The sequence below is a fragment of the Diadema setosum genome, chromosome 2 (assembly GCF_964275005.1).
Source record: "Diadema setosum chromosome 2, eeDiaSeto1, whole genome shotgun sequence".
Lineage (NCBI taxonomy): Eukaryota > Metazoa > Echinodermata > Echinoidea > Diadematoida > Diadematidae > Diadema > Diadema setosum.
The window spans coordinates 44224532-44365669 of record NC_092686.1 but is presented as its reverse complement, the minus strand read 5'-3'; the positions used below and the strand labels follow the sequence as shown (position 1 = coordinate 44365669).

The 141138-nt window shown below is 38.5% G+C and overlaps 5 protein-coding genes across 5 annotated transcripts; 3 read left to right on the top strand and 2 right to left on the bottom strand.

The window, feature by feature from the left end:
• Positions 1–27813: 27813 nt before the first annotated feature.
• On the bottom strand, positions 27814–35586 carry LOC140245485 (uncharacterized). The gene is made up of 4 exons (XM_072325057.1): positions 34734–35586; positions 32564–32677; positions 28834–28911; positions 27814–28109 (listed from the first exon to the last, which is right to left on the bottom strand). Exons 1-4 carry the CDS (start codon positions 35584–35586, stop codon positions 27814–27816), a joined length of 1341 nt encoding a protein of 446 aa, XP_072181158.1.
• A 10357-nt stretch (positions 35587–45943) lies between these two features.
• Positions 45944–49357, top strand: LOC140245474 (chloroquine resistance transporter-like). Its single transcript, XM_072325048.1, has 4 exons — positions 45944–46508; positions 47124–47368; positions 47993–48088; positions 48959–49357. The coding sequence occupies exons 1-4, from the start codon at positions 45944–45946 to the stop codon at positions 49355–49357; spliced, it is 1305 nt and encodes a 434-aa protein (XP_072181149.1).
• Positions 49358–55756: 6399 nt separating this feature from the next.
• Positions 55757–69529, top strand: LOC140246022 (uncharacterized). Its single transcript, XM_072325470.1, has 13 exons — positions 55757–55859; positions 57504–57585; positions 58351–58483; positions 59797–60028; positions 61460–61835; positions 62129–62228; positions 63230–63338; positions 63740–63886; positions 64948–65008; positions 66043–66711; positions 67308–67441; positions 68244–68314; positions 68740–69529. Exons 1-13 carry the CDS (start codon positions 55770–55772, stop codon positions 68888–68890), a joined length of 2355 nt encoding a protein of 784 aa, XP_072181571.1. The 5' UTR covers positions 55757–55769; the 3' UTR covers positions 68891–69529.
• Positions 69530–73826: 4297 nt separating this feature from the next.
• Positions 73827–93442, bottom strand: LOC140246306 (pre-mRNA-splicing factor 18-like). Its single transcript, XM_072325773.1, has 10 exons — positions 93324–93442; positions 89918–89992; positions 85890–85997; positions 84108–84221; positions 83107–83322; positions 82386–82526; positions 81542–81613; positions 79167–79284; positions 77658–77695; positions 73827–76969 (listed from the first exon to the last, which is right to left on the bottom strand). Exons 1-10 carry the CDS (start codon positions 93390–93392, stop codon positions 76880–76882), a joined length of 1041 nt encoding a protein of 346 aa, XP_072181874.1. The 5' UTR covers positions 93393–93442; the 3' UTR covers positions 73827–76879.
• A 23672-nt stretch (positions 93443–117114) lies between these two features.
• LOC140246021 (uncharacterized) lies at positions 117115–129685 on the top strand. The gene is made up of 6 exons (XM_072325469.1): positions 117115–117236; positions 120826–121019; positions 124567–124720; positions 127116–127250; positions 128184–128381; positions 128971–129685. Exons 1-6 carry the CDS (start codon positions 117188–117190, stop codon positions 129126–129128), a joined length of 888 nt encoding a protein of 295 aa, XP_072181570.1. The 5' UTR covers positions 117115–117187; the 3' UTR covers positions 129129–129685.
• The last annotated feature ends 11453 nt before the right edge of the window (positions 129686–141138 follow it).

Below are 141138 nucleotides of genomic sequence, written 5' to 3'. Positions count from 1 at the left end.
ATCTATGATAATACAAGGCCTTTGAATCTAAGGGTGAGAAGACAAGTATGTTTTTGAAAACAAGTTGATGTGCTGTATAACTATTCTATGGAAACAGGAACATTTGATTTTAATAACTGTTGGAGAACGACATTGTTTTGGCAGGAAATAAAAAGACAACTGTTTTAACTTGAACTGAGGAGCAACATTCAGATTCTACTCTAACATTCAGATTTATAGTTGCCTTTGGGTATTTTGTTGCATTTGTATTGTAATAAATCATGGCCTTAGTATTTACAATGTCATGTCATACAACCTACAGTTGATGTACGTGTACACACCTAGCTTCATTAGATGTTTGTGAATATACAGTGGACTCCCATTATAACGAAGTCCTCGGGACTGGCAGTTTTCTTTAGTTATATCAAAATTTTGTTTCAACCGAACGAATAAGCAAGAAAAAACAAAGAGCAGACAATGTTGCTGTCTGAATTTTTTACTTCACTGTAACCAGAATTTTGTTATAACCATGTTCGTTATAACAAGAGTGCACTGAGGGAGTGTCATGTTTTGGATGTCATTTTGTACTTGATGACTTTCATTGATATTCTGTGTATCTAACATGTGGACACTTCACAAGTGACTTCATTCTTTGCAAAATAAGTTTTCATGTGTAGAGCTGTTTAGTGTGACTTTCAAATGAATGTATCATAGAAAGATTGCTAAGCTTGTGTTGAGAACTGTGGAATAGCATTGTTATTAGTTCTGGCACCAGAGTGTTATGTAAATAATTTTACTGTCTTTGCTGAGAGTTGCATGATTTTGTCGGCATTTTCTATTTGTACCATAACTTTATTTTATATGAATGTATAATTTTAGTCCAACACTGTGTCGTATCAAAAAGTTGCATGCAGCCCTTTTGCAATAAAGTGTAACTCAAATTGATGGAAAAGCAACACATTATATGGTTGATTGTGTTTCCTTTTGTAAATGTTTTGAGATTTTAGTAACTTTGATAAAGAAAATATAAGGAATGAGTGTCATAAAGTCTTGAATTGATTTATGGTATAATATTTGGGGTTTTTACAACATTCTCTGCTGGATGTGATTGTTGGTCTGTGACACATGAGACAATATTAACCTACTGCAAACAGGAGACAGGTATACAATGATTTAACCTCATGGAGAATTACACTGTTTGATAGGTACAGTTGAACCTCTCGTATCCAGACAAGTCGGGACCGGGGCTCATCCGGATAAGGGATTTGGCCGGATACGGGAGACTCAATGCTTTATACATGTACATATACATACACATGTACTGATGTAGCCCATTGTAGTACCACATGTAGTAATGTGTATACCGCAACCTTTTCATTGTTACACTCAGTAACAGACCCCAAAATAGAAGTTCGTGTTTGCAAGAATGAAATCATTTTCTTTTATAAATTCTTGGGATGATTTACCTAAATAATTATTAAGAAATGTACCAAGTATATGTAATTCATGTGTGTTTGTGTAGGAGTTCTCAAGGAGTTGGGAATCCCCCTTTCCTCCTGAATTCTTAAAAAAAGATTGAAAAATCACGGCGAGATTGCGTCCGGATGATAGAGAGATCCGCATAAAGGGAGGCCAGATAATAGAGGTTCAACTGTATAGTGGGCGAAAAAACGAGAAGAGAAAGTAAAGGACATGTTGGATAACTTTGTGCCTGAGAATCTCTGCTGCTTCGTCAAGAGAGGGAGACAAACAGCGATAGATAAGGTCAAACAAAGAGAGAGACAGACAGACATAGAGGGAATAGAGGAGGGGTAGAGAGACAGGGACAGACAGACAGACAGACAGACAGAAGGAAAGGAGGGAGGGATAGAGAGGCAGGAAATACAGATAGAAAGAAAGAGGGATAGAGAGACAGGGACAGACAGAAAGAAAGAAAGAGAGGGACAGAAAGATACAGGGACAGACAGAAAGGGATAGAGAGATGGACAGACAGACAAACAAAGAAAGAAGGAAAGGATCTAGAGAGACAGGGACAGACAGAAAGAAAGAGGGATAGAGAGACAGAGACCCATAGACAGACAGACAGAAAGGGAGGGGTTGAGAGACAAGGACAGATAGAAAGAAGAGGGATAGAGAGGCAGGGACATATAGACTGACAAACAGACATGGACAAGCAGAAGGGGAGGGATAGAGGGACAAAGACAGACATACAGACAGAAGAAGGGGAGAGGTAGAGGGACAGGGAGGGACAGACAGAGACAGACAAACGGACAAACGAGGAGGGATAGAGAGACGGAGATAGAAGGGGGAAGAGAGAGAGATGGGGAGAGATGAGGAAACAGACAGAGAGACTGACATTGGCTTATGTAGAGGAAGAGAGGAGAGAGGGAAAAACAAAAGTAATGATAGGGGTAAACAAACTGAATTAAATTACACAAAAAATATGACTCTAGGGCTAATTGCAAAGGACCTGTCATAATAGTACCCATATCTGTGGATCTTCAAACTGTGACATCAGCAAACCTGACGTTGTCAATATTTTTGTGACCACTTATCTCATTAGGCGAGATGTCACTAATGGCCAACGAGGGGAAATATCGACGGTCATCATTTCTCAGTCAGCCGGGGTTTTCCCTTCGAAGACAGGGACTGAAAATGATTAGATTACTGTCTGACTCCGAACATTCCATGGATGGCACCATCGAATAAAAGTCGTTGTAGGTATTGCACGGAGAGTTTCACACAACAAGGCTCACAAAGATCCTTTAGTAGGCGTGTAACAAGAAAATATAGGAGAAGAAAGAGGAGGAGAAGAAACAGATTTCGAAATGATGATGATAATAATAATAATAGTAATAGTAATAATAATAATAATAATAATGGCTACTTGTATAGCGCACAGGTCCACCTTACGGTGCTCGCGGCGCTTAATAAAATGGAAAGATATAGGTATATACATGTCTATTGAATAATTAGATAATTATTGAATATTGAATAATTGAATTAGATAACAACAAACAAACAAACAAAGAGGAAGAGAAGTTGAGAGAAAAAGAAGTAGAGGTGATGAACAAGAAAACGTGGAAGAAAAAATAACAAGAAAGGAAGGAGAGAGAATAAGGAGAAGGTGATAGTAAAAATGAAGAGAAGACAGGGACAGAGAAGAGCAGAGAGCATTTGGTAATCCATTCACAAAATACAGGAATTCAGCACTAAGAAAATTTACAATTTATTGTGAATAGGTACAGAATGATTAAAAACAACACGAAGTGAATTAGAGGTACAATGTATTGGAAATGGATACGAAAGTGATTTGTCATTAGAAATCAATTAGCAATTCCTTCTCGGATGATTAAGTGATTTCCACTTGACCTGCAGCCAACGTACCGTGGTCATATCCTATGCCTTCAAGCGTTCTTGACCAGTGGTCAACAAGGGTTTACACTGCGTAAAAGGAAATTGGCTTTAAACTAATCGCATCAATTATTTTGCTCAAATTCCCTGTTCATTTCCCCCAGAAGCAAAACTCTTCATTAAAGTCTTCAGTTCTGTAATCTTGCTTTTCTCATATGCTCAATATTCGTCAAAACAACCTTGATTCTTGATGTGGGTATTCGTTTGAAATATTTGAGTGTGGCGTGTATGAATATTTAACGTTCGGATGATATGCGCTAATATTAAGAAAAGAGGAAGTGGAGTGTGCAAGAAAATTTCAACGAAAAGATTAATTTATATTATGATATGTGTGCGCTTGTCAAAAACAGAAACAAGCATTTTTACAAGTGACCGACGAAAGGATTTTTGGGGGTAAAAAATATCTCTGCCTGGTTCAGACAGCACTCTGAGTCATCACTTGTGCACGTCAATGTAAACAGTATATTCAGATTGTAAAGTTGATAAAGATAGAAATGCTAATTAACGTTTATCATTGTTTATAGCATCATTTCTGTAGATTGTCAGTATTTTCTTTCTGAGGCGCTTCTCCAAGGCTAATCCTGTGAGGCGTCAATGTAGGTACAGACTGTACTAACTAAACAGTCTACACGAGACGCAGCTGCAGCAGGGAGCTGGCGCTTTTTCCTTACTCAACTTAAACCTTCTCATGAGTGCGTTATGAGGTTGACTATACGAAAACACGGAGGAATATTTATCATCTTTGAGTTGGGTTCTACGAACTGTTCCCCTCTTTTGACAGACTCTAATAAATTCAGGAAAAGACGACAAATGAACTGGGGCATTATGTTGTGACACTGGCAGGATAAAAATTATGGCAGTCAGACAAGATGAGTGATTACACGCCGCGACTTAAAAAAGCACGAATGATGGGGTAGATCCATTACTTGTTACAAAATTCAACAAGTCCTTGAAGAGACACGATGACCCGCTTATTAGCAGTAGTCTGCAAAACTTGCAGACGTTACCATGATGCATGCATCATCGTCCTAAGACCTGCAAATGTGGCTATTTTTATGCTCTGTTTAAATATTGAATGATATTGAATGCATTACACAAGAATATGATTATTAAGATGAACTCTTTATAGTGCAATTATAGTATTTCTCCTTGGCCTTTTGACTTGGTAAAGATAGACTGGATGTGAAAAATATGATAGACATATTGGGCATTTGAAGAGCATAAAGTCAAGAATAATCCACGAAAGAGCAATCTTTTTTTTTTTTTAATCATATACCTCGATTATCCAGACACGAATCGAAAGTTATATTGCACAACCCAATGAAAACAATTACTTTTTCGTGAAATCACTTTAATCGTAATTGCAACGCTGCGAGCTGTCAAAATTTCTTTATGAAGTTGATATCCAGTAAAATACACGCAAACAAGTCCACGTTTTTTTTTTTACGAGACATTTAAGTGTTCTTTGGACTCGTCGAATGCGTCAAGGTATGTCAAGAGAGAAAGAGAGGGGGTGGATATACATCGTGTATTCAGATATCGTGCAAATTTCAATCATTGAGGTTTCTCATGATAGCTAACTTGCAATGCTTCACCGAAGTTTCTATGTTGGCTTGACCAACGTAGCAAGTCTAGAACAATGTAATCTACATTACAACTTCACTTTGGCTTATAATCGCATGAGATGTGTTCATATCCGCTCAATCGGATGGCTTATATCCACTGTGTGAAAAGGAGAGAAGCAATAAAAGTAGGCCCTATTAATTAGCCCGATTAACGGCTGGGATATTGCCCAAAAAGCTTCTTTTAGAACAATTGAAGTATGATTTGTAACCATGCATCTTTATATAAATACATTTCAGAAATTATCACTAGTTGTCAAGTACCCACATTTCTACGACTTTGGTGCTCTCACTGTATTCGACACTTTAACATTATGCGGAGGAGTTCGTGAGTTTGCTTTTCTATGGGCAACTAGCCACACCACGAAATTTATGTATATTTTCAACAACACGCATGTCAAATTTCACATATTTCTGTGTACATTCTGTCAAAAAAAAGTGAAAATTAAGTCTGAATCATTTGAATGATTTGAAATCAACCACTTTAAATCCAACCCTATAAGGACTAGAAGACTACATTTCGTTATTTCGAAGGTTCGCAATTCCGAAGGTTCGTCATTTCGAAAGTTCGTTAGTCCGAAATTAAAATAGGGCCTAAGGTTTGCTCTCCAAAGGTTCGTTCCGAAAGATGAAAAAGGTTTGTTATTCCGAAGGTTCGTTAATCCGAAATGAAAAAAGATTTGCAATTCCGAAGGTTCGTCATTACGCTTTTTTTTTTTCGGAATAACGAGACAAATTAATGTTCGGATAAACGATAAACGAATCTTAATTCATTTTCTGATTAACGAACGTGATGGGTGTAATAATGGATTTTGTGTGTTTCGGAATAACGAATCTTCGGAAAAACGGAGCTTTTATACTTCATTTTAGGATTAATGAACCTTCAATGAACATCACCAGACTAGATAAAGTGCACTGCCTAGTGGTGCAACCGCTGCTGAAAGCCGACATGAACCAGGAACCTCTCGACTGAGAGTCCGACAGCAACAACAGCAACAGTATCATCATTATCATTATCAGCAGCAGCAGCAGCATGAACCTATTACTAGAGAGATGAAGTATATCTGATATATTTTGGGGTTTTTTTTTTTTGTTTTTTTTTTTTTTAAGAATGAACGGGTTACCAGTACAGAGGTTGCTGTTGGGAGTTTTAATCATCCCTGTTAGAATACCATAGCAACGACATCTGGAGAAATACGCCATGGAAACATGGGGTGGAAGCAGTGCTGACGTGTTGTGGGTTCCTCTGCCGGATAGGAAATGATGACGTATCTTTATGAGTTCACCGTCCAATCATGGGAGTTCAGCATCCCCCTGTGCCCCTCCTTTACCCCTCCCTATGATAGTTTTATTGTTCTTAACATTATGTAGTTATATTATCGTATGATGTTGAAAAAGATTATGATAATGACGATGACAACACTAGCAGCAATGATTGATAATGATCATCATGGTAACAATGATAACAATAATGGTGTCTCTCAGAATATGGACATTGCTCTTTAGTTGTTATCGTTAGCATTATAATCGTAAGTATACAATTAAACTTTTATCAGGTTATATCGATGAATACAGCTTATGTTGTGTGTTATGATGGTGTTACGACATGTTTAGTACGTTAACTACATTTTTACTCTAGGTTTGATTTGCTAATGTTAAGTGTGTGTGTGTATGTATGTATGCGTGTGTGTGTATGCAACATTGATAATTGTAAAGAAAGTTAATTGTAGGAAACTTTGATTTGTTATAACGCGCTGTATCCGAGCCTAACTATATAATAATCGACCTAAATTGTTATCATAATGAATATTATTATTATTATCACGAGTATGGCGGGTATTGTTTTGGATTCAACATCTTGCTTGGTTCATCTCTAAAACAGTCGAAGGGGGAAATGGCTGGGACCTCCTATCCCTTAAACATCCCCTCCCCCCCCCCCCCATGTGATTTGCTCCTTTATAACTTTGGCACGCATCAAACAGCAATGATTTAACGTGAAGCTGATCATACTCTCGGCGGAAAATGAGGACTAATTCACTGTCAATCAAATGACACGAAAAACCAACTTAAAATGGAATAGAGGCTTTGGGCAAGAATTAATACAGGATTACTGCAGTGGGTCATGATGTCTCTTGTCTTAATGGCGGGTTCCATCAGCTCTCATCGTGACACTTCGACGGACCCCCCTCAGCGGAGGGGGAAAGTGACTGGGTGATGTGGTCGCTCTGAATCATCGCTGAGTTGTGCTGCACGCGAGATTTTCGGCGGATGTCTGGGGGGGGGGGGGTAGAGGAAAGTGAAGCTAATATGAGGTTGGCTAGTAGAATGGAGGAGGGTTTTTGTTTTGTTTTGTTTTGTTTTGTTCTGTTTCAGCAAGCACAAAATGAATTTTTACTTTCTACTCCGCGGGGTTCTGCTCTCTTTTGTAGACACAATGTCCTTAAAGGGGTAGGTATATTTTTGGTTGAGATGGGGCTTTAGGTTTTCATCTCTTTTTTGTGAGATAATGAGAAATCTCTTATGCATATGAAAAAGTAAGTAATTCTAAGAGGGATTCAAGGTTTATTTGATGAAAATTGGTTTTTAAATCGCTGAGATCACCAAAACAAAGTAAAAGAAAGCAATCCTAAGGCTGGGACCCACCTTTTATTTGGATTGCTTTGTTAACTTTGTTTCGGATATCTCTACCATTTCAATACCAATTTTCATGAAATAAACTTTGAATTCCTCTTAGAATTGTATGCTCTGTAATATTTAATAAGTGGTTTCTTAGTATCTCACAAAAAAAAAGAGTTAAAAGCTTAATCCTCATCTCAACCAATACTATACCATCCCTTTGATGCGAAGAATCAGAGAAATAGTTCGTTGACAGTTTACCAGGTTACAGTTCGTTATTCCTAAGGTTGAATTCGTTATCCCGAAGGTTCGTTCATTCGATAAATGAAAAATAAGCTTTCTTATTCCGAAGGTCTGTAATTTCGAAAATAAAACAAGGTTGCTTGTTATTCCGACGGTTTGATAATATCAAATTGGAAAAAAAAGAATAGTTCGTTATTCTGAAGGTTCGTTAATTCGACAACGATATGTATAAGGCTCGTCAATCCAAAGGTTCGTTATTACCCGCTTTCTTTGTAATTTTTTTTTTTTTTTTTTTTGGATTAACAAACCTTTGAAATAAGAGCCGTTGTTAATTTTCGGATAAACGAAATTTCGCAATAACGAACCTTATGTCACATTCGAACCTTCGGAATAACGAGCATTAAAACATATTCGAACCTTCGGAAAAACGAACCTTATTTCATTTTCGGATATTATACCGACTCTTCGGAATAAGGAACATTATAGGCATAACGCCACAAACTAATGATTAACGAATCCTGTGCTCATTTCCGGATTATCGAACATCATGGTACAATATAAACGGAACTTGTTTGTAGATGTTTGAGGGAGTTTGTTGAGCACTTTGGTTGGACTACCCTTCCCCACGATTACACTAATGCCTTGCAATTCACCGTCCCGCCAAGAACGATTATAAAATAATCAAATATATCGATACTTCAGTGATTCTCACTTGCACATAATAATGAAGTTCTTTTTTTCTTCTGTTTTCTTTTTCTGTTAATTTGTTTTTAATCATTATTATTATCAGTATACATGACCACTGAATGCATGGAAAAAGCGGAAGGTGGACAGTTTATTTATCGAGCATAATTACGACAGAAGCACAGGTTGTGTGAAAGAGCTGAAGAATACATAATACGTCCCCGCGACCATCAAGCTAAGTTGCAAACCATATTGGAGGTTAGTAGGTGAGCACGAGCCAGAAGAATAGACACTCAACGCCCTGATAAAAAGCACAGACTGTTTATAACAAACAAATACAGCTGTATTATCGACAAAGTTCCGTCCGGTGCTTGAAACATTACTGGGATCAAGCGCGCCGGAACACTTCTGGTTTTGGGGGGGCAAAATCTCAACGGGGGCACATTGTGACGATGTGAGATCCTCGGCGCGTGAGCGAAGCGAGTGAGCGGGGGGGGGGGGGGGTGGAAAGGGGGATTCCCCCCCCCCCCCCCCCCCCACTGTAGGAGCTTTTGTAAAACAGGGTACAAAAGTCGCGTTTATAGACCAAATTTCTAAGGAATTAAACATAGTGAAAATAATCAGTGCGAAGGACTGTGATCATTACATACGGGCGTACATTAAGTGTGATATCCTCGGCGAGGGAGCGAAGCGACCGAGCGGGGGGAGGGTGTGGGAGGGGGGAATACCCCCTCCCACGGTGGGGACTTTTTGTAAAAACAGAGTATAAAAGTCGCGTTTATAGAGAATTTAAAGCAAATTTCTAGGGAATTAACATATTGAAAAAAATCAGTTGGAAGGACTATGATCATAACATACGAGAGTACATTAATAATGTGATGGTGCGAGATCCTCGGCGAGGGAGCGAAGCGACCGAGTACAAAAGTCGCCTTTATAGAACATTTAAAAGCAAATTTCTAGGGAATTAACATATTGAAAAAAAATCAGTTGGAAGGACCATGATCTTAACATACGGGGGTATATTATGTGATGGTGTGAGATCCTCGTCGAGGGAGCGAAGCGACCGAGCGGGGGAGGGTGTGGGAGGGGGATACCCCCTCCCACGGTAGGGACTTTTTGTAAAAACAGAGTATAAAAGTCGCTTTTATAGAGCGAGCCACTTTCACTTTTCAATTTATCTGAAATGTACTCATTAAAAGCTTAAACGTGATCGCATCGTTCGAACAATAAAAAATATTCTTATACTACTAGAAAGCAAAGAAGAAAATGAAAAATGTAAGGTTTAATAAAGGTATGTTTCAGCGGGAACACTCGAGGACACGAGGCTACCATCTATACACTAAATTTACTCATAAGTTACTAGTAGTGTATAGATACAATAATGTATGTTGTTAGTGTATTATTTTCGCCCCGTTAGGGGCGAAAATTTTTGCATTTTCAGTTATGAAATTACAACATTTAGACAAGAAATGTGCCTTTATTGTTCATTTCGGTCTTTAAATCAGTGATTAATTATTTGTTACAGGGGGCACTTTGGGGGGGCAAAAACTCGTTTTGCCCCCCCAACATTTTGTTTGGGGGGGCAAGTGCCACCCCTGCCCCCCCGCTTCCGGCGCCCTTGACTGGGATAACATGGTCTAGATTGTGCTGTGATGGGGGAAGGAATGAAATCATTGAAATACCTATTTGGATCATCAAATTCTGCTAATTGATAATTTGCAGTCATGTCTCTCACGTTAACTTAAACTGCTTGCTGGAATAGACGACCCTGATAAAGATGCGATGTGATGAATTGAGTAGCCACAGTGAAAAATGCTCTGGAAAGGGACCAACTCAAGTGAATGTGTATTTTATTCTGATGATGATCTGGATGATATTTCTCAGGAAGGCTTTCAGAAGTTCCCATTTGTGATTTTTTTTTTTGATGTTTTTTTTTTTTTTTTTTTTTTTTTTTTTGTGACCGAGATCACTATCTGGTAACTACATAATACGTGCATTGTATCATGCTAATAATTATCAGTCATAAATGGATATATTAATGCAGCAAATTAAGACAAAATTACCAATATCTTTAACAGGCGACGAGACTCACGGCTGACAGATGACTGAACGTTGCTTCGCCAGAACCAGCATTTGACTTTTGACTCGGTGAAACTGTTCACTTCCCGAAGTGCCATATCACAAAGTACTAGTATAGGGCTCACACCTGTAAATAAAATGGAATGTCCCAGACCCCTTCACAAAATCGTACCAAAAATACCAAAATAAATGAAGAAAAAATTAATTAAAAATCAATAATGCAGTTTAGCACAAAAAAAAAAAAAAAAAATGAATAGCTGCAGATATGGAGTATGAATTCCTCTACAAATTGCATGTTGGTTGGAAGATGAAAGCTTTTCTCATGGAATTTGAAGGGACTATATTTCATTGGGTGCATGTACAGAAAATAGATGATTTTTTTTTTTTCTTGAGTGAGAAGAACTCGTAGTCTGGCTTTGCGGACCCTTGGACAGAGTTTGAGCTGAAGAACCCGCCTTTGAAATTTGATGGATGGAAGGGTGTATCTCACTTATCTGTTTATTTCTCCCAGCTATTTTACAGATTTTTTTTAATGTTGAATTTTAACATGGGGAATAATTATAAATATTTACCCGTGTGAGCCCTAGCATAGTATTATGTACTAGTCTTTCATTCAGACCCTCGCAATGCCTTTCCTGTTGCTTATTGTCTTCTATCCCCCTCTCCCACTCTCCCCCTCTCTCTCATCCTTCTTTCTCTCTATTTTCTATCTCCTTCCTTTTCCTGAAATTCCCTCGTCACAATGATGTGTCAATGAATGTACTGATAATTGTATCAACAAATTTACCTAGTACTGGATTGGACAAACTGAAATATGAATGCATACAATCAATCATATTGAAAATTGCTTGCTAACACTTAACATACTTTCCATAATACAGCGTAATCATAATGTGTGAGTGTGTTTTGTGTGTGTGTGTGTGTGTGTGCATAACTACCTGCTAGTTTCTGTACTCTGCTCATACACCTGAAGAGCCAAAAATAACACAGGAGAACAGAATGAGGTTGTAATACATTAAAAAAATGTATTGGCACCAGAAATTCTTGAAATACATCCTGGAGGCACCTTTCTACAAAAAGCACCATTCAGCTGGTTTGCAAACACTTTCACATCATCATCCATCAAAAGAATCCATACATATAGGAAAATGCCCATTTCATTCTTAAAAATCAAATCAATGACTTTCAGTACTAATGTAACGTATGCAAAGCACTGCATATTTGTACCACTTAATTAAACAAAAATACATACAGCAGCATAATTCAAAGACTTATTAATTTCAAAGCATGAAGTCAACTAAAATTTACATCCACTTTGGGAAGAAATGTGTTAAATCAAAACTGAAGATTTCTGCATACCACCATGACTGACTTCATGTAAAAAGGAACTCCATCAAACCTTACTTCAAACAAACTTTTCTTGTCCATATGCAGATTTAAAAAAAAAAAATGAAGATGATTTGTGCAATGCAATATTTCATATCACTGCCTCATCCGTTCATGTTAAATATGAACTATCATAGTACACAATAATTCATTCAAATGTACCTACCAATGATACTTGTCACACAAATGTGCAGTCAGTCTCATACAAAAAACGAAAAAGAAAGAAAAACCTATAATCACACACTCAAACTCGATGACAGCACTTCACATGTATTATTTCTGTTGCTTGTGTTGTACATAAAGTAAACATAAACAAATTATATCCTTGGCATGGAATCATTGCAGAGTTGGAAAAAAAAATTACATAGTTTGAAATTTCGTAACTTCCTGAGCCTATTTCACTGTAAACTCAATCATTCTGTAGGATCTTACTATTGTTTTCTTTTTCAAGAAAAGACAAACACATAACTGAAAAAGTGCTTCATGAGGATAAAAAAGCACTGTGGGCACAATCATTTGCAGACACATGGCACAGGTATTAATACCAAAGCAATGATTAAGCAGGATTTGTGCAAACTCACAACTGCCATCTCGCAAAACACCTGCCTGAAAATACAAGGCCAGTCTCCCCAACTATTGAAACTGATCAATTGTAGGTAATTGTACATAAATTAGTGAGAGGTCCTTATTCTCTGGTGAAATGAAAATAGGTCTTCCAGCACACAGTGAGATGGTCAAAGGTAAGGATGATCCAAAGTAATGCATATTTCTAGCACACCTAGGAATTGAAACATGCCCTCAAACCTATAGCCTAGGTCCCATGGCCTTCCAGAAGTCTTCTCGGGGCATCTGGTACAACTCCCTATTCCTAAAAATTGTGTGAATGTTGACTTGTGTGTATGTCACACAATTCTTCCATCCACATACAACTTGCACAATGTATTACACATCGCGGAGTGCTGCGGAAGGATGCATTGTTTAATCATATCATCATACGAATCATCTTATCTGGGGTAAATAATCACACAATGCTAGTACAATTATTCTGTATTTCTGTTCCAATTGTAGGCCATGATTTCCAAACTTGGACTCCTGAATACCTTGCAGATAATGTGTACATGAAAATTGGTTGAATGTACAACATGAGGTGTTGCAGCACCGTACCCCACAATTCATCATAGCCAAACACTGTCATATATAACCTAGACTCAAACTGACTGTCGACAGTTACTGTTTAAGTCCCAACTTCAAAACTGCATTCCTGCACACTGGTTTTTATCTTTGTTCAACTCATTCCATTTGAAGATACCCACCCCCCCCCCCCACAAAAAAAAAAAGGAAAACATTTTGAGATTCCTTAAATTCCTTACAAATCAAAGGAAATAAAACATATTAAAGTTACATGTCATTTTTATGGCAACTTATTCTCACATGACATACTTGTACTTGCAAGAAAACAAATAAGATGTGCAAAATACTGTTCAATGGTTAAATAATAACTGTCAAACTGAGCATCAAACTAATTTGAGGAGCAACTAAATACTCTCACATCATGCTGGACTTGCCAAAAATGTGAAGAATACACCTAAGAGAAAGTAATTGATTGAAACTGAATCCAGAAAAGAAAACAAAATGCATGTCAAACATAAAATGGCAGTGATGACATAAAATCAAATGATGACACCAGGCTGGAATAAGTTCTTGGCAACATAAAGAGTCCAAAGTATTGCAAATAGGGACATAAGATCTAATGAATACAGGTGCTTGTGACTTACTTACACAAAAAAAAAAAAAACCCAAAACAAAAGACAAAAATGTTATCCACTTATGCACACTCATGCAAACATTTTTGGACAAAGTTTTTGCTCAAATTATTTCATTCACATGTAACAATGATGGACAAGCATACCAGCTTTACAATAAACATCTCCAGACTTTGGGCTGGTTTGGCAGTCTACTAGGACTTTGCTTGACCAGTTGCTGGGCATTAGCTTTTATTATTATAAAATAAATAATTGACAAAAACTATCCCAGTCACTTTGTCCTTGTTGTACCAAATTTGTACCCATTTACCACTTCCTGACAACTTCATAAACGGAGTACTGGCCTGATAATTTACACTCACCCATCTCCGTAGACCAATTGATATACTGCACACATAATCTTTAAATAAAAAAAAGAAGTCAATAACACATATCACAGCTGCTAAACAGGGCAAATAAAAGACATGTGGGAGTCTAGTAAAAATAAAAATATACATAAAGTTAAATAGTGACACAGCTACATGAAAACATCGAATTTAACATGAATCTATTAGAATACCACACTCCTTATTTTACTATTTCAAATGGTTAATCTTGTAATTTTGTCAGGTTTAACATAACCATTATTCTGTGACATAACACACAAAGTGTAAAGCAAGAGGTATCCCTTGCAATTACCTGCTAATAACCATAATCACTTCGTAAAGCAAAGCCGAATCATTTCTTGCACCTATTTCTATACTCTCACCATGGTATTGTGAAAGTAATGAAAAAAATGTCGCTACAGCGACTGGTTATACCCCCGCCAAACAACATTTCATAAGCTTTGGTCAAAACAACATTTCATAAGTTTGGTCAAAAAACTGAGGAAGTAGTTAAATCCGCAAGATCTTTCCTTGATCTTCTGCCATTAATATGCCGTTACCATGGCAACGTACTTTCGGGTACTGTCGAAAAATGCGTCTTGCACATCTACAACCAAAGGCACACATTTCATGGAAATTGGGCAAAAACTGAGGAAGTAGTTTGCAACACAAAATTTTCCATCATTATGGCTCATAATATGTGAGCTGTTACCATGGCAACATACTTTTTGTCACTGTCAAGAAATGTGTCATGCTGACCTATATCCTAAGACAAACATTCAATATGAATTCCACGAGAATTGGAAGAACACTGATGAAGCAGTTTTGCCATGAAGCATTTTGCCCTATATTTTACCAATAACATGCCGTTACCATGGCAACGCACTTTTTGCCACTGCGGAAATATGTGTCTTGCACATTAACATATTCAGATGAACATCTGTACCTAATTTCATAAAAATTGATCAAAAACTGTGGGAGGAGTTCGCGATGCAAGATTTGTACCCATTTTTGCCCATAATATGCCGTTACCATGGCAACGTACTTTTGGGTACTGTCAAAAAATATGTCTTGCACATCTACAACCCAAGGCACACATCTGTGCCAAGTTTTATGGGAATCGGTTGAAAACTGAGGAAGAAGTTCGCGACGCAAGATTTGCAACGGACCGACCGCCCGACCGCCCGACCATCCGCTGATTCCTATATACCCCCTTCAAACTTCGTTTGGCAGGGGTATAATAAACTATTGAGTAACAAGGTAGTCACATCGATGATGAGTACCTACACAAGTGTTGACATGAAATAAAAAAGCAATTAGTTTCTACATGATTTCTCAATGAGGTAGCATGGGTATAACGTCCCCAAGAATGATGAAAATAATATCAGCTGATGAGTCTTACACATCTCAAAAAGGCAGTCCCTACCACAATGCACAAAATGGTGAGATATCATACATGTCATGGCATTATCTGGTGTTGGAAAACATTTAATTGTTTCGTTTAGATTTTTGCTTCCTCGTCCCAAGCTACCCACTCACATATATCACATCCACTAAAATGTAAGTCTGTCATCTGAGTCCAGTAAACACAATAATTTTCATATCCAAACCAGGGTGAATTGAATGGTGGCTTCCTATACTTTCTGGTACAGAGTCTTTCCAAAGTTGTTGACCTCAAACTCCCACAAGTGTGTAACATCGACCACAAAAAAACCTCAAATGATTTAATGTTATCACAAAATCTATTCAAATATCCTTAATACAAATACATGTATTAAAACTTTTCTAATATAAAACTGGCTACAATATGTATACATATGTACAAGTCTTAAAAAACATCTGAAAGGTATTTACAAAACTTACACTGACCATGATTTACAATTTAAAATACTACGCAGTACCATGAATTTCATCAATGCTTTGGTTCACCATGGCCTGAATGCATGTTGTCAGGAAAACTCTCAGAATGTGGACCCCAAAGCACCAATTGAGCAATATGTACAATTTGAGCCAGTTTAAAAGATCCACTTATATTAATAGAGATAAATTGGTTGAAGCGGAAGGTGAATTCACCTTTCTCATTTTGTAACTACCATCACCATCTCTCCTTCTCAAATACAAATAGAGAGAAAGATGTCCAATAGGTTTATCAGATGAGTAAACAAGCAATTTAAATTCTGAAATCACAGAAACATTGCTAGCTATCTTTTAGACATCTATTTTGACTCGAGGGGGAAGTTGCCCGCAAACAAACAGTGTAAATTAGAATAAAGTGAATGCAAAAGATTCTTAGATGTGCAGTGAAAGTTTGAAGAAAATTGGAAGTCCTTTTAAATGTTATTTTGATTTTACTAGGACATTAAAACAGCACTTGACCTGGCTCCTCCAGAAAAATAACAGGCTAATAACACATGTCTTAACAAATCTCAGTGTTGGAAGGAAATAATGTTTGTTTCATAAGATACAGTTTTGTGATGAATTCCTTGCATATTTTCTTTGTATTATTCTCATGTATCTGTGACATTGCAATTGCTGCAGATTTTCAAACTAGCAAGGGAATTCACCAGTAATTCACCACAACTTTCAATATTTATATCTTTTGAAAATATAGCCTGTTTTTTCTTCTTTTTTTTTCAAACTTTCAAAGGGCATCTCACAAATCTTTCTGCACTGTCTCAACCCATTTACATGTTTGGGGAAACTTTCCCTTTAAAACTGCCCTTATTATCCCCATGAAACCATTTAAGTGATAAATTTGGATCTCCCAAAACAGCATATTCTGTTCAGACCACCTAATAACTACCTTGTGCCTCATGCACGTTGCTTGGGAATCTAAATGAAATATAAAGGTTGAGGCTGGACTAGCTCGTTTTAAATAAATATTAATTCTGCATTTGGGGATATGTCATATTGGTAGAATACAAGTTGTGTTAATTTGCCTCACTGAAATACAAGTACTGATGCCATGTAAATAGGTCATATCCTCATTAGTACCTTAATTTTGGACTGTACCTTCTCAAACCTAGGTTCCTAAACATGCCCATACAAAAGTCATACTGCTTAGTTTTGAAAAAAAAAAATTTATGTATTGTTGTTATTATAGTACCTTTTTATTTCTACCTGAATGCCTCACAAAACATCATCCAACTAAGCAATCTAGCACATGGTTTATCCCATGAAGTTCTTACACATAGTAACCTACTGTGGGGCAAACAATATAAAGTAGCCAATCAAACATTTAACTATGCCCATTGCAATTTTGGATTATTCCAGTTTAGATTTACAAATACGGAAGACAAAACATACCCACGGGCAAATAGCCAATTAAAAAGACACTGCAATTGTTTGTATCACATTGGTCCAAAGTGAGCTCCTATTTTCCTCATTACTTAGTTTGAACCTTGTCACAAATGTGGTCCAAAGCCAGGACAGAAAGAACACTAGGCTTCAAGATGGTTCTAATAATGATGAATTATGCCACGGAATGAATGCGAGTGTTAACCATGGTAATGCAAGTACAAATGTAATTCCTGATTTATCTGCAGCAAACATACCCTCATTCTGTCAAGTTCCAATGGTGTAATGTATCCCAATTTCCTTTAATTTCTACAATATTAGCCCTTTATCCTTACTCCCACACAAATTATGCCTACATAACATTGAGGACACTGAGCTGACAGGCTCAATACAACATACAATATGTACAACACACTGCCTTGCTGTATTTCAACACTAGGTGGCGCTGTAACACAGATGTAACTAGAGTACCTACATAAAGAGAGTAACAACATAGGGGGACCAGAATTTGATGGTCACGTGACTCCTGGCAACATTTTGTTTCACTCCGCAGCGCTATCATTCTTATTGCAACCACAGCACTATCATTCTTATCGCGACCGCAATAACAAACCTGAGCCGACAGTTAGTGATTTTCCTTAGCAAAATGGCCCGAAAACGACAAGGTTATGTAAAAAACATGAAGGTTTTCATGGAGTGCCCTCCTATGAGGTAAAAACACGCAGGATTGAGGAGAAGAAAGAAGAAGGAGCACCAACAGCCTCCGAAAGGAAACTGGAGTCCAACAAGCCAGCACTGCCACATGAAAGTGAACATAGTCCCTCACATAGCAATTCGCGTCGGGAATTGGAGGGGTTTTACCTTACAAGTGGCCAGCAACTGAAGGATGCACTTCAGGCAGCACATGTTTGCACTGGAGGTGAGATCTTTGTGAAATGACACTTTTATACAAGTAATGATGTATATTTTATCTATATTTACAGTAGATTTGAGACGAATGCTTGTTTATTTAGTCTGGCTTCTCTATAAAGTGATATGTGACAGATGTAGATTCTAACTGTAAGTAAGTTCAACTTGAATTTGAAAGCATACAAGAATGATATGCTCAAATCTGTCTGAATTACAGGAGGCAGGTAATAATTATGAGTGTTTCTGACTAAGAATGAGAGTGTTATAGTGTTGAATTCCACCTGTGAGTGTCCTAATGTCAAGTAGCATTTCACAGATGAATATGGTGAAGTTGGATTGTGTGACCACAAAATATGCCGCGAGTTTACATGTTTGTGTGATGGGGATAGTAGTGCATTCAATGCTGTTAGGGATGTGTATGGGGAGGGTCATGAGGTTCATAAGGTAGACTGTGTAGGGCATGTAGGTAATAGAATGTACAAGGCACTGGACACTGTAAGGAAACAGAACAAAGGCATATTAGCAGATGGGAAGGGGGTAGGGCATGCAAAGGGTAGGGGGGGGGGGACATCAGACACGTGATCAATTGGTAGGCTATGTAAATTATATAGAAGTACAATACGCAAACATGCAGATAAGGGGGCTTTAGATAGTAAGGAGGCTAGGGATAGGGCAGTAGAGAAGATGCGAAGTGCAATATTGGCCATCCTGTATCATTCAGTCAAACTGCCTGATCCTGACGCACATCATCAATATTGTCCTGATGGCGAGAACACACGGTGTGAGTACAAGAAAACAGGCAAAGAGAAGGACAATGAGAATCACTTAGACCCTGGGTTTCTGGACCTTTACCTGCCAACATTCACACGACTGAGTAAGCCCGATTTCCTTGAGAGATGCCTCCCAGGTATGACCCAGCACCAGAATGAGAGCTTCCATGCTCTCATCTGGAAACGGTGTCCAAAACACCTGTGGAGAGGCCCACGTGTTGTTCGCACTGCAGTAGATCTTGCAGTCCTTGCGTTCAACTGTGGCGCGCAAAACCAGTCGTGAGAGAGTCTTCCACAGACTCAATCTCAGTTTGGGAGCTCATGCCACAGAAGTTTCGCAAAGAAGGGATAATCTTATTTGTTTTACATCATGGGGGAGGGGTGGGGGGACTGCTTTACTGTATTTTCTAAAAATATTTGTTATACTTAAAACAGCTGCATATTGCACCCTCATCATCAGAAAGTTGATATCTATCTGGTTGGTAAGACAATCTACAGAAAATTCAGTTATTTTCACATTCTACGAGAATTTATCTGTTCATATCAACTATTTGAATCCCCGAACCATCGGAATGCACACTTCAGAGGAGGTTACAAAACATTTCTTTTCAGCCAGGTATATTGATGCAGGTCTTTGAACTGCTGATGCTGAAAGTTGATGGTCTGACTAAGGAAGAACAACTTTGCTAACTTACACTGGACAAAATGTCTCTAACACAAAAAGTGCTGACCATGCGTTTGCGTTCATGCTCAGTGGAGTTACTTCTCACTGGAGGCAAACGATTGGCTATCACTTTACAAGTGGCTCAACAGATGGAACGAACCGTCTTCAAGGACATCATTCTGGACATCATCAGTCGTGCAGAAGACATCAGCCTGCATGTCCAAGCACTGACAAGTGATATGGGTAGCGCTAATTGGGCTATGTGGAAGTCATTTGGGATAATGTGGTAAAATTGCCAGACAGTCTACAGAATCCCTCATCCGCATGAAACAGAAGGATGGCTGTATTTTCTTGCTGATGTTCCTCATATGTTCAAAAATATCAAGTCAGCTCTAGTAAGTGGACAAAATTTTGTTCTTTTCAAAAACACCAAAGAGCACCATCAGCTTCGCTCAGCCATCGTCAGTGATTACCCCCTTCGTGACCTTGCATGCTTCCAAGAGCACCAGGAGTTGAGGCTGGCACCAAAGCTTACCAAGGCCAAACTTGCACCTTCTCACTTCAAGAAAATAAAAGTGTCCCGCGCTTCACATGTGATCAGCCATGATGTGAGCGGTGCCCTCATCTACCTTGCAAACAAAGAAAGCAGGGGTGCAGACCATCGTACTCCAGTTTGGTTCATCGAAATGATGAACCATTGGTTCGAGATCATGACAAGCTGTCATCCTGTTTTGGCCCTTAGCAAGATGAAGCCAGATAAATACCAGGAAACTCTGTCATCTCTTCAAGATGACATAGCTGTGTTCAAGGGGATGAAGATAGGTACGCAAAGGTGACTGGAAGCCAAGTCAAACCAAGGTCATCTTGACTACTACATCAGTTCTTAGCTTAGCTGAGGGGCTTCTTGATGCTGGTCACAAATACCATCTTACAGGTAGACTAACACAAGACTGTTTGGAAAATCTGTTTTCAGTCATTCGCCTGGGGAAGCCAGTCCCATCCCCACTAGAATTTAAATTTGAACTGAAACTCATCAGCACTGCCCAGTTTCTCGCACTACCACATTCCAGGAGTTACAGCCAAGATGATGGCGAATTTCTCGCTGATTTCCTGCAACAGGACGTGCAGGTCTAAGAGGAGGTCGAAGTCTCAGGCATCATCCTGTCAGACAACCCCAATGTCAGTTGTCTTCCTCCAGCAGAGCACGCTAGCCTCTACAACCTTGCAGGATACTGTGCCACCAGTGTTAAGAAGAACGAGACAACTTGCAAAACTTGCATTCATGAGGTGACAGCTGATGACACAGAAGACACACATCCTGATGCACAGCTCACCATGCTGAAAGAGTTCAAAAGTGGATGCCTTCTTCGTGTGTCAGACAAGACATTCAAGATGATATTGACTGTCAAAGTGATACTCTGCGAGGCTGAAGACGAGCTCATGGATGAAATGTGAAGTGTGTGCTTCTAGAGCAAGCGCAAAGGCAACTGACGATGTGAAGTTTGCAGACAGCCGTAACATCAAAAGGAAACTTTTTGCGAAGTTTATCACATCGCGGCTACATTTCTTCTGCAAGAAGCAAACCAGCAATCGTAAGAAAGAATCATCAAAGAAGTTTAATGAACTGGGTAGCAAAGTGAAGTGAAATGAATCAAGCATGAAATAAGCAATTTCCATTTTATTTTGTGAGTTTACGCAAGAACTCATAGTGAGAGCCCGCTCATCGCGCGTGCAGTCATATATCGCTTCTTCGCAGGTTATACGCAGGAATAAGGTCTCCCCACGTAGTCATAAACCCAGTTTAATTCTTCTTTTGTACTGGGCATCATCGCACCATTTTATCTAATTCTGGATGATTAGATATCGTAGCTCAGTTAGAGCTGAATTTTGTTTCTGAAGAGGACTATTATCTGGTGTTTATTCAAGTTTTTCCACATCACGGTTGCGGGATGGAAATTCCACCAACCCGACATCATACAGCTAAGTCTGTGGTGGGCGGCACTAGTTCAAGCGCCCCATATGCAGCATACAGCTAAGTCTGTCATGGTTACAACAGTCGCCACACATCATGAACCTAAGTGTTCGCCGGCTCAGCCAAAGAAAGGAGGGGACTAGAAACTCCCCCAAAAACCTGGTAAACCAGGCTTGAGTAAGAAAGCAGCCCCCCCCCCCCCTCAAAAAAAAAGAAAAAAGACAGATGCGGATGTGCTTTCCCAACTCTTTTTTTTTTTTTTAAGTATGCAAAAAAAAAATATGATATCACTATGATTATCTGTTCCCAAGAACAGTCTGAGTATTGATACAAAGACTATTATCTGGTGTTTTTTCAAGTATTGATACAAAGAGGATGCAATCAGGAAGGTGGGAAGAGGAGTGGAATCTCCCAGATTCCCTTTGTACCTATGCTCCGCACCAACAAGGTTCAGTGTTTTCGCAAGTAATCACATTACTGCCCCCACCTCCCCCCCCCCCCCCCCCACAAGGGAAGCAATATCTATGATGATCATTTCTGCAAGGGAAGTGACATCATGTCGTTTGCAAGCATGGCAGTCCGAGATGGAGCGACTTGCGAGTCATTCAAGGACATTTCTGTTACAATCGTTACAATGGTATGTGACTGCATATCTGCTAGGGAAGGGGCCACAGCAGGGCAGACAGCGAACAATAACATAGTGAATGAGTTTTAGAAGCGCAGAAGTGGAGTGGAGGTGCTGGCAGCATGGGAGCAATATCTGGACTCACAAGATATTGCTGGAGACAATAACATAAGGAGGAGGGTTCTTCAAATTGTGCTACGTCTGATGTTGGCAAAACTGTTACACCTGTTCCATGGGAGCCCTGAGCCACGAGACAAGGATGATGCCAGCATGACACCAGAGGAGGACGCTGTCCTTAGACTCGTGGTTGGATACATACCCTTTGCTCTGCAGAAGAGATATGCAAAACTCAAGTCTCCTCTTGCTAAAGAGTTCCATGATATTCTTCAGTCCTGGAAAGCCGCAGATGACAACAGCACAGAGGCCGATTCTTTTTGAAGTCATACGTCAGTGTGGCTAACACTGCAGAACACAGGAGGCCTGTTCAAAGTGTCCAACATTGTATATTGTTTTTTTTTTTAGAACTGTAGAGAAGGTTGTACGACATGAGCTAAAAATGTGGAAGATGGTGAAGAGTGATCATTCACCACGAGACACCCTGTTTGCGGCAATACACTCACATCCCTCAGTACAGGCTGGTTGGGAAAAACTGGTCTGTGATTAGTTCACACAGGACAATGCTGATGATTTGTACACATGTGTCATCAACTACTATGTAAAGATCTGAAACACCCATTTTGTCCGGCTGTATGTGAACTTGAAGAAAAAAGAAGAAAACAAAACTTCACAAAAGGGTGACAAAGGACTGAGAAAGTAATTGCAAAAATCATCCAAGAAGTAATTTGTACATCTCGTTTGCAAGGATGGCAGTCCGAGATGGAGCAACTTGCCAGCCATTCAGGAACATTTCTGTAAAGATTGTAACCATGGTATGGGACTGCATATCTGTGGGGGAATGGTCCATAGCAGGGCAGACAGCAAACAACCAAATTATGAGGGAATTTCAAAAGGTGTAGAAGTGGAGTGGAGGTGCTGTCAGCATGGGAGGAATATCTGGACTTGCAACATATTGATGGAGATGCTAAGATTAGGAGGAAGGTCCTTCAGATTGTGTTGCGTTTGAAGTTACAAAAACTCCTACACTCGTACCATGGCAGCCCTGGACCACAAGACAAGGATGATGCCCAATTCAGCATGACACCAAAAGAGGAAGTTGCCTTGAGACTAGTGGTAGTTGTGGGATACATACCCTTTGCTCTGCAGAAGAGATATGCAAAACTCAAGTCTCCTCTTGCCAAAGAGTTCCATGACATTCTTCAATCCTGGAAAGCCACAGATGACGACAGCACGGAGGCCAATTCTTTTTTAAGTCATACGTCAGTGTGGCTAACACTGCAGAACAGAGGAGGCCTGTTTAAAGTGTTGGACATTGTATACCATTTTTTTTTTTTAGAATTGTAGAGAAGGTTGTAAGACATGAGCTGAAAATGTGGAAGATGGTGAAGAGTGATCATTCACCAAGAGACACCCTGTTTGAAGCCATACAGTCGCATTCCTCGGTTCAGGCTGGTTGGAAAAAACTGGTCCGTGATCAGCTCACACAAGACAGTGCTGATGATTTGTACACATGTGCCATCAACTACTATGTAAAGATTCAAATCACCCATTTTGTCCGGCTGTATGTAAACTTGAAGAAAAAAGAAGAAAACAAAGCTTCACGAAAGGGTGACAAAGGACTGAGAAAGTAATTGCAATTGTGAAAATCAGCCAAGAAGTAATGTGTACAGTCAATGAACAGAACAAAGGTTGTATCTGTATGGAACTTCCATTTTGTGTTCTCAAAATTTCCCCAGGTTTGGGTCATTCAATTCTATGCTTCCACTGTAAGGCTGCTGAAATAACAGAAGTCAGTACGTATGTGACCACCTCCCTGATGTAACTCAGTACCTTTAATTTTTTGCATTATAATTGCTGTAAGAGAAATCCTGACATTGTATCAAAAGGAGTGTTGAAAAATGACATTCTGATGTGAAAAGAATGCTCTTATGATAGTGCTATCCTAATTAGTTTGGAATTCTGATAACACATTATATGCACCTTAAAGTTTATACATGCACTGCGTGCGCATGCAGCAGACCGGGCGAGTGAAACAAAGTAGCGTCAATGCGCCAGTTGTCCCTACTCTCTTTATGTAGGTACTCTAGATGTATCAGAGCCATCAATGAACAGAGTTTAGCCAACTCAGTTAGCCACAAAATAATATATTATACTCCTTTGTTACATGCTTGTGTAACTGTGTCCCTACATACGGAGAAAGTATGACGTCAGATTTAAAGAAAACAAACAAACAATCTAATTATGTGATGCACAGAGCCTTTTTGAGCACCAAAATTCTTGCTACTCTTTTGTGGACAGCCTGTATTACATGGAAACCACAAATGATATGATTCCTGAATGCTTCCGAGTTTGTCCACCAAATATGCCTTTCAAATAGATTCTTTGCAGATCCCCACAGGCAGAAATTAAGCCATGTGGGATGGAAGATATCTCTGTCAATGAGACTTTGCCAGGTATTTAGTCCAGTGTAGCACGAGTATACAACAGTACCATCAGTGTGTATGCACCTTTGGTTGTGTCTCAAGAAAATACAATATAAATCAATGTCTCTGAAGTCTCTGAGCTGAAAATGAGATGAATTTAGTCAGATTGCAGATAATTCTGATGTGTATTGTATGAAATCATCTCTTCCTTGAGCCGTTTGCTACTTTTAATGCTCTACTTTTTCCCTACATTGTCTCTGAAACACAGACTGAGACTGATGGTCAATGCTGAGTGAGACTGTGAAACAGTGAGAGTAACCTGTGTGTGGTCTATGCCACAATACAACAATCTGAGAAGACAGAGAAGTGGGGGAGGGAGCATGGCAGGGTCTTGTTTGGAGTTTGATTGATAGTACTGCATCAAAAGTTGTATGACATTGCTGTCGCAATGGAATTTAGAAAGAGTTATTTGTCATAAGTAAGTGTAGGTGCAGGTAAACAAGGGAATGTTGCACCTGGTGGACAATAGGCCCAGTTGCGCCCAAGTATTTTCTTTACATCCCAAATTGCAAGCTTGCGGAGAAAGTGGTTTTGAGTTGTTGGTATTAAAATTAGTACCTGTGGCTGAAGTCGCAGGCTCACAGAGAAAGTGTTACAAACTTTTCTGCTTCTTCAAATTAGCATTTGCATGCCTTTTTTTTTTTTTTTTAACTTAGTCAGGTGGGCTTATTGCAGCTCCCAAGTGGTTAATGTTTGGGTGTGGTGATGCCAGTGAGGGTAGAAAAGAGTGTGAGAGGAAAAGTAGACGAGTTGCCAACTGCCCTTAGCCGAGATTGGACCTGCCACGCAGAGAGGGAAGCCTTGGACTGGCTGTGTGAGCTCCACTGGACTGGACTTAGAACTAGCCTTAGAGCTAGGCAATCCCGATAAAATCATTTGGGTTTTTGTATCATTCTCACCTTAGCCAGCAGTCAAAGACCCAGTGTAGAGCTAGGTAAGCAAACTCGAAATCCCCCTTCCATACAGTTATAACTCTAGTTGCGGTGTTTACAAAATATTCCTCTTAACTTGTTTCGCCCATGGTGGCCATTTGCCTTCGATCTGTTATGATAAGGTTGACCTCAGATACATGCTGAGACTGGCACTGACAGGCTGACAACTTTTAATGATGACATATTGGCCAGCACCACTACATAGCATAGCACTGTAGACCTCCATGTCTTGTCCTCGGAAATATTGTAGATATTTTTATTTAATGTTTGATGTAGCCAAATGTTGTTGGTGGTTAAGATGATTTCCTAAAAACTTACAGATAAGCCACGGTGATTATCAGGCCTAGCCCCCATACAGTCTAATTCTTTTGTCTCTTACTCCCATGGAGAACAGAAAATGACATACCGGTATGCTTGGTGCATGTTCCTTGCATAGCGATGGAATTCCAGCCATGTAGCTGGACATCAGCCTAATAGAGATGCAGAAACTTTTGTGTAATATAGGAAAGCTTTGCTTGAATGATTGGGGAGAAGGAACACATGGAACTGCAACATACTAAACAACAGTCGGGAATCGAGACTACTCTGTGATGATATTGATCAGATGAATCATGTACATGCATTAAATGTGAGGAGAAGCTATCTTGATAAATCTAACCATACACAGCCTAGTCGCTGTAAACCACAGCGACTGGGCTGCGTATAGGTAGATAAATCTGAAACAATACGTACAAGTAAAGCTGATTAGTAATGCACTTTTTTTCCTCGCTAAAATGCACTGGAAGCTATCAGGATCATGATGGCAAAATTCTTGCAGAATTTCTTGGAAAGGATGAACGCGTTCCAACCAAGCCAAGCCTCGACTTGAGAGTCTTCACTTTGCAGAGGATGGGGAAAGGGTCAATGAGCTGAATGTGACAGCCTCTACAACTTAGCTGGACATTGTGTGAGAATGTGGCTACATGCACATTGCTCTGTGCCAGTTTTGCTTCTGAGCAGCACACGATGGACCGAAAAAGGTTTCTTATGCGTTGTTGTCATAACCTCTCTCCGTATGTAGGAACTCTAGTTGTAATATCCCATATTGCACTTTCCTGCTGAGCACAAGGCAGTCATAGATCCATTACAACTCTTTCCCCCCCCCCCCCCCCCCCCCCCCCCGAATGCTGTCCGTATCATCCTAAATTCGTACGAGAGCAAGAGAGACAGAGACAGAAATTCAGACAAAAGACTGAGGAAGGAAAAATAATTTTCAGTGCTTGCTAAGTCTTTGAAATTCTCATTGGCATTACTGAAAATGAGAAGTGTAATTTCTTGTAAAATAGGGCAAAAAGCACACTGTATACAGGTCTTATTTCAGAGGATAATCTAAGGTGACATAACTTAAATTCTTACAAATTGACAGACTGTCTACTGGAACCTTCACAAAATTGTCAATGCAGAATATCCCTGCATCCAGTCTATCTAGACTAACACTACAACATTCTCTGTATTGTCTTAACCATACATCAATTCCCACCAGTGGGTTCCTTTTTACAGTCAACCTGTTATACCTATTGCACAGGGACTGTGTAAAATCACAGAACTCCTTACAGGGGTTCATCTTCATTTCTATCCACCCTTCCTTGCCCATTTTTCAAAAATCTGTTTTCCCCCCAATAACCCCCCTAAGAAGCACTTTGATGCCACTGTGCATCAGAGCTGTGGATTCACAGAAGAATGGAGGTACTAATACTGGATTCTTTTACGTTATTCACTTTTCAGGACTCCAAGTCAGATGGACTCCTGAATCTCCTCGTGATCTGTGATCCCTGCTGAACTTTACTCTCATACAGGAAATGCAGATGCACAGGGACTTACTACACCAGTCCTCCTGCAGCATCAAGGTCTGGTCTAGAGGAGTTTGTCCAGACTGCGAGCCATCCTGACCAATCTACAGTCCTCCAGAGCTCCTCTCAGTTTCTCCTTGACCTCACCGCCCAGACTGCACCCGCACTCCTCGCGCCACCATCGCAGGAGAACCGTCAGGGCCTTGTCACGGGGGCTCGCCGGACACGCCTCGAGACCCCGCAGATCCTGCTCCAGGGAGGGGCTCCGGGTCACTGGCAGGATGCGGGCAAACCTCTTCCAGTTGCCAGCCTGGGAGATGACCTTCGCAACTTCCTGCAGAGCATTCTTCAACGCTGCATCTGTCATTACAAGAAGATAACATGATGGCATTGACAATATTTCTCTACACTGCTGTTCCTATCAACTCTCTGGGTTCCTGAAACAAGATCACGGCATTGACACTCATATCTTGGAGATATGATATCATGAAGAAATTAAACATGGTTGCGACGTGGGTTTTAAGAATGTAACCATCAGAAGTGCTGAAATGAGTTACATGTGCTTTCATTATTTTTTCGCTAATGCACGGGAGGACAGGGAGTGTGCAGGCGCAAAAGCACAACTGCATTTTATAACTGTTATTCTCTGGCAGATCATTGATTACTCTATAGTAGTGCACATGGCACTTATTCACAAGGTCACCGGCAAGCCTGATCGATCGAGAAGATGTGTAGATCTATGTGCCTCTCGGTTTGAAGTAGGATAGGAGCAAACGCTCTATGAAAGCTTTTCTATTTCTTTGACTGCTCCACATGCTGCTACACATTGAAGTATGTGTTTGATTCTGTAAGCTTATTACAAACTAATACACAATCTCTCTTCTTCATCATACAATTATCTTGAACAGGGGACAAAAATGTATAAAATACATAAACACAACTTTGACAGACACAATGGACAGCCTGAAAATCTGTTATGGGACTTGTATTTGTCATAGTTGACCAAAGTTACCATATTAATGGCAAGTTTGTGTGTTTGTTTGTTGTCACTGTCCACATATTTCGAGCTAGAATGATATCTTACCATTAACTTCATGAATGCTTATTCCTGCCCACTCCACTGGGTGTTGACCTTTGGCCTCACTCCCCTGTGACTGGTAGACTGTAGGAAAAATAAGTATACAACCAATACACGATTATCCAAACATCTTCACACTTTTTGACATACAAACTGCCTGTCACAGCAAAGTCAAAGCATGTCACACATTAATTACAATCTCATAAACTGACATGTCCTTTTCACACAATGCAACATGACTCGTAATGTCATTGACAAATACCTGGTGTATACCATCCACTGAAACATTGAGCATTGGAAATAACCAATCCCAGACGAAGTAGGTTTTCAAAGTGTTTACATACATTATGCCTGGCTACAAACTGTCTTTAAGAGATCAACATTGTTAAATGTACAGTTGTAGCAACCCTCACTAAAAACCCAGGACCTGGTGAGGAATTGAATTTAGAATATTACTTAAATGTCATTCTTTAAAAAAAATAAATAAATTAAAAAAAAATTGTAGTGTTGTCAATCTCTGCAGATCAAAAAAAAAAGTAAAAAAAAAAATATGTCGAAGACATAAAATTGTATTTTATAAAAAATGGGGAAAATTACCCATGCTAACATGATGCTTAATCAAATAAGATTTCAGAAAAGAAAATAGTCAAGAAATACATTTTCTTATATTTTAGCAATATGAGACAATGGAATTTCAAAGTCTGGGTTTCAACTTAGTAAGTACAATATTTGTTACTTTCATTTCAAATAAATTGATGGACTTGATGTTTGAACAAACAATATAAAAATATTGCTTGAGCATTTTCTTATTGCATTTGTCTACTAATTTACAGCTGCCTCTGCCATAAATAATGTTTTCTTTTTTTTTATCTAGCATAGCATTTATTCCTGAAACAGATTACTTTAATCTAGAAAAGCACTCAAGATTGCAGACCTCCACCAAGCAGCTCATTTCTACCCATACAGGCATGCTGAAAATTGCCCGTATTTCCCATTGATAAAGAAGCCTTAAGCTTCCTGTTATGTCTCAGATACAGAGTCCATCTCATCAGCAGGTAGTTACACCCTGCAGCCCGAGCGTGCACTTGGTGCACGTACTGTGCACATCTCAAATACTCCCTCATTTGTTGGCCCTATTTGCCAACATTTGACAACCCTAAAAAGAAATGAAAGTATCCCGGGTCCAGTAGTTTTCTGGAACACTAACAAAATTTAATCATCTATTGCTTGTGCCATTATCAACTTTTCCTGTAAGTTTCATCTAAATATGTTCACAACTTTTTGATTTATTTTGCAAACACACAGACAGACAAGCAAACAAACAAGCACACAAACCAACGCAGAAAAAAAAAAAAACACCCTTGGCAGAGGTATATTGTAATAGGTAGCATGCCAAATTCTTGATTTAGATGGTCTTTTAAAAACAAATGAACATAAAAGATACACAGGGTACGGGAGAGCATGGACTAAATTTGAGTTTGAGCTTTTGGCACTGCAATTATACTGTACTACATGCAGGTAATTGTTCTTACTATGAAGACAGGTGATGAACAAAATGAAAAATACTGTACCAACACACAAATGAGAAACATCAATAACAAGATAAAAACCATACAGGATGTCTCACTATTCCCACCTCTTCCCTAGCTGCTTACAGTATAAATGTGTGACTAAATATTATTTGTCTGTCTATTCACGAGCACCCTTCATGATTTCAATCCCAGCAAACACACAAACATACCGGTACACATATTGCTGGGTTTTTTTTCTTAAGTCTCTGAAGAAACTTTAATATAGCAGCCTTGTCTCTGCAGATATTAAATGTGACATGGGCTTGAGACAAAAACAAGACATTGGAGAAGTGGGGAAAAGCTGTTGACATCACTCTGGATTATTATAAGAAAAAAGCTGATAATCCCACATGTCACGTCCAACTTATCCTCTTCAAGAGCTATCACGTAAATTGGCACTTCCTTGCCAGCATTCATGGTTACCATGGCATCATGGCTGCCCATGTTAGCAACAACGACAACTACAGACTTCACCACAACAGCCAGGTACACATGTACTGTACATCATTCTAGTAAAGTGTTTGACATTATCCACAATGGCAAAGGACAATAACAATCCTACACTCAGTCAATCCTACCAGCAGGTCCCACCCACCCCCCCCCCCCCCCAAAAAAAAAAAAAGTTCACTACTCCTGTCCTTGTTGACACAGCTGTACTGGTGATCTACTACAAGAGTTCAGCCCAAGGTAATTTCATAGACTCCACATCAGGTTGAACGGAACTCTGCCTGTCCTAGAATGCACGTATACACAAATCGCCCTGTTTCTATTCATAACAAAACACATCAAATTCGTTTCCTGATATTACATCAGTACTTTTCCAATTCCATGAAATCATTCTCACTGAAGAATTGACAGAACAAGGACAGGGTGGAGAAACACTCCCCTGGCTAATTGTGTGTGTGTTTCTTTCTTTACAAATTAAAGTTGATTGGTGGAATATGATGGTACTGCAGCATATTTACAAAGCAAACTCATTCTCTGATAGATATACAGTAGTTGTACATCAATTTGGGACAATTTTAGCAGAATGAAAAAATCTATTAGACATGTCTGACCAGCAGATTAAACTATGGAATTGATACAGTGAGCACTTTGAACAGCTGCGTACTGTATTTGCTTCTTTTGTTCTTTTTTTTTTTTTTGTCACTGTCTCAATTTTCACGTGCTGATCAGACAATATTTTGGGTGACTGCACTTTATTTGCACACACCTTGAAATTTACAGGCATTGACATACTAACATAGATGCCATCACAATACCCATGTAGCTATCTCCAATTTCTGCAAAAGTGTGCTTGCAAAGCATCCATCAATCGTTGTGGCACAAATAAAGTAATTACAGATATATCACACAATTTCTTTCTTTTTTTATTGTAGAGCAATAAGATATCCTCAAGAGAAGGGAAGGGGAGAACCCATTGAGGACGAGTCTCAAGTATTTTACTTGGGCAGGTGTCTATGGGAAATGTGCGTTGTAGCAAAATCAGCCCATCGAAAGCTGAGGAAACGAGAAGAGAATCCCAGATAGAAACTGATGTCAAGAACTATTCCTCCTTCTGAGGAAAAAATGCAACAGAGTAATGGAGTGGAGTGCAAGGACTCTGAGTGGAAAGATATGACATCATAACAGGAGAGAGTAGTGATAAACAGGATGGCATTTTGCCCTATTGGAGTGATGGACTGCACTGTGGGCTGTCGATTGGCAATGAGTAAAAAACTAGGCACTTCCTGTATGTAGCAGATAGGCTGTGAGCCAAAGGGCACAGGAGTCCAGACGAGAGCTCGGGAGTTGTATTTGGACAGGTGCCAAAAAATAGTAACCTCCAAAGGAACCAGCCTGATGATAACAATAACAAACAACCATGCCCGATGTGCATTCAGAGAATTTTAAGAGGATCGAAGTAATTCATAACCACAACTTCATATTGAAGAATGTTTGACAACCTCCAATTATACGTTTTTAGTGTATTACTATTATGAATGTTCATCAGAGCATTATCTCAGTCCAGAGCACTGTAAAACAAGTTCAGACCTTCAATGTTACATAAATATATACGCAATTATATTTGAAAACTGTACAAATGATAAACAAGTTTATTATCAATGAGAAAGCATACCTTTATGAATTCAAAAGAAACAAAACCAACATGAAATGATACTTACTGTGGAATGTACAGTGTTGAGGACTCTCAACCACCCAGTTGTTCTGTCCTTGGATTTCATACTGGTTGTTTGAACCATTGGGCCTACTTCTGGCTGGGCCCTGCACCATGCAACCTGTAATACATCAATTACATTAACTGTGTACCAACTTCCTGACAAATGATGATTACAACGGAAAGATAATTAGTGGCACAAGACAAAACAGCATAAGGAAAAAGTACAGGTACTAGGTACTGTTCCAGTATCTAAAGTGCACTTCTAAAACTGAGAAGATGATTTAACCCTAACTTACCTGGGGGGGCCATAATGGGCCCCCCCCCCCTCGACACTTCGCGCGACATCTCCGCAACGCAAGAACGCATCCACATGGCGATTCATGACAATTTACCTTGAAGCCTTGCGCAACTTTTAAGACCAACGTACGTGGTTTCGAAGTTACGCAACATTACGTAAGTGCATGTCAGACTGAAAATTGCTCAAAAACGTGATTTTGTGTACAAAAACCAATGCAAATCAGGTTTCTATCTGAAATTCGTAATTGTATCATTATTTTTACTTTTAGTGATTAAAAACAATAAATTTTATGTTTCTTATGATTGAAATAGTGTTGCTAATGATTCCCATTGAAAAAACAATAAAAACAAAGAGCAAAAAAAAAACCAATGAAATACATAAGAAATTATAAAAACAAAAATACATAAGAAATTAAAATTGATACCAATCTTTTTTTTACCTACATGTAAATTAAATCAGGGGGGCTTTATTTAATGATTTCCAGCCAAATTCTACTTCTATGCATAAATTAACATAATTAATTTATATAGAATAAAATAAAGCGATTTATTGAAATTTAAAAACACAGCCCTATAGATTGCGTCATGAGTGACGTGTGTGCCAATTTTTGTAACGAACGCGCGAATCGTGGCTGAGATCATAAGGGGGGCCATCATGCCCCCCCCAGGATTAAGCTCACAAAATACAAAGTAGCCCAGGTACAGAGTTGTAAGTTAGGGTTAATAATAGATAATTAATGGAACTAGCAATTTCACTTTTGTGCAGAAAACTGGGATGCCTCTGCTCCACATGCAATCACTTTGTAGCTGTACAAACATACTGTACATCATTGTATGCCCTAAGAGCGTGACCCTGCATTTACAGTTAGATGTCAAAGTTAATTGATCTTGACCATCGATCATGGATTGACCTTTAACCCTCTTTGTAATTAATAGTGAGACTTTTTCCAGTTTATTTAGAACGATCCACAACACCAAATAACACTATTGTACTATTATTCCTTAAATGACACTTACTGTTACACATGTAAATTTTGATATCATTATCAATCACTGACTTTTGCATGAAAGATGACTCTGTTTCTTACATTTCATTGTCCTGTTTTGCACACAAAAATATCTACAGCTGAAAAAGACATCCTGTCCACACATTGTAGTTTATTGATTTCTTAATGGTTTATCTCTATAAAGCTGGAAATTTATCAGAGGAACAATCTATTGTCCTTATTATATGCACTGAGAACACTATGTCCATGCAACAGACAATGGATACCAAACAAGGACTCCCACCTATTTTATTTATTAAGGAAGCCAAAGTCCAATTATACATGTAAATGTGGATTGAGTAAAAGCAGCAATATTTAGCAGCGAAAGTTTGAGGAAAATCGGACAATCCAGTCAAACGTTATGAACTTTTCCATTTCTGTGCTGTCATGACTGGATTTATAAGGAGATTAATACACTTCGTGATGTCTTTTTCGACAACGAAATAAAGAAAATACAGATTTCAGAATTCCACAAAATTTCATATTTATTGAAAAGTAAACATTCCATTGACTTGTTACTGACATGTGTTAAGGGTAATATTATTCCCCCTGCTTTCTGAAAAGAGGTAAGTGCTCTTTCATTATCCTAGAAAGTTAGGGTATATGTTGAATTTTCTTTGTTTTCTTTATATTGTTGTCCATAATGACATCATGAAGTGTAGTAGTCATGGCACTGAAACTTCAAAAGTTCATAACTTTCGAATCAATGGTGTGATTTTCCATTTCCTTTCACTGATGTATTGTACTAGTAATATTGTTGCTTTCACTCAATCCACATTTATCAAGGGCTTTGGTTTTCTTTCAAATCTTCCTAAATTCTTGATACTCTACCTTGAGGGGCTGGAGGATGTGAAGGTTGCCGTGGCAACAGCTCTGCTCCTCGCATCCTCTTATTGTCTGGCTCAACCATGTCAGTTGTGGAATCAGCATTACCATCACTTTCATCATCGCCATCTCTCCTTTTCCTCTTTTTGGTTCCGCTTGTTGCATCCTCACTGGAAGGTTTATCATTATCACAAGTTTGTTTGGCAAAGCTCCCTGTCGCACTCTGTGCTCCTGAGGACCGACTGCTTTGACACTCACTCTCAATGTATTCCAACTTTCTCTTGGCAGAGATTTGGTTGTTTCTGGATGATAATTCCGGCAGAAAACTCCCATTTTCATTCTGACCTCTCTCGGGGGACGTCGGAGAGGGAATTTTCCGGAGAACAATCTCTTTGTCTCTCTGAGAGTTCACTACATCCAATGAATTCTTATCGCTGCTTGGGCCAAATGAAGTCCTTCTACTGTTTGAATTCACTATGTAATTTGGTGGCATGCTTACACCATACACCTTTCCTGAAGAAACTGACCCTCTGCAGTTCAGTGGTCTTAGATTGTTGTTTAATATAGACTGCTGATTTCTATTGGCATTAGTGACCTCAGGATATAGGGAGGGCATCTCCTTCGGATCCTGAGAATAGTAGCCAGCATCATCGTTGTCATTCTGGCTTGAAACCATGGCAACGCGGTCAATGATATCCGGAACGGGAGAGAGGACTTTCGGAGAGGAGCTGTCTGTGTCGTCGAAGCCAGGTGACTCCTGGAAGTTATCGTCAACAAACTCACTTTGACCCGGCGTGGGTTCATTGCCATTGATTTCTGTGTTCCGATACAAACAAGGAAATCTCTCAGAGTCATCCATGGTGTTCCTGTCAATGTCGTCAGTTCAATCCTTGGTGAATTCTGTCTTTAGTGCATCACCATGCAGCAGGTCTAAATGCAGGAAATACAGAGGTCTATGCTAGATGCAGATCCGAGAAAGAACACCTACATGAAAAAACATATATTATTACAAAAACAATAGCGAGGATGACAAACCTTGCTGTATTTCATTTTTGGATCAACAAACCTCATTTCATTTTAAGATTATAAACGAATGCTATACATTTTCATGTATATACTAATGAACCTTAAACCTTATTTCATTTTCAGATGAAAATCTCCAGATGAACAAAGCTTTGGATTACCACCCTTATTTCATTTTCAGATTAATGCACCTTCAGAACGAACCTTATTCCATTGGATGAACCTTTGGAATACAGTAGACTCCCGTTCAAATGAAGTCCTTGGGACTAGCAGTTTTCTTTGCGATATATCAAAATTTTGTTATAACTGAACAAAACACTAAAAAACATTGCTAGACATAGAGCAAATAATGTTGTGGCCTAAATTTTTGCTTCATTGTAACTGGCATTTTGTTACAACCATGTTCATTATAACGGGAGTGCAATGTAATGTTTATAGACCTTATGCACATGACGTCACGCAGCCTTAGAAGCTGAAGGGCGCCCTCAACCCAAGGGCAAGCGATGCGCTGTTAGCACCGCAATGTACACATATTTATACAGGGTCAACGTTTATGTCACATCAGTTTACTTTAATTTCGAGATCTTATGGGATTATTTTCTGGGTGCTTTCTGGGTGTTTTTGCTTGTCTGCTGATTAAGCACCACAATTGGTTGACACGATGATGTAAAATACAACGTTGTACTAGTAATTTCATGGCAATTTAGCATAATTTTAGGCCGCCTCAAGCACAATCCCATTTTTTTATGCTGGTCAGAGTTTTGGCCGGAACAGACTGATTTATACTGAGCGGCGACCATACCCCAAGCTTCTTAAATTTGAACTGCTCTTCTACAACTAGGCTAGAGAATGTAGCAATTTTCCATCAAAAGACTTCACGGAAAAATAATTGCCGAGTTCGTCTGACATCTCACAATTTATGAACGTTTTAGATGCCCACCGACAATTTTTCACAATTGTATTGAGGCTGGCATAAAGAGCTGCAGCTATGATTCTGCAAGTTGCGCACGCCTAATAATATGAATGCGCACTAATGTAGATCAATTACTTGTGCACGATCCTGATACGGCAGACCGCCCGTACATGGCCTGCCAACACAACGCAGCAGCTGGGGAGTACATGTAGGGCCTAGATTTAGTAGATTTTTAGTAGCGAGGGAGAAGCGACTTGGAAATAGTAGTGCGTGATCATGCAAATATCTGGCAGCTTTTGTAGCAATGATAATCATTATTAAATTATTATTTTTTTGATGGCTGTAGTTCACTCACAATGACATCGCTGAGAAGCTGAAACATGTAATTTCTAGATTCTCCTAGGGTAAACGGCGCGTCTGTAGCATAAATTAAAACATCAATAAGTGTCATTTTATTAAAGGTCATAATCAAGTGAATCAAATTTTGTGGTTGCACATAGGGCTTTCCTATCGTTAGGGTACCGTACTTCTAGTACACGCTTGAGTGCATTGTCAAGACATTGTTTGCCCGTAAAGATGGCGTTGAAATCGGTCGTTAGGTAAGCTGTGACATCAATGCATACGGTCTATTGAAGTTGATCCTTAACTTAGACCCCATTTCATTTTCAGATTAACGTTAGATCTAACGAACCTTCCGAAAGTGCAGTGCTACGATTTTTTTTTTTAAGTTAGGTCTAGACTAGAGGCCTAACCGTTACTAACAAGTTAAGAAAGTAAATTTAGATACCTCTGTTAACATTAACAACAACAGTCAGTCTGACCTTGTCAGATCCTGTAAACCAGTTCAGATATGTAGTAACGTTAGGTCGACTCAGCTCAGTCAACATTTCTCAGACTGGACTGTGGAGCTGCACGATCCGAGTACCTTGCAGTCATGGTAGGCCTTGGTTAAACGTATTGTACAGTGTATTTAAACTGTGAGTGTTAGCATGGTTAGTTCGATGTCTTCTTTCGCGACAACGCCGCCCGGTCCCGCCGGCCCTCGCCCGGGTAGGCCAACGATCTGATCGTGATGAACCTAGCGGCTAGCACACAGCGCTTGCAGTAGCACTAGCAGCGTGTTCGCTCTTCTGTAATTCAACCCCTGTGCTACATATTTAAACACATCTATTCGTAAAATCACATGGCTCTCTACGACGAGTGAATATTGACACTCAGAAGCTTGTTGGCACTGCTCTAGTTTCTAACTAAAATTTAACTGTTATACCTGCAATTTCAATGAAAGATAAAGTTTCTTATTACCGGAAAACTTGCTCATGGTTAAAGACAAAGAATTTTAACATGCTAAACGTTACAGACAAAGATCCCACACTCCTTGCTACAGGTCTAACGTTAGATATCTATAGCGTCAAGGTACAATCAGTTTAACGACTCACCTCTTTAGCTTAGTAGTTCGTCTCCCATATTGATTTTCTCCCGCAACACGCCAAGAAGCACGATTGTCCCGACGAACATAAAAGCGGAAACCCCGATCCGAGCGAGATGAGGACGCGGAAAATATTAAAAACCTACCATATACCATGTACTAAACTGTGATGTGGAGTTTTGTGTGTATGTGTGTGTCCAACTACTAGTAGATATCAATGTGTTCGCCCGATCGCCGATGCACATGTGAAGACCGTACTACACATCAACTGCACGAATTAAAAAGGGAGGTTTTTGTTTACTGCACCGTACGATACCGCTGAAGCCCGGGTACACAGACCCAACCAACTACGGTACCCTGCGCCCCAATCGCTCGTTCGATCTAAAGCTATAGCGCGCCCCCTACTGCTAGTGTTGTTCACGTTCAAGTGTCCGTCGACAAAGTTTTGGTCTTGGCCCCCCCCCCCCAAAAAAAAAAAAAAATAATAATAATAATAATAATAATAAGAGTTATATCAAACATTAAAAAAACACCACCATCATCAAACAGACATGCAATTAAACACACAAAAAACCCCAAGAGATGACCAGTTCTCAGCCATTTTGGCGGCCATGCAAGAGTTGAATCATCCAGATTCGGATTCAGCACCCTCGAAATAATCACGAAAACCATTTTTGTTTGCTTTGTTTCATTTTTTCTTCATTCATAAGGAGAACCGTTAATTCGAGTGTGTGGACATACACCCACACTACACACACATACACACACACACACACACACACACATTCTACAAACAGGCATATTCATATACAAGTATATTCACGTACACCTCAATATATTTCACTTAAACTCGAATGTCCACACATATCCAGTGGTGGATCCAGAGGGGGCGCACCGAACGCGCGCTCCCTCTTTATTTTTGTTAAAACAAAAGAAGTAAAACGAAAAAAAATGGGGGGGGGGGAGAACTGGTGCGCCCCCCTTTAATTTTGCAAAGGTGCCTCCCCTTTACGGAATTCCTGGATCCGCCCCTGCATATCTAACTCTCAATTCGACAGACTAGTCTCCTTGTGGGCTATAACCTGGGCTAAAACCTGCATGGGCTTCTGGGCTAAAACCTGTTTTAGCCCAGAAATCAGTCACACATTACGGGCCCGACGTCTGGAACAATCTACACCCGATCAACTATAAAGCAGTGTACTTCACTTTTAGCCCGTCTAAGAAAGTACATGGTGTATCTGTTATCGAAATGTTGGTCTATTACCCAGTTTAATAATCTTGTTCTTTATTACAAATTATTCTTCGAGTCTTGGTCAGCCCTGAAACACAACAAAATGTTATTTGATTTCACCCATTCTCTTCCTTCTTAATTCTCTTTGTCAATGATTACACAAAGGCATCTTATCGTTTGCATAAATCATTTTATCATAAACTCATGCGCATAATATCTTACAGCAAATATGCGCATTCGATAGGGCCGGTTACAGCTCGTTTTTCCGAAGGTTCGTTATTCCGAAGGCTCTTTATTCCTAAGATTCGTTATTCCGAAGGTTCATTGTTCCGAATTTCATTTTCGGATTAACCCATCTTCGGAGTAACGAACCTTCGGAATAACGCCACAAATTTCGGATTAACGAATCTCTAGGTATAGGGAATTTGCGTGTTTTGGATTAACGACCCTTCGGAATAACGAACCTTCGGAATAGCGAACCTTCGGAATAACGAACAGCACCCATAGGGGTTACCGTACGATACCGTTGATACACGGGTACACAGACCCAACCAACAACACCCCTGCCCCAATCGCTCGCTCGATCTAAAGCTATATAGCGCGCCCCTACTGCTAGTGTTGTTCAAGTTCAAGTGTCCGTCGACAAAGTTTTGGTCTTGCCCCCCCCCCCCCCAAAAAAAAAGAGTTGAATCAATGATTACACAAAGGCATCTTATTGTTTGCATAAATTATTTTATTATTAACTCATGCGCATGATATCTTACAGCAAATATGCGCATTAAAATTCACACTGTCTTGCATACTGTCCGCACACTTTTATAATATTACGTGGTCAATGATGCTGTGTCTTTATGCTGTTAAACTGTTTCTAATATACTGTATAAGAAATTGCTGAAAAGTAGTTCTGTGAAATGATATGTCTCTATTCTTTAGGAATATGTTTACTGTATGACAGTTGATTTAATTATGTCACAATATCTAGATTTATTGGTGTTTTCATGTTATTGATGACAGGACCTCATCGTCGTCAAGCTCTATACTTATGATGACAGTGTCCTGTATATTGATCTCTCCTTTTTTCACTTACTTCAGTATGCATCATGTACAAGATTGCTTTAAATTTAAGAATGTATGATGACAATGTTGTTATGAAATTGATCATATCTGTATTGATTTGTATGCTTTAATTTTTTTACATACAAACTGTATCAACCTGTATTGATTTGTCATTGTACTTGGAGAAAGTCAATGCAGAAATAAAACAAACCAAACTAAACACACACACATTATTCCGTTGGTTTGTTATTCCGAAGGTTTCCTATTCCCAAAATAATATGAGGTTTGTTGTTCCTAAAGGCCCTGTCACATCTTTCCGGGCAAGCCTTGCGTGTGACTTGCGAAGAACAATTTTTGCAAACCGGAGGTCCCCGCAGATGGCCCGCACATGACAGTCACGCAGGTCACCCGGAATTCACGCAAGTAGAAGGTAAGAAGCACGCGTCTAGCAGATAAGACGCAAGTGCCAAATTCACCAACATCATTATAAGCCCGCAGAAAATCCTGCGTGCTGGAAAATCCCTCTATTCGTGACAAGCCCGCGTAGCTTGTCCGGAAAGGTGTGATTCGTTAATCCGAAAATGAAACAAAGTTCGTTATTCCGAAGTTTCGTTATTCGAAATTCAGAGAATTAAGGTTCGTTATGCCTATAAATCAAGGTCCGTTATTACGAAAATGAAAGAAGGCGCGTACCAAACCTTCGGAATTACGAACCCATTGGCCCGAATTCAAGACGGTGGTCACTAAACCATGGTTTAGACCATGGACAATTTGTATGGAGCGCCAAAACTTAGTGTCGTATGGCCTAATTCGTTACGAAATCAATCATTTCGTTAAAACATTTCGTCAACGAATTGTACCACCTTCGTGAATTCGGGCCTATGAGTATATTTCGTTTTCGGATTAACGAACATTCGGATTAAGTAATCTTATCTCATTTTGAGAATTGCGAACCTTCGGAATAACGAACTGTAACCGGCAATTCCACGTTTTTTGTTTGTTCGTTTGTTTTTGTACATTGTAAAATCTAATGCTTTGAATGCTATTTCAAGTTTAATTTTTTAGTGAAAGTTCAAGTTATATTTTCCATTTTCTGGCAATAACATACATCTCACATTCTTTAGTGACATAAAATTACATGTCAGCAAGACAAGGTGAATTGAACAGAGTAAACAACAGCATTGAAACCTTATAGTAACGACACATTGTAATGATGATTACGAAATAATGAAAATGAAATATCAATGATATGCATTGTGCGAAAATCAATATACATGGTGCACTGAAAAGAATAACTTGAATGTACAGACTGCCTTCACAGACCTTTTGAATTCGCCTGACAATCGGGAAGAGTCTGACATAGATATTCGACGTCGGGTCGACGTGCAACAAGATGATCTGCCTGTAATATGGATGTGAGGAAACTTACGCTAACTTGTTGAAGCTCTCACCGGGACTTCCTACCCTGTAACATAATTATCATATACCTTGGTCGATGCATGCTAGCCTGATCAATAGTGAATTAAAATGATAAAACAAGACTGTGGTAACGGTGATCATAAATGACAAAAATCATTGTAATGAAGGAAACATCTCCATTCTTGTATACTGCAACCATGGCTATGGCCTTGGTGGGTCTTTGTTAAGTATGTTGTCATTTTGTTTGAAATGAACTAGCAAGCAGAAGACATTGTGTATGGAAATTGAAGAAAATGCAAGAAGATCTACCGACATGAGAGGAGATTTTATGAATTATGCGAGATCTCGTGAACGGTAGCGAAGTTTTATGACTTGCATTTTTGTTGACAGCGTGCATCATAAAACGCGGGAAGCCCATCCATTAACGTGAGATAAAGTTCACTCCAAAGTCCATGTAATCAACCATCTGTAGGTAGAACGCCCTTATATTTTTCAATCAGTTTTATTGAAGAAAATATAATAATCGTAGTCATGTGAACGTTATAAATGTCTGGTTATCTTTGTCAGCTCTTCTTCAAAATCATGACAGTCGATTACCTACAGATATAGACCTCATTGTATGCTAGCAGTTATACGACCGTACTATAAGCGTTACTGTTGGCACACTTCAATGTCGTCAAAGGTGAAGCTATACAAGCTCCGAAATCGGAGAATAGTATATTGTAGTTCAGTGAAACACTGTGATTGAATGTTATTAATTTCAATGAATAGGCATCAAATTATAATAGAACCTCATCAGTCTATTTCAGCATCAGATTGATATTGATTGTTGGTTGTAACGAACTTGAAAAAATCGAATTAAAAACATCATTTAATGAGTACGTTTACGGAGAGGAAAAGTTTTACCTTTGGTCATTCAGTGAACAGGCAGTTCGTGCTGTCAATTCACAAACACGATGGTGTGTAAATGTAAGATTTGAGTGTGTTGCGAGAAATTCATTGTTAAACTGCATGTACGTTAGTCGTAGGCCTATCTATAAATCCACTGACATCACGTATTTATGTAAAGTTTCGCGGGCAGTACAAACTAAGCTTTAAAGATTCATAACTTTTGAACAGTTTGTCTGACATTCTGCAAAATTTCAGGGGCTAGGGTTTCAATAATCTTTCTGCATTAATTTTGCTGAATCCATGTATACTGCTGATAAAGAAAATTTCCCTTGAAGGAGAAAGTGCCCATGATGTAGGAATGCACCGTATGCTTTCACACAGTAGGCCTATACCCATAGTAGGGCCCTTAATGTAGCGCCGTTTTGAGGATATTCTATAGGGAAGAGATCCTCAGGGAAAATTATTCTCTTTTCTCTTCAAATACTCCAATTTGTTATGTATGTATACTGTGTGTCTATTACCAGAGTCTACATACAGCCCCATTCACACACACACACACACACATGAATTTTACGGCATTTAAAAACGATTTTCGGAAGCGATTCGAAAACCAACAACTCTTATCAAATTCATGACATTCTTTCGTCGAGTTATTTTTATAGCAACTGATTAACAAATTGCCCAACATCGACGTAAATAAGAATTAAATTGATCAGTGTTTTAGTAGAATCCTGCCTGAGTATGTATGCCCGTGATTTCTTTTGTAATGGCTGTAAAACACTGATCAATTCATACGTCGATGTAGGGCAGTTTGTTAATCAGTTGGAAATAAATCTTGTGTGTGAATCATGGGCCTTGCGATTCAGCTCGAATGAATAGGACAATTCTATAACGAATTTTAGAAAATAGAATGGACGCCTTTTGATATGCATCGATGTAGTGATTATGTGGCAGGGTTTGAACTATAGGGTCATTGTGTTCTGCACAATCAACAACATTTCGCAGCAGCCTCCAGAATGAATAGGAATGTACGAATCTTTTCACTCGATTGGTTCAGAATTATGTAGAAAAAAAAAACAGGCGGTATTAAAGATCCTTCTAAACTGACAGCATTACTAGGAAGTAAATCAGAGCTTTTGGTGTGTGTGTGTGTGTGTGTGTATGTGTGTGCGTGCTTGTGTTTGTATTGACATGCAGTATGCTGTCGTATACTAGTAGTTTCAAAGGTCAATAAAGCTCGTGACTTCTAAATATAACGTACCCGTTTGGTGTTCAATACCATAATTCGAGCTATTAACCAATAACAATAGTGATTAACATGCATTTTGTTCAGCGAGCTGTGAGCCAGAGAACCTTTCCTTGCATTTCATCGGGACGACGCGAAGCGATCAACACCCATTTTGCCGACGCTCTTCTTTTCGAATCAAGAGGATCAAGAAACCGTATAAGTTCTACAGTACCTACACTTTACCGGAAGGTCGTTGTCACATCGGCAGCATGAAACATCGCAGGAGACATCGTCGACACTAACTCGTACTTCTCGGAACGTATATACTACAGCAGGTTAGATTATACATTTTACTCGATAATCAGTACCTAAATGTATAGAATGATCTTCGTTACCCTGATTTACTCACGGGGAATAAGTACTTCACAGCCCTCACAATGCCAGTGAGATTACAATATCGCAACGGCATACTAGTGTAATGTCACTCTGAAATACTCGACGGTTTCTTGATTATAAGAGTGACCATCTATGTCTCAACGTCTTAAGCCTATATTTAGTTTCTGGTTATATAGTTTGTTTGTTTGTTTATTTATTTATTTAATTATTTGTTTGTTTTATATAGATCACTATACAAAGCAATACACAGGGGGTGTATGCAGCTACCTATTGTAACGAATCTGAGGCTGAATACCACGCGGGTGTGTCTCTTCTAAGGACCCACTTCCCCCCCCCCCCCCGACTCTCCCTTTCTTCATCTTTCACCACCCCCCCCCCTCTCTTGCTGTGTTATATTCAATGACTATTATATCCGTCTAAAGCGTTTTCAATAATAATCACGCGTTATCATGATAACATTATTATGGCATCGTTGACGGAAGTATATGACGAATTGAGACCATGTGCTCCGTGAGTGCACGCATGTAAACTGAAACTAAAAGGAACATGGCAAATGTCGCCCTGCAGCTCTGTTTCGTATTATGACAGTGAAATTCTACATCACCTCTACGGTCATCCATTATGCCCACCACTAATTGCATTACCATGCATTCTGTATGTCGTGTAAAGGGAAGTGCATCCTGATATTATGCTTCTTCGTCTAATGAAAACAGAAAGATCAGAGAAGTATAGATCAATGAAAATTTGGTGACACACAAAACGTTATGATTTTGTAAAGGTTTAAGAGAGAAAGACAATTTTTTTTTAATTGTTGTCGGTGATCTCGGTGTTGAGCAGTTCTCCATGACGATTTGTACAAACATTCACAAATTTCCATTCTCTGCAGAACTGTTCTTGGTATATACAATAAGATTCATATATATATATATATAAGTTCGTGCATGTCCCTCTGCAGCTGATGTAATATCCCTCCGTGCCCAAGTATCTGAGAAAATGAAAATTAGTGAAATTCTGTCTACAAAACAGATTTTTACCACCCAATTAGCACAATCCTTCATTGTGTGTCCGATTTTTCTCAGTAATTCACTCATCTGCTCCTCTGATCATTCTGCTTTCATACGAAGCAATACAACACTGGGTTGGACTTGCCCTTTAATGTGTAGTTTCACATTATGAGTAGTGATGGATATAGGCGGACTACTATTACAGAGAGTGAACCATATAGTGACTTGTTTGACGGCATGGTTGTTGTCTAGAAAGCAAGTGTTGCTGTTGTTGTTTTACAGATGCCCTTATCTCATTTTTATCTGACAAGTTCATTCCCACACTGTCAATTAATCTTCAACTATGAATGTGTTAGTTTGTGCAGGAATGATGTAACAGTTTCGACGTCACTGGCATGGCACTTTACAAGACGTTATAGTATATAATATTCGTTGACAATACCGTGTGCAGTGATATTTTATGCGTGTTTGCGACGATAATCGTTGACTCTTCTTGTTCATTTTCTTTATTTCTTTCTTTTTGACGTATAGTTTCATTAGGACCATTAGGTCCGACATGAGAATCACAATTGAGTGATATTTCCACACGACTATACGAGCAAGGGAAGTTCTTAAAAATGACGCATACAATGGATCACGACGCCTGTCCTTACTTTGGCGACAACATGGATGCGACCACGCCATTCCTCCCGGAAGAACAGAAACTCGGCCAAATCCAAGGAGAGAACGCGGAGCCCGGCAGCACATCGAGTGGCCCGTCGAGTAAAGAGTTCGTATTTTCATTTCGCGGGAAAGACGTTCTTCACATCCCACTTCCCATCTTCAACGTGTTTCTCACCATAATGACCATCCTGGGCAACCTGATGATGGTGGTGACACTCCCACTTCTCTCCCAGTCCATGACGACGGCAAACTCCACAGACGAGTACCCCGTTCTCTTCTTTAGCTCACTCTGGTTCCCGCTCTTCTTTTTCCTCCTCGTGGGCATCAACAAATACATCGAGCCCACCATGCCCCTGCGACCAACCGTAAGCCATCGCACCATGATCCTGGTAGGGGCACTGAACTCAATGAACGGTCTCCTGGTGGTCTATGCTAGTGACCCCTCACGGACCAGTCCTCAACTCCAGTCTATACTCAGCACTTCCATCATTCCTTTCACTGTCATCTGCCGCTTCATCATTCTCAGAAAAGGTAACCAAGCTGTGAGCATTATATTCGGTCGACATCCCTATTATTTCTTTTTTTCTCAGCTAGCAAAAAGATATTGTATCACATGCGAAAATATAAACATTTTAATAATGATTATAGCTTGGCACCAGAATCAGAGGGAAAGCTTAATTCTACTCGTTGACTGTCTGACAAACTATTTGTATACCGTAATTAAGAGCTAAGGCAAATAAGGCCCATGAGTCCTATACACCCCTATAAGCAAAAAATTGTGACCCACGAAGACCGTTACTGCGTACATTAGCCCCGTGTCGGGCTCGTGAGCCTTTTTTTTTTTTTTTTTTTTTTTTTTTTTTTGCCCAGTTGGCCCTGTTTGCCTCGAGCTCGTGCGCTGTGTGACTCGTGGGTGTCTCGTGACGTGAACCCAAAATTAATGTACATCATGTCAAATGTATATAATGTCAGAAGTGCCCAGAGATTCGTCGGAAGAAATCGATTTGAATGTTATAGTCACTGGAATATATAGTACAGCACTACAGCAGCAGAGCCCAATTGTTTCTAGTGTGAAGGAAAAAGCTACTGAAATGTGTAAGTTTTGTATTGAAAATAGAAGATAAGACAAACCATTATCATCTGCAGGGGTGAGTCGAGCTCGTCTGGTATGCACTGGTGTGGTTCTCATCGGACTTTTCATCTCGCTCGAGCCGGTCATATTCAGCGTCGACCAGCCGAAGGCGGATGGGGATGTCGGCAGCAACTCGTCACCCTCTGTGGAAGGTTCGTCGGGGATTTCCCATGTCATTTGGCCTTTCGTCTTCACCCTTGGATTCCTCCCACTAGGTATCCTCAACTCCATTTTGGAAAGAGAGCTCAAACAAGATGACGTAAGTAGGGATGGTCCTCAACAGGACTAAACCCATAACTCAATCCAATATTCAAAATTTCTGACTGCTGTAATGGAACAAACTCAAAGATAACCACTGCCTTGTCACTGTTCAATGACTATGTATACATGAAATAAACAAACCACGATAATACAGCGCACTGATTTTTTATTGATGCAAGCTTATGCGACAATTTCATAACACTGTAGGCCTACAGTTATGCACGATATTATTTTTCTTTGAGAGTGTAGACTATGTAGATGTGTTTTTAACGCTAATAGCTGGCTAATGATAAACAAACTTACGATCACTATCACGAGTCTTACGAAAAAAAAAATCACACCGAAAGTGGATGAAAACAAATTGGAGTTGTATTTACACAATGCAAACAGTGACTTTGTGTATCACAAACAGTGACTTTATTCATCTTTATCAGCTTCGATACATCTTCACGAAATCATTAAGACGAAAAAAGAAAGAAAAAAAGTTGTGAGAGAAAAAGTGATGAAACAATAACAAACAGGATGAGTTGGGTGCGGAGGAGTTAGGAGATCTAGAAGATGTCATTCATATCTTTTAACCATAATTCGTGAATCCATTTTCATTTTGTCAATTCTCTCACAGACGGAGTCATTAATCTTCCAAGCATTCGTCCAGTTATACAGTACTATCATTATATGGGGTCTCTTCTGGACAGATTTCATTCCAGGATTTGGAGCCGTGAGACAAACTTTTGTTTTGATTTAAAAAAAAAAATACTTCTTTTCCTTCTTCTCTCTTTCCATTTTTTTCTTTTCTCCACCTTATTATTCTTTCCTCATTATTCACAAATGAAATGATTCTAATACTTGTAACGATAACTAGAATAGTGAAATCAAATTATTATTAAAAGGCAGTCAATATACAATTTCCAAAGTGTGCAAGCAACACTGTCCACTGTATTGACTTGAGATCATTAACCTTGATATATATGTCACAATGTAATATTGTATATCAACTAAGAGAACAATACACAACAGTTCAAATCTTGGGTTTGAATCTGTAGAGCTCGAATGTCTGTGGCGTAATCAATTTTGTCCCCTTTTGTCTCGTAGCTCATATTGTCTTGTCTCATACATGAGACAAGACAAAAATTGCGAGACAAAAGGAGAAAAAATGGTCTTCCCTTTATAATGTGATTGTTGTCCCAGTCTCGTTTCATACCCACTCGCGTGTGTGCATACCTCGTGTTACTGTTTGTTACTCTGTCTTTTCAGTGGGCTTCGAGACCTTTTTTAAATTAAATTTGTGTTCTTCAACCTATTTTTATATCGATGTTCTTTTCCAAAGGGGCCCTTCACAAGCTTTGTCTTTTTGGTGGGTCCCTCCATTTTTTGGACTTTGCGTATTGTTTACTTCACTTTGATCATTTCAGCTTTTCATGACAATGTATAGGCCTATACTACAAGGTATCACAATCTATTGTATACCTTTCTATTTCACAAAGTTTTCCTTAGCTTATTCTAGGTTACCAAAGAAAGTGATATGTATATACAACCTTGTATTTTGAAAGTGAAATAAAATTAGAATTTGAATTGTAATGATCTACAGGCGAGAAGTCCTCAAGAGTTCTGGGACAACCTGTCGCATGGAGCGCGCTGCATGTACGGACAAGATCCAGAGTGCAGCGACGCCGTGCTCTATTCAGCTCTCTTCATCATTGCGTACTGCCTCGCCAACCTCTTCATCTTCCTACTCGTCCGATTCGCCGAGGGTGCTGTGTACCTTGTGGTCGTCCAGGCGCTCGTCACCCCGCTAGGGGCGCTGTTTTGGACGCTGTTCTCGTCTGACCCGTCGTTCCACTGGCATCCCGTTTTCAATCTCGCTACGGGCTTCGTACTGGCGGGGCTTCTGATCATGGTGCCCGCGGTAGTAATGTATAACTATTTTGGGGCACAAGAGCGCAAAGCGGAGGAACAACGCGCGCAAGCAAGCACATCCGACGACTAAGTATTGTTCATCTAGACAGTCACAAAATCAGGATGCCTGATTATTTGTGGATTTGAAATGTCGTCCGAACAATTCACGAACTGTTGTTTATTTTAGTGTGAAAGACTACATCCATGCAAATTGAGCTTTAGGATCATACATATAGGCCTACTTTTGACAGTGGGTAAAGTTTTTGATAGATTATGCATAAGAAGACCGTTGGTCATTCAGTTCATAACTAAGCAATTGCGATTGTATTATCCATGGAATTTTTGTTTTTCTCATGTATGCTTCCAAAGAAATTTATTCCGCTGATGTGGTTTGCTATGAATCAACTCTCTCTTCTGTATTTTTCATTATGTGGGAATATATAGCTATTATACAGATCTTTACAAAATATTCTCCTACAATGCCAGGTAGTATGATGCTCAGGACAGAGTCGAGTGGATCGGTGGTGAGAATTGGATGCGCGAGTTTAATCACGAGCGCAGCGAGTTGGTTTTAGACTGTTCCCAAAGTTAAACGAAATAGGCCTGTGCATCATTCATTTTATAAAAGGGGCCCCCTAAATTTATGATATTCAACCTTTTCCCCATCATGCGTCCGGTACACTTGCAAACATTTACTATATAGGATCCATGCGTTCGGATTTTGCCGGACACATTGGCTCAGCACTGTGTGGATCAGTAAAAATCAACGCATGGTAATATTGACCAATCAGATTGCAGAGATTCTAAAGCCCATTTTTATATGATATTTCATTCATAATTATCTTTACATGACAGACGTCGTCGTATTATAAACATCAGATACCATGCATACTCTTTAGTTCTTAGATTGGGTCACCAATGTCAGTAAAGTTTTTCAGAACATTGTTATTTTTGTTAAGTATGAATGATATTGGTCTTTGCGACAATTACTGTTGCACCTGGGCCCTATTTCATAAAAAGTTTATAATATGATAGCAACTCTTGCTGGAATGGCAATTGTTATGGTAACGACGAGAATCCAGCTTTCTGATTGGCTGTTGCTATGTGGGAAGTTGCCATTCCAGCAAGAGTTGCATCTTTTATGATATGGGGCCCTGCATGCTGGACTTTGATATCTTGTGAAAACTATGCATATGTTACTTTCAAGAAAAGTATTTAAAAGAAATGAATTCCCACTTAAATATGGAAAGGAGAAATGGAAATGATACATGTCGTTGTACACTCTGTATTATAATATTTCAAAGATACGTGAAATACAGCGCACAAACTTCACTTGTGTTGTGTGTCATTAGTATATATCATCTTCCTTCCGTTATCAATAGATGTAAACTTAAATTGGACAACGTTATGGGATCTGTCGTGCAGAATAAGCCTGTTCAATTACGACATATTTAATTTTGTATCCCTTTCCAACAAAGATTGTTCCTGTCAACAAAAAAACTTACCAAGGCTTGCCCGACATAGCACCAACTAATACTCGCAAAGAAATTTCAAGAATTTAAATGCATTGCGAATGCATTTTTTATGTGATAATCAGTACTTTATGACAGGTTTTTATAGTAAAACACACACACACACACACACACACACACACACACACACCATACATTCAACATGTAGTGAATACCGTGAAATATATATATAAAACCGCTCTATTGAAGGAGACTGATGTTGCGTGTGCATATATGTGTGTGTGTGTACTGTGTGGGTGTGTGTGTGTGTGTGGAGCGTTTTGTCTGAATAACAATGAATAGAGAATTCACACAATGCTGTATCTAAATTGTATTGTATTCGAAGGTTTATCCCTCAGAAAAAAAGAATGTCAATAAAAATTCTGATTGCTTTGCATCGCTTGAATGACTTTTACAGCCTTTGAGTGAGTCGACAACAAAGATAGGGCTTCTTGAATTCTGAAGGCGAAAAATATGATTTCAAGCAGCCTTACAAACATTATGATCATACATCATATCCCTAAAAAAAACCCATCAAACCCACCAAACAAACAAACGGGCAACCAAAGAATAACTACTATACCGCACATACTCAGCGCATTTATAGGTACTGTTTACCTTTAGCAGCAGTGATTTAAAGGTACTGTTTACCTTTGGGAGCAGTGGTTTAAAATGTTTTAGATATCACTTTTGATGCGTTATTGTGTAGGTCAGTTGTATCACAAAACATCCTACCATGTAAATTTTTGGCAATAAAGCCTAAAATGTACGGATGTATCACTATTTTTGCATCAAACCATAAAGCTGTATAGACGCTTTAGTATGGAAACATTCTTTATTATAATCATTATTCACATTTTGCATTGAACAATACTTAACATCGATTTTACTTGTTTAAATTTCTACATTGGTTATTTCTATCCCTAATTCACATTTTAGAGCTGTTTTAAAGTACTAATGCTGTTTTTTTTTTTTGTTGTTGTTGTTGTTTCATCTGCAAATGGTAAATTATGCCTGTAAAATTAATATCCATACCACTGACGAAAGAAATGCTGGTTTCAACTTATTTTACAACGTACGTCAAATCATTCTTGCTGTGTCTTTTTTTTTTTTCGTTCTAACATTTTTTTTTGAGGGGGGTAATTTAGTAATTTCCCGATCTATTATAATATTTATCTCTGTTACTTCCGTATGTAGGTGGTTATGTTTTCGTTGCAAATTTTGTGTTTGTTGGTCTGTTAGTGACCTTTAATGTGAAAGTATTTCGACATAATTTTTAGAGAATGTCGGAAATGGGTCAGGAAACAAAAGAATGACTAATAACCAAATGAGAGTCTCGATCACAGTCTGGGGAATTTCCAAAATGAGACAAGGACACTTTTCAATTCAATTTCATTTTCGTATTTCTCGATGCAAAATTCACTAAGTATAATACAATAATGATAATACATAATGTACAGCTTGAATATACAAGAAAAAAAAGATACAAACATAGAACATGTAGAACATACAGTACTGTTCGTGACGCCACTGCCGGACAGCGATATAAAGAAAATGTAAATTCCATAAAATTTAATTTTGAATGAAAGTACACATTGCTTGATTTGCTATATTATGACAGTACAATAATAATGATCACTTTTATACCCTGCTTTCTGACAGAGTACAACAAGCGCTTTTCCATTAGGACCGAAAAGTTAATATTTTGTTCTTGAAGTTGTTTTATATTGTTTTATCCTATGTTACATTATTGACGTCAAAATATTTGCAGTCCTCTCATGACTGTAGTGATGGCGGCACCGAAAATTTGAAATTAGGTAAATGTTCAACATAATATTGCCCGATTTTCATAAATCTTTGTTGATGTGTTCTGTTATTTGGCTGCTGCAGGCCTATCTATTTCCTCAATTCGGGTAATCTGTTTCATTCCCCACAATAGTGAAAATTGTGATGAACGATGTAATTTGTAAGAGAGAGTTGATTAGTCACCGTTAATGGATGAGGTACAACAATTATTTATGACCTATTTGCCATACAATATGCATTTTTATGTCTTGCTGTAAAATGATTATTTGGATGTATCTTGAAAATGCTCGGCCAATCTTTGCACTTTTTATAAGGAAATTTTAAAGCGATCGGCAGAGAGAGAGAGAGAAGTGAGAGAGTATACCGTATGCAGTTTTTAGTTTCAGTTTCAGTTTGATTTTATTTCTGCACTGTTTTCACGGAAATCATAGGCCTACATGAAAATGACAACACGCAGGGGCGGATCCAGGAATGTTGTAAAGGGAGGCGCCTTTACAAAATTAAAGGGGGCGCACCACAGTTCTGTGGGGCGCACCCGCAACCCCCATTTTTTCTTTTTAGGGGCGCGCCCACAGAGAGTTCTGTGGGCGCGCCCGTTGCTCCCCCTCTGAATCCGCCACTGACTCGTGTATTTATGACAACAAAAAAAAAAAACAAAAACAAAAAACAAAAAAAAAGAAAACAAATATTACATTCATTTCATATAATCATTACAATCTTTTAGACATAACGCTATGAGATCAAAGCAATCGACGATACACTTGTTTATTTATTTTTTTCTTCAATTCAATAGTTCTATCTATAGGTGCCTATCCATTAAAAAAGAATACTGTACATGATACGAAGTGGTACATGTGTCATTTCGACTTCCATCCACTTAGGAAGGACAGATCATTGCACACATATACACGAATTGCATTATAACGGAAAAAAAAAGAACAATGCACACATTGTAACAAAGGGAAGTATAATCATAATAATGGATAAGAGTGTTCCACTATAAAAAGCTAATCTTGCATAGGCCGAGGACGTGGAACACTCAAAAGAAAACAAACAGCAACAACAAATTATCAATATAATGTATTTATGTCAAATTTATCTACGTATGTATACCATTCATTTTTGCAAGATGCTGATAATGCAAGCACATGATATCAAGAGTACTTGCTTTAGAAATAAAATATATTGCAACATAATGCATGTTCACCATGGCACGGACACTATTCATTTTGGCCGTGTATCCCAGGAAAACGTGATCAAAAGAGAAGACATACATGCATTAAAGCAAAACAACAAAACACAACGCAGAACGAGGAAAGAGGAGCAAGGAATTGAATGGAGAAAGAAAAGGAAGAGGAGGGGAATGGCAGAGGTCTGTGGACACGTCACTCAGTCTCAAAGACAGGTGAAAATAAAATATGAAGGATTTTTCATAAACAACACAATAATTATCCACGTAGAAAGCAAATATTTTTGAGTTTATATTATCTTTTTATGGAAGCTATATATTCCGAAATCTGGGTCCAGTATATTTTGAGTATATTGTACACCGTACTCTTTAGTGGAAGATGGAATTCATTGTTTCGGGATAGTGCTGATAGATGGGACGAAATGCAGGAGCCTATAAATTATATCACCTTTTATTATCAATCTAAGCAAACTTAGTGCTTGATTGTGATGGCAGCCTCAAAGAGAAAAGAAAAAAAAAAATGCAAAATGGACAATTTGCTATTGAACTATCAGTGTGCTAGCTTTGGAAATAGTGGACCTTTCTGAGGGAGTTAAGTAACCAAACGGGATAGGGTCTCACTCTCGGAGGGGTTTTCAAACGTAAAAACAATCAATATTCTTCACCTTACTGAGTTCGGTTTGACACATCAGCCATGAAGAAAAGTCTCTGATCATCTTCGTGCCTAATATACTGAATGGTTCTTATACAAGCGCGCCGGAACACTTTTATTTGTTTGTTTGTTGTTGGTTTGTTGTTGTTGTTGTTGTTGTTGTTGTTGTTTGTTTGTTTGTTTGTTTTTGTTTTTTTGTTTTTTTTTGGGGGGGGCAAAATCTCGACGGGGGCACATCAAGACGGTGTGAAATCCTCGGCGAGGGAGCGAAATTAAGCGACCGAGCGGGGGTACCATCTGGTAGGGACTTTTTGTAAAAACAGAGCACAAAAGTCTCATTTATCATGGACCTACTAGGTCCATGCATTTATAGAGCATTAAAGCAAATTTCTAGGAAATTACACATAATGGAAAAATTTAGTGCGAAGGACTATGATTATAACATACGGGGGTACATGTGAACGTGTGAGATCCTCGGCGAGGGAGGGTGTGGGATCAAGAGGGGGATACAAAAAGTCGCGTTTATAGAGCATTTAAAAGCAAATTTAAAGGGAATTAAACATGGTTAAAAAAATGTGTGAAGGACAACGATTATAACATACGGGGGTACAATATGTGACGGTGTGAGATCCTTGGTGAGGGTGTTGGAGGGGGCGCAAGTGCCCCCCCCCCCCCCCCCCCGCTTCCGGCGCCCTTGTTCTTATACCTATTATCTATACCAAGTTCAGCATCATCCTTCTTGGATTTGTGTTGCTGAAGATATCAATCACCTTTTCCAGGTTGATCACTTTGTGGTAGTGAATATGGAGAAGCGCAAGAGACGTTGGTTGAGTTTGGGTCATGTTGACTTTTTTTAATTTTTGTTGTTGTTGTTGTTTTATCTTTAAAAATCATTCTTCTGTCGTATTTGGAGCTTTGGGAAGAAGTTTTCACTTTTTTTGTTTGTTTGTTTGTTTGTTCAAGCGGACCCTGCTCGCTAGCGGGGGTTCATTCGAATCCCCTGAACCCCCCCCCCCCCCCCCCCAACTAGTTACGGGCCTGCAGGATGAATGAAGGACGCATTTTTTTGGCGAAGACAAACGAACAGTGATCGCGATCGCGAATCCAGGCATCGAGTTCAAAGGTCACGTACGATTATGGCCATCGCGCGCGGAGTTTGACGTTCCCGCGTAACACCAGCGGAGAGAAGAGACGAGTTGCTGCTTGTCTGACGTCTCCGTACATGATTTGATAGGAAGCCACATGTGTATATGTGATAACACAGCTAGCTAGCTAGAGCTTCCGGCTGGCGTACTACTACTGCTAGTCCCACTGTATCGAGATCGCTGTGGGGATGTGAATACCCATGTCGATCATATTAAAAAAAATACAATCCATGGAATTTCTCAGCATCACCGACCCATCTGACTGGCCTTCCAATGTGCCAGGACTCAAGGTTAGTAATCTGCATGTAGGCCCCTACTTTGAGAGCACTAGTTTCTGTAACCCCGTCGCGGGGCGCTGTAACACAGTAACAGCCCTTTACGGTACGTAAAATATATTTATTTGTCCGTATGGGGTCGCTGCTGCGGTTATAGTTTCTGTAACGTTTCGTGTATGTTTTTAGTCATTATTATTATAAAGAAACATGACAACGGTTGTGTACTTGTGATATGATTAAATTTAAATTACTAAAATTACACAATCACATTGAGATTTACTACCACTAGCAAAGCGTTAGACTCTATGTATACTAGATAGGCCTAGAGGTCTATGTTATTAATATTAGTAATCAGTAATAGTATTAACGTTAGGTGTTTCTACAATCTCTAATAGTTAGAATCTCTCTATGCACTACCCATAAACTTAAATTCAAATCCGGAAAAGGAGAGCACTGTATGGTTGGACGTCTAGAATCTACATAGTCATAGGGCCTAGATTTACATAGGCCTACACACACGGTGCGTTGTAGTAGTACAAGCACAAGCAAGGGTAAAGTGATTTTGAATCCGCCGTCATTTTTTAACTTGTCAATAATGTCATGGTGCCTTTGTGGCCATAACAAACTGGGGCCCGGGGCTTCCAAAAGGAGAGCACTGTATGGTTGGACCTACTACTCATCGACAGCCTTATGTTTATTTGCTGGATAAGATTAATAAAAATAATAATAAATAGATTAGTAAAAACTTGACCTCCGTGATTGAGAAAATCCAGCACTATCAAATGCTAACGTTAATGTTCCCTTTTCAATTTGAAGTTTCAGTGCAAAAATATCGCCGTCGAACTTGCGTGGCCTCTTTTCAGCTCCCCGCGCGGTACCGCCCCTTATTTAGATCGACCGCTGTTTTTGCATTGACAATGCACACAAACCGAGTTGTATTGAACACTGTGTTGTATGAAGCTTTTTAGAAACTTCCATAGACATTACATTATGATTCGGTTAAAATATTAATTCAAAATTTTGTCCTTGATTCAAACCATACGAATAGTGAATTTTCGCGTTTTCCTCCACATCCTCATCAACAGTCAAAGCCAATCCATTTTTATGTGCTCTGCGCGCAGTGAAGTGCGTACTAAGCGTTCTGTGCGCTGATACTACGCGGTCGGTTTCAATAAGGGCAGTCAATATGTAGTAGGGTTACCATACCCACTGAGTTCAGTGAGCCAGGTTACATTGCTGTGTACAGTATGTCAGTGCATAGATTAACTTAAATTGTAAACATTGGTTGGCATATTAAAAACAGGGCTATCCTGGGCTGGGTTATTCTTTTTAAATTATTTTAGGCTTCTAACTTCAGCACACTAACTCTAACCCTCAACATCTGCTCAATAAATGAATCAACTTTTTTTTAAGTCATTATCGATATTTATGCAAATAATCTTGTCACACACTTTATCTGTTGGCAAATGTATTTTTGTGGTTTTGTTTGTTTCATGCTGGGTTGTTGCTATTCCGAGCTATGGACATGTGGTGCAAACCAAGGATATGCAAATTCTTAGTTTTGTTCGGCTATAAGGTCTGTAATTCAGTGAATTGTGACTCTAGATTCTGATGTCATTCTGTACAAGGTCATCTCAAACCTTTCTCCTATTTCTTCAGACTATTGACACCTTGCTGCGATGTGGAATCTGTTATGAGTACTTTGACATCGCCATGATGATCCCGAAGTGTTCTCACAACTGTAAGCATGAGAGAGTGACTTACTTTATGAGTAGGGGGATGTGCCTAACAAAGCAACATATCTGAACAATATTCTGAGTAACATACAACTCATTACAAGTACAAGTTGTATGAAATGTGTTTGGAAAGAGGTATGATGTAGAGGAGAACAATGTGCAGTTGGCAAAATGTGGTGCTGTGCACTTCCAAAAGATTGATGTTTTATACAAAGTTTAAATATACCAGTAGATGTGTGCAATAAAATCACCATAGAAATCGTCAATACTCAATGGAAGCGACTGAAAAACATATAATATGATATAATCTTCATTCTATGTAAACAGGGGAAATGCCCTCTAAAGAATTGGCAATGTTCACGTTACAACCCTGTGTCAAGTTCTTTTCTGTATTGATTATCATTGTAACTTCCTTTTTGCTTACAGACAGTATCTAGTTCAGGAAAATTTTTAAATGTTTGCAATTAATTTTGATTATCAATACGATGGTAACTTTTCCCAGATAACATTCTGATGCAGCTATGAAAAAAAGATATAATGATAATGGCAAGTAGCAATGCAAAGAATTCTTTCAAGAGAGTTCTAGACATGAATAAGATTTCTGGTACCACACATTCATGCACCGTCTACTACCTCTCATTATCATTACACCTATGCCCCAAGCTAATCTGTTCATTAATATAGTACCATCTGGATTATTATGTAGATAGCTGTAACACTTCAGAAGAAAATAAAGTGATATTATGTAATGTGCACATGTATTTGTCTAGACTGCTCAATATGCATCCGCCGCTACTTGAATTACAAGAACCTGTGTCCAACATGCAACACTCCTGTCGAGGCGGCTGAGCTCTGCAACAACAGAAGTCTGGACGAGCTAGTGTCCAATTTCAAGGCAGTCAGGTAATTGTATGGCACCACATCTGGTTTTGATCAATTAGTCTGGATCAAAGTGCTATTAACCCTAATCATGCTGGGCTTTTTCGGCTATGCTATATCTGGGTGGGGGGGGGGGGGGGGGGGGGCGGATTCCGCCCCCCCTTCAGATCTCGCCTATGGAACGCGTGATCGCGTCGAAAATCGGCACACGCGACGCCCGCGACGTATACTATCAAAATGTATGGTTGCTTTCTCCGAAAATTTTTTCTTATATTTTGTATTAATTAATCATTGTCATTTATGCATAAAATCAGTTTGGGGCTCTAAATCACTTATTAATGCTCTAATTAAGCTAATTTCTTTTTAAAAATGTTTCTTGTATCATTCTCCTGAGACATAGGATAAAAAAAAATCCGTATCGAAATTAATTTCTTATGTATTTGATTGTTTTTTGAATTTCTTATGTATTTCCTTGTTTTTCGACCTTTTGTTTTTGTTTGTTTTTTGGCCAAAATTTGTCACAGACATTTTTTGAAGCTTTATTATGCTAAAATAAATTAATTTCATCCATTCTAAGTCAAGATATGAATTTTTATGTGAATTAATTGAAAAAACCCAATTTGCATTGGATTTGTACACAAAATCACGTTTTGGAGCAATTTTGGGGTTGACAAATTTTTTTCGAACGGGCGTCGCGTCAAAACGGTACGCGCGGGCGCAACAATTTTGGTCTCAAAAGTTGCGCGATACTTGAAAGAAAAAAGTCATGAAACATCACAGCGGGAGCTTATCGCGCTGCGAAGATATTGCGCAAAACGTCGAGGGGGGCGGATTCCGCCCACTCCAGCCTGATTAGGGTTAAGTCAATGCTTGAAAGACAATGGATGAAAATTAATGGTACTGTATTGGGCATGGCTTGTGTAATAGTCACTGAAAGTTCTTTAGTAATACTATAGCCAGCAGGTAATGCATTAATGTAGAATTAAATCAGTTCTTTTTCCTGAGGGAGTCAATGTAGATCTCCCAGACAAACGGTAGAAGGCACTAGCAACACATATACTAGTAAATGTAGTCTGCGATTAACAAGTACAGGTCATTTATACTGAAACGCTGAAGCCATTTCTAACAATCCTTTCAAATTGCTTAAGATTGGGGACAAACAACTAGGGATCCTGTTGAAACATTATTTTTCAGAGGAGCCACAGAAGACATGCTCAGCATTTCTCCACAGTTATGAAAGAAATGCCAGAGAAAAGTGATTAAGGATCCATATTAGGTCCACAACTCCATGCTTTCGTAAGGGCAGTAAGATCATACATCGACTATTTTATTTTCAGACAGCACATTCTGAAACTTTGCCAAGAGGATACTAAGAGGCAAAACAGCGAAGAGGCTAGCAATGGAAGTCCCACCAATGACCACGATAGAGCAAGCAAGAAGGGTGGTAAGAAAAGGGCCAAGTGCAGTCCCCAGATCCTCCAGCAAGCAGTTGAAATTGGAGATGGAGATTTTGTATCAGACTTTCGACAGGGGCCAGATGAGTCACAGACTCCAAAGCGAAAGATGCAGGTGAGTTTAGGCGCAATTTATCATCGATCTTCACTCGGCATTCACAACACATCAGTTTGCCTCTATGTGCACAATATAAAATATGCCCACAACACAGTCCATGGTTACATTGTCATATCTAGTTTGTGTCTTCAAACATCAAGATGTGAAAAAAACAGCGTTTTATTCAATTGTCATTTGTGAGATATTTGTGGAGTCTCATCTATTGCAGAAATATGGTTTGTAAACTGTACATCAAATATGACTGATTCACTTCACTTACTGACTGACATTAGGCAAAAGGCCTATTTTCATATTGTCACGTTTAAATCCATCAAGTATTGCTGTAATTGTATGCCTAACCAAGAAGGACCAATAGGAAACTGAAGATTAATGTGTTGCTGTTGTTTGAAGTTCCTAAGAAAAATGTAGATTATCCTTTTTGTCGAGCCCACCGGAGGTGAGGGAAGACTAAGGGATCGCCTGCGGTGTCTGTCCGTAAAGCTACAAAAACTTCAATAACTCTTTACTCTGGGCTTCAATTGCAATCAAACTTCGAGGGAAGAGGGGTAATACAAAGTTTCACATTTTACCGTATATGAAGGTCACCTCAAGGTCAAAACTCACAGGCAGGGGTCAATGAACTTTAGGGCCCAATGTTAAGTTTTTATGGTGCGTTTCTATTATGGGTCATAACTTTTGATCCATAACTCCATTTGTGACCAAACTTGGATGGTAGATGTCCCTTGGGGAGTGGATGGTTACCACAAGGTCAATGGTCACAAGCATGGGTCAACAAACTTTTAGAGCCCAATGTTAAGTTTTTATGGCGAGTTTCTATTATGGGTCATAACTTCTGATCCATAACTCCATTTGTGACTAAACTTGGATGGTAGATGTCCCTTGGGGAGTGGATGGTCACCACAAGGTCAAAGGTCACAGGCAGGAGTCATAAAAACTTTAAGGGCCCAATGTTAAGTTTTTATGGCACGTTTCTTTTTTGCCATAAATTTTTACCCTTTTATATCTCTTTTAATCTCTTTTTATATGTTATATCTCTTTTTTTATCTGTTATATCCCATATTCACGTACAATTTCTTGTACGCAAATGGGCGAGACACATTATGGCACTTGCCTTGTTGTTTCTGGGGTATAATTCAGTTATTGAATGTGAGCTTAGTTTTTCCAGATTCTGTTGTTTGATAGATGCTTGAATTACTTGAACACACATACATGATCTACCATCATGTTATTATTTATTCTTACGAAGAAGAAAAGGAAACAAAAGGAAAAGAAATTTGATATATGGTAAAGCTCACAAAAAATTGTGAACCATGATATACATGACGATGTGTCGGAGAGAGAGAGAAAAAGAAATGGTAACTAAAGAGAAAAAGCTGAATTTTGTGTAACAAAGATGATACAATGTCTTTTCTTGTGTCTTCTGTTCAGAAGAGGTCAAACTACAAGAGCACCAGGAGCAAGATCGCATCTTATGCATCAGACTCCATGTCCTCCCCAGAGAGACCCAAAGCTCTTGGAGATCGCCCCCAGGATGTTGGTGATGCATCTGATTCCAGCTTGACTGGAGTCCACTCCTCATCCTCATCCTCCTCCACTTCGGCCCTGAATCGTTCCAATGAAGAGAACATTGACCCAAGCTACCAGCCTCCACCTGATGCTGATGACAGTGATGGCGATGTTGAGCGTGGTGATGCTGTTACCGTGGCAACACCAGCCAAATCATCTCCATCAACCAGCAGAAACTATGCAAGGGAACCTCCCTCTGCCAAGAAGAGTGCAACTTCTGGGGCTCATAGTGAGAGAGGTAATCATTTCATTTTCTTTTTTTTTTTTTTTTTTTCATCTGTTCAGACCAATGATGTTACGAGAGTAACTGTCAGTAAATATTGATCATATGATCCTTTGCATTTCACTGTTGTAGTTTTTTTTAAAGAATTCATTTTATGTCAGCTAAATAACCTTTCAAATTGTTCCAAGTTTATAAACAAATGGTTAAATGTTTTAGCATCAGAAGCAGCAAATTGTGTAGTTTATCAAAGCATTTTTAGTTAGTTGTTTGTATTACTTTTGTTTGTTTTACTCCTTCTGTATCTCTAGTTGAGTGTCCAGTTTGTGGGGTTCCCATCCTTGTAAAGCATGTCAACACACATCTTGACTTCTGCCTGAAGAAAAGTACAGAGAGTGAAGTCAAGAAGAGGTAAGGCGACACCTCTCACCTCTTGAGGGATTTTTTTATTGGTTTATTTATTTGTTTGTTTGTTTGTTTGTTTGTTTGTTTGTTTGGTGTTTGGTGTTTTTGTTGTTGTTGATAGCTTTGGTTCAGTGATTGAAGCTTAGTTCTGTACAGTGTAGTAGTGGAGAACTCTTTCTTTGCCCGAAGGATTTTTCCAGCTATCTCTCTATCTGCAGTTATCTGACAATGGTTATAATGTGTGTGACAACATACAGCTCTGCAGCCCTACTGATAATAGGGAGGATGTTTTACAATAGTATGGACCAAAACTCTTGACTGCAGTTGAATATACCCCTTTCATATTGGCCAAAAACATGGCACGTCCTCCGGAGGACGTGCCATGTTTATCCCAGACCACTGTCAATATGAAAGCTCTACTCGGCGTGAACACAGCACGAACAGTGGATGAACAGGGCGTGAAGTTCGTGCTAGACCGTCTAGCACAAACACGGCAATAGAGATAGCTATGATAGCCTACCAACTCTTTGATTCTTCATTTGTAATATGGAAAAAAACAACGAACAAACCCAGAACCCTGTTTATCTTCGTAGCAGGTCTTTAAACAATAAATAAACCTGTTCAACCAGTGCAATTTAAAAAAGTCATTTTGCCCAGTTGCATTCATTGTTGACGACCGTCCTCTTTCAGAAGTACTCATCCTCCTCTAAGACCATCAATACTGTAAACATTGCACTGTAGCATTTTAAAACTGTCTCCTTCAGCCAGCACCAGTATGATGCCATAATAATGCCTACTATATGTGTTATTAACAATAATTGCTCAAACATAATAATGATGATGACATTAAAAAGAAATAGTGGCTTCCTATAGAGCATATATTCTGTCAAACAAAGATGTTATGGCACTATCCCTGATCAGGTGGGCAAAAAAAAAAAAAAAAAATAGTGCAGAGAGATATTACATTTCCTGTTGAAACTCATGAAACCCCTTTTTTTTAATGGCAGTGTCCCAAAGAGAAAGCCATTGCCCAAAATTGTATCCAGTGTGATGTCGGAGAGGGAGCTGAGGAAGAAACTGAAGGAACATGGACTAAATACACAGGGCAATAAGCCGGTAGGTACCAGAATGTCGAAGATATTCATGTATAAATGTTTTATGGTGCCTTTTAGGTGCAAACAGGTGTCCAAATTCTTTGCAGTTTTTTCTTTCATCATTTGTCATCATTGTGCAACATGTATGTCTGTCTGATAAGTGATTTCTTCAAACATATAACACTACCAATGATTTTGTTTGTTGTGATGTGTGTAATAGAGTATTTACACTTTTTGAGAAACACTAGCGTCCTTGTGTTTTCACTATTTGCCAGTTCTGCTTGTACATATCTGCAGACAATGGAAGACCTAAATTTTTCCCTTGTACCCATTTTCTGAATCCATACAGAAATATCTAAAGAGAACCTCTTTACATTTGTGTCTTCATCTACTTGTTTATTTGTTTTGTTTTATTTGATCCAGGTGCTTGGAAGGAGGTTGCAAGAATTCACACTGATGTACAACGCTCAGTGCGATGCAGAGAACCCAATGCCTGTGGAGGTCATAGTCAAGGATTTTAACAGGATGGATAAGCTCAAGTCACAACCCACCACAACTCAGGCTGACCAGGTGTGACAGATTGAGGATAATTCCTTCTAACCCTTACTGTTACTGGGATAGAGCTTTGCTCAATGCTTTTATAAGGGAGAGATGGTGAAAACACTGAAAATCAATTATTGTTGTGTCAGTAGTATTAGTGAGGTAATCTACTGATTAATCCATCAACTTTTTGAAGATGCTGTTGTGGCTGAGTGGATAAGGCCATGGACTTTCAATTATGAGGTCGCTGGTTCAAGTCTCCCGACTGCAGCATCTGTGTACTTAGGCAAGGCACTTTATCCTCATTGCCTTGTCCCTCGAAGGGAATTTTGAGACGCTCGTCCTGTGGTTACTTTCTCATAAGCATTTCTTTCTTCCCTAGCAGCCATGTTAAAGAAATCATAATTCAGATAATTATCTGTATGCGGACAAATGTTATTTGGTAGCAGTAGATCAAATCCTGATTTATCCTTGGAAGTCATTGCCATACTTATAAGATAACACGATTAATTGAAATAATAAACACCCTCGTTTGCAACCCCAGTCCTGATTGCTGTAATGGGATAATTTAGTCTCATGTGTGAGAAACTGACTCTGAAAAGTGACTAACTACAAAATTTGACATCATTTATTCTGAGTCTAGGATAAAATTACATACTTGCATTTGACCCTGATAAAGCCCTCATAAAGTCACATCATGTACAGCCTAATTTTGGTTTGAAACATTTACATCAGAATAATTTGATCTTTCAAGGAATATTTGTAATGTATATGTCTTATATAGCATGAACATGGCACTTAATCAATTGTGATTTTAAGATAATTTAATGAGTGATTGAATTCGTGATTGGGAACCATAGTGTCCAAATAAAAACGTTTATAGCATCTTTGTCAAGTAGTGATTTTCCTCTGTGGGGACAATTTACATTGCATCTATGTTATGATAAACAATAAAATCACAAGTTTACAATTTTGTGAATACCTGTTGACTCACAAGGTTCGTGAAAATGAAAACACTGCAAAATGTGTGGCATGTACAGTAAGTGATGGTTAACAACGACTCACAAAACACTCCATGTTTTCTTCAACAGAGACTAAAAGTTTCCAGGTCACAGTCTGAAGAGGAGGTCACAAGATCTCAACAAGATTACTGTAAGTACTACGATGTTCACATTTCAAACTAGAAAAGCACTCTGAGAGCGCAGACCTCCGATAAGCAGCTAATTTCCACCCATACTCACATGCTGAAAATTGTCCAATTTCCCAATATAGAAGTCTTTTGTTTACGTCATCAACTTCCAGCTGTGTGGCGCCTTGCCGTAGCAGAGCATGTGCTTTAGAGTGCATATGCAAACCTCAAATATGTGCAGCTTTATCTCCCAAGTTCATTGACCCTATCTGCAAAAACATTTTTAAAAATCCTTCAAAAAACCATAAAAATTCCCGCATCACTACAAAAATTTAACCATATGTTCCCTGTGTCATCAACTTTTCTTGCAAGTTTCATCCAAATCCGTCCCCAACTTTTTGAGTTATTTTGCACACAGACAAAGAGAGAAACAAAAGCAGATGATAACATAACCTCCTTCCTTGGCGGAGGTAAAATGTATTAACATTCTTGCAAGGTCATTGGGTTCAATGGATGTAGATTTAAAGGTGTAAGGCTAAAGACTTTTCATGCTGAAGATTTTCGTCTTTCTGAACTGCTTTTAAGTGCTGTGATGTTTAGTACAAAGCATGTCTGCTTTTATAAGGTTTGCATCTTACTATTTCACTTTATTACATTAGGGAAGTTCACGGATTGTAGAGTATGTACCTCCCCCACCACCCCCACCCCCCCCCCAAAAAAAAAAAAAAAAAAATGTGGTGAACTTGAGAATAAGGGAAATAATTCCAGAAAACAGAGGGGAATTGGCATGGACAGCAATGATTTTCATGTTCATGTTCATGCACTGATCTTTGTAGCATCACATCCTACATTGTACAATTGACACTGCAGGATATTGCTCATTTTATCGCACCTGCTAATGTTAACAGGAGCAGGTTTGATTTTAGGATTAGTGATACATTCTTCTGGCATGCACATAAATTGATTATACAGTCTCACCACAGAGTTCACGGATTGTTCAAAATGTTGCTCCTTCATATGATTATGATACTATGTCTTGTTTCTCATTTCATGCCAGTGAAGTCTCATGGCTCACAATTCCATGAACTCATCAAGAACACAAGACAGAGGTTAAACCTCAAGTCCAAGAAGTCAGCAGCAGCAGCAGCAGCAGCAGCACCGAGAGTAGAACCGGAGCCACAACTTCCCTCCGCTTCCGCCGATACCAACTCCTCTGCAGCCTCGGACGATGGGAGCTTCCAGGCCCAGGACTCTGTACAAGTAGACCTTGACACCAAGAGAACTAATTCTGTTAAGGCAGATACCACACCCACAGAGACAAACCATGGTGATGTTGGTGGTGATGCGGAAGGAAAGAGGATGTTGGTAGGAGATGGTATTGATGGGACTGTACGGGCACAGGCTAATGTGGTTTCTAAGAAATCGATGCAGCAGCAGGAGGATGGTATCGGAGGGAACAAAGATGCAGGGAAGATATCCCAGAGTGACAGGGTGCTACCAGCGCACAGGAGTGCTGCTGCTGGGAGCTGCCTGGATGTTGCGGCAGTGGATGAAGCGGAAGACCATCATGCTACCATGGTAACTGGAGTAGAAGGGCCAGAGGAGCCCATGGACATGACTGAAGATGAAAAAATGAGTCCAGTCTTCGGTCGCTGCTCAATAGGACGTTCAGACAGGAGACCCATCTCAGATCAGCAGCCGTTAGAGAGCAACTGGACAAAGGAAGGTAGGAGCAATACAGTCGTTAAGAATAAGTGAGTGCTTGTCCGTGGATGTCGTCATTTGCATGGAATATTGCTTCCAAGTTTTTATGAAGAAAAGTAAATGCTAATTTTCATCTACTCATCGTGAGCAGGGTATTGCATTGATTTAAGATTGATAAGAAGCTCTAAATAGCAAAAGAAGAGGTACTGACTAAATTTTGGCTGAATGAAGTTTCACTAAAAATATCTTCAGTGTTTAGCAACATGTTTAATCTTGGTTTTTGTGAGTTTGAAAATGGGGTAAAGACAGTGGTTATTTTTGGAGATGTCTGCAGGGACGCAATTCATATCATTGCAGATAGAAACAGGTTATTACTAGAACTCGTTAGATGCTCTCTTCAGAGCTTGATTCCATGATTTCAGTTTGTATTTCATTGTTTCAGCCATGAAAGAAATATGTTATTTATTGCAAATGTAATAATTCTAAATCTATTTTTTTTTTCATTTTTTTAAAACTGATGTATTGGCACCAACACTGTATAAAAAATGTGATGGCATTCAAAATTTGCCATGGTGTAGTTCAATTTTCTTCTTATTTTCTTGTGTATCATTTTCTCAGGTGTTGTGAACTCGGAAACATTGGAATCTGCAGAACAAGCCTCTACCTCACTCCCTGTCCCACCTCCACCAAACTTACTTCTCCTGAACGACATAGATTCCATTTCCGAGGGGAGCAGTGCAGTCACTCCAGAGGTAGTCTTTGTGCCAGACTTTGATAGTTTTAAATTGTGAGACGTTACTATCTGATTATATTTGGCTCTGTATGGAACTTACTACCAGTGCTTCTTCTCTTTAAAGGTCCTATTTACCTTTGGGAGCAGTGATTTAAAAGATGTTCAAGATATCACTTTTGATGCATATGTGTAGGTCAGTTGTATCACAAAACATCCTACCATATTGAATTTTTGCAATAAAGCCTAAAGAATAAAGAAATATCACTATTTTCTCATTAAATCATAACTGTAGATGGTTTAGTCTGGAAGCATTTTTGTTATAACTGTTGTTCACTGTATATTTAACAATACTTAACGTCGATAATACTGGTTCAAATTCTCATATTGGTTGTTTCTATCCCTAACTCACATTTTAAAACTATTTTGAAGCACTAATGCTGGGTTTTTGTTTCATCTGCAAATGGTAAATTATGCCTTTGATATCATGTTCTTTATTTTCTCTTGGGAGCTATCTACCCTTGTCTCACATGACTTCTGCTTCTTGTGTCCAGCTGCCTATCTTTCTCTCTGAAGACAATTCATGCACAGTGCTCTTCTTTATTACCTTGACCATGAGTGAGTTTTTGGTAGGATGTCATCACAGTGCCATGTTCATCAAGGTAATATATGTGTTTCTTAATAAAGAGAAAACAGAATATGTTTATAAATATGGCACCAAGTTACATCAGAAGACGAGATATATAAGTATTACAACAGTAGACAAATTATTATGAGCCTTGCAGAATATATCAAGTCATAATCATGTTGTGCTCTCTTTGCAGACATTCAGTGAAACTTCTGGTAGCCATGGCGATAATCCTTCACCTTGTAATCTTGATGTCATCCCAAAAAGGTTTGTATTGACTTGGAATTCTGGTAAAAACTAGCAATGTAAGCACTGACATAGGTAGAAATTTGAAATGGTGTTAGCTTTTCAAATGAATTCAATTGTTGGACTTTTGAAATGGACTGTAAACTGCAGATTCCTAGCTTTCAGTACATCAAAGCTCTGGTATAGTTTTGTTATACAATATTCATTCTCCTTTGCCATGAGGGAGTTACACTCAACAATTGGTAAAGATGTGATGGGTTTGAAAATCTGATATATTGATGTTTATACTGCAATAAAGGTTGATTTTTACAATAAACGGTGCTGAAGTTAATGATCCAATTTCTTGTTATTCCATGAGATGTTGCTAGTATAAGCATAGTCGCGCTTTTAAAATTCAAGTTGCAAATGAAGTAAGATATGAAAACTGTGCTGTCGTACTCCCTCAGCCCCGAGTTCCGTCGAGAGGATGCGAGGCCGAAACGCCTGAGTCGCAGGAAGCGAAAACCTGACTCAGCGGCAGAGGACGATGAGGGGAGTGGCAGCGACGGCAAGAGAGAGACAAGATCCCGCAAACGAGAGAAGACATCAGCAGACTGAGGCTTGACAGATGTCAGTATTTTGGGACATTGGGACTGAAGTGCTGTCCATGATGCTGGACGGTGAATTCATCATTTTATATGTATGGTGGAAGTGGACGTTTTCAGCATCACGTTGTCACGGCAGCAAGACATCAGTGCTGTTTGCTATATGACTCAAAACTTTTGGTCAGTTTAAACAATTTTGGCAAGTAAACATGCTTGGCTCCTTGTCTGAGTTGGTTCAATGACTAATTAGTCCAGTGCAGAATACTGCATCAGGCCCAATAAGCCCATGGTGCTCCTCTGCAGTAAGACAAACTGCAACACTGTGCCATCATTTTTTGCTTTTTTTAACCATCACAGAAAAAGCTGCATTGTTGTCACTGCCTGCTTTGCAGTATTCGCTACTTATTTTTGGTAATTATGATTTGCTATTGTAGATTTGCCATGTGATTTGACTCATAATCATTGTAGTGAATATTAAATTCCATTAGCCTGCTTCACCTTATTGGAAGTGCTAGTGTCTCCTGTTCAAAGTACTGTACTTTCTTTGTAATGTCTTTGATAGACAGTCTACTGATGGGGATGTGCTTGCATTTCTCATCAATAATTCTTTTCAGGTATTTGTAAAGTCCCATTATTTACTTCTTATTTATTTTTAGCTCAACTGAGCCTCTGGCTCAGTGGAGCTATTGCGATCATTCATCATTCGCCGTCTGGTGTGTATCGTCTGTAAACTTTTTACATTTTCCGCTTCTTCTAGAAAACCTTATGACAGATTTTCACCAAACTTGGCAGGTTATTCCTAGGGGGATGGGATCCCAATTTGTTCATTTGGGCACTATGCCATTGATCAACATTTTCCAAGGGCGGTATGGGAGATCATGTTAGAGGTTCTTTGGGTTGTACATGCTGAAACTCATTGCGGGTTGAACATGTGCTGATTACACCTTCAGTGTCTTTTTTAAATTCCTTCCCAATAAACACAGCTTCTTGCTCTGATGTGGGTCCATGTCATCCCCTGGTGTCCTTTGTGGAGTTGATGTAGTATCTCCTGTTGTATTGGTTTGGGTATGACAATCCTTGCACCCTTCAGGATGACACCATCTTCTACTGTGAGCAAATCTGTGCATGACCAGTACTGTCGTACTTACCTTGGGGGCCTTCTTCGCTTCCTCTGGCCAGCCTTTTTGTATCACCTCCTTGAGCGTTCTAAGTTCAAGACTTTTCTCTGTTTCCTCCTGTAGCTGTTTCAATCTGTCTGGTGCTACGTACATCACATGGATCGTCTCATCAAACTCGATGCTTGGCTGTTCCTCTGGGTTGAGTTGCGACAAGCCATCAGTGAGAGTAATTTTCTGGGCTTGGTCTACATGTACATGTACTGTATATACCAGATCGAAATTGTATGGCTGGAGGCATAGAAGCATCTGCTGCAATCTTGGAGGCGTGCTAGCTAGGTTCTTTTGATGGATGTTTTCCAGAGGCTTATGGTCTGATTCCACAGTAAACTTTGAGCCATAGACATATGTATGGAATCTTGTGCATCCAAATACATTGTACAACCACTAGCATTTCCCATTCAATGTTGGCGTACCTGCTTTCAGTGTATGTGAGCGCCTTGCTAGCAAAGGCTACAGGTTTTCCTTCTTTCATCAGTCTACCCATGCATTGGGTGGAAGCATCAACCTGAATCGTTGAGTGTTTCTTAGGGTCGAAGTAGGTGAGTGTGCATAGCGACAATATTTCTCTCTTTAGTTACTCAAATGCATTCCTGGGTGAGGCAGACCACCAATAGTTGCTGTCTTTTCTGGAGAGGGCCTTAAGTATCTCTGTCTTGTCAAACAAGCCTGGTTTAAACGGGGCCAAGTATTGAACCTTTCCCAGAGACTGGTTTAGTTCGGGAATATCAGTCGGTTCTGGCAAGTTGATGATGTCCGTTGCTTTTGCTGGATCTGGATGGATGCCAGCTTTGTTATACACACATCCGAACAACTCAATCTGTGGATTCTTGATGCTGTTCCTCCTAGCATTAAATACCAACCCATTCTTCCAAGCAGCTGTCATCAGGTTGTGTAGAGCTTTAACATGTTTAGCTTCATCGGGTCAAAAGACAATCATCTTGTCAGATTTACCTGTGGTCCCAGGGCTTTGCATATCTTATCTTGAATATCTTAGCACCACAGAGTTTGTGAGTAGTTTCCTCAATTGCATATGATTGCTTGCAGGCCATGTTTAGTGCCTGTGGGTCTAGAGGTACCTAATGTTTGCTGTTGCTCTTTCTACTGAATGCAAGGAAGGAAACCAAATATGTTGGCTTGGCCACCTTGGCAGTCACCTAGGTCGTCTGGGCTCTGTCCCAGTTTGAAGGCTGTTACGAGTTCTTCTCGGAGTGATTTGACCAAGTTCAGATTTATATACCTCTTACAAGTTATAATCTGACAGTTGCATACTATGCACCAACATGCATGTTGTACTTGTATGGATGCCATTTTGTACCACAGCCAGCAGCCAGGGTTTGTCGCAATTTCTTCCTTCTTTTCATTTCCACTGCTGCATGGTTCTTCTTGCATGATTCAGGGAGGTAAGACAACCTCCCTGCACAATTGATGCTTCCAAAGTGTGATGATACACACACCTTGCCGACATGCCTTACTACCACACGGAGTGCGATCAGCTGGCATTCCCACATGCTTAGTGTATGTAAGCAAACCGTAGAACTGTTTGATTGATGGCGTATCATGAATATTTATGAACCACTTCAGCGTGAACTCTTGACCTCGCTCAATCCGGTGAATGTATTTTACTGGACTCTTTTTTCTTGCGTATCGCAGTCCTCGGGTGTCATGCCCTCTTGCGGTTTGTCGTGTACACTGAATCACCGCTTCAAGTAAAAGAGTTCAGAAGCTAGACTATCATGTAGGCTGCTTCTATTCGGTCCAGCTCCATCCTTGAGCTTGGGAAATTCCCTTGGAGGGTGGACTACAAGTATGGCATCTTCCACAAAAGTGATATGGCATCCACCTGTGAGTCATCCAATTCCTTGGAATTAGTCTGGGTTGACTGGAAGTCTTCGTTGCTCGATATTGGACGCACCTCCTGGGTGGATTTCAGTTGATTTCAACAAGGTTCATCTTTACTGCGCTCTGCAATCCGATTATTGCAGGACCAGTAGTTTCTGCTATGAAGGATCTAGTGCAAAACCAATTTTTAACATTCTTCTTATGAACACATGGTCAAATTTGTCACCTAACTTTATAGCAGGCATTATCACCAAGGTGATAAAATATATATTTGTATGGGACCTCGAAGGGACCCTGGAGCCCCTAAGTGAGAGAATCTGTAAAATCTCTTTTATAAAACCAGAAATGCTCTGAGTAAAAACATTTAATACTATTTGGAATATACAATTGGACACCATGCCCCCAGGAGGCCCATGAAGCCCCCAAAGTTTGCTATGTTCATTTTACTAAGGCAATAGTCTGCAAGAATATGTGGAAGATAAACTTGCAATGCTCCGGTAAGCGCTAGACTCCCGGTGCTCTGTTTTTGTTTTAATGAAATCTATATCAGGAGAAAGTGGCTAAACCTAATAGATGGTTATATACTCAGTGCCCATGTACTACCTTGTATTGAACATGTTTACAAGCAAAATTGAAACAATTTTAAAGACTGAGTTCAAAAGTACCCTCTCATTTGTCATAAATCTTGTCTTAGAGCCATTTTGATGTATGAGAAAAACCTGCATTTATAAAAGTTTTGGCTACAGCATGTTTATGTGTTTATTTTTTGCTCTGGTTACATCACTTGATGTCTGTAGTTGTAGTGAATGCTGCTGACAAGATGCTACACTTCAGTCAACATATTTTCTAAGCAGATTAGTGAAAGATCAAGTTTGAAGTGGCCAGGTATGTGTATTGTGTGGATAAAGGTGCTTATAAAATCACACTTGGTATACATGTATCTTACAGCATTTAGCATCAAATGCATACAGATTGTTCAAAAGAACACACTTTCATCTACTTGGGTGGTGGTTGATGCTAAGGAAGTTCAGTAACTTCCCAATTGTGACAGAAATAATTTTCATTATGAATTCATGATTAATTAAAACTTTCAAGTCATGATAGCAGATGAATTGGAAGTGGTATTCCATAGTTACAAAGGTGTTTTATTTGCCATAAAATTCTTCCCTGTGACAATTGTCATAAATCTCTCAAAATCATATTGTGTCATACCAGTCTCAATGCAAGGGGGTGAAATTGGAATCTTAATGTTGATGAGATAATGTCTGTTGAACAAGGTTGGTCCACTGAATATATAGAGCTGTAAACTGTCTTTTCCTTTATTCAAATGCAAAATTTCTTTTAGAATTGGGGATCATGCTTTGACATTGCAGACATATGGAGTAATCTGCTGCATAGTTCCAAGCCTGCCTGATACCCTGTATCTCAAAATTTTGAGAGGTTGTAGATCATGATCTTTGGTATCATCCTGAATTGGCCATACATGTTGTAGTTCGTCACCTTCCCGGCAGAAGGGCCTAACTCTTGTGAGCTCAATAAATCACAAAAAAATGATGTTACACATCATCATATGAAACGGTTTTCAAAACTCTGTCAAATTACACGTATGTCACAGACCAAAATTCAATATAGGAGTCAAAATTTCATGCTGGGTCCTTCTGCCAGGCAGGCAATGAGTTCTAGTTGTCTCCATTTCCCCAAGTGGACCATTCAATGAAAGAGGGAGCCTCATCATCCAGCACAAACAGGTCATGTTTGAATCATTGCTATTGGTGCAGTGAGTATGCTCATGTGAGCTACATAGTTATCAGTGATGTTGGGTGGGAGGGTTACTATCGTATTGCCACTCGTGGACATGAATTATGCATGGTGTGTAAATTGTGTAGACTCTGCTTCATTGACACTCAATGATTACATTTCGTTCAGGGACAGAATTCATATTTTCATCTAGTTTATTTACAATAAATACATGATACAATGTGTTAGCAAAATATCACTGTTTGTAATGCAGTATAATGTATTCCAAGTATGAACAGAAATACACTGTATTTACATTACAGTCTTAACCCACCTGCACAAAAAATTAAACTTACATTATTGAATTAATATTGAGATAAACTCAAGTACAGTCAACCTTGCTTAAATTGACCTGGCATAAGTCGAATAATTGCCTAAGTCGAAGGTCTTTTCAAGTCATCTCTTTATATTCTATTGATATATAAGTTGAATTTTATCAAAGTCAAAGCTACTTCTTCAGTCCAAACAGATTCGACTTAGGCAAGATTGACTGTACATGCATTGAATATATATATTTTTTTTTTTCAAGATGTGGGGGAGGGGTGTAAATTTTTTACAATACAAATCAACTGGGGATGGGACAACAGCTGTTCACAAGACATAAACATTCAAAGTTTATGAAAACTGATAATGAGCAAACAGCCTCAAAAGGGATTAATTTTTTTTTTTTTAATTCTTCACTGGGCAAAACTTCTGGGTCCCATTTCATAAAAAGTTACTCTGATAGCAACTCATGCTGGAATGGCAATTGTCATGGTAACAACAAGAGTCCACCTTCCTCACTGGTTGTTGCTACAGGAAGTTGCTATTCCAGCAAGAGGTACCATCCTAACATCTTTTATGAACGGGGCCCTGGTGTACACAGATTTAATAATGGCTCTTTTATTGTTTTGGATGAAATGTAACTGTCAATCTCTTACTGATATAAAGTTCATATTGAACATTTTTATCCTTCACCTCTGACTCCACTTACTGCACAGACAGCTTTGGTTTTCCTCTTTGTAACAACCTGGGATTGTAGCACCAGCCAATTGTTTGTTTCCTTTGTTTTGTTTTGTTTTTGCATCATATCTCAATCACAAGTGCATACTTGCCAACATTTGAAAATCAGTAATCTGAAGACTTTTTTGAGATGGGGAAAAAATGTGCCTAGGTCCCTTCGGCTGGGGTCCAGGGCTCGCTTACGGGCCCTGGAAGATATTGGCTTCTAGATGCTCTGTGCCTTATTTTAGAGATCATTTTCCATTAAATATTAAACCTATGTATGGGTAATTTTCATACAAGCACCTATCTGGATAAGGCAAATAACAGTCTTGGTTAATATTTATGATACACCAATCGACTGTTCTAAAAATATTTGATTATGTCAATTTTCTGAAAATCAGAATGTTCAGTTTTTCACGGTCCCAAAAAACCTCAGAAATCAGAATGGTTCAGTTTTAATCAGAATTGTTGGTAAGTATGCAAGTGCAAAGGCAAATTTATACTGTCAACAAGCACAAATACTGGTACTGTCTCCTGTCACGGAATACAGATGGTATATGTTTGCTGATTTGATGCCAATTTCCTCAAAATTAGTACTCCTCAACCGGATACCAGTTATAACAAGTATTACAAATCAGCGGCCCCTGCAACCTCATTATCACAGGGTTTCCCTTGGTTCCCCTGTACATGTACATGTACTGTGTTTCTGCTCTTCTAATTTGTTTTACTAAGATCACACAAAATTTGTAAAAAATACAACAATGATCCAATGTAGATGTTATTTTTCAAATCAAAGTTTACATCTCTCTACAGAGGCACACAATTTGCAGCTCTTTTTCTACATGAACAATGCCAATGATTTGCTATCATTGACGGTAATGCAGTCCCTCAATAGATGAGAAATATCAATGTCCTGAGAGATGTCTGATGCCCAGTGAAAAACAAAACAGACCATCACGTTAACAAGGGGAGCATCGTCAATTACACTGTATACAGGACCCTGTCGCCTATAAATTAAAGACTGATATCAGACCAAGAGAACATAATGACTTACGCACATGCTGTACAGGGAAGCCTCACAATAAGCTGCTTGATGGGACCACTGGAATTTCCTTGTTATGTCACATATCATCAGCTGAGAACCAGAAGGACACTATCGTGCTCTAAGATTTGAGCCTAAATAAAAATGAAACAATTTACATGAAATAAAAAGTTTATTTATTCAAAAGTGGGTAGATTTATAAAACATTGTTCCAAACATAGGCTAAAACAGTGCCCTTGTGGTTTTATTTCTTATTTGTAACAATTTACTGAAAGTGAAAACAAAATTGAAACTGACACCATAATGTAGAGGAGATTGAGTTCTACAATATACCAATAAATCAGTACCCCCCCCCCCCCAAATTGTGACAAAGCACTTCTGGTTCTCAGCCATCAATATCTCAATACATCACAGATAAAAACAAAAGAATATAAAAAGAATGGGACCTGCTAAATTGTCTTGTCACATAAGGTATCTCACTATATCCTACCTTGTTACACAGTGCACTCCCATTATAACGAATACGGTTATAACAACATTTCGGCTACTACAAAGTAAAAATTCAGGCCTCAACACTACCACTCTATGTTTTTTTATTGTTTATTTGTTCAGTTATAACAAAATTTTGATACAGTAAAACAAAAGAAAACTGTCGGTCCAGAGGACTTTGCTATAACCGGAGTCTACTACAACAAAATTCCACTGTAGTGAGAGGCATAACAATCTAGTACATGATTTCAAAAAAAGGACACTCTGGTTGTCTCGCCGGGTTTCCTTCTGTCAATCAGTCATAACTTGGTCCCTTCATGAAGCTTTCTGGTGAAAGGCAAGTCCAGTTTTACGAGGAATGATCACTCCACATTGATGTTCTCTTCTGGATGCTTGTCCGCCATTACTCCAGGCCGCCTGAGTTAACATTTGTTCCGCAAAATTGCTTTCAGGACCAAGGAGATCTGGCTTCACATTCTCTTCTGCCAAATCTGGTCTATGGTCCTGACAGGCCACATCAGCTATCAAGCATATATCAGCATCGTTACAGTGTGCCTTTAGCTACCAAAGCATCAGATTCATTCACACTGCTTCATGTCTCATGGTCACATGTTATACCAAGTCTCACAAAAGTTCTGAGCTTTAATAGACATGTCCTGTGGATGACTGGTGCTTAGAACAGGTTGACGCCAAGATATTCCACACTCTTGGAGGGATCTGTCGGATAGTGCCGCTGACATAATGTCATGAGTCGCTTCAACGCCTGGAAAGAAAGAATAAAATAACAAACTTTACTACACCAGTGTTCTATAATTGCACCTCCTCCACCCTCCTAAACAATTACCAGCAATACTCTTCTTCATTACATACTTAATAATTTGCTAAACACAACTACAAGAGTTTGTAACAATGGAGTGCATTTGACCTTGTTGAACCATGCACTTGTGGCCTTCCATTTATTAACTGCTTTCATCCTGTTAACATGACTCAAACATTGACTTCATAAATATTGACATCAAATATTAGTTGATTGCCTTGCGTCATGGGGATGTGACTGGAAGTGTGAACAATGTTAGTGAGAAAATATGACAAACTCATGCAGGGCAGAAAGTTCACAATTAACATGTACGCAGCTTCCCTGTTTTTTGTTTTGTTTTGTTTTGTTTTGTTTTTTTGTTTTTTGGGGGGGGTTGCAATCAATCAGATACAGTCTGCTGAGATAGTTCTTTAAATATCTTGTAAATGGAATTACAAGGATGAAAATTTAGACAGATTGATGGAATGAAAGATAAATAAGAAGAGGACATAATCCCAATGGCTCCCTTGGTGGAAGCACAGAGATTCAAGATTCTTGCCACGCATTCTAATTCATTGACTGGCATTTTCACACTACAACAAAGTTGTGATGCAGGATTGTAAGATATTCGTGGCGCTAGAAACTTGGTATTTACCTGGATGTATTTCCTCTGAGTTTCATCATTCAATACATCTGAACTCATCATGTTAAGGACTCTCAACCAGGTTCTGCTATAAAATGAATGAGTTGATAATGTAGACACGTTGGCTACACATGTACATATGAACCTGAAAAAACTGCACAAAATTCTAAAATCAGGTACTAGTACATGAAGTGTTGTTGTTATTTCACATCAGAGTGAATAGGCAGATATTTTGTAATTGTAACCAACTCTATGCAAATAATAATCACCCGTCTGTTCGCATCCAGTGGATACAATACACATAACATACTTGCCAACTAGTAAGATTTTATCAGATTCAGTAAGATTTTTTACGTTAAAAATAGCAAAATCAGATTTTCTGTCAGAGAAATCAGATTTTTTAAAAATATTCAGATATACCTTTCATGTGTATTTTCTGAAGATTTGACCGAAAGTAAGATTTTTAACTTCAGTTTGCATTTAAAATAAGATTTTTGTAATCCGCGAGTAAGATATTTCATCTTGAAATGTTGGCAGGTATGACATAAACGTTAATAAAAGGGATGATAAGCTTTGGTTGAGATGGGACTTCAGGTTTCCAACTTCTTTGTGAGGTAATGAGAAACCTCTGAAGAAATATGAAAGAGCATACAATTCTACAAGGAATTCAAAGTTCATTTGACGAAAACTGTTTGTTTTTTTTAATTGGCTGAGACATCCAAGACAAAGCAATCCTAATAAAAGGTGGGACCCACATTCTATTAGGATCACTTTGTTTTACTTTGTTTTTGGTTATCTCAGCCTTTCAAAATCGATTTTCATCAAATAAACTTTGAATTCCTCTAGAAGTGTCTGCTCTTTAATACTTCATAAGTGGTTTCTAATCATCTCACAAAAAGTTGAAAGCTGAGACCCCATCTCAACCAAAACTATACCATCCCTTTAAGTTTGTAGGGAGGGGACAAATTCTCTGATCAATCAGGTTGTGACACACAAAACACATAGAAAACACAGATATGATATGAATTCATATTATATTGGATGGCATTTCATGGAATACCCAGGAATATTGGCTCTAGCATGTGCTGGTATTCCATGAAATGAAACCATCCAACATAATTATTATCAATGTTTAATGATTATCTAGCGAAGGCATAAACAGATAAAAAAGCAGTTACCAGAATTTGAAGTAGACTCTGCACTAAGTTGTGACTTGCACTTGTAGCAAGAGTTTGCGCACTTGCAGCCAGAGTTCACAAATGTCACAAGCGTACATGTGTTAGCGCAACAGACTAGACAAAACATGGTGTATTGTTGCACAGGCACTTTACTACAGTAGCCTATGTGTTGTATTGAGTGTGTTTTTAATGTGCTGCTAAACTGCCCTATATACACGTAAATAATGATCAAGATTGCAGTATTTGATGGCAACAAAGAATAGAAAGAGCAATGAAGTGAAAAAAAGAGAATCAAACAGGTATACAATAATAGAAAGCACCAGTACTGAATGACAAAGGATACGAGCTACATTCTTGGAGAAGATCTTTTCACGCCCCGTCCTGACGTGGATTCCCACCATGGTTACTCCAATGGGCCAGGGGGCATTGCCGATGGCCATTTGCAGGTATGCATCATTCGCCTGTGTAAAACAGAATGAGTGATTAAACAGAGACAACTTTCAAATATTTTTCATAACTAATGTCACATATACCATCAAGAACAGGAAACTATATTGGTGTGGTTTGGTACAAGACCTGATGAGATGACGGGCTCCTATCAATTTTCCTATCAAAATTTCAAACTCCTGTTCGACAGCTAAGCTGAATGTTAACTTTTTTCCAGTTCTAGTTTGGTATTTAGTTCAGTTTGTATAGGTCTTTGGGTTGTCATCCATTCTCATCAACCTTAACTCTATTTCTGTGATCAATTTTATTCCTTTTCTATTCAGATGTGTTCATCCATTGCACCTCACATCTGATTCTTTTGTTCAATATTCTGTGTTAGGTATTCACCCAAGCTAGTTGACATCTAGTTGTCAATCAGTTGCACAGTTGACATCTTTATCCTACTTGCTTTCATTAGATTCTAAGGTGAACTTGGTTCTTGTATTTTAACTGGCCTCCTCTATATCTTTACCTCTGTTGGTTCTCTTAGCTAATCTGAATATGCAAAGATACAAATGTATTTTAGGTATATTATGTTCATTGTGGTGAACTTGATTATGGCAAGCAGCCTCAGGATGAATCTGAGCACTTCAGAACTTCAAGTCTACAAGACTACAAGACAGCACCATGTAGCATCCCTCCACTCCCATTCAAAGTAAACTTGTCTTCCATAATAATGTAAGTAGTAGTTTGTCCAATCCTTTATATAACATAATATGACATGACATGACATGACATAACATAACAACAACATAACATAACAACAACAACAAGGAAAAGTAGAAATTACGCGGTGCGTAACATATGTCCCCGCCGGAAGTAGCATTTTGTAACAAAATGTGCAATATAGGTAAAAAATCAAGGTCAAAGGTCAAAGAAGTCAAAGGTCAAAATTCTGTGTAGAAGTTTTGAAGCCCTCACCTAGTGCCATCACATAAAGCAAATGGAATCGAAATTGGGTTAGAAATGGCGAAGGAGTAGCATTTTGTAGCCAATGTACAATATAGGTCAAAAATCAAGGTCAAAGGTCAAAGAAGACAAAGGTCAAAATTCTGTGTAGAAGTTCTGAAGCCCTCACCTAGTGCTATCACATAAAGCAAACGGAATCGAAATCGGGTTAGAAATGGCGAAGGAGTAGCATTCTGTAGCAAAATGCACAATATAGGTCAAAAATCAAGGTCAAAGGTCAAAGAAGTCAAAGGTCAAAATTCTGTGTAGAAGTTTTGAAGCCCTCAACTAGTGCCATCATATAAAGCAAACGGAATTGAAATCGGGTTAAAAATGGCGAAGGAGTAGCATTTCGTAGCAAAATGTACAATATAGGTCAAAAATCAAGGTCAAAGGTCAAAATTCTGTGTAGAAGTTTTGAAGCCCTCACCTAGTGCCATCACATAAAGCAAATGGAATCGAAATCGGGTTAGAAATGGCGAAGGAGTAGCATTTTGTAGCAAAATGTACAATATAGGTCAAAAAATCAAGGTCAAAGGTCAAAGAAGTCAAAGGTCAAAATTCTGTGTAGAAGTTTTGAAGCCCTCACCTAGTGCCATCACATAAAGCAAACGGAATCGAAATCGGGTTAGAAATGGCGAAGGAGTAGCATTTTGTAGCAAAATGTACAATATAGGTCAAAGGTCAAGGTCAAAGGTCACGACTGAAATTCTGTGTAGAAGTTTCAAAGCTCCCATGTAGTGCTATCATATAAAGCAAACAGAATCAAAATTGGCTCATAAATGACAGAGAAGTAGCAAATTGAAGATTTTGATCACACACGGACGCACACACGGACACACGGACGGACGGACGGACACACGGACGGACGGACGGACGGACGGACGGACACACGGACACACACACGTACGGAGCCCGTTTCATAGTCCCCTGCTCGAACTCGTTCGGCGGGGACAACAAAACCAAAATTGGCCAACAGAGAACTTTACAATACCAACATCTAAAATTTTTTATGATCTACATCACTTTATATGATTGTTTTAACTCCTCTTGCAATGTGTTTACACTGGATGTTGAAAAGTGGGATCTACAAGCAGATCTTCTGCTTCCCTAGTCATGGCCACATAGAATCCAAACTCTAGTCAATACAGCACATGGCCATTATATGAAGTACTGCATGGAAATGAAAACATATACTAGAAATTGCAAAGGACAATGAAGAGTTGGGAGGAAGCATGATTTCATTGATGATGTGAAGCAAGTAGTTTTAAATTTTCTCCTCACCTTGACATACTCTCGCTGCAGCATAAATCTCACAATGGCAACAAGGCTGTCCAAGATGTCTGCTGAAAGAGTCTGAATACAGAGAAACAAAGAATCAATCACATGAAGAAGAAGAAGAAAAAAAAGATTTTTTCCATGCTGGATCTAGACTCACATTACATGACCTACAGGGGGTAAGTCTTAGTGCATATATAATGAGATACTGCGGAAACTGCATTGTTAAGAGGTCAGATATAACAAAGCCCTATTTAATACAAGGTGATTTCGCGGGTCCCAATTCTTTGTATTTCTTGGCTTTTGTACGCTGATATTCGTAGTAGGAAACCTGAAACAAGCATTTGTCATGGTTGTGAAGTCTTTGGTTACAAAGAGGTTCTTCCATATATGGTAAACTCTGTGGGAGAGGGGTTGAAAGCAAGTTCTCTCAACATAAATGGCTCTGTAATACACCTGAGTAACAACTCGCACAATGAACATGATTCAACATATGGTGCAGAGAAAATGTCACACATGTTCTTGTAAGATCAAGGAAATTTAGAGAATAAGACCTTCATTCATTTATGACAAGGGGCAGTGCAAGATTTGGTTGGTTTTTAGGAGAGTCATAACCTCTAAATGTTCTTTCAAAGTCAGGTTAATTTATTAATTACATATAAGTTATATAATTAATAAGAACCCTATGACACTTTCAGTTGATCAAACATTTCCAAGAAATTTTTGCTTTCTTTGCATTTATCACAGTACAAATTTGTAAATATGTATTGAATATAAGTCAGGATGCCTCGTGCAAAAAATTAACTTTGATGAGATGAAGGCATCAACCAACTCTATCAACACGCTATACCTTTTTCTTGAGTTTGTTGAGAAGTGGTCTGAGATATGCTGAGGTCTGGCTGTATGTAGCACTCTGCAGTCTGCCTTTTGTACTCCGCTTGAGATCTTCAGGTCTGGAGTTCAGTTCCTGAGCCCATCCTTTCAACAAAAACTATAATAAACAAGCAGAAAGGTGCATACAAAATTAATATATTTCTTATAACAACCAACCCAAATCAACACTATCGCAATCACAAACAAAACAATAAGAGTTTAGAAAATACTAACAAGTTAAAGCCCTTGTTTGAATTAAGTCTTTTTTATTTTTTCAAAGTTTTCAAAATAGATTTAGTGCCACTTGGAACATATCCAACTCAAATGTATGGCACAGTACAGATCACACAACAACTGCAATGTGTGCCGACACACACAATTTCATGCAAGAGATGATATCAGCTCCTCTACACTATTTACACACACACACACGATTCACATATTGCTCTATCATGACTCACATATCATATCTGACATTAGGTACATAGCTGTGATCGAGCTTCAGAATGAGATTGAATTTAAATTAACACAGACATTCTGGCCACTGAAAATGAAGTTTCCACTTACAAGAATGTAATAATAATGTACCTATGAAGGGTTTCTCTCTTGAACAACTCCACAGCACAACAAGAAAACTGAAGATTACAACTCTGGGCATACTGAGTACTTGGTTAAGCCGAACACCAACTCATCCTTACCTTCAGATAGACCAGGACGAGTTTATTGTCCACTTCTTCGTCACCCTTGCCCATCCCTTCTGCCATTTGGAGGATGGTGTCAATGGTGTTGCCGTCATCGTCGTACTTGATGTCGTAGGCACTGGTTGGAACATCTTCTCCCTGCGCCTTCACCAATTCCTCCAGGTACTGCTGGTCGACCTTGTCCATGGCCTCCTTGAAGTCGTTCCTCAGACCCTGAAATTGGAACGCAAAAGGGTGATAAACACAAAAAATAATTTGGGGGCCTACAAAGAGAGCTACTTTGTTCAAACAAGTTCCAACAGATAGCTTCTCTTACTGCACTGAAATAACAGCACTGCCAGATTTCAATGCATTTCAAAAAGCTCACTTGCTCATGTGTCCATGTTAAAAATCTGGTAGCGGTGGGATACCATGGAATGAGAGGCTGGTTCGGCTTGGATATATCCAAAAATTCCCCCAATAAATTGTGCATAGCTTTATCACAATTTTCTGTGTAAGTAGACACACAGCCAAAGAATTTTGACTGGAGTCGACCATTACCGATACACATAAACTTGATGCATGTGTATATTCGCTGACTGGTGCTATTTGTGGTTTCTAATGTACAGTACCCCAATGGGCAGTGAATGAATTGGGCCACCCATGAATCCCCACACTACCGGGTCTTTTATACAATCTCTCTGTTTTTAACCCGTTTTGGATGGACTGATTTTGCTACAACACACATTTCCCACAGATCCCTGCCCGATTATACTCGGGACTCGTCCTCAACGGGTTAATGCAAGCTTCAGTAAAAGTATCAACGGCAACACATCACATGAAACACAATGAAGGAATACATATGAAGCCTTAACAATTTACAGATGGACAGGGGAGCAAAATGAACAAACAAACAAACAAAACATATAAAACAAAATAATAAATTTGCTAACAAAGCAAGTACTTTGACCGAAGAAGCTGCAATGTGCACCAATATTACAGCATGTATCTTTGATTACCTTATTAATCTCTGGAGCTAACATTTCAATTTTCCGAAGCCTGAAGAATGCTTCTGTGTCGGTCTCACCAAAGAGTCTGATCGGTTCTCCTCGTTCTCTCAGTCGTCGTATCACCTGCAAGAAGACAAATGTTGAACCTGTGAGGTAAAATGCATAATACACTTCCAGCACATGCTAAGCCACATAAAAGGACCCTTCATAAATTGACTCCAAAAACATTAGCAGTGCATTGTGATGGACTGGCTGAATGTTGCTGCCATTTTAGCTTTGGCCAGCTTCTTAAAATATTGCATACTGCAAAAATGCTGCTTCAAGTGTTTGGAAACAGGGTAAGAAAATCTATGCAAAGTTAGAAAGTGTACCAACACTCATGAATTTCATAAGAAAAATATAGACCTTCCCATTAGATATTAAAGAGCATCACCCTGTCAAACTGCTGTCTGCAGTAGGGGCACTCAGAGACATGTCCAAAAAAACTTGATAAAAGAAGCATGGGCGCAAACCCTTACCCATTTCCCACACTCAAAGGAAGGAAATAAGCAATAAAACTGTGCTTTCTTGCTTCTGTTTTTTTCCGAGTGTGAATATCATGAATATTGACCAGTAGCTATCACTTGCAAGAAAATCCTCTGCTCTTTGAAACTAGCAAGCTCTAGATCTATGCCGCAAATGCTAGGATGACGCAGCCTCCCTGGCTGAACAATGGAAACAGCTGTCTCATGCATGTGCAGAACACCATTTTTAGCCTAGTAGTGTCATCTTTAACCCTATTCTAACTGGGGGGGGGTCAAATTGACCCCCCCCCCTCGACGTTTTGCGCCACGATTTCGCAACGCGCAAAGATTTTGCCGCCTCGTTTCACGACTTTTTTCATTGAAGTCTCCCGCATATTTTGAGACCAAATTTGTGATGTTCGGGTACACCGTTCTGAAGTTACGTAATGTTTTGCATATGCATGTCAACCCAAAAACAGCTCAAATTCATGATATCGTGTGCAAATCCAATGCAAATTGTGTTTTTTGGTTAAATTGATATAAATAAGATTATTTCAACTTTTAACCATTGAAATTAATCAATTCTAGTGTAGATAAGCCTGAAAAAGTGCCTGCAACAAATTTTGGCAAAAAAAACAATAAAAAACAAAAGGTCGAATAAACAATAAAATACATAAGAAATTAACAAAACAATAGAAAACAAAAGAAATTGATATTGATTGTGCTATTTTTTTTACACAAAAACTGTTTGATGTGTCTTGAGGAATTCTGACACAAAAATTTAGCAATCCTCCAGTCTTTTTAATGGAGTTATAGGTGAAAATATGATTTCATGCACAAATTTGCATAATTAATTTATTAAAAATAGAAAGGAAATATTTTTGTATTGTATGACCATGTAATCTTGTAGTTGACATCCAGCTCTATCTTCAGGCAAAATTTCGTGGCGATCACGCGATTGACGGCTGAGATCTGAAGGGGGGGGGGGTGGTCAAATTGACCCCCCCCCAGTAAAAACTTGGTCTCAAAGAGCCCAGTTAGAATAGGGTTAATGTTGGTGTTGCAGATATAAAGCTCGCTATTTTCACTCTTAAAACCATCACAGTTTGGTGTCACATGATGGCATCCTACTCTCTCTGATCTCAGAAACTACATGTCATCTCATTTTGTTAGGCATTGAAAAGATAATAAGCCAAGCTAACAACATGTTTGCTGTATTAGAGCCTACTTACTAAGCAGGACCAAATGTATTGCGGTACAAAGATATCAAACGTGTTAACAGACTAACCTCCTGTCTGGACAAGGTAACAAGGTTGGGGTCATCATTCATGGCATCGCTGGATAGTCGCTCCTTGCGGGACCTCTTTCTCTCTGCCTCCTCATCCGCAGTCTCTATCTGTTTTGAAAAACAGTACAAGTGAGAATTCGAGTAATTTTACTTCATTCTGTGCTACCTGAGATTAAATTCTCATTTCCTTTATATGCACATATGCAGGGGGACTTGGAGCATTTTTCAGGGCATTTTTTTTTTAACCAGATAGAAACCCTTACAAAAAAGTCCTGTGGTACTCCTGTGGTAATTACCACAGGACGGTACCACAGGACAGTACCACAGGAAAGTACCACAGGACAGTACCACAGGAATTGTCCTGTGGTATTTTGGGACATACCACAGGACAGTACCACAGGAATTCCTGTGGTATTTTGGGACGTACCACAGGGCAGTACCACAGGAAAGTACCACAGGACCGGTACCACAGGACAGTACCACAGGAATTCCTGTGGTATTTTGGGACGTACCACAGGGCAGTACCACAGGAATTCCTGTGGTATTTTGCTACGTACCACAGGGCAGTACCACAGGACTAGTACCACAGAACAGTACCACAGGAACTGTCCTGTGGTATTTTGGGACAGTACCACAGGTCGATCATTACCACACAGCATTACCGCAGGGCAGTACCACACAGCATTTCCATGGTACCACAGGAGAGTACCACACAGGATAGATCGAAAAAAAAAAAATCTGGGAGACTTTAGCCACATTTCAAGGAATATTTCTGATAGGTGAGTGATGGATTTTAGGACAAACATGGCCCTACTTAATAACCTGTCCTACTCCTAACATATAACCTCAAACGAGAGTCTAATGGCCAAGTGCCAATCTAGTCCTATAATAGATCTATATAGTCATATTCTATTCCTAGCTAGCCATCGACCCTCTCAGTACATATATATATGGCCGTCTATCCGTAAAGCATTAAGGCATGGTTACTAACTCGATTATACTTTATTATCAAGATATGAAATTACACTTTCATAACAATATCTATGATATTAGGAATAACATAACATAATTAGACAATCTTTCATAAAGTTCAAAGTAAGTTCCATCATTAATACTTTGACTTTTTAAGTCATATATGTATTTTCTAAAATCTAGAGTGCTTTTTATGAATATTCATGAGCTATGTAAAAATTTGTACCACAGGAGTACCACAGGAGTACCACAGGAGTACCACAGAAGTCCTTATGAAATTTCTCATGCTTTACATCAGCACTTTCACTAAATAGGTAATACTGTAGGAGTATAGGACAGGATAAGTAATGGCAAATCAATTGTTATAATTCACAGCATAACTCATCTATCAATTAATTGAGGAATATTAATATGTGCTTTTTTGTTTGTAATTTTGTTATAAATTTCAGTTGATTCTGCCTTACAATTTTCCTGTGTGGTACTCCTGTGTGGTACTGCTGTTTGATATTCTCCTGATGTGATAGTCCTCTGGTATAAAATGTTAAGAAAAAAAAAAAGAATATCCTGTAGCATTTTTCTGTGGTACTTACGAATTTAATTTGCTGTGTGGTACTTCTGTCTGGAATAGCACCATATTATGATTTTCCTGTGGGATTTTGGACAATTCCTGTGGTACTCTCCTGTGGTATACATCGAAAATTACCACAGGAATTCCTGTCGTACTGTCCTGTGGTACGTCCCAAAATTCCACAGGACAATTCGTGTGGTACTGTCCTGTGGTACGTCCCAAAATACCACAGGACAAGTCATGTGGTACTGTCCTGTAGTACTATCCTGTGGTACTTTCCTGTGGTATTGTCCTGTGGTTCTGCCCTGTGGTACTGCCCTGTGGTACTGTCCTGTGGTACGTCCCAAAATACCACAGGACAAGTCGCGTGGTACTGTCCTGTGTTACGTCCCAAAATACCACAGGACAAGTCGTGTGGTACTGTACTGTGGTACTATCCTGTGGTACTGTCCTGTGGTACTGCCCTGTGGTACGTCCCAAAATACCACATAACAAGTCGTGTGGTACTGTCCTGTGGTACTATCCTGTGGTACTTTCCTGTGGTACTGTCCTGTGGTACTGTCCTGTGGTACTGCCCTGTGGTATTGTCATGTGGTACTGCCCTGTGGTACTGTCCTGTGGTACGTCCCAAAATACCACAGGACAAGTCGTGAGGTACTGTCCTGTGGTAATATCCTGTGGTACTGTCCTGTGGTACTGTCCTGTGGTATGTCCTAAAATACCACAGGACAATTCCTGTGGTACTGTCCTGTGGTATGTCCCAAAATACCACAGGACAAGTCGTGTGGTACTGTCCTGTGGTACTTTCCTGTGGTACTGCCCTGTGGTACTGTCCTGTGGTGCGTCCCAAAATACCACAGGACGAGTCGTGTGGTACTGTCCTGTGGTACTATCCTGTGGTACTTTCCTGTGGTACTGTCCTGTGGTACTGCCCTGTGGTACGTCCCAAAATACCACAGGACAAGTCGTGTGGTACTGTCCTGTGGCATTATCCTGTGGTACTTTCCTGTGGTACTGCCCTGTGGTACTGTCCTGTGGTACGTCCCAAAATACCACAGGACAAGTCGTGAGGTACTGTCCTGTGGTACCATCCTGTGGTACTGTCCTGTGGTACGTCCCAAAATACCACAGGACAATTCCTGTGGTACTGTCCTGTGGTACTATCCTGTGGTACTTTCCTGTGGTACTGTCCTGTGGAACTGCCCTGTGGTACTGTCCTGTGGTACGTCCTAAAATACCACAGAACAAGTCGTGTGCTACTGTCCTGTGGTACTATCCTGTGGTACTTTCCTGTTGTACTCTCCTGTGGTATGTCCCAAAATACCACAGGACAATTCATGTGGTACTGTCCTGTGGTACTGTTGTGTGGTATACATCCCAAAATACCACAGGACAATTTGTGTGTATACTGTCTTGTGGTACTGTCCTGTGGAACTTTCCTGTGGTAATGTCCTGTGGTACTGCCCTGTGGTACATCCCAGAGTACCACACGATCCTGTGACACAGTACCACACAGTTCCTGTGTTAACATATATTTGTGTGGTACATTGTGCAGTACCAACCAGTACCACAGGGAGTACCACATGAGCCTGTAAAACAGTACCACACAGTTCCTGTGGTAACATTTATTTATGTGGTACATTGTGTGGTACTGACAAGTACTACAGGGAGTACCCTACAAGCCTGTGGTACAGTACCACACAGTTCCTGTGGTAACATTACAAGTGTGTGGTACATTGTGTGGTACCGACAAGTACCACAGGGAGTACCACAGGACTTTTTTGTTAGGGAAGGGGGGGCAGTCCCCCAGCCCCCCCCCCCCCTCCCCTCCTTCAAGGCCCTTGACATGTAACAACAATAACAAAGTACAGTTTGTAACAGCAATATTTGAACTCACAACATAACAAGTCAGTAACTCTAATGGATTGTTCCAAATTGATTTGATTCTTTACATAAGTAGGCAAAATACTCTTTTAAAAATTATTGTGATGCCTTCACACAATCCACTCATAACAACTGTATGTGACTGGGCAGAAAAGAAAAGAAAAAAAAAATATATGACCCCCAAACATATCAATACACAGTTTGAGATACTGATAAGAACATTATCTAATGATTGGTATGAACTTTATGTTGGCTAAAATTATGACAACAATAATAAAGAAGATAGAAAAACATGATAGATATATCTACAATATACATATATACATGCAGGAATTTGTATTAATATAGAAATTTTCTACTCATTCTTCTGGATTTAGATCAATGTGATTCGAATTGAAAAAGGACTGCACAATGTTTGTAGGAAAAAAAAAATAGGACCACCCTTCCCACACTGTACTAAATATACACTTGATAACTCTATGATTAAAAAAAAAAAATCACTAAACTCATGGAGCTGGATAATCATGTGATGTCCATGCTGTAGTGTCAAACAAAGAGAGCATACAGACATATAATATTCTTGTTTTTCTGCATTTCCACCTACTTTATGTTTCTTCCAGTACTCTTCTTCCTGCTTGGCCATGAGATCACCCCTCTTAAAGGTCTTTTTACCTGTATCCTGCAATCAGGACAAAGATGGGAAAATATGGTATCCTGCTGTAAGTCATACAATAAAAGAATTCAAAAGGTCAATTTTCAATTCTGATCGAATCTGTTACAAATATCAACACATGGAGCATCATGCAGCAAAATGGGACACATAATACAGACATGCTACAGCAGATTGTTTATCATCAAAAAGTCATTATCTATGTAGGGAGTACAAAGTAAATTATGGGATCATGGATCTAGATGTAATGTAGAGAAAAATTCTCTGGTAAAGAGGAATCTCATTATAATGAGCTGCTTGGGACAACAGAAATTTCCTTGCTACTGTATATCAGGGCTAAAAACAAAAGAATATTAAAGGGATGGGGTGGGCAAACTTACCTCGTTAGATCAGGTATCTCGCTAAATCTGACCTCCTTGAATTATTTGTATAATAATCATAAACGAGGTTCTACTGTACAGCATATTACATGTATGTAGAAGAGCACATGCTACTTTTCAATAGTCCAGGCCAATCTGTGATTCTTTTCAACTTAGCTGTTTACAGTTACACCAAGGCCAAGGGTAATGTGTTCCTTTACACATTCATTTGAAAATTAATTTCAGGCATGTTTAATTCTGCTAGAAGAGCAGAAGGCAAAAGAAAATTAAATAAAGTGGGTTTAAAGAGAAGATGAGTCTGATCAATGGGGGGGGGGTAGGGATATTTGAAACATTGGGGCATAACAATAAAAGGAGGGAAGCTGTTTTGTGCACTACTGTAAAAGAGGAAATTTTTGTGGTGTTGAAATTTTCGTGCATTTCGCGCAACAAGAAACTAGCGCGAAAATACAAGCACGCGATCCGTTGGCATTGAATATAAAGCAAGGCTGATATCTACCTAGCTCTAACTCACCCAATCACGTATGGAGACATGTAATTGTTAACTTCATCTAGATTATCTAGAGTAGACGCCTCTACCTACAGTTTGAGTGTTTGTATCAAAATTAGCTACTTTAAATTCAGTGTCGCACTTCTGCTTCAGTACTACAAACTAGATCTAGATCTATCTAGATATGGAGCTAGATCAATTGCCAGCATTTAACAAGGTAAAAATTTATTATTTTCTTCTTGTCTTCATGTTATTCTATGGGCATAGTCTAGCCCTTATGACTTTTATCTATTACCAGAAAACAGAAACCTTCGCTCTGCGAATACAAGCTCCTTGAGGAGATCATACTCAGAGTCCAAGAATACCAAGTACTTGGGGGTCACTGTCTCAAAAGATCTTTGCTGGACTACACACTGCCAGGCCATTCGTCAAAAAGCAAACAGAACTCTTGGTCTCCTTCGACAAACATTATCCCCAGGCTCCAAAGTTGTCAAAAACAGGGCATATCAAATGCTTGTTCATCCACAGCTAGAGTATATGGATCAGAGGCATGGAATCCATACTACACCAACACAGTACAAGGCCCTGAAGGAGTCCAAAAAGCAGCTGCTTGCTTCGTTCACCATGATTACAGATGGGGTACTTCCTCTACACCTCTTGTAACCAAACTGGGATGGGACACACTGCACACACACACGACGCCTTGCTGCACAATGCACCATGTTCTACAAAGTCCACTACAACCTTGTCAACATCTCACTTCTGCCCTCCATCTCTCCAGCCCCTTATATCAACAGACATGACCACAAGCTCAAATACATGATACCAGAAGCTTCACTTGACCCATACAAATATTCCTTCTATCCACGTACTGTATTTATCTGGAACCACCTTCCAAGCAATGCTGTCACTGCACCTACAAACTTTGTACTGTTGATACCTTCCAGAAGGCTGCCCTACCAATCATCACAAGGATGCAACCTCCTGCTGTAGGGTCCAAAATGCTGTAAGCCTGACAGCCTGATTTTTATCTGAAGCAAGTCACCCTTGATTCGATCGTTTCCATGAAAAGACCACTCTTACGAATAAAAACTCCCCGAATTCATGAATAAAAAATGGCGCAAATCAAGTGCGAAATTCAAACCATGCAACTACCTCCACACGTGTTCCGAAGAGCACAATGTTGGGCCACGTCGCCGGACCCCCGAAATCATTGTCGCGACCCTCCTGGGTCAGCTGGCATAAGCAGTTCAACGGGTAAGTAAAGTTGCATAGCAACACATTATAGACTCGTTTCATTCCAAGTTTCAAAGTTACTAGTCCATTTATCTGCACTGAATCTGTACAGCATGTACACCTACAGCCACAATGGCAGCAGTTTCTGAGATAACTTGAGCGTTTATGCGATATTTACATTTTGCATGCCACCCGTGTCAGAATTTGCAGTATCGCCATGGTTCGATCGCAACATGTTATGTATGCGTTGAATCTCTCGCACAGCGTGGAGTACATGGAGTACCGCACGCTCATAGTGCGATGTATACAGTTTCGCACGCGCGTGGCACGCGCGCTAATCCATTCATAGGCAGGGCGAGCGCACGGCGCGGTAAGTACATTGGGAATGTCGAAGCACGGACATATGGGGTCGAACAAAGAGCACAGGTGTTCAAACGATGATTGCAGCGCAGGCGTTCGAATCATGCATGCTATTTTGCTTCCGCAATTTAGGCGGTCGAAAAGTGGGTAACTTGCTTTAACTTTTTACACTCACACATGCTATTTTAATATCTTTATTGTAAATAGTTAAATTATAACACTTTCATTTAAACACACCGTTGGCCAATGTCGTCATAGCACAGTTCATCCCAGTTTAGCTTTCTATGAGCTGATGCAGTGATTATCCATTCAAGGTTCAAGATGATTAATGTCATGATCACTGATGATCACGATGATGCGGCATTGCATTGATGGTCGTGTTGTTGATCGTTTGTAACTAATATGTATCAATGTCGGCTGAATGTCAATGACAAATGCCATTATTACAGTAGACTAGCTAGAGTCTAGTCTGATCGCTGATGCCAGTGACCTGTGTCTTAACACAACAGTGATGGACACTGAATGTTGCTGTTGCATGCAAACAAACCTGATAATTAGCCGCCGCCCGCGCCTACTGTATACAATGCAAGTTTACAAGTTCATAAGGATACAACATCACAGCATTCAACTACGAAAGCCTATGAAACGTGCTCACACATTTTCATTCAATGCAATGGACCTAACTAGTTTAATAGTACTAACGACACTTCACTTAAAAGCTTTGCAAAGGGCATTGTTTTCCGCTTACACGAAAAGACACGTTAGGGACTACGAAACAGCATCGCACTTCCGCCATAACACTGGGATTATACACAAAAACAGGTTCGAAAACTGAGTTTCTATTGTGGTTCCACTAAGAATACTAGGTACTTACGCCGCCAACAAGATTTGTCTGCTCCAATTGCTTCTTCTTCCTCGCTATCTCTGCCTTGAGGAAATCCATCTTGACCCTAACAAAAGCTTTTTAGTCGATGTAGCCTAGGCCTAACGTTATAATGCCAGCTAGCTGATGAGTAATTTTGTGTAACTTGTGTTGTGTGTGTCGCCAAAGATCCTACTCACTATACGTATGTGCGGATGCGGGTGTGTGTTCGTGTTTGGGGAGGGGGGGGGGGGGGGGTGTATTTATTTCAGTTCCACCTGTGTTCTGAAATCATAATGACGATTATTTGTCTGTAATATGCACAATTTATATTCCTCTTGAAATTGTTGAATGAAGTAGGCCTAATCATGTTTTATAATTATCTAGACTTCAACTCGCACAATTTCTGTAATCGTCCAAATATCATCATTTCTTCGTCTAATATCCAGAGCCATAAAATCACTTTGTATCCAGTCCTGCGTAGTAACTTTTTTTTTCTCATCTTTAACCATTTTTGATTTTCAGTAGTAAAACCCATATCATAAAGATATAAAAATGATTTTAACTGACGGCCTATCAAAAAAAAAAGAGAGATTTGAAATATAATTCTCTGAAATAATTAAATACCAAAAAAAAAAAAAAAATCATTTTACTTTAAATACAAATACCCCTAATATTGAAAATAACTGGGTTCATCTTATTATCAACAAAATATCTGCACTAATTCTTCCCATACTTGAAGCATTTCTATATAAAACATCAATAGGCCCTATACCTTTCATGTCCATTTTTTAAACATCGTAATTAGGATATAAATATAAATTGACCACCAAAGAACCTTAAAAAGTAATCAAAAGTTACCTTCCGACCTCAATATTTTTCTCGATAAAGAACTGTTTTATCCACATTATCCTCCGAGTCTAATAAACACTTCAAAATTTAGTACTTTCATTTCCCCAACACAATCTTTATATTATATAATATTTGCCGTTTTATTCACTGTCTTCCCTCCTCAAATGAAACTAAAAGCTGTTTTCCTCGGTAAAATACTATGAAAAATATCATAAAAGACGAAACACAATTCAACTTTGAAAACAGTTTCCACCATTTGATTTTCCAAACATTGTAGAGTCTCGTTGCCTCCAACAGCCATTAATCTTCTAATTTTACTCAGAATTTCCATATAAGTCAAATCATTATCTTATCTCAAAATTTCGTGAAAACAATCCCCTAAAATTCTTATGTCCGAGCAGAGGCAAACCTGGCCTACCATTTTCCTCCCTCAGTATCCCAGTATTCCTGTCCCAGTATTCTATTCCGCTACTCCCAATTTCTATATTCTCTCATATATCCTTCCTAATGTAATATGACAACAATTATGGTTGACATAAATAAATACAGCGACAATGGGTTATATCTTGTCTTATACTCCTCTTTTACCCTCAAAATATACCGTTAAATATTTCTCATTCATCACATCACATTTACTGCACTACTAACATTCTTATAGAACACCAACATAAGTCTTTACCAAATTCAAATAATTCTGATGATTGGAATAAAAAAAAAGAGAAAGATATGTGAAATAAAATGCATGCTTTTTCAAACTCCACTGCAATAAAAAAAAAACCTTCAGACTAATGCAAATACTGAAAAAAAAAACTATGCAGGTATCATTTATAAATCGCAATACTTCACCAATATTTTTCTGTCTTTAACATTGCTCACCTAATCATAATGAATAACATTCCCTAACACCTCCCTTGCCCTTTCAACTACTTTTTTGATGATATTTTATAAAGTTGTTGGCCTATATATAACTTGTGATATATAAAAAGATCCTTTCCATATCTTTCTCAATAAATGTAATAATTTCCTTATCCCTGTGAATTGGATAACATTCTTCTAATGAAACTTGCCTTTTCCAAAATTCTTTATCTTCTTCACTTAATCTGGGTAATTCATTAAAAATCATAATTATCTTCAATATCCCATATAATTTTTCCATCTCTACATCCATGTACAATTTCATAATACAATGTACTTCCTCATAATCTTCTGAATCTCTTTGCCATCACGAACAAGTTCAATTCAGTTCAAATCTATTTAGTTTTTCACAATAGAATAATATATGAACAAAAAATCTCATACTTTCATATAAATATAAAAAAATCTCATACTTTCTTCAGTGACAAAAATAATGCATGTAAATTTGTACAAAGAAAACAATAATTGAAAACCTACAAGTACATCTCAATCTCATAAATCACATGCACATTTCCTTTTATTCAAGTGCAATAACTGTTAAAAAGAACTAAAAATCAGGATTTTTCTCCTTTTTCAGACCATTCTTTTCTTGAATGCACCTTTAAACCTTGTGAATAGTAACCAATTCCGATTTTTTTAATCGATTTCATCCTGAATGTTGATATGAAAATTGATCATCAATTGATATACTATTTAAAATCTTAAATCTCATTTTCCAATTTTCTAATATTGATTCTTCTTACTTTAGTTGGGTTTTTTTTTTCCACAGGAAACTGCATTATGTATTTTTGTAATTTCATCTTCATAAATTCCCCAAATTTCATTTGATTACTTACTTGACCCCGCCATTTTTTTTTTCTATTTCCAAATTCTTTTAAACCAGATTTACAGAATCTTTATAATTACATAAATTACTGTTAAATGTCCAATTCCTGTAATTAAAACTATCTATCATATTAGTTCAGTTCAGTTTATTCAAACCAAATCAAACCAAATCAAAACTAAATTATAATTACTAAACTCTAATCTAACTTCATCATGATCAGGTATAATAGAGGATTTGAAGAAATCGAAAAATCTAATCTAATCTACTCTGAACATTAGTTCAGAGTAATAACATTAGTTATCAAACTGCTTCTGACCAAATATAAATTCTTTCAAATGACGCTTAGGCCAAACATCAGTTAAATCAAACTTACCAAGGAAATTTTTCAATAAATGTTTTCATTTACTTAAAAAAAAATATGTACATTAACCCACATAATCCAAATCATATTATAATCATCAACGCTGAAGATAATATTCTATCCAAATAAAGCAAAAATGCAGGGGCGGATTCAGGAATTCCGTACAGGGGAGGCGCCTTTACAAAGAAGGGGGGCACAAGAGCCCCCCCCCCCCCATTTTTTCTTCTTATTTCTTTTGTTTTAACCAAAAATTAAGAGGGAGTGCGTGCCCGGTGCTCCCCCTTTGGATCTGCCACTGAAATGGCATTGTATAGTATTTTCATCATCCCATTATTCACACTTTTTAGTACAGTGTATAATCTTTACACCTTGGCATCTATCTTTCATTATAACATATCTTCCCCTTTCATCAATTAAAATTTTTTCCTTCAAAAAAGTAACACCTTGAATTAACATTAACTCCCCTACTCCCCTGACTACAAAAGTTTGTGACCTACTCACTATTTCATACAATGTTAAACCTTTAATGTCCAGTTGTGGGGCCAAAAGGTGCGTTTTACAATGAAGTTCAAAGTTCAAAGTTCACTGTCCTCAGTGTCTGCTGTACTAAATTTTTCTTGCAAAAATATTATGTTATCCGACACACCACTGAACGAAAACACTTTACAATAGATTACCAGGCAGGAAAATATCTTTCAATATGGGTAAACTCTTTGGATGTGTTGTGATGTAGCGGTAGTCAGAGGGTGTTTCATCAACGCTTGTCAGTGCCGACAACTGTCGGCGCTGACCAATTTCAGCAAAATCCTTGGTTTTGATTGGCTGAGATGCTCTGGTCACCGACTGTTACTATGGTGATTCAAGTTGTCAGCGCCGACAAACGTTGATGAAACACCCCCCGGGTTGTTATCTAACCCGCTCTGGCGGTAGTGGCATAGCTCCCCCCATCGTCGGCTGTTCGGTGGGGAAACTTGATCAGTACAGAGTGTACACAACCAACAAGAGCTTCTCGAGTAGGGGAAAAATTTCTCAGGACACAATTATATCCCACATCAGCTTTTTCCACGTACACTGGCCGGGCGCGCGCTTTAGTCGCGTGCGTGAGATATCGGAGAGCTGAGATCAATGAATTTCTGCTAGCTTGTACTCGTCCATCCGCCCATCCCATCGATCGCTTAAAATTGCGTACGGGCCGCCGCCGCGGGACCGACAAACACAAACGAGAAACTCCTCTCCTCCTCTCCGACGTGGGTCGTGGAAGCAACTCGCAGACAAACCGTCTGTTTGCACAAAAAAATTGTGAGTTATTCTTAATACACGGTGATCTTTGTCTGTATAATGTCAGTAGTTTAGCATTAACAATGAAATGCAATGAAAGTTTGTAGGTAACAGTTTTTATTTTCCATTTCCCCCACCTCCAGCTACAGGTTGCTTAGCTAGTCTCCAGATCTCCCACGAGTCCCGGGGAAAGCAAGAGATATATCGGAGTCGTCAATCCCCTATGTGTAAAATATTGCTATGTATGACCCTTGTCCATAATCTCACACAATTTGACGAATTGGGTAGGCCCCTAGGCCTCTTATTATTGTGTGCTTTAGTAGCTGTTTCCGTTTATACTTCAGTTTCTAAAGCCGCAAGCTCTGGCTATGTTCTACTGATTGATAACGGTACTTAATTGGATTCTTCAATAGCATTAGTAAGATTGAGGCAGGGCAACAAAACTTGCCTCATTTAAAACTTGTGTGTGAGTGGTGTGACATCGAACATCTATGCCTTTGTGTTTGACTTTAAAAAAAAAAAAATCTTGTTACGGTTGGCGTGTTTTAATCTGACTGAGCAGCTGTTGAATAAGACTATAAGAGAAGTGGGAGAGCTCAAATATCTTCCTGAAATAGAAGGGGGAAAAGAATTGAAAAGGACAGTGAATAAAAAGCTTACCTGGTACATTTTGTGCAGGACTTTTTCTGTAGGGCTAGACTGTAGTCAGTTGTTGTTTTAATCATATTGATGTGGAACATGCATGATCAGTAATGCTTGGCCGGTTTTAATCCCGTAACGGTTGAAATGCCAGGTCAATTACTAATAGAGCCTAGTGCTAGTGGTTAGTGGATTTTATTATTTGGCCCTAGTAGAAATAGCCCTTTTTAAGTTAAAAGGTTCAGTGAAAACCTTGGAAAAGTGTAAAAACTTATCAGGCCCAAGGTCATAGCTTCAGAGTGAAAGAGGTGACTGATCATAGCAATGGGGATTTGTGTAGAAATGAGAAAGAGGGCATTTTCATCCAGTTTAACTTTACATTTCATGATTTTCCTAATTGTTACTGAGAAAAACCAATGTTTAATTATCTATTTGGTAGAATTAAATACCTTGAAATGCTGAGCAGTGCAGAAGTTTACTAAATGTGATAGTGTACTCAAAGTAACATTGCTCTTCTAGCAGTCTAAATGAGTGTAAAAGTTATAGGTCGATAATATAGGGAAGGACAGGTCCACCTTCATATGATAGTATTAATACAAGGCTTGAGAGAATGCAGCAATACCAGAAGAAGATACTAGTAAGACCCATACTGGAGTACGCATCTTGCGCCTGGGACCCACACAAGATAGGCCAGATAGAGAAGTTAATGGAAAGGATACAAAGGAAAGCAGCATGTTTCTGCTTAGGAAACTACAGCAAGAGTAGCAGTGTCACACAGATGTTAGCAGAGTTGAAATGGGAAACACTGGAAACAGAAAGGAACAGATTGACCGTGTTATTCAAGATACAGCAGGGAATGGTGGGGATATCAGCCAATAAGTACATCACATATTTGTCAGAAAGGAAAACAAGGAGGAAAAACGACATGCAAATTCAAATACCATTCGCAAGAACAGATACATATAAGAACTCATTTTTTGTATAAAGGACTCCCATGGCTGGTAATAAACTAGCATCGTTAGAGAGCTTCAAGGGGCACTTACAGTAAAACCACGCACATGTATTCAACACCAAAGTCAGCGATATGCAGTGTGCTGCCCTGCTGGCTATAACTTTCAGAAGGTTAAGAAGGTTCAGAAGATATTAATGAAAGTTTGAGGGAAATTTGACAATCTGTTAAAAATTTATGAATTTTTGAAGTTTCGGTCTATATCTCACCACTCTATGGTGCTGAAATGCAATTCAAACCAATATGTCTAGAATGCATTTCTATTTCATTATTATGTGAAGACAGTAGTACCTCAGTGTATCAATTTGGTATTTGGCTGTCAGGATCAGTAGAATTATTGAAGTAAACAGTATACATTTCATACATTATGACATTATTTGTATCATATACCAATAGTGCCTTTTCCAATGAGTGAGTACAAAGCGCTTCATTAAAGAAAAAATACTATCAGACGTTTAAAAAAAAAAAGAGTTACGCTGGATTGTTTGATATCAACAAATTAACAAGAAACAGAATGATTCACAGACCCCCAAAAATGACTCAAAATGTAAATTTTGAAAAGTGACTATTTGCCTTTGATGTGCTCTCACCCATGCATATATGACTCAACGAGTGATTTTCATTTTCACACAGGAGTTTGTCATTTAGTATAGATATGCCATTGGCAAATTATTTTGCCCAAAACGTTTTTGTTAAAAAGTTATGTCATTTTGATAAAATGGGAGTTATTTTGTGTGTGTGTGTGTGTATGTGTACGTGCGTGTATAATTGCAATACAGTGATGGTATGATACAAGATGATTTCATGAAATTATAAACACTTTGAGTATATACCTCACTAATGAAACTTAAAACATGCTTATACTGTTATGAATCTTTAAGAAATGATAATCTAAAGATGCAGATGACTGCCTTGGGAAAAACAAAATGTATTATAGTCCTTGAGTTTAAAAATAAAGGCAAACATGCAAAGAATAAGCAGAAGGAGGGTGAAACAATTTACGTTGATCCTGAGCAACGTGATTAAGAAGTATGATATTTGATGGGATTCGTTGCATTTTGTTACAATCTAAGACAATCTGATGTGAAGATCATGATTGATGACTACTGTTGTGTTGATGGTAGAAAAAAAAAAAAGAGAAGAAATTGCATAATCCTAAAATTTTTTACCTTTAGTGCAGTTACCACAATTGACCCCAAGATCTAATATGATCTGAATTTATAAGATCACCACGATTCCTTCACATTGAAGACCATGATTTCAATTGTGGTGCCAATCGTGATAGTGGGAATGCAGCATAAACACATACACACCATATATCCCCAGGTACCTGTTGCATGCGTTGGGACTTTATCAGTAGACAGATAGTGGGAATGGTTACTGTAATTTGTTTTCACAACAAACAATGTCTTGTGTTGTCTAGTCAATGTTGAATACTGGGGGATTGGATTGCCTGATAAGTGCATGGGACCTACTGTAGGTCCATGGTAAGTGGAAGGTCTGTTCTCTTTTTCACAAGATAAGCAAGCCATGAACTAAGCTAAGAAAGTAATGTTTTTATGCCTCTGCCTATCTGAATGAATAGTGTTGGAGGCTGGTTTTTCTCTCTGTCCATCTGTTCCACATCTAGTCATTGTGGTTACCCCCAAAAGTTCTGTGGATTTTCTCCAGAACTTGTGGATGAGCTGATTACTATTTTAGGGGCAAAGAATCTATCGGATTCAAAGGTCAAAGGTTATACTGCACTTTGACTGAAATAGCCAAAGTTTGCAATTTTCAATCAAATAACTTCATCATGTTCATCTAGAGGCAAGTCTAGGCGAAATGTACAACCAGTTGGACTGTGTGGAATGGCCAGTGGTGGTAAAGGTTGTGGACAATCAAGGTAGAAAAAATGGACAATGATGCTTACAATGGTGGTAGGAGGTAGAAGGTTAAGGTCAAAGGTCACTGTACTTATTATAAAACAAACAAACAAACACGCAAAATCCAGCCATAACTTGTGCTGGAAATGTTGTGTGGTTGATATCGGTATTTACTATGATGAAAAGAAATAATTTGTAAATGCAGAAATGTTCTGATAGTTGAATTTTTGTGTATTTTGGGTTACTTCTTACAAATTCTAAAACCTGTGAAAATATCTTCACAATTTTGTCAGTACATTTTGCTGAATGGGTTGACAATTGCGCACTGCGAATTCAAGAACCCGCAAACATGTTTTTGAGCCACTCAGCCCAAAAAAAAAAAAAAAAAAAAAAAAAAATTAATCAGGCAAAAATTTCTATGTTTACAGCATTATATTTCCTTTGTGCAGTAGGGTAAAGGTCTGTCATGGTGGCATGGGAAAACATGGGTGGCCCGATTGAATTGGCCTTCATTGGCTGCCAACAGGGTACATTCAAAATGCCATGAATAGTGCCCATGTACATAGGTGTGCGCTCATCGCTAATGGAGGACTCCCATAGAGATTCTTTGGCTGTAGATATGTGTACTCACACAGAGATCAGTAATAAAGCTGTACACAATTCGTTACAGGGATTCTTGAATATATCTGAGCCAGGCCAACCTTCCCACTCCATATCTCCACGCTGAGGACCGTGTTCTTGCGGCATATTCAGTGATTGCATGAAAAGTGGAGATATCCTAGTTGACTGTATGTAACAGTCACATTGCTCAAGTTGTTTTGGCTGTCCCTCTCAAGGAAATCTAACACTCGTCAAACTTGACTGAGATACTCTGAACTATTAAAGGGCTGGTAAAGTATTGACTGAGGTGAGGATTCAGCTTTTATTTTTTTGTGAGATACTTAGAAACCGCTTCATTTAATGTTAAAGAGCGTACAATAACTCTAAGAGGAATTCAAAGTTTATTTGATGGAAATCGCTTTTGAAATGGCGGAGATATCAAAACCAAAGTAAAACAAAGTGATCTTAATGTAAGGTTGGTCCCACCTTTTATTAGGATTGCTTTTTTTTTTTGGTGGATATCTCATCTATTTTAAAACCAATTTTCATCAAATAAACTTTGAATTCCTCTTAGAATTATATGCTCTTCTCAATTTCATAAGAGGTTTCTTTCTATCTCAAAAAAAAAAGAAGAAAAAAAAGAAAGAAATCACTATCCAAAAACATTGGAAACCTGAAGCCCCCATCTCAACCGAAACTGTACTATCCCTGTAAAGGGTGATAGGCAATATCAACTTTACGGAGGATTACTTGCACAGAGCATTGATAAACTGAAAGGGAGAGGGGGAGAGAGTGCACCCTATTCAATAATTATGTACGTATATGCTTTTCTGTCTGAGACATAGTGCTGGATTTGTTTCATTGTTGGAGTTTAGGAAGTTTGAATCAGGAAGGTGGAAAGAGACTCCCTGTTTGAATGCAAGGAGTGTACGTGATATGCATTCAATGTGTTGTTGCATTGTCTAATAAGCTGACATAGCGTACCTGTCGCAAGCATGAGGAATTTGTTCTATTAAGCCGGTTTGGAGTTAACTCATGCACATAGTACAAATAACCTTTCTTTGTTCTCAGTTGGCTTACTCTCGAAATGAGGGAAGTTCCGAAAGGTTTATGGTACTTCACTCGTTTCGAAAGCATTTATATGAAGTTGATTCATAAGGGAGAATGCAGTAAAAAGAGTTAATCCTGCAAAAGTGTAATATTCCATGTTTTGGATTTGATGGGAGATACAACACAACAGGACTGGCTAGAAACACGTACCATTTCCTTGTCAAAAGAGTGAAAAGGTTGTATTCAATTTTGTTGTTCGTACTATGAGGAAATTTGAAATCCTCCATTGGTGTTTTTCGTTCAATGGCTGTTTGAGTTGTTTTTCTTTCATGCATGGGCAACATAGAAAATTCCACTTTGTAAAACGACGACACCGACAGAAGCCCTAGGTATTTTAAGCTACCATTTACAATGGCAGAAAACAACAACAACAACAACATCAACAGCAACAACAACAACAACAACAGCAACGCATAGCTGGCATGTTATTCATTAACATGATAACAGGTCCTTTGAAAAGCAGTGTGCCTGTTCTGTTCCTTATTGTGGGGCAGGTAGAATCCTTGAACAGGTGATTGGTCGAAGGAATGCAGGCTGGTTACAACCTTTGTGCCTGCGTATATACTGGGGTGGGGAAAGTCACATGACTAGATAATGATGAGCAGAGAAAGAGCATTGTATTGTCCCTCCCTCCCTTACCCCCCCCCCCAAAAAAAAAAAAAAGAAAGAAAGAAGAAGATGATGATAAAACCCCCCAAATCCAGAAATAAAAGACTGACTGAGGTTATTAAAAAAAAATGCATTTCAGAGGTGGGTTTTTGTGTGGGTATTTCACAGGGTATTTCACAGGGTATTACAGGGGCACATCCAGGAATTCTGTAAAAAGGGGGGGGGGGACATCTTTAGAAAATTAAAGGGGAGTGTACACACACCTTCCATTTTTTCTTTTTATTTCTTTTGTTTAAACAAAAATAAAGGGGGGGGGGGGTGTGCCCAGTGCGCCCCTGCCTGGATCCGCCACTGTATTTGGTAGATGCCTATCAAAAACTGTTCTTGCTGCCAGTGTAAATATGCTTTTGTAGAGCAATCTCTCACAAATATTAGCTCTGCAAAGCTTAAAATTATTACCTTCGCCAGGAAAGGAGGTTATCTTTTTGTCAGCATTGGTTTGCTTGTGTGCAAAATAACACAAAAAGTTGTGAACGGATTTGACGAAACTTGCAGGAAAAGTTGATAATGACACTTGTTAGGAACAGATGATTAGATTTTGGTTGTGATCCAGGAATTTTTGTGAATTTTTGAAGAATTTTTTATCTTTTGGCAGAACAGGTCAATGAACTTGGATGTTCAACTCTGCATATTTGAGGTTTGCATGTACCTACGCGCACTAAAGCGTGTGCTCTGCTTGGGCAAAGCACCCGTGTAAACAAGAGGCTTCTTGGGAAGGGACATTGGCCTGTTTTCAGCATGTGTGTATGGGTGGAGATGAGCTGCTTGGCAGAGCTCTCAGATTGCTTCCTTAGTTTGTAATGTGGCCAGTAGATTCTAACTTCAGATATGATTTGGTCAAAGGAGTACTTCCCTATTCCTTCTGCTGCATTCCAAGACACTAGTCTGTGCTAAGATTTGATTAAGTCCAATATCAATCCTTCATGCTGCTAGTAGATTTCAAATTATTTATTAGGTGATCCGAGTATCCTCTCGGATCACCTTCTGTTTTTGTACGGATTCTTTCTTCTTCTTCTTCTTTTTCTTCTTCTTTCTCCCCAAAAGTTGTGCATCGATTAGCTCAGAAAGTCCTCTTCCTATCAATTTCAAACTTATACCATATATGTATCGTCTCCCAAAGACGGCAATCGAACTAAAATCAAAGTGATCAGTCGACCGTGACGTCACTATGACGTCATTATATGAAAACACATTCTCAATCATATCTCATTAATGGAATGGAATTTTTCAATGAAATTCACGTCACATATATTTCAAGTCAAGCGCATTCTATTCATATTCTCAAAATTCATCTATACCTTAAAACGTGCGCGTACGCGCGCGTTGAAATATTTGTATGCTCAAATCGAGCTCAAATTTTTTTTGCACACGTTTCAGACCATTTGGAGCATTTTTTGAAAAATTGAAAAAATTTTACGGACGCGTACGCGCGCGCGCATATACGCAGGCACAGCTCATATGCAATAGAAATTTCCCGTTTTTTCACACTTATCGCCTGCCTGAAATGTCAGGGAATATGTCTACCAAGTTTCAAGTCAATCCGACTCAATATGACGTCATAAGGGCCCGTCAAAGTTGAAATTCCGCGCGCGCGTCAATGGCGATATACAGTGCAACAATGCCAAAAAACCGCCAATTTTAAATCCGATTTTACTCGTCAGGATGGATGGTGACCCCCCATTTTCTTTACATATTCTGAAAGCTGATGAGTTGGACATGTCATTTCATGGGTTGGCGATGCTGGAAAAATGATTAAAAGATATCAAATTTCTTAATAAAATAAAAAGAGCAAATTTTCAAAATGACGTCATCAAATTACAAGTTCACTCGAGCGTATCTCACTTATCCTTGGCCAATTTTCACCCAGATTTCAGTATGTTACAGCTTACTAAATGCTCTTTCATTAATATACTAACAACATTTTGATTAGATGACGGCATCACCTCGTAATATTGGATTGAAAGTAATCTTGTCAAATTTGACCAGTTTACGTGTTATCTTGATGGGAGTGCAGTTTTTCTGGAAATGAAAATTGACATGACTATCTTTTTCGAGCACTAGCTCACTTATGCTTCGGTGAATTTCTCTAAGATTTTAATATGTTGTAGCTGAGACTTTGGGCTATCGTGAATGTGCCCTTCGTTTCTTCATACGGTATCGGGATCACGTCCCAAAACTTGGTTGAAATCAAAGCCTATCTTCGATGTATTTTCATATTTCTTTCTTTTTCCAACTTTCTTTGCAATAACTCAAGAAAAACATACTCTATCACCACCATATTTTGCACATGTTTAGTTCATGTCACGTACATTATTTCATAGAATAACAACTACTTCATCAGACGCCATCTTTGGTATGTAAATTAGGGTCAAAGGTCATAAATGTTTCATCCTGTATCTTGGTGAATACATGTTCTATCTTCCCCATATTTTGCACACGTAAAGACCGTGTTACAAGGATCATTTCACAAAATAACCACTTTTTGCTCAGATGCCATCTTGTCTGTGCAGATCGGGTCAAAGGTCATGTGTACTTCTTTCTTTATCTTCGTTATGACGTGTTATCTCTATGGGAGGGAATTTTTCTAGATGTGAAAATTGACATGATTGTCTTTATCGAGCACTAGCTCACTTACCCTTCGGTGAATTTCTCCCAGATTTTAATATGTTGTAGCTGAGACTTTGCGCTATCGTACGTGTCCCCTTTGTTTTTCATATGGTGTTGGGATCACGTCCAAAAAAGTGGTTGAAATTAAAGATTATCTTCGATGTATTTTCATATTCCTTTCTTTTTCCAACTTTCTTTGCAATAACTCAAGAAAAACAGCCCCTATCATCCCCATATTTTGCACATGTTTAGTTAATGTCACGTACATTATTTCATGAAATAACAACTACTTGATCAGACACCATCTTGGGTAAGTAAATTAGGGTCAAAGGTCATAAATGTTTCATCCTGTATCTTGGTGAATACATGTCTTATCTTTCCCATATGTTGCACACGCAAAGACCATGTTACAAGAATCATTTCACAAAATAACCACTTTTTGCTCAGATGCCATCTAGGGGGTGCAAAGTGGGGTCAAAGGTCAAATATAGTTCATTCTGCTTCTTTGATAGTGTATACGGAATTCGGTACCCAAGATGGCAGGTCTGACTCCCTCTTCAAAATGAGAATCCAAACATCACACGACCAATGTCCCTAATCTCAGGTGAAAACTCGAATCATTGATTAAAAAAAAAAAAAAATCGGATCACCTAATTTGTCAGTCTTGACAAGTTCCGAGTCTAGTTTATTTTATTTTATTTATTTATTTATTTATTCAATTTTTTTTTTTTTTTGGGGGGGGGGTTTCCCTGCTCAACCATCCCATTCAAATCAACAAATTCCATTCTGAAAGCTTAAAAAAAAAGGCATTTTGTGGCATGAAAAGGAAATTTCCATGCTCCAAATGATGTTAATGTAAATATGTCTGATGCTAATTTTAGCAAATTCCAGAGGCGTAGGAATATCCGATTTCGCATGAAAGGGTGTCTTTTGAGCAAACTCTGTTGAAAAATGGGTAAAGCTTGCAATTTAAACAAAACGCTTCTCCCCATCAAACTGCACTTTGATCAGTGAAACAAGTTTGTCTATCTGTAGATAAGTCTCCTTCTTTTATTCACCAGTTGGCTCTGACTCTGAGTGTCAATCCTCTTAAACCTATTATATAACAATAATCTTCTTGGGAGATTCTACCTATAAAGTACTAGTAGCTTGTTCCCTCTCTGACCCCAGACTTTGGGGAGGAACTGCCATTATTAGATACAATAGCACGTTCAACAATTTGTTTGTACTATTTTTTTTTCTCTCTCTCCCTCTATGAGCAGGACTGTTGCACAGATCGAAAATGGATTTTTTTTGTTTTTTTTGTAGGGTACTCATTGTGCAGTCATGCTGTTTTCTTTTTCATTCCACGTGGAAATTGTTAGAAGTGGCAATCCATGCCAATTTTCAAGTTAACATAGCTTTAAATAAATGAGATATGAAAGGATAATTAAATGGTAAAAGTATCATGAAGTTGCATGTAAAGATACAGAATCATGAATGGTCCCAACCCAGTATGTAGCAAAAAAAAAAAAAAAAAAAAAAAACGCTGCTGAAAACTGCTTATCCAGTAGTGGCGAGCCAATGGAGTAAAGTGGAGTCAAAAGGGGCCTGAGCTTTCCATCCTAGCAGAATCTTCATCAGAGGCAATTCATTTTGCCTCTGACGAAGATTCTGCTAGGATTGAAAGCTCAGGCCCCTTTTGACTCCAGTATGTAAATGAAATGAAAAATGATGTCATGGTCTCACAAAACTCACAATGAACTGCACACATATATTCACATTTAACCCATTAGCAACTGAAGATTCTGTACATAATGGCCTGGGTTCCCTGAAAGGTATAGCAATATATTGCTCTTATTTCAACAACTTCCTAAATGACGTAAAGTAGCTCAGTGCCAGTTTATTTTTGTCTATTTAAAGTTATGTTTATTTGAAAGCTTATTGAGACTTTACCAAGAGAATGGTGTGTCACAGAAATAATACTGACATACTTTTGTTGACCTTTAACCTCTTTCAAATTACAAAATTATCTATTCTATGAAATATGAAAACAAAAAATGGTAAAGCTTAAAACAATAAAAAACTAGAAATGTCGCTTTGGCGACTGGTATGCCTCTGCCATAATGCATGATTTTCCCAATAGGTCTAGATAGTACATGTGGACACTGTGTGATTACATTTTCACAAAATTGGCAAAATATTGGAATGACAAGTTTGTCACAAATGTGTTGAATGTTCACCTTCCTTGACGTAGGTTTAATTGGATGAATAGGAGAGCATGTATCTAGGGATTTAAGGACTTTAACTTGACTTTGACCCATTCATACATTTAGGCATTGAGTAATTTTCAAGGTACAAGTGTGGAGAAAAAGTGCAATTTCTGAATTGAATAGTAAATTGTTACCATTTTCATCTGGCCCTTGACCCTAAAATTCATGAGATAATTACTTTCAGGTAGAACATGCATAATATGTACTAAGTTTCAAGGTACTGTAAAACGAGAAATGTTCGCGTGCATTTTAATTTTGCGAATTTTGCGAGTGCGAAGATTTGCAAAATTAAAATGCACGCGAAAGTTCTTTTCTACACTATATGCATTGAATACCAGTTCCAGTTCGCGAAAATTTCATGCCGCTAAAAAGGCCGTCGGCTCCAATTCGTGAAAAATTCATGCCGCGAATATATCATGTTTTACAGTAACTTGAGCCACTTCCGAGATATGGAGGAAAAAGTTAGTTCAGCACTTTCACTTGATCTTTGACCTTTTGACCTTTGAGGCAAAAAGAGAAAAAAAAAACTTTCCAGAGAATTTCTATTAGGTTACACACGCATACACCAAGTGTAAAAAAATAACCTTGCTGGCATTGCATAAATATGAGGGTAATAGTAAAATTTTGAAGTCTTGCACTTGACCTTTGACCCCATGAACCCTACATTCTCTAGATAATCACTTCCAGTCAGTACATGTATATACTATGTTCCATGACGATACCTTGAACAATTTTCCAAGGTACGGAGAAAAAAAAGAAGTTTTAATATTTTTACTTGACCTTTTGACCTTTGACCTTTGACCTCATGACCCAAACTTTCACCAGAGAATCTTAATTGGGTAATACATGTATACACTAAGTTTCAAGAAAATATCTTCAGGCATTCAATAGATATGGTGGAAATAGTGAAATTTTATGTATTTGACCCTGAACTTTTGACCTTTGACCTTTGACCTTTGACCTCATGACCAAAACTTTCACCAGAGAATCTTAATTGGGTAATACATGTATACGATAAGTTTCAAGAAAATATCTTCAGGCATTCAATAGATATGGTGGAAATAGTGAAATTTTATGTATTTGACCTTGACCTTTTGACCTTTGACCTTGAACATGTGCACCCAAAAGTTGATAGGCACAACTTCACCCCCTAATACACATACATGCCAAGTTTCATTAGGATACCTCAACAGGTTTCGATAGTTACCTTGTCCACAAAATTCATTACGGACGGACGGAAGGACGGACGGACGGACGGACAGACGGAAGGACGGACGGACGGACGGACGGACGGAAGGACGGACGGACGGACAACCCGAAAACATAATGCCTCCGGCACCACTTCGTGGCGGAGGCATAAAAAGATGGATGGGCAGTTTCGGGCAGACCAGTTGCAAATGGGTTAAGCAGAATTATCCCTCTGATACGGCAGACTTGTGATAAAATGCTCCTATTAGTAGCACTGTTAGCAAGAGATTAAAAGTGCATTGATCTTAACTAATACGACATTAAATATTTTAAAACAATTTCATGTATGTGTGTGTGCAACTTGCCTTTCTTGCACTAACTGTAGGTGTCACATTAGTCTCACTTTCATGTTCAGCTTCTGATCAGAATACCATGTCAGATTTACCATTTACAGTGTACCGGTATACAAGCATATTGTTTGTTGTACTGGCAGTAAGAGTTTAAATTCAAGGTTAGTCCTGAGATATAAAATAACAAATAGACTACCAGTACAAAGAAAAAATTTGAGTTCTCAAGAGAAGATCTGATGTGAAATTTAATTCGGAAAAGAGAATCAAAACCCAAGTTACTATCCAATGCCTGCACACCAGTTTCTAGATTTGTCTTTTGTGTGTACTGTATATGACGTGCATTATGCATTAACTGTGTAAATATTGTTTTCATGTGTTGACAACATCACTGTACAGTTTTGTTCTGTTTTGGTTTTGTTTTTATCGTTGTTCTGTTTTTAGCAGGTGTATATAAATGTGACCGTGCATCACAAAACCAACAAAAAGTGGCACACACTGATTTTATGTCAGGACTAAAATAGGTGAAATGGGTCAACCGATCCAATCTTGAGTTTTTCATGTTTTCTGAAAGAGCAAGTGACATAGTCTTCGTCTACATTATGCTAAAGTTTTGGATCATAAAACAATCAGGAAATTGAGCTTTTAGCAGTTTTTCTCGAACACATTTTTTTTTTTTTTTTTTTTTAAGAATAGAGTGATTTGGTGTGCCTTACAGAATCCCATTTTCATTTGAACTTAACCCGTTGAGGACGGACTGATTTTGCTATAACACACATTTCCCATAGACACCTGCCCGAGTATACTCGGGACTCGTCTGCAACGGGTTAAAAACCCTGTATATACTCTTCACTTTCAACTTTAATAACTTTAGAAAGGGTGATGCTACTGCTTTGAAAGTTGGCATTAATTGTGGATAGAATGTGTTAATGAAGTATGCTCAATTTTAGCTTAATCTGATAGTCCCTTCATTGTTGTTGCTCCAGCGGTTTACATCCTGTTTTTTGTCCCATTCATTGTACAGCTAGCATGGCTTGGTAAAGTTAAGTGCTTGAATAGACCCTTTACTTCAGAGCCTCTCTTCTCAGTTCACACTTTTTTGGAGTGTGCGCTTTTTTTCCAACATGACAAAACATTAGGAGAGTCCATTTGAATTGAGTTATACATCATTTTAAAGCTTAAAGGGACTGTACAGTTCTATTTTAGATGGGGATTCATGTTTTGAACATTCCTAAGTGAGATACTGAGAAACCTCTTATGAAATATGAAAGAGCATGTAATTTTAAGAAGGATTCAATGGTTATTGGATGAAAATTGGTTTTCAAATGGCTGAGATATCCAAAAAAGTGACAATAATGAAAGACTACAGGCCATGTCTTTTATTAGGATCTCTTTGTTTCACTTTGTTTTTGGATATCTCAGTCATTTCAAAACCAATTTTCATCAAATAAACTTTTGATACCCCTTAGAATTGCATGCTCTTTGATATCTCATAGAGTGGTTTCTGAATATCTCACAAAGCGTTAAGAGCTAAATCCTGACCTTGACCAGAACTGTGCACACCCTTTAAAGTCTGCTCTTTCAGAAACTGCTCTTTACTAAGAATGCGTGTCTGGCAACTTTTTGTTGATTTTGTGATGCAGGGTCACATAGGAGTTTATACAATTGTACTTTGGAGCCTCTTTTCTCAGTAAACGCTTTTCCAGAGCATATATTTTCTCTTCAATACTCTCATTTAGATAGGTGAGGAGAGTTCACTATATATAATATACATCTTTCAGAATCTGTCCTTAACTAAAAATCCATGTCTGGCAACTTTTTGTCAGTTTTATGGTGCAAGGTCACATAATTATAGTGGGGAATGGTGCTGTCAGGATGATCGTGAATACACTGTGCACAGGGTTGTTCTCATTATTCGTAATTTGTTTGCTTGCCAAGGTTTGTTTGCTAAAAATTCCTAGTTCATGCCAATTCAGAAGTGATGCACTGAGACGATGAAGAAATAAAAGTCTAGGCTTTGAGCCCCCTACCCCCCCCCCAAAAAAAAAAATATATAACCCATTGATTTGGGTTTTGTGTCAGTCATGGTTTCTGCCCGTGCCACCTGTACAAATAGTTGACAGTGTGTTACTTTGATCAATGCACAGACCAGTGAACGTAATTCCACAGCATCCAGTATTGTACAGTATTAAAGATCCAGTTTACCTTTGGGAGCAGTGATTTAAAAAATGTTCAAGATATCACATTTGATGCTTATATGTGTCGGTCTGTTGTACCACAAAACATCCTACCATATACAAATTTTGCAATAAAGCCTAAAATATAAGGAGATATCAGTATTTTTCTCAATAAACCGTAACTGTAGACGGTTTAGTCTGGAAACATTTTTATTATAACTATTGTTCACATTTTTATGCCTCCGCCACGAAGTGGTGCCGGAGGCATTATGTTTTCGGGTTGTCCGTCCGTCCGTCCGTCCGTCCGTCCGTAATGAATTTTGTGGACAAGGTAACTATCAAAACCTGTTGAGGTATCCTAATGAAACTTGGCATGTATGTGTATTAGGGGGTGAAGTTGTGCCTATCAACTTTTGGGTGCACATGCTCAAGGTCAAAGGTCAAAGGTCAAGGTCAAATACATAAAATTTCACTATTTCCACCATATCTATTGAATGCCTGAAGATATTTTCTTGAAAATTAGTGTATACATGGATTACCCAATTACGATTCTCTGGTGAAAGTTTGGGTCATGAGGTCAAAGGTCAAAGGTCAAAAGGTCAGGGTCAAATACATAAAATTTCACTATTTCCACCATATCTATTGAATGCCTGAAGATATTTTCTTGAAACTTAGTGTATACATGTATTACCCAATTAAGATTCTCTGGTGAAAGTGTGGGTCATGAGGTCAAAGGTCAAAGGTCAAAAGGTCAAGTAAAAATATTAAAACTTTTTTTTTTCTCCATACCTTGGAAAATTGTTCAAGGTATCTTCATGGAACATAGTATATACATATACTGACTGGAAGTGATTATCTAGAGAATGTAGGGTTCATGGGGTCAAAGGTCAGGGGTCAAAGGTCAAGTGCAACACTTCAAAATTTTACTATTTCCCTCCTATCATGCAATGCCAGCAGGGTTATTTTTTTTTTACACTTGGTGTATGCATACATGTGTAACCTAATAGAAATTATCTGGAAAGTTTTTTTTTCTTCTTTTTTTGCCTCAAAGGTCAAAAGGTCAAAGATCAAGTGAAAGTGCTGAACTAACTTTTTCCTCCATATCTCGGAAGTGGCTCAAGTTATCTTGAAACTTAGTACATATTATGCATGTTCTACCTGAAAGTGATTATCTTATGAATTTTAGGGTCAAGGGCCAGATGAAAATGGTAACAATTTACTATTCAATTCAGAAATTGCACTTTTTCTCCACACCTGTACCTTGAAAATTACTCAATGCCTAAATGTATGAATGGGTCAAAGTCGAGTTAAAGTCCTTAAATCCCTAGATACATGCTCTCCTATTCATCCAATTAAACCTAGGTCAAGGAAGGTGAACATTCAACACATTTGTGACAAACTTGTCATTTCAATATTTTGCCAATTTTGTGAAAATGTAATCACACATTGTCCACATACTATCTAGACCTATTGGGAAAATCATGCATTATGGCGGAGGCATACCAGTCGCCAAAGCGACATTTCTAGTGTATATTTACAACTGTAACAATACTTATCATCAGTTTTACTGATTCAAATTCTTACAGTGGTTGTTTCTATCCCTAGCTCACATTTTAGAACTATTTTAAAGCATTAATGCTGGGTTTTTGTTTTATCTGCAAATGGTAAATTATGCCTTTAAGTATACTGTGCATATTCTCAAATTCTTTCTTTTTTGCAAGTACTCTATACAATGTAGTAAATGTGATTTTGAAAATGTGAGGTACAGCATAGATATACTGTAGCTGTAGCTGTCTCTTACTTTTTCATACACATGAGTTACAGATTTCACAACTTTGTGTTTGTGTAGCCCACTGTCACATTGTTCTATCCATTAAACTTTGATGCGTTTATCTACTACGTGTACTTCATTAAAGTCACACAATTCCGTGACATGCCCAACATAAACAGTGTTTTCATAGACTACTACTTTAGAATAAGATAAAATGTAATTGTATAGGAACAGTTGAAGTATATTACAAGGTCCTAGGGGAAGAACAGGATTATATTGTTCTGAGGCACAGATGGTAAACTGACCTAGGGAGGGGGACATCATAGAAAATGTAATAATTCATAACTTTTGAAGAGACTGTTCTGTCTTCCCCAAACATCACCTACAATTGAGCATCATTCCCCTTGAATAAGCAGCAAAATTTTGAAATTCTGAGGCTTTCTTATATTTTGTGCAATTTGTATGAAAATCTCTTAAGAGTTCTGGTTGTGTGGTTTCCATCAAAATCAACATCAACATCAAGCAGATTTTCCATGAAGAAGTTATGTGATTGCTTTTTCTGTATGAGCAAATTCTTTCCTATCAGATCTGACTGAGACATGTTGACTTCCGTCACTTTTAATATACCAATTGAAATGATAGATAGGATAATGGTCAATGATAGGTAGGATAGATATACATCATGTATACCCGCATCAAAATTGACCCTTTTCAGAGGCACTTCACTCCCTGCAAGGCAATTAATTATAGATAAGATGTAGCTATTCACAGGAAAATTAGCAATAACCTGTCCGGTGTCATTGAAATGGGAGGGAATGCTTTCAGGAAATTCAAGTGAGTAGTGTACTATTCTAGACCCTGTGTTCTTATTTCCATGATATGTTATCAATAAATCATGTATCACCTGCCTTAAAATTCATGTATTACCTTGTAGAAAGAAAAATGTAGATGACTTGGACCTTTGTCCAAGGTCATCTGAATCTTGTTTGATTAAAAATGTAGCAGGCTGATTGTTGTCTCTTTTGGCATTGGATGGCTTCTGTTTTGCATCTTTAATTCTGCTCTTTTGTCTGTCAGCTCTGGTGCAGCTTTTTGCAGTGTGGCACTATTGAATCTGAAGCAGCAAACAAGAGAACCGTGTATCCGGCTTTATTAGGAACCGTGCATTTGCCATGGAGCAAGTGAGGTTTGACTCGTTAAAAAGAGTTGACCTTGGGTGATGATAATTTTTATTGACTGCCATTTGCCATGCTTGCTGTAGGACCAGGGAGGTGGAAGAATTTTCATTTTTGGTATAAAAATTTGTAATGGTGACTTGAAAGACTATATGTGTGATCTTTCAGAGAATGGGTAGTGTATCATGCATTATTTGTTTTACAAGAGAGCTTTCTCAGTGGAATGCTCCAAGAAAAAAAAAATGCAAATTTTGTTTTGAGAGTTCCCAAAAAGATACACTCAAGATTAATCAAATGCAAGGAGAAAAAGAAAATGTTTTACAGCCAGCTGTATCTTTCTAGTGTAGTTGTATCATGCCATCTGTCAGAGAGCCTTTAAAATTATTATTTCTGTTTGATTTGTCTGTGCTGGCCTGCTACCATGAGTGACTGCAATTTACTGTCATAATGATGTAATCATGAACATGGGTAGACTCACAGAAAAGTGTTAAAATTCATATGAGTAGGCAGAGTGTCATGTTCATATATTTGACTGATGTATTCATGCAGTCTCTATTACTTTAAGTATAGTATTTATATGCTCTTGTACAATGTATGTCCTGAGTTTTAAGTGTATGGATGCTCACAGTTCAAGAAGCCTGACACCATAAAATCTCTGTGTGTGATCTTTGTGTATACTGACGTTACCCTGTGTTGTCACCAACGCTGACGAAGGCTCATCACCACTGTTCTCCACATCTCTTACTTTTCATTATTGCATCTCTTGTATGAGTAATTACACCCTGTTCTACACCATTGTTTCGGAAATTTTTATGTATCAGTATGTCACTTATAAGTTTATTATGTGTTCCTTCGATCAAAATGAGTTAATGTGTTGTAAAACTAATCACCTGGCCACTAATGTCAGCCCAGCTCCAACATAATACTCATACTAACTGTTGGTTAGACATCTATTATGACTCCTTTACCAGAGAGTAAAAGACTATCTATTTTTAAACATGGCACAATTTCACTCTACTTCAGGGCTTGGACCAAAGGCTAATGACATAACAAAAGCTGATAAAAGTACATGGTTTAGGAAGGACTGTGGTAAATTACCATGTTAAATTTTGTGTCATGAAATTCAAAATGTAGATTTTAAGAAAAAAAATCCTGGCAGCATGGTCTGAAAAGCAGGGCTCCATCAGATGTTTTTATTGTCAGTGAGCTATTTCTTAATAAAACAAAACTTTAAGAACAATGGGTCTTTGAAAATTCAATAGAAAGAATAAGAAAGTTACCTGTATTTTTTGTTCTTTTGTTTTGCTGTGTGTCATATCCTGCAAATAAAAAACCCATCAAATGCTTCCAGAGTAGTGGATAGTATGTTTGGTTTCCTTTCTGTCTTGCTCAGACAAAGGGACAATACCTGCAGAGTCTAAAACATTGCTATGATAGAGCAATCCTAACAAGTGATTTTTAAAAGCTGAAATACCAGAGATAGCACATGACTTGTATACCCTCTGGCAAGTCTGTTTCAACTGGGGACTTTAAGGAAAAAAGAACTGTGGCTTTGGTAGGAAGTCTAGAAGCATTATCTAGGGTAAAGATGGAATTTCAATTTCCTATTTCAGGTGCGCAACTTTTTTTTTTTTTTTTTGGGGGGGGGGTTGTCTTCGATTGGTATAACCTGTTATGACCTTTATGTCAGTCATCTTCTTTATATCTGCCTGCATGTATGGTTCACTGTAAACTGGGACATACTGTAAAACTAGGAATGTTCGCATGCATTTTAAATTTGTGAAAATTTCATGCCGCAAAAATATTGTGTTTTACAGTGTAAAAAGACATGTAGAATGCTTCATTCTGCTAGTATACCACATCGTGTATGCTTCTTGTGCCATTTTGACTGTCAATCTTTAAATTGCAAATTTACAGCAATACTGTATATTGCAAATTTATGTAAGTACACATTATACTATTTACTCTGGCCAGGCACCTTGTGTGGTAACAAAGGATGAATGAGCATTTGTTTTATTTTCATTTGTGATTTCAATTTTGTTGTTTTAATACTGGAAATGAAAGGGGAGAGAGGAGGCAACATGCTTGTGGGTTTACTTGTTATTGCTTCATTAATATCATTATATGTCACAACATTCAAATATCCCTGCCTCCAAATTACACTGCCAAATTGATTTTTCTCTTTCCTACTAGACCACCATAGCTGGCATTCTGGAATGACACATCACATGCACAATGGCTATGTACAAAGTTACCTACTCTGGGCTGGATGAGAAGTGCAGTGGTGAGCTCAGATATTTTGTTTCTCGTGTTTTCTTTGTTCTTTTGTACATATCGCATGTGTGTGTGATTTTTTATTTTTTTTTTTGTATTAAAAGTATGGTAAAACTTGATATTCCGTGATGAATTTAAACTGGAATTACTCTTTGAAATGGAAACATTTTTACATATACTATGTGATTTATTGCATTAGAAAGATATTTTTCTTAAATCTTGTTTTTCCTGGATCTAGGTTTTTTGTATTTTACTTTTGAACCATGGATTTCACCATGGCATTTCTAGTGCACAGATCCAATCCTAGTGTTCAAGTGGAACTTTCCTCAGTACTGTAAGGCAAGTTTTCCCCCATGTAAGGTTGCAGGTACCCATGGGTTCTACATTACAAGATTGTCAGTGTCATGTTTATATGCGTTTAATCCATCCTATTCATCTTGAGATGGTAATTGTTATGTAATGGCTGGGTTGTATACTTGATTAGTATTTGAAATGGAAAATGTCCCTTGCAAATGGGGCATCATTGTATGGCATCTTGTTAGACTGCTAATGTTGCTTCTCAATGTTATGACTGCATGTCATGCTATTAATCCAAGTTAAGGATCAATTATGTTTTGTGATTTCGAGGCTTTTCATAAATCTGCAACCAATATAAACACATGATATTTGACCAAAAAATAGGGCCTGAATAAAAGATGCAGGTGATTGTGTTTATTCTACCTTATGAAATATGCGCAATGAATGATAAAGATTATCATGAAAAGATACAACCTGAAACCACAAAAACACGGTCTCCAGGATTTTAACCCGTTGAGGACGAGTCCCGAGTATACTTGGGCAGGTATTTATGGGAAATGCGTGTTGTAGCAAAATCAAACCATCCTCAATGGGTTAAGGGTTAAAACAACTTTTCCCATGAATTGTCTTTACCATTCTATAAAACCTGATGAGATCAAATGGTACCTTGAATGCAAAGTTTAAGAACAATCTGCAAAACATTTTCACAATCTGCAAAACACAGCACAGCACAGCACTCACCTCAGCACAGTATTATACTAAAGAATGCCTATTGATAACAAATAAACGATAACTATTTTGAATTTTCCTTTTATTTTTTACTTAATAAATTACTACGATATTTTGGATTTGACTATTGATTCTATTTTGTAGACACGTCCGTCATACAGATATGTAAATCGATTTTAAGTCTCGAATTTTACCCCGAGGCCTCGATCCATGTCAAGCTGCTGCTTATGATCGCGGTCTCCTGCTTTTCTGTTATTATAATAACCAAAAATGTTTAATTTTAAAAATCTGTTTATTCAAATCCCCCTCTGTCATATTTATACCCCCGCCAAACGAAGTTTGATTTTTATCTGAAATTCGTTTATTGGAACGACATGATATACTCTGAATGAATAATCAATTATCATTTACATAATATACAGCTGTTGATTCAACGATTCGCCTCTGAACATTTTTTTTTTTGGTGAATGATATGCTACACGTCTTATACATCGAATACTGTCATGTTCATAATGTGTGTGTGTACTTTGAATTAATTTGTAAGACAGTATGCTTGCTTGTGTGTCTTGTAATGTTAATTTCTAAATATGTGTATTCTTTTGTTATGTGTGATTTGGAAAAAGGCAGAAATCAAATCAAATCAATCAATCAGTCAAAAAGAAAGGATCGTTTTCAAGTCAGCATTTTTGGTTCCATTGATAACAATTCTGAGATGATGTTGCAGCCATTGATTGTCATAATAGTCTGTACATGTATATCATAGGAGGAATTGTTTTTCTGTTTTTATTAATTGAAATATGACAAGTTTCACAGTTTTATTATGCCTCCGCCATTATGTTTTCGGGTTGTCCGTCCGTCCGTCCTTCCGTCCGTCCGTCCGTCCGTCCGTCCGTCCGTCTGTCCGTCCTTCCGTCCGTCCGTAATGAAATTTGTGGACAAGGTAACTATCGAAACCTGTTGAGGTATCCTTATGAAACTTGGCATGTATGTGTATTAGGGGGTGAAGTTGTGCCTATCAACTTTTGGGTGCACATGCTCAAGGTCAAAGGTCAAAAGGTCAAGGTCAAATACATAAAATTTCACTATTTCCACCATATCTATTGAATGCCAGAAGATATTTTCTTGAAACTTAGTGTATACATGTATTACCCAATTAAGATTCTCTGGTGAAAGTTTGGGTCATGAGGTCAAAGGTCAAAGGTCAAAAGGTCAGGGTCAAATACATAAAATTTCACTATTTCCACCATATCTATTGAATGCCTGAAGATATTTTCTTGAAAATTAGTGTATACATGTATTATCCAATTAAGATTCTCTGGTGAAAGTTTGGGTCATGAGGTCAAAGGTCAAAGGTCAAAAGGTCAGGGTCAAATACATAAAATTTCACTATTTCCACCATATCTGTTGAATGCCTGAAGATATTTTCTTGGAACTTAGTGTATACATGTATTACCCAATTAAGATTCTCTGGTGAAAGTTTGGGTCATGAGGTCAAAGGTCAAAAGGTCAAGTAGAAATATTAAAACTTCTTTTTTTTCTCTGTACCTTGGAAAATTGTTCAAGGTTTTTTTCATGGAACATAGTATATACATGTACTGACTGGAAGTGATTATCTAGAGAATGTAGGGTTCATGGGGTCAAAGGTCAGGGGTCAAAGGTCAAGTGCAAGACTTCAAAATTTTACTATTACCCTCATATTTATGCAATGCCAGCAGGGTTATTTTTTTACACTTGGTGTATGCGTGTGTAACCTAATAGAAATTCTCTGGAAAGTTTTTTTTTTTTTCTCTTTTTGCCTCAAAGGTCAAAAGGTCAAAGATCAATTGAAAGTGCTGAACTAACTTTTTCCTCCATATCTCAGAAGTGGCTCGAGTTACCTTGAAACTTAGTACATATTATGCATGTTCTACCTGAAAGTAATTATCTCATGAATTTTAGGGTCAAGGGCCAGATGAAAATGGTAACAATTTACTATTCAATTCAGAAATTGCACTTTTTCTCCACACCTGTACCTTGAAAATTACTCAATGCCTAAATGTATGAATGGTTCAAAGTCAAGTTATAGTCCTTAAATCCCTAGATACATGCTCTCCTATTCATCCAATTAAACCTACGTCAAGGAAGGTGAACATTCAACACATTTGTGACAAACTTGTCATTCCAATATTTTGCCAATTTTGTGAAAATGTAATCACACAGTGTCCACATGTACTATCTAGACCTATTGGGAAAATCATGCATTATGGCGGAGGCATACCAGTCGCCAAAGCGACATTTCTAGTTTCAATATGACTTCATTTTGTGGTTGAAGATATTTTACTTGAGGAGTTGTAAACCAAGGGTTAAGACCATAGACTCGTCACCTTGTGGTCCTTTCTTCAAATCCACGGGCAGCCGTGGTTGTGCCCATGGTCGAGGTGCCTTATCCTCATTGCCTGGTGTTTTGGAGGGGATGGGAGCCATTGGTCCTGTGGTTGCTTGCTAACGAGTGTTGGATTGCTTCCGTGGCAGCCACGTCAGGGAAATCCAAAACTCAAACTCAAAACTTGTTTGTTCTTTGCCGGTCCCCCCAGACAGGTACATGGCAAGGGAGAGGTCTTCCATGCACTTTGCTGCCAGCCGGGGCCAGCTGATGGTACTCCACAGCCTCATCCGGGAGAAGGCCCCAGTCAATGCCCGCACAAGCATGGGGTACACGCCCCTTCACGACGCGTGCTGGACCAATCACCCTTACTGTGCAAACCACCTGATCAGAGCAGGGGCAGAGGTAAAAACACAAGTCATTCTTTGGACTTCAAGGAAAGACAAATCTATACCCAGAGATTTGCCCTTGACTTGTAACAGGTGTTACCAAAAAAAAAATTAAAAAAATCCCACTTTTGATCCTTACTAGTTTGAAAACTATATATCAGATAACATTGTCATTGATGATATGAATAATAGCTGAATAGTGTACAATTTAGTTGGAGGTGATTTGAATATGAGAGCATGAATCACTTTCATTAACCCTAATCAGGCTGGGGGGGGGGCGGAATCCAACCCCCCCTCGACGTTTCGCGCAATATCTTCGCAACGCGATAAGCTCCCGCCGCGATGTTTCATGACTTTTTTCTTTCAAGTATCGCGCAACTTTTGAGACCCAAATTGTTGCGCCCACGCGTACCGTTTTGACGCGACGCCCATTCGAAAAAAATTTGTCAACCCCAAAATTGCTCCAAAACGTGATTTTGTGTACAAATCCAATGCAAATTGTGTTTTTTCAATTAATTCACATAAAAATTCAAATCTTCACTTAGAATGGCTGAAATTAATTTATTTTAGCATAATAATGCTTTGAAAAATGTCTGTGACAAATTTTGGCCAAAAAACAAACAAAAACAAAGGTCAAAAAACAAAGAAATACATAAGAAATTCAAAAAACAATAAAATACATAAGAAATGAATTTCGATACAGATTTTTTTTTATCCTGTGTCTCAGAAGAATGATACAAGAAACATTTTTAAAAAGAAATTAGCTTAATTGGAGCATAAATAAGTGATTTAGAGCCCAAAACTGATTTTATGCATAAATTACAATAATTAATTAATATAAAATTCAAGAAAAATTTTTCGGAGAAAGCAACCATACATTTTGATAGAATACATCGCGGGCGTCGCGTGTGCCGATTTTCGGCGCGATCGCGCGTTCCATAGGCGAGATCTGAAGGGGGGGCGGAATCCGGCCCCCCCCAGATATAGCATAGCCAAAAAAGCCCAGCCTGATTAGGGTTAAATCTGTGATTAATCTTAGAGTTAAGTTCCAGATTTTGATTTTGGTCAAATTTGAACCCTCTGTACAGAAATGAAATTTACACAGGAACCAATGATGTGTATGTGAGTGTTTGCTTAAATGACCCTTACAATGGACATGAACACCACCTTTTCAGAGCTCAGCTGAATAGGCTTCTGGTCTCTTGCTCCAAGACATATGAATTCTTTATTAATAATTCATGATGGATTGCCGTGGGCACTGCTAGTCTGAGTTCATGGTAAAGGGTAAATGCATGCACATGAAAAAAGTAACCACATGTTTTCATGTGCTTGCATGTCACACTACATTTCAGGATGAATGAAGACTAGCTGTGATAGTGGAATTTCCAATGAATATGTAATAGAGCATTCTAATCCTGGCCGTTGTTCAGGACCATTGTCTGGGTGTTCAACACACACTCCCATACATACCAATTGACCCCTGTGCAAAATGAAACTTTTGTACAGTGAGTTGAAAATGAGCAAAATCTGAAACCTTTACTGAAGTAAATTTCAAATTAAATGAAACTGATATGCTTTCATTTTTAAATTACCTCCATCAAAATTGTACACTATTCAGCTATTGCTCATACCAATGTCAGTGTGATATGATATATATATTTTTTGAACTATTAAGGATCAAAAGTGGGAAATGTTTTTTTTTTGTAACACATAGTATGTAGAGTACAGTAAGAGAGGAGCTCAGTTGCTTGTGAATCTAATTTTTAAATATCACATTATTAGCATGTTGTCCTGCCTTTATTGTGTCTCACACAGCCCAGAGCTGTTGCTTTGAGGGAAAAAGTAAAATAGAGTAAAACTAGAAATGTCGCTTTGGCGACTGGTATGCCTCCGCCATAATGCATGATTTTCCCAATAGGTCTAGATAGTACATGTGGACAATGTGTGATTACATTTTCACAAAATTGGCAAAATATTGAAATGACAAGTTTGTCACAAATGTGTTGAATGTTCACATTCCTTGACCTAGGTTTAATTGGATGAATAGGAGAGCATGTATCTAGGGATTTAAGGACTTTAACTCGACTTTGACCCATTCATACATTTAGGCATTGAGTAATTTTCAAGGTACAGGTGTGGAGAAAAAGTGCAATTTCTGAATTGAATAGTAAATTGTTACCATTTTCATCTGGCCCTTGACCCTAAAATTCATAAGATAATCACTTTCAGGTAGAACATGCATAATATGTACTAAGTTTCAAGATAACTTGAGCCACTTCCGAGATATGGAGGAAAAAGTTAGTTCAGCACTTTCACTTGATCTTTGACCTTTTGACCTTTGAGGCAAAAAAAGAAAAGAAAAAAAAACTTTCCAGAGAATTTCTATTAGGTTACACATGTATGCATACACCAAGTGTAAAAAAATAACCCTGCAGGCATTGCATGATAGGAGGGAAATAGTAAAATTTTGAAGTGTTGCACTTGACCTTTGACCCCTGACCTTTGACCCATGAACCCTACATTCTCTAGATAATCACTTCCAGTCAGTATATGCATATACTATGTTCCATGAAGATACCTTGAACAATTTTCCAAGGTATGGAGAAAAAAAAAGAAGTTTTAATATTTTTACTTGACCTTTCGACCTTTGACCTTTGACCTCATGACCCAAACTTTCACCAGAGAATCTTAATTGGGTAATACATGTATACACTAAGTTTCAAGAAAATATCTTCAGGCATTCAATAGATATGGTGGAAATAGTGAAATTTTATGTATTTGACCCTGACCTTTTGACCTTTGACCTTTGACCTCACGACCCAAACTTTCACCAGAGAATCTTAATTGGGTAATACATGTATACACTAAGTTTCAAGAAAATATCTTCAGGCATTCAATAGATATGGTGGAAATAGTGAAATTTTATGTATTTGACCTTGACCTTTTGACCTTTGACCTTGAGCATGTGCACCCAAAAGTTGATAGGCACAACTTCACCCCCTAATACACATACATGCCAAGTTTCATTAGGATACCTCAACAGGTTTTGATAGTTACCTTGTCCACAAAATTCATTACGGACGGACGGAAGGACGGACGGACGGACGGACGGACGGACGGACGGACGGAAGGACGGACGGACGGACGGAAGGACGGACGGACGGACAACCCGAAAACATAATGCCTCCGGCACCACTTCGTGGCGGAGGCATAAAAAGACAACAGCATTTCAAAACAGAATTGGGCATATCAAGAAGTGATATAAAGGAAAAAACAAATCGGGTTGCAATTATTGATTATGCAATATCAATATCCTGATACTGAAAGGGATTGCAATGGACTGACCATGCAACTGTGACCTATACTTTGGTCAGAATTAGAGTATGGAGGCACTACCGGTAATACGATGGCTCGCGATACCCTTGGAACTCATACCTCAGTTGTGTGATATTTACAGCTACTGCCTCTGATATGCAAATTTTCAGATGGCATGTTTACATGTGATGTCTTGTTCCTATAAGCAACTGATTCTAAATCTGGCTGTCTTTGACTCTCAATTCAAGATAAATGCCATGAGCACGGATGGGAATACACCGCTGGCATTGGCTAGTAGTGTTGGGAGTAAGGACTGCGTGAAGTTGCTGCTGGACCTGGGGGCAAACGTCAACGTTGAGGATGACTCGTGCTCATCCCCGGTGCACGCTGTAGCAGTAGCAGGTGAGCTGCGAGCATCCAAACAGGTCTGGGAGGATTTGTGACCTTATTAATCAGGGATGCAGACCTTGTAAAAAGCATCACAGCATTCTGAGGGATGAAAGAGACGTTTTTTTGTTTTTGTTGAAAAACAACATTTTTGCCTTACCTTCAATAAACATGTGTAGTAATACAATTTGCAGAAAAACAGTAGTTTCCATAAAACCTTTAGTATTTTTGGCAAAGAAAAACAGTACAAAATACTGCAAATAATGTAGCAGTCAGCATTTCTGATTAATATTTGTGCCATCTATTTTTTTAAATAGTTTCATTATTGTTGTTGAATTTTAAGAGTTGATTGACATTTGGGAAATTAAGAGAAGCAAAGTAACATTAGCAAAAAAGAAAAAAAAAACCAACCACCAACACTGCGGTGCCTTCTGTAACACATTTAATTGCTATGTATCATCTCCAAGGTGAGAAATTGTTAACTTTTCTCCTTGAAATACTGGGCTCTATTTCTCAATCCGTCATCTCATTGTTCTTAGATGTGAATTTGACCTTGGGCAAAATTGTTTTACATACCATACACATATATCCCAACCTCTGGCAAAATTCTTTTACACATCCCGACTTGCCGCATATTATGCTCCTGAAGTGTATGGTTTGTGCAGTTTAATGCACCATATTTATGTACACTGAAGAGATATAGTGAGATTAGAACTTGTATGGACGTACCAGTATAATCTCTGTAGCCTGCAGCAGCCTGCAGTTTTATGGTAATTCTTTTTATGGTGAATAATTGCATGCCCTGGATGGAGATAGTCGGGTGTATGGCATACAGGGTTGGAAATGAAAAGAGGGCTATGAATTTCATCTGCACATGCTTTGTGTCTCTAGATTGTGGAGGCTTTTCTCCTGAAATGGGTTTTTTCCCCTGTGGGAGTTTCCATTTAATAACCTGTTGCCCATGCATAGTGTAAAAACAAACAAACAAACAAACAAACAGACAAACTCTATTCATCTTGTTGTACCTTATTACCTGTGGATGTTTTGATTCCTTAGTAGAAAAGTTATGCTCTTTGCAATATTTACCCTCTACAGGAAAATATCAATTCATTGGGTTGTTCCTTTACAGATTGGCAACAAACCAAGCGGGATTCTTGATATCATCCTGTCATATGTTAATGAAAACAGAACAAAACAAAACAAAACAAAAACAAAAACTTGTACAAATGCCCTGTCCTCATGATCTCTGAATGCAACAGCATGTTGCCTTTAGTGTAGCTTAGTTTGTTATTGCCTGTGCTGAAGTGATTGTAGACAATTTTCACAAGTTTACATAGTGGAACTTGTACTGTATTGGCTGCTCTCCATTTGACCGCAACACAGCAGCCTTATTCACTCAGCATATCGATGTCATACACCATAGCTACATAATGTATTAAAGTGATAAAAGTGATGTTTGTGAAGTGCTAGAATGGATGTAGTTTGCATGTTTGCATTCAAGTCTGAAAGTGAGACTTCTTCCATATTTTCTTTTCTTTGTTAATCGGTCATTGAGTCAGGATTCACAACTTGGCACTGTGCCAGGAACAAGCCAACAATACAGCAGTGGAATTACATACACTGTGCAACACAGGGAATAAAGTGGAAAGCACTAGGGGCAATTGATTTGAATAGTGGATCATTTTGCCATTTTGATAGGTAATATGAGTTTTTATGATATTCACAATATTGCCTGAAAGGTGGTAGGAATTGATGTGACAGATCATGTGCAGAATCAATTGACAGTATGGTTTTTGAAAGAAAGATATTATTCAGAGGGGTGAAGGTTCAGGTGTGAGTTTCTTCATTTTGTCTCCCTTTACAAATTTGATTAAAATGAAAAACATGTCAGCAACCAGGGCCAGCCTGATGGTAGTGTCACTGCCTGTAAAGCAGTAGATGACAGGTTCGAGTCTCACTGGTTCCTTTCTCGACATGTTTGTTAATTTACAGATCAGCAGTTGCGATCTTAACAAATTTAATTTGTAGAGGGAGACAAATTGAAGAAACTCAGACCTGAAGTTTGGTTTTTCCTTGCAAAATTTATGTTGTCATGATCTCTCTTCATCCCCCTGCCAAAAAGGAAGAAAAAACAAAAACATAAAAGAACTAAATCAAAGTTTGCACGAACATATGCTCTGATGGAGCATGGGAAGTGATCAAGTGATGTCGTGGTGCATACCTTCTGGATTGCAGTGAGACCAAATCTATCCGAGGGAGAGAGGCACAGCGACGTCCGATACTTGCTACCAATTATGTGCTACCAATTATGTCTTAACTGTGTTATAAACAGGTGTGTATAGTGTATTTTGTTTTTGTAAAGGAGAAGCCGTCTGAATGCATACTTCCACTTCCAACAATTGTGCATCAGGTCGCACTGAGTGTCTGGAGTTACTGCTTGCAGCTGATGGAAGTCTGGACAGCACAAATCCCTATTACGGTACTCCGCTTCACGCAGCTTGTGGCGGGCCTAGCGTCGAGTGTGCCTCACTCTTGATTTCCTCAGGTCAGTGGAAGAGGATCAGGGGCAGTAGCTATGTGAACTAAAAACACTCTTGAACTCACGCAAGTTTTGACCTTTAATTTGATGGTAATCTTATGATTTCTGCTTTCTTCTATACAGTAGCTTATCAGTGGTAGTCTTTATGACAAATTGCAGGTTGTATTTCTGTAAAGGGCTGTTTCCTCAAAATTGCTTAGGATGGCAGAATTTCTTCAAAAGGTTTCTTCAAGCAACGGACTAATCTAGTATCAAATTTTCAATGTCACTTGTTTGATGGATTTTAAAGTTTTGCTGCAAAGATGGTTTTCTGTATTGAATCCAAGCCTATAGTTCTGTGGGGTGTTTTTTTTTTGTGTGTGTGTGTGAAAGTGTGTTTGTATACAGAGTTATGTTTTTATGAAACTAAAAGAAGTTTGCTCATTTCATTGCAGAGTCAGTAATTTGTATCTTTTCTTGGCCTATGGAAAATACTTTCAAACCTTCCAATCAGTGAAGGTCCATTTCTGCCTGCTTTCACTAATCATGTAATTGCTCTTTTCCTGTTATTCAACTTCACTCCTGTAAAGACAGCGACAGTTGACATTGTTTATTTATTTTTCATCATTCACTGGAATCCTGACGTAATCAAGTATTCAAGTCCATGAAGCCTCAAAGGGTATTCGCTGATTTCTGATCATGAAAACAAAATATCTACATTTCATTGTGTTAGTTGTCTGCTAGACTTGTTTACAAGAATGTTTTACACAAGACATTCTGCTCAAATGACACAAAAGACAATGTGTCAAATCCAGCCGTGGACGAGGGATCTTTGACTGTCTTGCATTAAACTGCATTTGACTGTCTTCCATTTTTGTGCATTCTTCCACATCACACTGTTGCACATTTGATACATGTACTACACTATTCCCTCTATCTCTCTTGTCGATGTCGATACAGGAGCAGACGTGAGGAGCGTGCGGAGGAGGGACCTTCAGACCCCACTGCATGTGGCCGCTGAGGTGAACAGTGAAGGCCTTGTCCAGCTACTGGTGTGTAATGGGGCCGACATCCACGCCCGGGACAAGCAGGGCAGGAAGCCTGTTGACCTGGCTCCAGGGGACTCTACCACCCACGATCTGCTCAAAACCTTTATGAGTAAGTTTTCATGATTTACTAGTTGGTTTCATGTAACCCTTAGAAGACAAAGTACTATGTGAAAAGCTCAAGCTCATTTTGGCTTGGACACCATTAATTTTTGTGCTATTTCATCTATTCAGTTTTCTCTATCGGCTCAGAAATCTGCTGAAGTTGCTTCAAGCACTGGCCATGTAGCTTCAGTTTTGATTATTTTTTCGAAAGATATTGGCCCAAACAACACCACCCTCTGAATGGGCTCTAGAAACAGTATTTGCATCTGTATGCTCAAGGCTCATAGGGAAGGAATGAGTAGATATCATAAGCACCTTGAATTGCTTGGGTCGGGGGGGGGGGGGGGGGAGAGATTCCTGATACAGCAAAACTTAATGTTGTGTGTATATGATAATTTTTATTCAGAGTTGATTTTGAAAACTTGGCAGAGTCAAGATTTAACCTTGCTGGATGAAAATAACTCAGTCACTGCTGTTTGTCTCACTGGCACACATATGTAACCTAATGTATGTCTAATCTCAATGACTATGTACATATCATGTCGCAAAATGTCATATCTATACCAATTCGTATGCGTGCTTTACTGTCTGTGCAGCCAATCCGGAGAGCTTGACAAGCCTATGCAGGAATCAGATTCGTGCCAGTCTGGGTCGGACGGTGCGAGAAAGCCATATCAAGCAGCTGGAAATTCCTCGGCCGTTGCAAGAATACATCATGTACACGGAGAAAGTCCCTTTAGACGGCAGTTTGTGAATATCTACCAACTCGGCTTTGCCACTGGGTGACACTACCCTGAGCCGTAGGGGACTGTGTCTGATAATGACTGCTGTTGTGACAGCCCTTGAAACACAAAACTGGGCTGATACCAGTTGCTTTACGACTTTTACAAGAGAACCGCCACAAAGTGAACATACATTCAGTTTACTGTGCCATAGCACAGTTGCTACTCTGCAGTTATGAAGAGGTAAAATGTATTTTTCCATTGATCATGCTCAGCTCTGTAAAACTTTATGTTTTTTCTCTGCTAATTTTGCATAAATATTCAACTTGAGTATGCTGACGAAAAAAGTTGTCAATGAATTACACCTTGATAACCCGTCCATGTTTTTTTTTTCTCCTGTTACACAAAGTAATGAATGTTCCACCTTAAAAAGAATCAGGAAACTACTCATTAGAGGAAGCTGTCTGCGTACAGTAGAAGCTCCACACACTTGCCAATGGTACCAACTCGTGTCTTTCTGCCGATTGTAGAGCATTTATACAATTTTTAAAGACTCTCTGGCTGCAATAAATTCAAGAGAAGTGAGCCAGTGGGAGGCAAGCCTATCTATAGTGCCTTCAGAGACCCATTTCTTAAGACAAGCCTTTGACATTTGCTCGTATTGTTTGGTAGTGAAGATCATTATCAATCAGCAGTGCTCCTTTTGAAGAAGCTTAGATGCGTAAAAATTTTACACCAAGGGTGGATAGGCAAATCCAGTAACTCCTTTGGTCGAAGTGACTAACTGACTTGTGCAGTGACAGAATTATTCATTGTGGACAAATGGAGTACCTGTTGCTATGATACTCACATTTGTAGGTCTCAAAAAGGCCGTCGCTATGATGTGCTCAGCTTTGGCTCTATGTGCCTGTGATTGCTGGCACTAACAACAGCATCAGGGTCTTTGAAAAAGGCTCCAACATAATATACTGTATAATGCGAAATATTCGCCTGAATAATTTTTCACACTCTATCGAGTATTGAAGATGAAAGTGTATTCTGCATGATTTTAAGTCTGTGGAATCAAACCATAAAGTAGTATTACATCCAACAAACAAAAGTAAATTCTGTGTTTTTATTTTTGCGCGAGTTTCGTGTCGCACAAAATGTATGAAAATTTCCACTTTTACGGTAAGGCTCTGGCAGTGGATTATTATTATTTTTTTTTTTTTTGTCTTCCAGTTCGTCAATACTTTCATGTGTGTGACAAGTCTTATTTTAAAGCAACTCAAAATCTGTGCCAGCATTCTGCCTCACTTGCATGGAAAATCATGTGCTAGTGAGATATACAAATCATTCTTGGAGAGAATTAGGAAAAAAGCAGCCGAGTCATGTTTTCTCCAGTGGATTAGTTAGGATTTCTGACAATTTATGTACATGTACATCAATTCAGGTTTGCGAAGCCAGAATCAGCGTTTGAAGATGGTGAACATTTCCTCTCTCATTCTCACCCTCAAGACTTGGGTCAGTTGATGCTTTTGAAATACTATCATTCTCAGTGACTTTCTGTACAGTGTAGTAAAATGGATCAGGAATATGACGAAATGTGTATGCTGTAAATGCCACAGGGAACTGACTGAATTTTGTCTCCCTGTAGTGATCGTGTCTTCTATGCATGACCTGCAGTACTCAATAGTCAACAGGGTGTGAATATATGTTTAAAAAAAAACAACAACAATTACTATGTGTCATGTGACCAATCTTCCAACTTAATGTGGGTATATTGTAGGCAGAGTTTAGTGTAAGGAGAAATGTCTTTTGCTCTTGAATCGATGGCACCTTGGGTGATGCAGCTGCTATGCACATAGATTTGATAGAAATGAAATGTAGCTGTAAACTGCTATCAAAGGGGAAAAGATAGGAGTCAACACATTGTGATAGGCACACTGTCTTTATACCAACACACAAGTCTTTCACTATGCCTATGTCTTTTGAATATAGAGTGTGTGTGTGTGCATAGTGCCTGATCAATCTTTAAAGGGAATGTAAACCCAAAGAGCAATGTGGATTGAGTGAAAGCAGCAACATTTGTAGAACACATCAGTGAAAGTTTGAGGAAAATTGGACGATCGATTTTTTAAGTTTTTTAAAGTTTTGGTGTTGGAACCGCTGGATGAGGAGACTACTAGAGAATATGACGTATGAGTGGACAACAATACAAAGAAAATATAAAGGAAATTCAACAAAAATTCACTTTTCTAGAATTATGAAAGAGCAATGGACCAACCGCTTTCAGAAAGCAGGGGGAATAATTGCTACCCTTAACATATGTCAATATCAAGTTGATGGAATTTGTAATTTTCATGAAAAATGGATTTTTGTAGAATTTTCTTTATATTTTCTTGGTATTGTTGTAGCGTAGCGTAGCGTAGGTTCACTATCTCTTTTGAAGGTATCTAATGCATAAACATTCCTGCCATGCTGTTCGCACAAAAAAAGAAATGTCGCAGGTGTTACAAAACACTCATCAATTTTCATGTTATGGTATTGTCAAACGCACAAATTTTGTATTTGGAGGAAGGGGAGAGAATATCTGCTTAGATAGATACTACATGTACATTGTATGTAAAACTCTACCTGTTAAAACTCAGGCAAGTATGCTGGTGTTGTTACATGAAAACTGGTGGATAAATTCCTTGGTACTGCATAAATTCTTTCATGTATTTCTCTGGAATGGAACTACAGTGAAACCCCGTTATAACGAGTTCGGTTATAACGAGGAACCGCTTATAACGAGGTGATCGCGTCGGTCCCGTTTTCTTTTGCGTGTAAACCTATGGCAGAACGAATCGGTTATAACGAGTTCGGTTATAACGAGATTCCGGTTATAACGAGGACAATTTCGGCGCATCATGATAAAGAAAAACATAAGCAATTTGATCGGATATAACGAGGTTCCATTTCTTGACTAAATTGTCGCTTTCAAACACGCAACAAACGAAACATTGAAAACCAAATTCACGCTATCTACGTCTTTTTCTCGCTTTGCAGAGAACCGTTCCTTTCATATTTTCTTCTAAACCACGCGATAAGACACAGGAATGCCTTCCGATGTTCCTACTGAATTATTAAAGATAATCATTTGATTTTCTTTTTGGCGAGATACGCGTGCGTGGTTAGGTCAGACCACAGCGCAACGAGGAAAAAAAAAAAGAAGGATAACTCATTCAAAAACTTTTCATGTAGCGACACTTGTGGCCAAAAATGGACAATTGGAATGCGTGTTTATCTCATCATTATATCCTTTCCATTTTTAGTTCCGACTTCCAGTTCTTTTGCTGGTTAGCAAATATGAGTGCGGATGATTAACGCCGAAATAATTATTGAAATCATCGCGATCCCGCCGGATGATAGTAGCGTAAAAAATACAATGTTTGAATAACGCATGTTAACCTACTTAATCGGTGTTCAGAAAAAGAAGCAAACGCATTTATTAGTTTGAAAGGATCTGAATTTCTTCATTATCATTTAACAAATGATAATTTGAATATGAGTGTGTATGATTAAAGCCAAAATAATTATTGAAATTATCGCGATCCCGCCGGGTGACGGTAGCGTAAAAATAGTTGAATAACGCATGTTAACCTACTTAATCGGTGTTAAGCAAAAGAAACAAACGCATTTATTAGTTTGAATAGATCTGGATTTGTTCATTATCATTTAACAAATGATAATTTAAATGTGAGTGTGTATGATTGAAGCCAAAATAATCAGTGAAATCATCGCGATCTCGCCGGGTGATAGTAGCGTAAAAGATAGTAGAATGACACATGCTAACAATCGGTGTTCGGAAATAGAACAAACGCATTTAACAGTTCAAGAACGGAATCGATGTACAAAACACGAAGATATTTTCGGAAGAAAATAAAGAACGCATTATAAATCCGTTCGGGCGCAACGATCATACATTGTATAAAATTACAGCCGAATTAATGATTCATGAAATTATCGAATTCCCGCTGGGCACCAACAGCGTAAAATACCTCGCAAGTTAACGGTAAACAACGCATGTATGTTACTCTGAAATCATCGCAATCTCGCCAAAATGACAGTAGCGTAAAAAAAAGTTGAATGACGCATGTTAACCTAAATCAGAAAAAGAAACAAACGCATTTATTAGTTTTAATAGGTCTGGGTTTGTTCATTATCACAATTTTAACACTGCATTTCACAAGAGAAGATTTTTCTTTCTTTCAGAATGGTCTACCAGGTACAGATTTGCGTAAAAAGGATCACAACCTTCCACATTTAGTCCTGTCGCATATTTTTCAAGAACGGATGTACAAAACGCGAAGAGATTTTCGGAAGAAAATAAAGAACGCATTTTTAATCCCTTCGGGCGCAACGATCATACATTGTACAAGATTACAGCCGAAATGATTCATGAAATCATCGCATTCCCGTTGGGCACCAACAGCGTAAAAATACCTCGCAAGTTACGATAAACAAGGCCTGTATGTTACTCTATTTGCGCTGGTGCTTAGAAAAACTTCACAAACAAGGTTATTACAATAAAGATTTAACTCATTTCAGCCCCTACTTTGTCGTCTAATTCACGAATAATTTCCCTTTATTCTCTCAATAGAATTGATCCATAGTTGTGTAATAACAACGCAAAGGATGTTCTTCAATATCATTGATGGGTACATGTATATGATGTCGTGCCTATGTTTTTCTTTGTTTTTGATGCGTACGGATATAACGAGGTACCGGTTATAACGAGGTAATATCGCCGGTCCCACGGACCTCGTTATAACGGGGTTTCACTGTATTCTTGACAGACGTAAAACCCGCCTGATGCTTGCCCTGATTAATTTGTTTCTTGCATTTATGTGATTTGCATCAAATTTCATTGGGAAGTTATTCATCAGTGTATAAACAGGGTAAAAATGAGTGACTTAATTTCAGCAGAATTCGGTGTTCATAGCTTTGCATGAATTGAACCTGCCATTTGCATGAATAGATAATGGCTGAACGTATGTAAACAGTGTGTAAACAATGTACTAAAACTGTTTAGTCTCTGACAATTTAAAGCCAACAGAGGCTTGTCAGAAATACCCCGACCTACGCACAACAGTTGCAAATGTATGCAAAGCCATTCCAAGAAGCATGTGAATGGCCAGAGCAATGAAAATCTGTCACCTCAAAGACTTTTAGTACTTCGTCTTTTCTCTGTCGACGAACTGTTTGGTACTGCCAGTAGTAGAAATTGAGCTCATGCCGTGTTATATGATCAACCTTTCTTTTTTGTTTCAATATTTGCCGCATTCAGTGCCTATGAAATTTTGCATAGATCATCTCAAGAGTCAAGCGGACAACTCATATTTTTGTGTATTTGTTGTGTCATTGCAACGAGCAGATGTTCTATTACATGTATTAACAATTTGTATCTGTGCTATATCATGCATGTTGTGCTCAGCATGAGAATTCTGTTTATATCTTCATTGGACATGTATACAGGTATATCATTAACTAGATGTGTTGTAGGTTAAATAACTACAAATTGTTCATAGTGCATCTTTATCACTGGGACTGTAGGTACCTTAATATCATGTATAAATGCATATATTTATGTAATTCTTTGGTAACATTAGACAAGAAATATTTTCTTCCCTGAAGGGACAAGTTTCTGTACTTGTAGTCTTGAAATCTCGAACTTGTATCTATGAAGTTCCATGGTGCACCAATGAGGTTCACTATTTAAGTGAACAAATGAGGGTAGTGGAATGTTTCAATGTAGAGTCTTTTGCTCATTCTATCTAATAATCTTATTAACTGAAAATATCATTGCCTGGAGTCCCTCTTTTTCAATCTGTTTTCCCCCATCCCCAGAATGTATGCACATTCGTAATTATATTTTCAGTCCTGATGTTGCTGCTAAAAAGTGTAGGGCATAAACAAAGAATGGGAAACCTTGTGTATGGATGTCAAGTATTGTTTGGACCACATACATGGTTCTGCATAAATGTCAAGTCCAATATTGATTCGGGATGCCATCTGGATTTGCCATGGCTGATTACCTTTTGCCAAGGTTGACTTGGGTCCATGAGAGTCGGGTTGATTGGTGAAGCATTTAACCAACTAGCAACCTGTTACAGACTGCATCCAAGACATCTACAAGTATAATGCTGGTGTCTATGGAAAAAGCTTAACTCTTCGTGTGCCACAGTGTAAATTCGCTGTGCGCCACAGTATTTTGAGACTGCAACACACAAATACTGTAGAAAACATTCTGTTTCTCAAAGCCGTTAAACTTTTCATGGATACACATAAAGCTGGAAGTGCAGTACATACAGCAAATTTGTAAAGAAAATTGCAAGCTTTGTTGAGATGTAAATTTTATGACAAAGCTATACAAGTAGGTCTAGCTATTTTTCTTGCAAATGGCCAGTATTCAGAAAGATAGCCCCCCAAACAGACTGCAAAATTGTATTCTGGTCATGCATACTTTCATGAGTATGTCTGGGAGGTGTGACTTCTTGAGGGCACAACCTCAATCAAAATCTACTGGACAAATCTGCACAGAACACTGCTTTTCAGTCACCTGGCAGTGCGAGCTCTGTGTCTTAGGAATGGAATCGCACATGACCTTTCAAATGTACCTGCACTGTGGCATATTGCAGTTTATTGATCGGTTTCTGCGTAGTTGTGTGTTTGAGAAAAATATGCGAAGATGGCAAGCCGTCGATTGAGTGAGGCGTTGCACACAAAGAGTTAAAAAGACTATCAAGCAGTTTACAAAGGGTCAATCAAAGCATTCTCTGTGCTTCACTGGTCCCTCTGCTCTCCATGAGATTCTACACAGATGGCTCACAAGGATTATCTTACACACAGCAGGGTACAAGCATAGCACCTAATGAGGACAAATAATGACTCCGCATTTAGCATTTCACAGATGGTTAAATGTAAACTCCTTTGTTGTAGAACAGCATGCCACATCAATTGGTATTTTAAGTTGTGCACGAGTTCTGTTGTCTAGAATTAGAGGTTATATTCTCTTCCCACTGAGAAGAGCTTGTGCTGTTCACTTCAAATGTTCACCCATTACACTGGGAAAATTATTTCAGGCATTTAAAAATAGTGCAAAAACACCACATCACGTTACATAAAACAATTCATTCATGTTACAGTGCAGTAGTTTGAATTTGATGGCATCAACTCTCAAGAAAGTGTCAATAATTACGAATAATTGTATGTGCAATTATGTGTGTTTTTTAATAGAATATTACCAACCAAACAGGTGTTTTTTTAAAGCAATTCAGCCAGCTTTGCTCTGATATGGGTAGTGCAATCTTCTCTATACAGAAATCAAGTCAAGTGTGGTGATATTCAGCATACAGAATAATGGATGGCAATAAAACCCAGCAGGTAATTTACTTTCTGCAGGAAGCATGTAACTTTACACGAACATGGTCCCATGTAATCACAGATGTTAGGATAGCAACGTCCCATTGCAACAGCCAATCAGGAGGCTGGATTCTTGTTACCATGGTGACAATGTAATTGCCATTCCAGCAAGAGTTGCCATCATAGCAACTATTTGTAAAATGGGGTCCAGATGTTCACAGACTATTTTCAAAATTAATTGCATTGTCATAGGAGCAATGCAAGTAAACAGTAACCATGTTCAAAGGAATCATGTTATTTTAGTAGCTGTTGATTAGTGTTAGACTTGACTTTTAAAAATTATTTTTATATCTACTTTTTGTAACAGCTAACAGATATTGTATGGGTTGGGGTTATTCATATGGGTAGGCAGTTTTGTTACTAATATATAATCTATCAGTCATTGTTCAATAAAATTCTTGAGGATCAAAACATTTGAACCTCATTTGTTTGCATTGAACACAACTACATGTACAAAACAGGCAGCTGCTGCCTACAAATGTACCCATGTTACTGAATACACTAAATATTTCGTAAAGTTTTTATTTTCACGAATTTAATTGCGAGTCGGGTGCTATTCTCAAATTCAAAGACACGAAAATATTGACTGTGATCCCGATGTGCATGCATACATTTCTCCACTCAGCACTGTACTCCATGATCGTGAACTTAACCACTCGCGAAATCGTCGGGAAGTCCTGATTCACAAAAAAAAAAAAATTAAATAAAAAATAAGACTCGCTAAATATAGGGCATTTACATCGCTCTCACACTTTGCACTTGAGTAGCCTGAGCAGGATATTTTGATGAGTTGTTAAATTTGCAGAATAAGAGATATTTTTGACTTGTGAAATTTGTGAAAATAGAATCTCATGAAATATTCAGCATCTACAGTACATGTATATGTTACTGTTGACCTGTACATATAGTAGAATATATTGTAGGACTTGATATGTAGAAATCAGGCGTAGTAAATGTCAAATAGTATGTTCTGTCTATTTTATCATAGATGCAATATCCTTTTTAAGTAATTGTTTCTTGTCTTACAAATAAAACTCATTTTGTTCAACTCATGACATGTGGTCCTCAGTTCTCCTAAATACAGGTTTTGTTAAAGGACATGATGGGTGGAACAAGTGAAGAGTTATGAAAAAGTGTGTGCATTTTGAGAGTACAGTATTGCGTTGGTTGGACACAGTATTGAGGGTATTGAGAGTGTATTAAAGGACAAGTTCACCTTCATTAATAAGGATTGAGATAATGTAGCAAGAACACATCATTGAAAGTTTGAGGAAAATTGGACAATCCGTTCAACAGTTATGAATTTTTGAAATGTTTGTGCAGTCACCGCTGGATGAGAAGACTACTGCAGTGTATGATGTCACATGCGTACAACAATATGAGGAAAAGATGAAGAGAATTTCACAAAATTTCATCTTTTGAAAAAAGTACACATTCCCTTGACACATTACTGACATATGTTATCGGTAATATTATTCCCATTGCCTTTAGAAAGGCAAGTCAAGTGCTCTTTTATTATGCGAAAAAAGTGAAAATATGTTGAATTTTCTTTACATTTTCTTTATACTGTTGTACTCATATGACATCATGAGCCTTAGTAGCCTCCTCATCCAGCGGTTCCAACACAGAAGTTTTACAAATTCATAACTTTTGCATCGATTGTCCAATTTTCCTCAAACTTTCACTGATGTGTTCTACTAATATTGCTGCATTCTCTTAATCCTTATGTTCATGAAGGTGAACTTGTCCTTTAAGTGCATGACTCATTTTTGAAGGCTACCAACACACACACACACACATGAAATACTCCAATCAAGATGCAATTATCAAATTATTTGTGTTCAAAATCATTCTCTATTACACACATATAAATATCACATACTTTGTTTCAATACAATTGTAGAAAGAAACTAGATATGTACTGCTTTATCCTCACCATTGCAAAATAATTAATATATTAATGTAATGAATGACCTTTGATATTGTGAATACAAGTCATTCTCTACTCATAGCATGTAGAGACAAGGGGGTACAAATGATGAAAGCATAATTGTGCAAGACAAACGGCTGCTATGCAGAGGCCTTTATCAAGACTGACAATATTTGATCAAGAATTTGATATACAGCCTGTACTTAATATTCAGGTCCAGAGTTAAGAGCATAAACTTTCAGGGTAAAAACGGTTAAAAAGGAAAGAATTTATTCTTGTAGACCTGTGATCAATGGTGTCTCTGCCACTTTCTTCACACTGAATCAAATACCTTTTAAAAGTGAATAATTATACAGCATTGGGTGTATAGGATTTTGGATAGAGAAGACAAGTAATTCTAATTTCTAGATCTCACTGATAAATGACATTGGTGTGGTATCTAAACTCTGTTTTGTACAGGCTCAACTCTACCACAAAATCTGTTCAACCTCAACTTTCATGGGTTCTATAAGTCTTCTGAAGTCATCCCCCATCATAATTTCAATCCCACAACTCATGATGCTTGGATTTGTTTGGTTCTGCACATATGCAAATTGCCACACAGGTGTATCAGAATTGAACATCAATGTTCTAGACACTGCAATATGAAATCATTAAACTAATAGAACATATTTATTCAAGACTTCCAACAGTATGTATAATGTCATATTAGAATAGTATGTAGAGTCTAGCAATAAAGCCATATGTGACCCGCTACAACAAAATGATCCTAAAGTCGGGTGAGGTTGATTATTTGAAAATTGCATGACAAAATTCCCTAATCTTTCTGCTTTAAATTGATATAACACATCTTATGAAAATAATCGGCTGCGGAGATATCGATGTTTAAAAGAGAGCATGTTGAGACGTATGGGAAATCACTGTTTCGAGAAAAGTGCCCTAAAAGTTTTCCTTGTGACGCAATCGCGATCAAGGGTCACGCTAGTCAATTTTCACCTCCGGGCAATAAAAGGTAAACCCTAGCAACCCCCGAAATGCTCATTCAAGCACAGTGTCGGCGGTCTCCTCACCGACCAATCAGTGACCAGGATGCAGGAGAAGCAGCTGGGCATAGCGCACCCCGCCCGCACGCACCAGTCGACTTGGCAGTGTGCGAGCTTCACGCTTCGGTTAGCGGCAAGCAGCAAACTGACCAATGAGATCACTCCGGTCGTTGTTAGGGGCGGAGCCTATCTGTGGCGCTCAATCCAAATTTTCGAACCGGTTTCTGCTTGGTTGAAACGCCAAAAACATGGCCCAGAAAAACGCTATTTTTTTGGTCTTTCCTTTCATCATTTTGCTTCAAAATTTCGACAGATGATAGAAGACATGTCAGACTCCAATAATATGTCAAAATCAGAAAATCCTAAGTTTTGACCAATTATGATGCTTTGACTTCAAACTCGATTTTCACGGCTTCGACCGTGCGCGACTTTAGGACCTTTTTGTTGTAGCGGGTCACATATGATATGAAAGTATTGTTCAGTGAATCACAACAAATTTGAATCATACACTGTCATGGCCCATCTATCATATTCAATTTGTTAGGTGATGAGGTAGGTTTCACCACAAAACAAACAAAATGGCAGAAATAACCCAAATTAATGTGCAATGGGTGGTCAACAAATGATTTCAAGACGTATGGTACAGTTTTGGTTGAGATGAGATTGAGGTTTCCAACTTTTTCTGATGATGAATTCTTTAGCATATAATTCTAAGAGCAATTCAAATTTTATTTGATGAAAATTGGTTCTGAAATGGCTGAGATATCCAAAATAAAGTGATCTTAATAATCTAAAAGGTGGGACCCACCTTCTATCAAGAGTGCTTTTTTTACTTTGTTGTGAATATTTCAGCCATTTCAAAACAGATTTTCATCAAATGTACTTTGAATTCCTCCTAGAATTGTATGCTTTTTAATTTTTTTCTAAAGTGGTTTCTAAGTATCTTGCAAAAATTTAAAAGCTGAATTTTCACCTCAACCAATGGTTTACCATCCCTTTAGGTATTGCTTTTGATATTGTCAGTCATACATCCGGAAGACAATCACTTACTCGAGAGATAACATTCAATGTTGTAGGTTTCAACCTTACATTTCCACAAATATAGAAGAATAGAACCAACTATGGCACAATGTAAAATTACTATTAAGAAGTCAATCTCAGTATAGGCGTGTCATCTCAGTTTTGAATATTGATAACCTATAAAGTGAACCAAGCTATACTTGATGACATAAATGGTATCCCTGGGTACCAAACAAAAATCAGCCATTTTGCTGAATTATTCATTTTTTTAAAAGGGTTGTACCCTGGCTGCCAAAAAGAGGAAATTATTTTGGTGCTGGAGCTAGCACGCGCTAGCCACTGCACTGCACTGTACTAAAGCACACGCTAGTGGTATCGCAGCTTCCATACACGCATAGTATAACATGCAGTGGCATGGGAATGACTATGTACACGCACACACAGTGCATGCATTTTTCTCTGGCTGTCCTCGAGTGGACGTGAGGTGGCGCTACACAACGCGGTTACCCGGGGTACTACGGTACCCCGGGGTAACGCGTGATGCATCACTTCACAAGACAGTTTACCTCTTTAAGGAAATCATGATCAATTGGCAAAAAAGTA

Coding starts and splice junctions, on each gene's coding strand:
- LOC140245485 (XM_072325057.1), bottom strand. CDS start 35,586: ATGGATGACTCTGAGAGATTTCCTTGTTTGTATCGGAACACAGAAATC. Junction 32,678..34,733: donor ACATCCTCCAGCCCCTCAAG/GTAGAGTATCAA, acceptor GATGTATTACAG/GTTGCATGGTGCAGGGCCCA. Junction 28,110..28,833: donor AAGCATTCATGAAGTTAATG/GTAAGATATCAT, acceptor TTGTAATGACAG/ATGCAGCGTTGAAGAATGCT.
- LOC140245474 (XM_072325048.1), top strand. CDS start 45,944: ATGGATCACGACGCCTGTCCTTACTTTGGCGACAACATGGATGCGACC. Junction 46,509..47,123: donor CTTCATCATTCTCAGAAAAG/GTAACCAAGCTG, acceptor TATCATCTGCAG/GGGTGAGTCGAGCTCGTCTG. Junction 48,089..48,958: donor TCATTCCAGGATTTGGAGCC/GTGAGACAAACT, acceptor AATGATCTACAG/GCGAGAAGTCCTCAAGAGTT.
- LOC140246022 (XM_072325470.1), top strand. CDS start 55,770: ATGTCGATCATATTAAAAAAAATACAATCCATGGAATTTCTCAGCATC. Junction 58,484..59,796: donor TCCAATTTCAAGGCAGTCAG/GTAATTGTATGG, acceptor TTTTATTTTCAG/ACAGCACATTCTGAAACTTT. Junction 68,315..68,739: donor CTTGATGTCATCCCAAAAAG/GTTTGTATTGAC, acceptor GTACTCCCTCAG/CCCCGAGTTCCGTCGAGAGG.
- LOC140246306 (XM_072325773.1), bottom strand. CDS start 93,392: ATGGATTTCCTCAAGGCAGAGATAGCGAGGAAGAAGAAGCAATTGGAG. Junction 84,222..85,889: donor TTACCTTGTCCAGACAGGAG/GTTAGTCTGTTA, acceptor GTCTTCTTGCAG/GTGATACGACGACTGAGAGA. Junction 79,285..81,541: donor TGCAGCGAGAGTATGTCAAG/GTGAGGAGAAAA, acceptor TGTTTTACACAG/GCGAATGATGCATACCTGCA.
- LOC140246021 (XM_072325469.1), top strand. CDS start 117,188: ATGGCTATGTACAAAGTTACCTACTCTGGGCTGGATGAGAAGTGCAGT. Junction 121,020..124,566: donor TGATCAGAGCAGGGGCAGAG/GTAAAAACACAA, acceptor TCTCAATTCAAG/ATAAATGCCATGAGCACGGA. Junction 128,382..128,970: donor TCTGCTCAAAACCTTTATGA/GTAAGTTTTCAT, acceptor CTGTCTGTGCAG/CCAATCCGGAGAGCTTGACA.